At 40.6% G+C, this 144,179-nt stretch overlaps 2 protein-coding genes across 3 annotated transcripts; one reads left to right on the top strand and one right to left on the bottom strand.

Moving 5' to 3' along the window:
* The first annotated feature begins 23,491 nt into the window (after positions 1-23,491).
* On the top strand, positions 23,492-32,362 carry CSRP2 (cysteine and glycine rich protein 2). 2 transcript variants are annotated; one of them, XM_082479609.1, is made up of 6 exons: positions 23,492-23,575; positions 27,461-27,579; positions 29,550-29,718; positions 30,762-30,894; positions 31,309-31,402; positions 32,026-32,362. In XM_082479609.1, exons 2-6 carry the CDS (start codon positions 27,468-27,470, stop codon positions 32,100-32,102), a joined length of 585 nt encoding a protein of 194 aa, XP_082335735.1. In that variant the 5' UTR covers positions 23,492-23,575; positions 27,461-27,467; the 3' UTR covers positions 32,103-32,362. The 2 variants fall into 2 exon arrangements, with proteins under 2 accessions (XP_082335735.1, XP_082335736.1); XM_082479610.1 differs by lacking the exon at positions 23,492-23,575 and adding an exon at positions 23,595-23,602 and having other exon boundaries at positions 27,458-27,579.
* A 4,431-nt stretch (positions 32,363-36,793) lies between these two features.
* On the bottom strand, positions 36,794-118,088 carry ZDHHC17 (zDHHC palmitoyltransferase 17; the record flags this gene model as incomplete). The annotated part of the gene is given in 18 exon segments (XM_082493742.1): positions 36,794-39,931; positions 42,266-42,360; positions 44,492-44,649; positions 45,050-45,133; positions 48,990-49,083; positions 49,718-49,780; positions 52,549-52,661; positions 60,397-60,509; positions 62,918-63,060; positions 64,332-64,457; positions 69,038-69,200; positions 70,555-70,619; positions 76,930-77,074; positions 78,490-78,567; positions 86,739-86,861; positions 97,657-97,760; positions 117,998-118,070; positions 118,072-118,088. Coding segments are annotated over 18 exon segments (1,896 nt in total). The 3' UTR covers positions 36,794-39,792.
* Between the last annotated feature and the right edge of the window lie 26,091 nt (positions 118,089-144,179).

Here is a 144,179-nt window from a genome sequence, read left to right as displayed (position 1 = left end):
ACCAGTTGATAACATTTGCACCAATTTTCAAACATTTGGTCTTCATCTTGGCTGGTCCCACAGTAAGCTACACATCTGTGATCAAATATGTGGAGAGTGTTCACATCAGATTTTCAGGTATTTTAGGAAACTTGAGTAGTTATTCAATGGAATGTGCAAGTGCACAATGTTGTCTGGGCAGAAGCTTTCAGAAACCAGAGTGACACCCTGGCTCTTCAGCTCTAGCCTGCAAACCGGCTTCTGTAATTTAATGCAGAGGGAAAACTGCTGTCCCCCCAAAAAAGCCCACTGTCATCTATTGGTACAGCCTGCTGCTATGACTGGTCATGTTCTCGTCCATAGAAAAATTAGGCCCAACATGCCCCAGCAAAGTGTCAGTGCTTTGCTTGGGTACAAGCCATCTTCTTCCATACAAAAGTTCTCAAGAAGGCTTTATCGCGTAACAAGCTGCAGGTTATTTTTAAGCAAAAATACATCAGTATCTGACAATATGTTCAGCATATCAAATCAGAGTGCATTTTAATTATTAGAAAGAGACTCAAACATTCAAAATTACTCTTTTGAACCTTCAGTCTGCCATATTGCTGGACTGAGTGGTGACCACACCGGTGTCATGAGGTGGAGAGGACACCATAGAGCAGAGCACAGAAAAGAAACTTTACCTACATGGCTGGCAAGTACAATGTATTTCAAGTAGAAAGAATCTCATTTGCACTATCTTTTGGCATTTAAACAAACAAAAAAAAAGATAATTGCTTTTTTTTTTATTTTGAAATAAGAAGTCTTGTACCAAAGACCTTTCTAGATCATCAAAGTTAGTTGCATTTATGCGATTTCTTTCTCGGCTTTATGTCAGCAACAGGTTTGGCCTAATGAATATCATGCACATCTCCCAGTTTAGGCAATATCAAGACATCTCCTAATTTAGGCAACTTAAAATACGACCAATTATATTTTTTAATGACTTGTGCGTATGTGAGGGGAGACCCCAGCCTTTCAGCAACTGGCAGCCGAGATCCCAGCACAGCTAGGACTGGGATGCCATAATGTCTGCTAATCTTCTTAAGAGAACTAACCACGCAGTGGGACTTGCCTTAAAGCTGGTTCTTAATTTTTTAATATATTTTATTAAATAGGGAATTGGGGAATCAGAGCACATTCATACATTTGTTACTTCCTCTGTCAATAGGACAAAACCAGGCCGGCTACACAGAATAAATTAAACATGAGCCAGTTGAAATATTAATTTAAAATAATATTCTGTATAGACACAGATCTTTCATGGTGACAAAATGTTCAAAAGATTTTCTAATTGTCTGTGAATTTGCAACATTTGCTGAATAATTTGAACAATTAACTTTCCCATGAGGTATTACAAATTGTTTCGACCATCCGCCAGTCTTCTTGTTTGGCTGGGAACTTAAATCATCTGGTACCGATTACTGCTATTGGAACTTTAAACGGCAACAAATTTAAGCAAAACCAACCTGTACCTTTTATAAATGCTCGCAATAATGAAACAGTATTGTTACAATCGGGAAGCCTTCGATAGCCTCATAAATAGCCAGTAACTTTCTGAACATTTACAACCATCAAACAACATGAGCAGCACTAGCCAAGCATGAAATGGTACTTTTTTTCAGCAAGCATACCATGTTATTTAACCTGCTCTAGCGCAAACAGAGTCTCATTCAAAAATCTCAGTAGGTCAGTGGAAGTCTCCACAGACCGCAGTGGGTCTTGAATGAGGCCTCCACAGATAACTTCCTATGGTAGCAAAGGACCTTACTGGGGCACGGGCAGGTGTCCTGCCCAATTCTAAGCTGCACAGTCAGGATCAGACATCGCTTTCTCCTTCTCCATCAGACTCCCTGAGGAAGCGGTGCTCGTGCATGGCGCTGCAGACATCGCCACAAGCCATCACCGCGTGGTTCACCATGCAATCCAAGCGCTCATGACCTTATCCGTTTCAAAAAGTATCTACCACACATATTTAAACCTTCACGTGGGAAGGGGTTTGTGTGGATGCAATCTGACTGCACATGAAGCCACAAGCTAGAAGATAACTTTTGTACTTTTTAAAGAAGAGTCAAATGGGAAAGGCAATCAGCCATCCCTTGTGGGCTTCATTTGACCTTCATCTAATGCTTTTCCACGGATGTATAATGGAGCAAGCCCAAATGTGGCCACACACCATAAATTATGAAAACACGCGTAGAAAAGACGCATTGCAGTGAAGAATGATATGAACAAATCTGGATGACATTTAACATAGCAGTTAATGGTCATATTGTTCTTGGGTTTTATTGAAAATTACCAGGCGGGCTCTGGAAAATATGCGCTGTTGGGACTCTGTTCAGAGTTTTTATCAAAGCTTCTTTGCAATTAGTGGCAAATTATTGTTCATTCCTCTGGAATTCCTTGAAATAAGATCACCCTGATTTCAGCCCGATACTATTCATGGCCTTGCAATCTTCAGCTCTATGGGAAACATGTTTTAATAATAAATGGAATAGCAAGTATTTGTGTGGCAAGCAGCAGCGATAAAACGTTAGCGCCGTTCAAAAGCATTTTCACCATCAAGGGACTTTGCCAACTTTAATCTTTACAGCTCCCTGTGAGGTGAGCGTGTGAGCAGTTTATCTTGGTAAATGCAGTGATAGGGGCGGCTAATCTCTCCCTCCTGAGGCTGGTGGGTCCCACCCTGATAAGCGCAGCCCCGGCATGGCCGGGCCTGGCAGCTCGCAGGGGCATCGCAGAGGTAGGCTTAGCTGGATGGAGGTGCTGTTCAAATACGCTGCTCTTTTCTTTTTCAGGCTCGTCACAGCCCTGCGAGTTAGTTATTCCTCCCTTCTTTCTGGCCGCAGTGCAGGCACACACAGGGGAGTTGCTTGCCTGAGGTCAGGGTGCTGGAGCTGAGCTGGGAGTTTAGGGGGGGGCGTCCAAACATCCCTCTGTAAACATAGCAGCTCCTGGGCTGCTTCTCCATCATACCTCAGAAAGGGGAAATCTTTGACTTCCCACATCTGATTTCTCCCACGTGGCTACCTGAAGTCCCATGTGGGACTGGAAGTACAGGGGCTGACTGGTGCAGCCTGGCCAAGCCACAGAGTGTGAAGGTCCTTGCTGGAGATGTGGTGGAGTCCACCTGCCCCTTTCCTTCCCACCACCATTGCTATCAAGGACGGCAGGTAAAGGTGTGAAGGAAGGAGAGAAGAGACACCTGGCCAGCCTTTCTTCCTGACGGAAGGTTTCCATCTGCGTGTCATCCACAGGCTGTGCCACTCTCTTCTTTCCAAGGGGACACTGCAAAGTCACTGCAATGTGAGAGAAAATTAGAATTAAATGTTCCTCTGTTGGGGAACTGCACAAAGTCTTAACACAGCAACCTCATTTACAAGTGTGGTGCTGATGGGCCATAAGGGTGCATTAATAGAAAAATACATCATACATCATCATTGAGAAAAAGGTGGCATTAAAGGTATTACAAATAGCTGGGAGGGTTTTCTCAGTCATGAGGTATGAGGCAAAGAAGATTAACCATAAGGGAAATAGTTGGAGTGGTGTCACTGCTTTCCTGGCTGTTCCTAACAGCATAATTGTCAGTAGCATGAACAATGGGAAAGCATTGTTAATTTAAACTGCGAAATATTTTCAAGAAATTTATGCAGCAAAAAAGCCTCTGACTTTTACAACAGCAAGAGCGAAGGCATGTAATGATTTTAAAGGCAAAAATATTACTAACAGTTCCTTTGAATGGGTGGGATGCATACTGTTTCTTTTCCTCAAATAACAAAAAATGTTACTAATTTGATTAATGACGAACCTTCAGAGATTACAAATGCAGCATGGAAATCTTGATTAGCAATCATTGCTACCCGAAGTTAATGATTGTTAATGATTAATTAACAATTGCTCAAATGAGTTCCTGCAGCAATTGGATGAAATCATATAGGAAATTACTGTGCCATGGTACACTAGACAAATGATTCCCCTAGTGTGTATTTAGAGAAGTAAATTGCAAAAAGCAAGCAGCAGAACAATTATCAAAACTAATCACTGCTGGAACTAGGGATCTTGTTTACCTTTTATCTGGGGCTGTGAAACGGACACATAATACCCATGAAAAGCTGTGTCACCAGTGGCAAGACTTAGCATCTGGCGATGGATGCTCACCCGAAATGCCAACCTTACAATAACAACATATGCTTTTCGTGCTCCTTTGTAACCTTCCAGTTCTGAAGGAAAGTATAAAAAATTGCAGAGACTCTGTTTTCTTCAGTGATCAGTGTCAGGGATTGTAATGATATCTTTGTTTCTCTTTAAGGGCTTTATCCAGCAAAGAAATGCAGACGGGCAACTTCGTGTGCAGCTGTGTGACCGCTGGTTTCAAGGAGCGCTACAGACCTATTCGCATTCATCCCACTGCAGGATCTGTTCTTGGCCATTTATTTTACTTGGTGTGCTTGTAACAAAGTGAGGATGGAAACTGCTTTATGTTATGTTAAAAAGCAAATGGGGGGAATAAGGAGGAAAAATGATGCAATCATCAGAAAATTATTTGAAACAGCAATAAAATTTTACAAGCCTAATGAAAAGGAGAGATGGAATACAAACCTACAATACTTGTCACATGGTTGTATTTTGTTTAATAAGAGAATTTATTTTTAAATGAATGGATGATTCACATGGAAAAATATGTTCTAAGTGTTCATCGTCTGTGGGAGAGCACTGTTACAACATGCATTATGTGGTTTTGGAGAGAACAGTTTAGCTTTGTAATAAAGATGTGGGCTTCAGTGGTAAGAAAAGTCTACATTACTTTAAAAATCTGTCAAGGTTCCAGAAATAAAACTTTCTTTAATGGAAAAATATAGCATCATTATTCCCAAGCTGTTATTGCGACTTGGTCTTGTCATGCAGAGAAATCCACGGTTGGTTATCCGTGCTACTGAACGATTTCATAGTCTCCTTGAAAGATACCATCCCACCCATTTAATAGCATTATAGTAACACCGTTACAGTGTAATCATCTTCCCTTTCACAATATACGAGGGTCATAACACTGCAGTGGGGAAAAATGTCCACATCCTAAAACTTTCATTGCTCCTTCTGGGCTATAAACCCCTTACCTACATCTGCTGTTGTGCTTACTTCCCCTTCCCTCCTGCATTCATTTATTCAACACGGAAATCTACTGGCAAATGGGCTGTTTATTCAAGTTTCCAAAGCCAAAAGCTCGTGTCACAGATGCAAAGGGAAGCCCAAGTCCATTGCCTCATCCAAAACCCGTTCTGACAATGACTGCATCTGATGGGAACGCTTGGACAAGCATTTATTCACCATAGGGTGCTCGTCCACAGCACGTGGGGAAGGTACGTGTGGTCCTGGGCATATATCAACGTACCAACATGAGATAACCCCCAGTGCTTTAGGCTGAGGTGACTTGCCAAAATGGGTAGCAGAGATACAAGTAGGATCCAGCATCTCCATAACTCAGAACCAAACTCAGATGTGTACTGAATTGAAAGTAAGTGTATCAAGTCTTTTCTTAATAGCTTTCTCTGAGCAAAATTGCAAAAGGATGGCATTTATCACTTGGGTTGCTTATTTGTTTAAAACATTGCAAATGAAGTGATTTGCTGTAGCAGAAGAATAGTTATTGCTTGCACAGCATAACTTGGGCGGATCTGATTTTCCATTCCTAGCTATGCTACTCTCTGGAATATTTGGAAACAGACAACCTTTCAGCATTTGCAATTAAACCTAGTTACAAGTGCTTAGAGAAATGGAGAGATACATTAGAAATAAATAGGTGAGCTGGAAAAAGGAAAAAAGAGAGAAGGATGCTGTTACTGATAACCAACCATTACCACATTCGTCATTCCTGCATTTCAGGTCTGCTGGAGCCCAGGACAAGAGAGAATAACTTGTTTAATTCATTAAGAAACAAAGCAAAGAAGAAGCATCATTTCTGCTCTTTGATCCTAACTTCCCGACGAGTAATGTTTATAGCCAGACCAAAAATGAAAATGTCCATACGCCTCTTATCCAATCTGAAAAATGTAATATGCTTCATTTTCCCACACAAATAAGATGCCAGGAAATCTTCAAGTAGGAGAATGCATCCATTGCCGGGTACTGTAGCTGTATTTCTTCAACATTACTTTGCTGTTAAAAGGTATAAAGAGTGTACACTTGCAATTTGGCATGACTTTGACCCAGGCTGTAGCTTTGTTCAATAAGCATCACTGACCACACCACAAATATACATATATATATAGCCAAAAAAAGGCAACCCATTTAGTCTGTATTTTTTGTAAGTTATATTCAGGAAAAAAATATGAAACTGAAAACTCCAGAGCACTAGCGGCCACACTAAGGGAGAAAAATGAACCTTTTAGTAATATTTATATTAATGACTTGTATCAGCAATCCTGATGCAGACTGAAGTAAAATCTCAGCAGCCAGCTATAACACTTGCTGCACACAATTTGGAAAGATCAATATTTTGACACCTTTCTTTTAGCTAGGCTTCAAATTAAGACCCGAATCCTATTACTGAATGTTCCCGTGCAGTACAGAGTGCTCCCGGTGGGATGCCATTTGCCCCTGCTCCCAGTAATTCAAAGCCCCCTTTATGGCAGAATTTTATAAAGATCTATTTAAGATAAAAGAAACACGGGTTCCAGTTTCCTCTTGGGTATCTCTCTAGGCCTGAGGAAATTCAAGTCAGATAGAAAAGTTTTCTTCTACAGACAGGAAAAATTCCAATTGCACAAATGAAAGGTATACACAAGTCCCCCGAATGTGGGACGGCTGCACCAGATTTGGCGTGTAACCGGAGTGCACAAACCGAGCGCTGTCCCTAATGATGAAGTTCAAGGAAATGGCCTTAATTGGGCTCTTTGAAAATGCCAAAGAATTGAGCAGAACTGATGACCCAACAATGACCATGGAAACAAGCCACTACAGCCACTCAGCCAAAACCAAGCAAAGCGATGAGCTGGCCAAAACACTGAACCAAAAAGAAGCTGAGCCTTCTGGTACCCACAATGCTCTTCTGTGTCAAAACCTGTTCTAGCTATAGAGCAAGAGACCTGCCTTCCTATCCAACTTCTCACCCCCCTTTTGCCCTCCAAATTATTTTTTAAAACACATTGTTTTATAAAGCTTTATAGCTCCCTCCCTCACCATGGCACATCAAATACTGCTGCTCTCATTCTGTATATATCTCACCTCGTACAGACAAACCTTCTGATGTTAATAGCCCATTTGAGCAAATACTAGCGTGAGGACTTCGGGGTCTGGCCAGGAATAGCATACACATGTACCTTTCAAGCCCTCATCCATGTGCTGCTCACCAGCCTGCCCCCAGGAGCTAACTGCCACACTCTTTGCACGGCCTCCCTTCTTCCCAGCCACCGCTCCCTGTCCTGTCACTGCACCTGGATTATAAACAAACCAAATGACATCTCTGAGATTTACAAAGTCTTGACTCCAGGATCAAGGAGTTATATACGAGGATGGTGGAGTGCGTCCTCCCTCTCAGGTCCCCCAGAAGTTCTGGTGGGCAGTCAGGAGCCCATACGTCAGGTGAACAGGGACGCGGGGGTACTGCAGGTACCAGTGCCATGGCACTATCCACATCAGCTCCTTCAGCTGAGTTGTCAGGAGACCCAGATGCCCAAGCCTCAAGCAACCACTGATAAAGGACCACATAGTGCAGCCCCACATTTTAAACAACACTGATATTTAGCCACCCAAATTGTACAGACTGGACACACGTAGGATAAAAATTTACCTTCTGCTGAAACATAATTTCATCCACAGCAGAAATTTGGAACTCTCTCTTTCTCATCCCTCTAAATATCATTGAAACTTTTGTTATCAGAGCACAGGGCACCAGCAACACCCACTTGCTGCTCGCCTGAGGGCTGGGGTGGGATCCACGTGCTGCTGGAGGCACGTTTCCAAACAAATGCTGTCAAACTGTCATAAATATTTCCAGCATCAGGTCTCTGTGTTCAGACTCTTCAAACACATGCTAACGCAAGCCAGAACTGTGCTCAGCAAGGCTCCCTTGGGACTTAAGGTAAATTTGTGGGTTTGTGTTTGCTGAGTTGGGCCTTTTGCAGCATAACTTGGTACTCATGATGAATGAGGAGCCATCTCCTGGAAAACTGGATTCCTGGAGACATTTTCATTGATTGCTCTTTTAAAAAATACTTTGAGAAAATATGGAAGTGCTTCAGTTCAAATGGCTGAGCATTGCAAGATATTTTATGAGCCTCAAATGCATAATTCTAAGTCTACTATCTACGCTGAACCATCTAGAAAACATGCCATGACAGGAGAGTACAGAAAGGCAGCACAGTGTCATTTCTGTGCTATACATCCAACCAGGTGATGATGTCTTCCACAGAGAATCAAAGCCTGAAATCCCTACTCTGCTCCAAGACCTGAGCTACGGTGTGGCAATACCAGCCTGTTCACCCCATCGACTCCCATGCCTGAGCAGGGACAGCGAAATCAGGTCCTGAGGTCACAACCCTGCTCTGCAAAGCTACTAAGGGGAACCTACTTAAGATTCATTCAAGCTTTTGGGACTTAAGGTATGTCCTTAAGTGTGCATTTCACCAGGGAGCTTACTTCAGCCCTGACCAAACAAAAAACATTCTTGAGAACCTCTTCAATAAAAATACTGTAAGTACAGAGCCCGAATCCAGAGAACTGCTCCAGCCTGTAAATCAACGGAGCCCACTGACCTCCTGAGCTGCACAGGGGCCTGTCCCAGCTGCCGAAAAGGATGAGAGCCTCAGCTGGGATCAAGCCCACAAACCTGGGATGGGCGAGGATGCTCGGACCCCTACAGCTCAGCAGTTAGGCTGTGTGCACGATGCACACAAGTGCCTCAGTAACCACAGAGCAGGCAGAGCCATGCTCAGCTCATGCACTCAGCAGGTTACTACAGAGAGGTAGAAACCAGGAGGCAAAAGGCGGTCTTCAGCCGAGCCCTTTGGGACCCTGGCTGTGGGCTGGCCTCAGGCACCTCCCTTCCCTGCACCCAACACACGGCTTGCGATAATGGAGCAGGGTGCCTGCTTTTCCTTCAAACCACATCTGGAAGAGTGGGATGGGTAACAGCAGAGACAGTAATGGGTCACAGCCCTTGCTCAGGACCACTAGGGCACAAAGTCCTAATTCTCTGGTTGGTACCCAAGGAAATGGGCCAGCCCAGGCTGGGGCACTCCTGGTCCTGTAGAGCAAGTTCACCGAGACCTGATGGAGGAGCAGGGAGGAACTGTGTGATTGCACTGTCCCAGGGCCAGACACCTCTCATGGGGAAGCCCTGGGGTCCCTGTTCGCCTGGGAAACTGCTAGGGTGCTCTTACAGGGAGCAGTCCCCAGGTGAGGAACTAAAGCAGCCCTGGGCACAAGGAAGAGCTGGGTGGACAACCCCTCACCCTCACAGCGTGGGCCCTCCCCCTCTTCTGCCCCTGCAGCTGCAGCCCCACTCTCGCAGGGCAGTTTGGAGACTGGCAAGGGAGACAGCCCTCCCCGAACGCTGGCATCCTCTCCGCCTGAAAAGAGAACTAAATCTGGGTTTCCCAGACTCTCATGGACTGCTCTAATTGCAAGGTTATCACACACAATAGCACCACAAGTTGCCTTCAGGGAAGCTGGCAATGGCCTTTCTTCGAGAACAATCCTGCCTTTGTACTAAGCACAGCAATGGCTGTGGGGCAGGAACATTTTCCTTAGGATCCCAGTTGGCCTTGGGCATCCTCCACGCCCCGAGGTGACATCCATGCCAGGGCTGGGGTAGAGCTGGGTCTGCGTAAACATGCAGGTCCAGCAACATTAAAATCAGGAACCAAGGAAGCTTTGCAATCACGTATAAACATGTTTCTCCTTTAACTGTCCAAGTCCTCTACTGGATTTGACTCCAGGTTGTACACAATGAGGTAACACACGTAGAAAAAAAATATGATTCAACTTCTCCAGGTGCTGTGGCATAATATAAAATTCCTATCTGACATCTAGTGAACATCAGCAACAGTGACAGCTGCTGGTCTTAGACCAACACAGGAGTGCTGACACTGCAACGTACAAGTACAATATTGTACATTATCTGCACATGCCCCCCTCCCACCCACCTGAAATTAAGCCTTCTGGGAAGACATCCAAGAATGAGTATACCTAATACTCTGGCCCCTTGTCTCCTGTGACAAAACCCCATAGAACGGAGCAGATTTAAGAGCAACAGAAAACCTAAAGCGAAACAAAGAAAACCATTTTCAAGAGCTACGCTGAGTGCCAGAAGGCTAAACAAAGACTTTACTCCCAAAATAACAAATTGGTCCAGTGCCACGAGTAGCCTAGCAGTTCTGGAAAGCAGATCACTTAATGCCAACAATAACAGACACCTTCGGTCAAATATGAACCCTTTACAGCAATTTACCATATATGACTAACTCAGACAGACAGTAGTAAATCAAAAGTGTGTTCCTCATCTATGCATTGAATTATTTATAACACAGTGAAATTCTAACATTAGAGTGGTATATTGCACCATAATTTTCTTTCATATTTATTTATTTTCCCAACATTTCTTCCCCAAAGAACTAGGGAAAAAAGAATCAAACCGTAAAATACTATATAAATTCAACTGCAAACGTGCTGCTAAGACAAACTAAAATAACACCGAAACTTGATGTGAATTATTTGAAAAGGTTAGGGCAATAGATGTGAGATGATATAAACCACATTGTCCACGTGAAAATAATATGTTCGTATATATGTATGTATATGTATGTGCATGTGTCTGCACTTATTTGTGCATTCTGTACTGACTTGTGGGCTGCTCTCAGGCAAGGAGGAGTAAAAATAAGCCAGATGAAAGCTTTGGGGTGGAGGTAGCGAAAAGACTGCCAGGCAGAGGGGACAACAAAGGATTAAGCAACAAGGTATGTCCTGCATTTTCCATACAGTGAGAGCAGGAGGAGCGGAGAGGCAATGAAAGCAAAATGAGTATCAGGAAGTGTTTGTATAAGCAAGCTACAGAAGAAGAAACTACTCCCATACACATTACTGAGGGGATTAGTGGAGAAAACACCAGGAAAGGATTACGTTTACACAGATTTGAATATGGTATGAAGTTACAGTAGCTAAAATAAACAACTCCAAGCACCACTGGCTTTTCCTCATTTGAGAAGGACTTTGGTTGGTTGTACAAGTCCAGAGTGATAAGAGCGGTTCCCTAATGGCAGCCAAGCTGCCAACAGTCTTCACTCACTGGAAACCCATTGTTTCCCCAATTATAAAAGCTCGTTTCAAACAACAGGGCCCTAATGGTGTGCTGAGCCCCCACAGGCATCCACACACAAGTGCAGGGTCTCCACGCTCTGCGGACGGTTGTGGCAAAAGCCTCACTGAGCCGGCAGAGAGTTTGCTTGAGCACATACAATCCCACCACTGAGCTACAAGCACAAGGGATGAAACGTGGGCAAAGAGGCTAGAAAATGTCTGGCTGAGTGCCTCGCCAGCCTTGCACTTCTTGCCCGGCTGGGAACCGGTGGGTTGGAAGCAAGGAAAGAAACTGGTAGAAATCTCTGACACCTCCAAGCCTCCGAGGTGCCCAGGTGTCCTGAAGTTAATGGGATTTAGTGTCTAATCTCCATGACCACAAACTGATTTAGTGTCTAATCGGCCTGCTTGTCATCCCTCCACATGAGAGCTGTACTCCTGAAGCACACCAGCACTTTGAGAACATTTTCCCGAGATACTAAATGAGTAAGAGCAACCCGAGTGTGGTAAGAGAGGAGGCAGTTTGTGCATGAGAGGTCTTCTGCTGTGTGGCCTGAATTCACAAGTCCTCCCTGAATGCAAAACTGCCACAGGCTGATGGAAACTACGCGTGTTCATTATCCTGAACATATAATTACTAGCAATCATGTCACCCAATGGTTAAATCTTCATCTCTCAGCTGATTTCCCTGTTGGTTTTAGTACCAGACTCCAAATGCACCACAGGCAATGGAATCACCGCATTCCCTTCTCTGATTTTTAGAGAGGACCATAGAAAGTACCATCAGACAGTAAAAATCATACTAACCTGCAAAGCAGTTTCATTTTACCTGATGTCTTTTGCAATAAAAAAAATATTTCCTCTTCTGTTTTGCATAAAATGACTGCTTTTTCAGAAGAGCTAATTACTTTTGATTTCTGTTAACCTTTTTGCTGGGAACATAACACTGAATTGAAAACAGTATCTGGTTGCATGACAACAATTACTTGCAAATAAATCAAAACAAATTTTAGTTGAGAATTTCAGGCCCATGTAATTATTCTTAGGACATTAAAATCTGGTTTTAGAAGAACGCAGACAATGCCAAGGAGCCTTTAAAAGGCTTAATTCCCACCAAATAGCCACAAGCTGGAAACAAAACACCTTTATTTCTGTTGGAAAGCAAACACAAAGGTTAGATTTTGGAATGCAAAATGAATAGGAAGGCTTTTTAATGCTGCAATACCTGCTGAAATTTTTCAGTGCTTGGTGCATTTTTGCTCCATTGCTGGTTCCGTGGGGTTTGGCCCCAGCTGTGCTGAGAATTTGCTGCTGGAAATACTGATGTTGTGGCTCACTGCAGGAACAAGGCTGAAACCACGTATAGTGAAGGACAGAGAGCTAGAAGGCTGCTTGCTGAACGACCAGCACCATAACAGTAACGCCTAGCATTTCATCCTCAGACCAGTAGGTTGACCTTTAATTAGTGTGAGGATTATAGTTGCAACCTGCTGTGATTGTGATATGGCACTAAGCAGGTAAAACTCATTGCCCCCGCTCAGCTACCCCACCACCGGCTGCTGTTGTCCTCACTTCACAGGTGGGGGAAGACGGCCACGGGAAAGGAGTGAAAGCTTATCCAGACCTTACTGAACTCCACGGGCCTCTTTTAGCTATCACTTGTAGGTTCTTGATCTGGCCTCAGGTGTTGTCACCCTACTCTTAGGAGGGTTTTGTAAACACCACCAGAGCCCCACCAGCACAATGGCTGTCGGCCAGAGCTGCTCCAGCACAACATACATCAGCCTCCAAGAGAGAGAAACTACAAAAGACCTTTCTGCTCTTCCCCCCCTCTCCAAACCACGTCACTGAGGCTGTTACGTGCACATAAAGTGTAATGTTAAACTGCAGGTTACAACAGGCTAATTGATGGGTTTCCAATCGAGAGTGGAAAGTTTTAGGTGGTTTATATTCAACTGATGGTGTGTACTCGCACTGAGCTCAAATGTGCAGAAGAAATAATAGAGAGTAAACAATAAAGTGTGTAACCAAGGATCAAACATGACACAGACATCGCTATGGCAATGTGTGTACTTACATATACATATATATATATACAGATATAGATGGCTATATAAATTTCTGACTTGAAATTCAGTCAAAAAAAACCCCAAATTATTTTGAGTTAGGGGAATAATCCTTTTGACCACCATTAACTCCTAAAATTTCATTTAATCTATTGTTTATTAAAGCTTTTGAACATCTGGACTGCTACGGGAAAAAAAATCTTAGGATAAAAAAAATCAAAGATAAATCTTACTGTAGAAGCAGTACCATAACTTGCAAGGAATACAGAAAATACACATATTTCTGCATCTAGTAGCCAGTTTGGAGCTATTAAGCTTCTGAATTCTAAAATAATTTTTTTTCAACCTAATACTAAAAATTCTCTCAAGCTGATGACTGTCTTCCTTGTTCAGTCTTCATATCTCAAACAGCATTAAATGTTGGTTCTTTGTCCTCATCCAGAGACTTTTTCCACTGGGACCTCGCATATTATCTTGCTACTTATCTCTGTTCCAGTTTCTTGTATTATCACTCATCTTTTTTCCCCTATTTACATATTTATACATTTACCCTTTTTGCTCTTTTTGCTTCCTTTTCTTGCTCTGGGCTTCATGTTTTCTTTTCTGCCTGCCACATCTCTCCATTCATGCCTACAAATCAACCTCCAGAACACTTTTTTTAAAATCCATGTTCAATCCCTACCTTTTAGACAATAAATCTCAACCACCTCCCCTTTCACCTCTGTTCGTATGTCTTCGCCTATTGTAACGTTTGGTATAAGCAGGCTGTCTTTCTGACCTTCATACATGCTACCTCTTTTTATGGTGCAATGTATCTTTTAATTATGGAAGAACCTACATCCCAAGGAAGACCAGAAACGACCCTCTGGTAGACAATGGCAATTTGCCCAGTTTTAAAGTTGCTGCAGATAGCAATCTCATCTGTGCTAGAAAAGAAAAGAGAGTTTACTGTTGCCCGACATCTAGAAAGATAAACTGATTTTGAACACAAAGCAGAATCAATAAGAAGGACAACAGCCTCCTTTCATTGCCTTGTTCAATGAAGTGTAAAAAACAAACTGACAGCACAACAAAGAGAAAAGAATAATTGATTTTTAAATGTATTCCAAAGGTGACATTTGTAATCCAATTAAGGAAAATATTGTTACTTGTTTGTGCTTTTTCCTCACCACGGAATTTCACTTTTGTTAAAGCTGGATCTTCCTTTCCAAGTGATAAAATATGTGTAGGAATCCTTTTGGCTCTCGCCTTGCTTTTTTTTTTTACACTTATCTTTCTCTGCAAAAGAGATCTGTATTTTACAGGTGCTCCTCCATCTTAGCAGGATGGTGTGTGCACTGTTACAGTGTGTGCACTACATGACCACGGCCATCATAATTTGAATGCAGCATTGAAGATAAAGAATAAGCCGAGCGCTGAAAGCTGGCCATCGGCACCACACAGAAGAGGTTCTGACACCCTATAGCCTCCTAGTGCTTCTGTATTTGTGCCAAGAAAAAGGGATCACTGCCAAGACTGCGCGATGTGCAATAGCTAGTCAACGTGATCTTAAGCGCAGCTTGTTTTCACTCGCTGTGTGTGGAAGGAGGTCATAAATTGTTGTCCAAAGAAACCACAGAAGAGCAGAGTGCCTTACAGTGATTTGTTGCTGATGATGTAGTTATATGGTCAGCCAAAGGCAGCATTGCCACTAGAAATGACTTTTGCACAGTTAGTTTTAACTGGGAACCATTGTGCACCCTGATGAATGCTGTGGCCCAGGAGTGGACCGGAGCATGGATGAGGATGGGAGTAGGAAAGTGTGGTGGGGCCAAGGGACCAGGGCAGCACCAGTGCCAGTGCTGGCTGATGCTGATGGTGGAAGGCATCATCCCGGATGAGCAGTTTCTGCTCAGCAACTCACATCAGTTGCTCAATGTGCACTACGATGGCCTTTATGTTGATACAATCACAGAACCATCTCCAAGCACTCGGCATTGACATCCTCCGCTTGCTGAAACCCCTGCGCATAATCAGCGTTTCCATGGTACAGTTATTACCTATTTTTACTTGTTCAAATAATTATTTAGTGATAGAGATAATTAAAATACTACAACCAGTGATGATAACTGTATTAATTAATAATCAGCATTAGGTGATTTCATTCATGAGGTATTCTTTCCTCCTCAGATGGTACTGAGGTGAACAGCTCAGCTTCAGTTCTCCCTAAAACACGTAGGAAAATGAAGATATGAGGTGTTACTGTTGTACCACACAGCTGCTGCCATGAATCCTGCACACCAGGGAAATGTTGGAGACAGGAACAGGTCCTTCCAGAGCTAATGGAAACTCACTTTGGTGGCAGGAGCTAATGCTGCCTCACCTGTAGCCAGTATTCACTGGAGAAAGCCACCACACAAATGCAGTGGTGCCACTGGCTCATTGAAGGGGATCAGATTGACAACTGCTACGCACCAAACCAGGAGTTCTGCAGAGTGGTAAGAGCTCTCAGCCACAGATCTCCCCTGGTAAGCTGCCTGCAGCCAGCACACCTTTGCTTGTTGGGCAAAGCCTGCTGTAAATGCTTAGTTTCCAGGCAAAGGAAACAGAGGTGGGCTGTAGCTTATGGCTGGCCCTTGTTGCTGCTGCCACATCCAGTCTTAGAATCATGACTACAGTGGTGCCCAGTTCCACCCATTCCCCTTCAATAGGCTGTTAGTGAAGCACAATCATGTTTATGGAGAGCGCTGTCTTTCTCCCATGAGAAGACTCAGCAGCGGATGAGGTATACTTATCCTTTCCTTTTCCACCTACCCCTCTACCCCGCTCTCGTGAGAACCCACCTGGAGTACTGCATCCAGCTCTGGAGTCCTCAGCACAAGAAGGACATGGACCTGTTGGAACAGGTCCAGAGGAGGGCCATGAAGATGATCAGAGGGGTGAAGCACCTCTCCTATGAGGACAAGCTGAGAGAGTTAGGGTTGTTCAGCCTCAAGAAGAGAAGGCTCCGGGGAGACCTTGTTGCAGCCTTCCAGTATCTGGAGGGCGCCTACAAGAAAGCTGGAGAGGGATTTTTTGCAAGGGCATGTAGCAATAGGGCAAGGGGTAATGGCTTCAAACTGGAAGAGGGGAGATTTAGATTAGATGTTAGGAAGACATTTTTCAGTCTGAAGGTGGTGAGGCACTGGAACAGGTTGCCCAGGGAAGTTGTGGATGCCCCATCCCTGGAGGTGTTCAAGGCCAGGCTGGATGGGGCTTTGAGCAACCTGGTCTAGTGGGAGGTGTCCCTGCCCATGGCAAGGGGGTTGGAACTAGATGATCTTCAAGGTCTCTTCCAACCTAAACCATTCTATGATTCTATGATACTGCTGGGAAAAAAGAGATTTCATAGCATGCTCATACACTCTGCAGTGACATGTGTTTGCCATTGGCATTACAGCCAGTTGCAAAGTAGGATTCTAATGCTCATTTTTTGTTCAGATGAGAACAGGAACAATATGCAGACAGTCAGGGTAATTAAAACATTGCTGGCTGCAAGGAGACGTGCTAAAAGCTACAGCCTGACCACACTCAATAGCATATTCCCCTTGAGGCTGGGTAGGTTTCCTGCCAAAACTTCCACTCCCTCTCCCTAGATCTGATGTTCCTAGCCTGGAAAAGGTGAGGCATCATTGCATCTTAGTATGTTGTACTGCCAGGGGGAGAGACACCAAAGACATGTTTTGTAGCAATGGTTTCCAGCAGGCATCGGCACGTTGCCGGCTTCACTGCTGACCACTCTCTAGCTATTTCTGTGGATTCCAAAATGCTTGTCCTTTGATGTAAGGATGCAGTAAATGTCATGCAATGGCAACACGATGCAACTTGGAAACCATCCACCCTCTTCTTTCTCACAACAGCTAGCAGGGAGCTCTGGCCCAAGACTGACAGTGGCTCTGCTGAAGGTTGCTCGCAGGTGATGTGATGGAGCCTGAAGCGGTCCTCTTTGGCAGGCAGGCAGGGAACAGCATGATCACCATCCTGTCCCGGCATGGGTCACTTTTGAGCTTCCTCCTTTTATCAGGACAAGAAGCTACACGCAGCTGTGCCGGAGTGGTGGAGAAGGGTTTAGTGTCCTACCCATTACTGGGAAAGGGGCTGATGGGGGGAAAAAAGAAATCACATGGGATCTTTTTTCAGCCCAACCACTGCTTTTTCATGTTATGGATTTAGCGAGGCTGCCATCTGCTATCTGGGTAACATCTTCCCAGCAACTCCCTTAGCAGCCTGATGGAGCTGGGAAGCTTTCTGAAAACAGCGGGGTCAGACCATTTCACCTTGCTACCCGCTCTGTGCCTGCTATCTAATATTAAACACATTTCCCTGCCCTCCTCAAAATTCAGTAATGGTATTATTGGAACAAGCTGTGTGGGTCCTCAAATTTTGTCCCGTGCTAATGAAATCCTGTCAGTCAGTGACAGAGCTTGTACATGGCTGAGATCACCGAAGCTCTTGCCTGCAGGGTTTTCCATGGCACAATGTGGGGGATAATCTGGCCTTGTGAGTATAGGGTGAATAAATCGAGCTTTATTAAAGAAATCAATACTTTCAACCTAAATTATGCCTCCTGCCAGGGAAGTGACATCATTACTAGTCCAGGTATTAGTATTCTGCTGAGCTGGCACCTGAAATAGAGCTCGTGTTTTGCTAGGCTTTTCAGAAACCTCCATTCAAAACCTCAGAACTTGAATATAATAACTTCAATGTTTTGCTGGGTTTTTACAGTGCTGTCACCTGATAACATCAGTACTGGCAGCCTACACTGTGCTTTACCTCACTAAGTGTATTTAGGATTAGATGCAAACCGTGTGTTTCTTTCATCTTTATGATGATTTAGATACACCTCACATCAGGCTGAAGCATTGCGTGAAAGACCTTGGGAACAGATGGGAGCTCTCTGCAGGAGTCCAGATCCATCTCCCTAAGGGACCAGGAACACACTGGGTCCAGAGAGCTTTGCTAGCTAGAGAGGGGTCCAAGAGCCTCTGAGTCAAAACCCACTGCTCGGTCTTAAAATCCCACCAGCATCCATACTTTCAACAGTGGGCAGCTCCACAGATGCCTCCATTTCTGCTCGGAGCTCTTAAAGCAAAGCCCACAGGGAAGTGGGACCCTGGAAAACAGATATCAGTCTGCCCCTCGGCCCTACTGAGGCACGTTCAGGGCACACCAGGCATGACAAGGCTTGCATGTCTCCATCTCCCGACTTGTTGTTTCCAGCATTGGCCTTGGCCACATGAAAAGCAGGTTCAAGTCCTTGGGCTGCATCAGGGGTTCAAGCTGCAGCCTCCCATGCTGGGGGGGACAGCCCCGGCTGTCAGGAGGCTGTTGGATACAGCGGATGGCTGACTTTCAGCCTCTCCTCATGGCACTGTTATACTGGGAGAAGCAACCTGAACTCACAGCAAGGGGAAGGGACTGAACACTTGTGGGCATCACAGCAGGCGTGTGGTCAATGCCCAGCACACTGCCTCCTCCTCACCCCTTTGCCAGACGACTGAACCAGAGAGGGTAGGTAAAAGGCTCTGTGCTATTCCCAGGCAGGATCTTTCCAACCATCACCTCCAGAGAAGGGGAACTACATCAGCAGTGAGGAGCAATTGCTCAGCATCCCCAATAGTGGGCCATGCCCACCTCCCCCACCCGCCCAGAGCCTGAGAACTGGGTCACAGTGGTCCCTAGGGATGAAGGCTGGACCGTGGCAAAGCGTGGTGCTCTCCTTGCACGTCTGCACAACCATGCCGCCCTGCTCAGAAGTAATCTGGGTAGGGTAGAAGTAATCAGTGATATTGACCTCGTATCGCTACAAATCCTATTGGGATATGCGATAGAGCTCAGCTAAGCGATGATGTGGTGGTGACGCTCAATGTCCCTCTGCAACCTTTTTTGTGAATAATATGAGATGCTTTAGTGCTTAAGCTGGGACCGAGAATTCTTCAGTGTGGGAAACATCTGGGATACTGCAAAAGCCTAATACCTTTGAGCACCTGTGTTGAAGCACACACATCTCCCTCGGCCATGACTTAGAACAAAGTAAATTCTTTAAATAAAAAGTTTGAATCTTCTTCATTTCTTAGTTTTAAAATCTTGATAGCAGAGAACTCTTCAGTATCAGTCCCTATATCTTAGGAATCAAATATCATGAGGTATAGTATTAAAAAATGAACGCTTTATAAAAAAGAGAATCTGGATAGATTTCAAATAGAGTCAGAGAACTGAATATTGATTTCTATGTTGAGAAGCATCACCGACATAAAGACGTAGGTCAACAAAGATGAAACTATTTACAGGTTTCATAAAATAATGAAAAATAATGCTAGCTTAGATCATGTTGTTTATTGGACATGCAAATATCTATTTCTTATAATCACTAGCCAAATGAGGATTTTGTAAGTAATTCTTCCTAGACTTAAAACTTCCTACAAGTAAAATAATTTATAAATATGAACACTGATAAAGAAACCAATGAGCTTGGAAAACATAGCTTTCTCATACTGCATGTCTCTCAGATCTGTACTTTGGATTTAAACAGCTGATTCAAAAAAATCACAGCTCTGGTAAACTCCAGTATTGTCTGCTGTGTTTTTATTAATTTGTGCAAACTTCATTGATTCATCATTGTTTAATTTATGGTAGAATAAACGCATAGCACTACCAAGATCCGAGATGAATTAATATTTTGATAAAGAAATCAGCTAAACATATGTGCCCTTCTAGGATAGGGCAAATCTGGGTAACTCATGAATTAATTTTTCACTAGCTGACATTGCATAGAGTGCACTTGAAAATTCCCTTTACTAGTGGCAAGTCTGGGGCTTGGCCAGTAAGAAGTTAACCAAGGCACCACAGGAACAACTGTGAGGTGGCTGACCTCGAAGGTTGGTAAATGATAAGCTCTAATGCTAGCTTTAAAACAATCTTTCATAATAGGAAAATTAGCTAAATTGTGCTCTGTCAAGAACATAATTAAGGGAGCTCTATCAGTAGTAGCAGCATTTGGATAAAACTAGGTTGGACAAAAATGATGTCAGAATATGACTAAACCCCCTTATCTAGAATAAACTTTCATAATAGCAAGAATTACCAGCAGAGCAAGCAGATTGACTCTGCTGTAAACAGACATGTGGGACCATGCTTACAAGATCAAATGAGGATAAGATAATCCCAGGTGAGCGGAAGGAATCTGTGGATGTTAAAAGGCCTGAGGACACTGATATGTGACAAGTCTTTTCAAAGTAACTAGGTCAGACAAGCTGATGATTTACTCAGCTCCCTGAAACATGGGAAACAACTTTTATATACAATTATGGAATCACTAAAACCTTGAGCATTTTGTTCTGAGGTGATAAACATGCTTTGGGTCAGTTTTACAAGTGAAAGGAGAACTGGTTTTGTGTACAGCCTGTGGGCTTTCCCATGGCCAAGGAAGCAGAAGAAAACAGAGGCACACCTCCCTGCTCACAGAGCTGTTGGATCTGCAGGTGAAATGAACGGGAGCTGTTAATACACTTGAATGCCGTTTCTCAGGAATAAACTGTCCTAATTATAAGCTGCTGAGCTCGAAATGGCAGAAAGCAGGCAAAAAGCTGGCAGGCTGCAGAAGCCCAGCTGCCTGCAGGGACCTGGCGTAGTGGTTAGGTGGGAGCTCCTCCCCAGGCCAGTGAGAAAAGGCAACATCTGAAATTTTGGGGAATTGAGTCGGAAAGAGGAATTTACAGCAAGTGTTAGGCAGGAAGGTGGGGAAGGATGGGACTGTGTCTGGAGGAGGCAGAGGAGGGTGAAGGGGGGAGTGGGACTGCTCAGGCAATAAGAGGGATGCACAGGGTAACCGGGTGAAGGAGTGCAGGACAGCGAGGAGGAATGTGGCAGGGTTGGATGCAGGCTTTATCTTTAAAAAATGCTGAACTATACCTTCAGGAAAGACAGAGACAGAAAAGGAGAGATCTGCTGAGGAGATAGAATATGTATATTTATATTTATATATAAGTATGTAGTTATAGATAAAAAATATATATATGCATACTTACAAGTCTCTTTATAAAATGTATTGATAGAAATAGCCATTATCATGGAAATAAAGTATGTGGAGAAAGTTTTCATTCTTGATTTTGTTTTCCTTCATTACAAGGTTTTATTCCCAAGTCCCGCAGTAATGTACTCCTTAATATTGTTCCTATGGTAATGGACTTATCAACATATTTATGTCTGTCCCTCATAGTTACTCTGTTTCTGACACACTGACTAAATATTAGGCATGAGAAGATTACCTCTTGGATGTCATACTCTCTTCTATCTCATTGCACTCACCATTGAAGAGTGTTTTATTTCGCATCAGCGTGGCCCCTTAGTCACAGTGCGAATTTCCTTTCTTTGAGTACAGTCAGACCTCGCCAGAACTGCAGTGCTACTCTCTTCCCTTGGGGATCTCTGATGTTTATTTTTTTATAGTCTGTAGGAAATGTTATCAAAAGGGAAAATCTAATAGCTTTGGAGGCTACCTGAGGAGACATGGTAAATAACTTAGCATCATCACATGTAGTTCCAGCAGGGCTGGGAGCGGGACAGGTTGGACAAGAGAGCACAGGCATTTCATGCAATAAATGGAGTCAACCTGCTCTGACTCATACGCCTCTTATTTGTCTGACTTGCAGAGATCCTCACCCTTCACGTAACAACAGTCACTAATACTTCTGCTTCTCGTTGTGCTCCATTCCCTCAAAGCCTAGACTAAAATTTTTGCTATGATGGTTGAGGTCAGACTCTTGCTCTTGCCCTCAGCGAACACCACCTTGTTACACAGGAACCGAAACTGGCTTTGCTTACGGGGCAGGGCTCTGAGATGCGCGTAAATTGCACGCAATCTGGTCATTCACAATTCATTGCAAATGAAAAAAACAAAACAAAACAAAAAAAGAAAATCATAAATGGGGAGGAAAAATTAAACGGGGAGGAGTTATGGCTGCCAGCAGGCAGGCTGCAGCACACTGGAAGCACATTTTTAAGGGGAGAGGAGAGCTAACCTTTGCCATTGGCATGCCTGACGTGGAGGTCATCTTTAATCTCACGGTACAGGCCATTTGGCCCCATATACTGGCCATGGGACAACGCGGGTTGTGGGCCACCCCGCCGCCTGTGCAAACAGCCCCGCTGGGACCTGTCTCAACGCCTGACCTGCCGAAATGCAGACAGCCCTTTGCCTGGGGGTTTTGTAAGGAGCTGCCTCCACACAGCTCACCGGGCTCTGTCTCCAGTGGGCACCAGAGAAGTTCTTGTGCTGAAATGGAGCAACCTGGCACCCGCATGGGTGGCAAGTAAACTAATACAGTATTTGATTAATGAAGAGGAGGAGATTAACCCTGCATCCCCCTCTAAACGCAGGGAGCTCCGTGCACAGCCCTGCACCGAGACAGCCACAGCGAGACCGCCCCGCGGGCCCGGGAGAAGGCGGCCAAAGCGCTGCGCTGTGTTCTACAGCCCGAACCGGCTGCTGTGGACAGGCCTAATTGCTGTGAAGGTGATTACAGTCCTCCCTAATGAGTCCAGGCTGGAGCAAGGGTTCAGGAGGGAGCTGCAGTGCGGGTTCCTCCCCGGGGCACCCGCAGGTTCCCTCCCGAACCCACCATGGTTCCGGATTCCCCCCCCCAGCCCTTGCCTCACCCCTGGGGAGAAACCCGTGTCTGAGCCCTTCCCGCCTCCCCCCGCGTTCCTGGTGAAACACGCTGGCGGGGCCTGCGTGGACCTCGCGCGGAGAGTGAAGCAGCCTCGAATTTAAAGAAAATTGCTAAAGATTTAAAAAAAAAAATAGAGTAAGAACACAGGTTGGGGTGCGATGTGAGGCCGCAGTTGGCATACCCCCTTGTCGCCTTCCCGCCTCTCGGGGCGGCGGCCATGGCGGGGTCGCTCCCCTCACTCCCTCGCACCGGCCACCCTCACACTGCCTCAGGGGGCATGGAGGGGGCTCCAGGTACCGCGAGGGCCGGGCTCTGCCTCTAGCAGGGCCGCCCAGGGTCAGGCCCAGCGGGTGGGGAAGGAGGGCGCTGCTGCCCGGCGGGGCCGGGCCCGACATGGCTCCGCCCCGCCTCTTTAAGCCGCTGTGGGGCCGCGCCAAGCTGAGACGCGCTGAGAGGAGGAGAGACCCGTGAAGAGTGCTGTGCAGTGCCGTGTCGGGACGGGACGGGCAGGTGCGGGACGGGACGGGACGGGACGGGAGGGTCGGCTCCGGCTCGGCGGGAAGGGGCGCCGCCGCCCAAAGTGGGGTCCGTCCCGCCCCCCACCCTACCCGTGAGGACTGCGGTGGGGGTCCGGCAGCGGGGCGGGAGGAAGGCTGAGGGGGTGCCGAGGGCCTGTGTTGCGCGGGGGACCCCCTGGACCGGAGCAAAGCGCCGTGCGGTGCCGGAGCGGTAGCGAAGGCGCCCCGGGCTGGGGGAGAGCTGCGCGGGGCCGGGGGTCTCCCTGAGCCCTGCTAGGCTCTTCGTGCCCGCCGGAGCTCCGGCAGCGCGCTGGGCTTCCCCGGTGGGCGGCTGGAAAAGCAGTCCGGGATAACCGGGCAGCCCCCCAAACTCCTCGGTGGCTGTTCTGGGGATTTGGTGTAGGTTTCTGGTGTTTGAACCCGCTGTGAACGAGTGGGTGGGAAGGTGCTTTGCGGCCGCCGTGGCTTGTCGCCGGCGTTTTTGGGGGGACGCTGGCCGAATAACGTGCTCCCCTCTCGGCTGGGTGCGATCTTAGGAGAAGTCAGGATTTTCTTTATTAGAGGGAAGTAGCTGCCAGCAAACCGGCAATCAAAAGGCTTGAGCTCCCCGAAAGGCTTGCCTGGGCTAGCCAAAAAAAGTCCTCAGGGAGCAGTGAAGGCTTAACGCGGGATTGGAAGATGACCTGTGACCTGCGGAGCTCTGGAAGGGCAGAACCTGGGCAGCACGGAGCGCCGGGGCGGCACTGAGAGAGCGGCTGGTGGGCAGGAGCGCTGGCACGCCGTCCTGCCTGCGGGGCCGCTTCAAGCCAGCGGCCCTTCTCCCCTTCGGTGCCTTCTGGGCACCGCTGCCCCGGGGAAGCCCTCACTGTTGGGTAGTTGAGGAATTATTGCTCTTCTTCCCACGCAAGCTGTCACGGGAACGTTATGGGGAGGATAAATGGAAATATCTTCTGTGGAAGAGACCAAGGTCACCTTGAAGTGCTGACTTCAATTCCTTTTTGCTTTTCGTTTAATGAATTCCCAGAGCCCTTATCAGAAGGTTTGAGTCAGCTAATGGTTGCCAGATCGTCTAATACTTCATCTGCCTTGGGAAGAAGGGGTGGAACTGCACCCTGTGCTGCCTAATTTTACGTGGGAAATCTGGGGCAAAGCTGGAAATCTGATCCAGGTCCTCAGCTCTAGTGCGCATGGAAACTAAATAATTGTTTGCTAACAAAATGATTAAAATAATTTAGGCTCACATAAATGCACAAAAGGATATGAGCGTGAAGATGGTGAGAGGAAAAGACAAGACAGAAGTAGTTCTTGTACCAAATACCGTTTACGTTTTGGGAAGCATACAAAGTGGAAAGGAATCTCTTCTGGGTTGTTTTTTTTTCCTTTTTATTTTTTTCCTTTCCAGCCCGTGCATTCCTTTTCCAAAGCTTTGTGCAGCCTATATTCCCTTTAACTAAGGACACTCTTTGCCATGATTGATGTCAGCTGCTGTGCGGTAGCACAGCCAAGCACTTGAATAAAAGAAATGGAATCTTAATTTTTAGACTCTACACTTGTGCCAAGAATGACAAAGGCAAAGTGGGAAATGTCATAAAACTAATTTTATGAGCTTGGTCAGGGTATTAGTGCTAAACCATGGAGCAGTAATGGTGCTAATCCCGTGGAAGTATTAAACAAAGGGATATCTCAGTAATTAGTGTCAGTGTGCAAATGGCAATGCTCAGCCACTCCAAGGAAGTTTCCTAAGCCTTTGCTTAGGAATGTACCTAAGATGCCCCAATTTAGGTTAATAAACTAATCTTATTTTCCCACATGCCATGAATGGCTGTCTGCTTGTCTCGGACAAAGGTCTTGTAGCAGCTACTTGGCAGCGTGTCTTACTTGGGAACTGTGCAACCTTCCCTGCATCCTTAAAATTGCCAAACTCCCAGTCCGGCTGCTCAGTCAGGAGGTTTGTTTTAGCAGTTACTAGCAAGATGGGTCACTTAATTCAGGCTTAGCCAAACCTGCTGCTTGGAGATGGGATTTTGTGAGTCCGCTCTAACTTGCATAGGGAGCGCAGGGTGCCCACGAGACCCCTCGCTCTGCAGTGGTGTCCCACACACATCAGTGAGAGCCCCTTAGAGGAAGGGGATCTTGAAGCAAAGTGGTCCTCTCTGCCTCCCTGTGTCACAGCAGCGCTTCCAGTTCCTCTCTTGCCAGTGGGACAACTGGAGATTGGGTAGCCCTCTGCTTCTGGCTCAGAGGGGTGAGTGGCAAAGCTGACTGAAGTTGTGGGTGTTGTGTGGGGATGCTGTTGTGTGTCTCTTCTTGCTGTCTGGCTGACATAGGAGAGCTTCTAAGGGTAACTGGAGGTGAGTTGTGCCAAGAGAAGTCAGAAGCTCCTGACAAATTCCTTCCTTCCTTCCCTCGCCAATAGCTGACCCGTACCACAGCTGCTGTGGGGACTCTGCTGGGAAGGAATGGTGCTGCTGGTGGGGTAGGGTGGCAGGAGGTGCCCTCTGGGCTTCCAGTGGGCAAACCCATGGCCCTTGCCCAGAAACCCTGTCTGAAACAAGGGTCAGTAAGGAACAGGGGGAGTGATGAGGCCTGAGCAGCACTGCTGGGTTAGACTCACTGCATCGATAACCCTCTCTCTGGCTGCTGTTGGACTCTGCTTACGAGAGGTGGTCCTCTGGTGGTGAGCGGCAGGGGAGCAAACGGTTGTGAGTTGAGGGCAGTTCAGCAATGACTGGGAGATGAGCCTTCAACAAACACCACTATGATGGCTCTTGCTTGTGACAGAAGGAGGAAAGCCCCATAAAAGCAGGAGGTGGCGGGTAGCACTCTGCTTTAGTGCTTTAACCCAGGATGGTTAATGGGAGGAGCAGGAGGAGCTCCCAGTCGAGCTGGATGGGAACTGGTGGTGGTGATGCCTTGAGGGTAGGGCAGCTGAGGAGGGGGCAGCTCAGTTGAGATGGGGCTGTTGCTGCTTCTGGTTTAATATAGGAGGCTATTCCCAAGGCTGTAGGGTGGTGGTGGCTGTCCCTCCCTCCTAGCCTTCTGAGGGTCTGTGGTCTGTGGCAAGTAATGCATGACAGGGAGTTTTACTTTATTTTAAAATAGCTGTGGCTCCTTGAGCAGTTGGGTTTGGTTCAGATACCTGTCTGGTAAAGGTGCAGATCATGTAATAGCAGTGGAGTCCCTGGGAAATAATCCCCATTAAACTTCTTTGAGTGCAGGCATGATCTCAAGGAGTTCAAAACGTCCCTAACAGCCTTACTAAGTGGCTCTCCAGTGAGGTGAACTTTTGCTTGTACTGCATCCCAAATGGTAGGCCCTGCAGTAAAACAAAATGTCATTGTTGGCACAATTGGTTTGCTTCCATCAGACGAAGCCCAGCGTTAATGAAGCATAGAAACTGAAATTATGTCCATCTGGGGGGGGCGTTTGCTCAAGGTACAGTAAAGCCCTTGTGCATGAAACTGTAATTTGTGCATATCAAATTTATATAACTTTCAAAACCCCAGGCAGGGACGAGAGGACGTGTTTGTGAAGACCATGTCTCTGTTTTTCTTGCTGTTCAGCAGCAGCGGCCTCTGTTCCCTGTGCCAGTCCATCTGCTTTTACAAATAGCCGTGGAGAGCCTGCCTAAGCCTTTAAGTCTGGTCTGGGATCTGAAGGGCTGAGAAATTGATTTGATCACAAAAACTTCTCACACGGTGGAAGGTCATGTTTTTAAACAGTTGGCAAAATCGCAGGCTTGTGCTCCGATACACAAACTTCGCAGACCTTGTTTAAAGGAGGCTGTAATCCCAACCCTCCTCGAGCCGGGGCAATGGAGCACACCATGGTTAACAAACTTCTCCCCTTCTCCCCTCCTGCCTGGCCGGGTGTGCAGAGCCACCATGCCAAACTGGGGAGGCGGCAACCAATGTGGTGCCTGTGGCCGCACCGTCTACCATGCTGAGGAGGTGCAGTGCGACGGGAGGAGCTTCCATCGGTGCTGCTTCCTCTGCAGTAAGTATTCCCCTCCTGCTCCCCTGCAAAACCTCTCCCGCTGTAGCTGGGGGGTCACAACAGCACGGTGCTGGTCCACAGGAGACATCCCGAGCTCAGCTGGCACGCACAGGGGATGGCAGTGGCCAGAGATGGCTTTGTCCATCATGTGTTGGGCTTGACTCCTGCTTCCCTGCATGCTTCCTGGACCTGGTGGTGCTGAAGGGAGAGCTTATCTCCTGGAGAGATGTTGTCCTACCTGTCCAGTGTGAGGCGGGTGGGATGCACCTCCCAAAGCAGAGCACATCATGCTTTTCTCCTCTGTTTGCCCCCCACCCAGCCGCCTTCTCAGAGTCTAAGGGCTGGGTTGGAAACCCAGCTTTAGTGCTGCTCATGCAGAGGAGAAAGCCCGATGACAGACCCCCATTTGCACTTATCTGAGCTCATCTGGACGTCTCCTGGTGGTCCCGGGGCCAGCAGCAGCTGAAGGAACAACCATCAAACCCCTGCCCTGAAGTCCTGCACAGACCAGGACACCAGTGTGCCTGTAGCACAGCCGAGTTGTAGATGCTTTAGCACGGCCAAAAGCCTAGACTGTCTTGGCACAGGGGCCCGTGGTTTATTTCGGATGAAAGGAGTCCAAAGCATTATTTTCCAGTCCAACCAACAAGCCCAGCGAGGCATTGAAAATCTCTTTCTCTGCTGAAAAGACCTCTGCTTAGATGAAGGGAACAAAGGGTCGCTGTGAATCGGAGGCTCCTACTTTGCAGACAAACAGCCCATCTGTCTGAATCAGAGAATTTTACCTTATTACAAACATGAGGTATTGGTTTGTCCCGCTTGCTGGTGTTTAATAGCTGTGGGCAGAGCTCAGCTTTAGCCCTCTTCATCTAAACCACAGATACAACTGTCCCTCTCCAGCTAGTTTGCTCTTAGTCTGCAGCGTCACGTCAGCGCACCGTGCTGGCATGTGAGCTGCGGTGCACCTATGCTGCTTTCCTTCAGCTCTACAGCAGTCACCAAAAAAAAAAAAAAAAAAAAAAAATTAGATGTCTTGGCTGCCTCATTTTCAGCCTTTTATGGGAATTTCTATTAAAAGAAACATGGAACTTAGAGTCAAACAATGGCTCTAGTGTGCCTGAGTATTTGCTTTTCCTTAGTGCATAGTTCTGTTGGGGTTAAAGTCTGTAGGCTTAACAAACATGCATTAGTTGATTTACTTATTGGGTATCTGTGACTTATATAAAGAACCTTGGAGCTAATGAATGCCATAAGCAAAGGTCACCCTGTATTTTGAAGACCTTAAAATTATTTTTAAACAAAAAATTCATAGGCTTCCCCCCCCCCGCCCCCCCCCAAATTGTTTATCATGGGCTGTTGCAGACGGAAAGAGCACGCCAGCTGGGATACAAAAGAAGGTTTAAGAAGGAAATAGTTCTGCCTTCTACTGTAACCTTGAGCAGAGTGCTTGCATTGTGCTGAAGGACAATGTAGGAATGCCAGAAAAGCACAGCCCCTCCGGTGACAGCCGTGACACAGTCCCAACCCTGCCCCAAACCACTGCTGAGGTGGGGGGGAACCTTGAAGGATTTTTTTCCCTGCCCCACCCCAGCCAAAAGGGCAGGACAGAGCCTCTTCTGCACCGATAGTATTTTGCTTCATGCTGTATGGCATCTGTCAAGGGAAACTGCTGACTCCACTATCTGGGTTTCTGAGCAGCCTCATTCATCAAACTACAGCAAGTTTCCCAGCTTTAAATGTCACGGTCATGAAGAGGTGGGAGGGAATAGAGGCCTTTATAGGGCTAAGCATAATTCACTAATTCAAACGACAACCTGCCCCCTCTAATCTCTGGCAGTTCCACAGCTTAATAGGAAGAGTTGTGGACAAGGAAACCCATAACATCACTTCTCACTTGATTTTTTGGCTTACTACATGTGGTGATGGAAATGGTCCCTTAAGACAATTTAACTTTTTTTGTTTTCCTCCAGTGGTCTGCCGGAAAAATTTGGACAGCACAACTGTAGCGATTCATGATGCTGAAGTTTACTGCAAATCTTGCTATGGAAAAAAGTATGGCCCGAAAGGTTACGGGTACGGCCAAGGGGCAGGAACACTGAACATGGACAGGGGAGAGAGACTAGGCATCAAGCCCGAGAGGTGAGTGAACTGAGCTGGGGGTGTGTGACCTTTGTCCTTGTGTGACCATCCAGTACTGTTTTCAGAGGAGTTTTTCAGGCTGGATTTTGTTTAATTCATGAAATGCTGCAAAATACCCCGGTATAACCGAGCGCAGGGCATTTAGCCTGCAGCATACAGAGCTCCCGCTGGTGACTACACGAGCAGGCACCGTGTGAGCAGGAGTTGGTGCAGGTAAAGATGCGCTAACCCTATGCATGAGCCATAGGGGACTCGACTACAGAGCTGCTGATGGCTCTGCATGAGCCCACAGAGGTGACTGGGGGTCTTGAGTTGGTCACCTAAATAAGCTGCAAATGTTCAACAGGTTCTGGCAGGGATGGATTCAGAGAGCTGAAAATCTGGGGCCGTGTGACGAATGAAATTTTAACTGGCAAAGGAAGAACCATTTGTGCTTAATTATAGCCCAACCCAAAAGTCCTGTTAAATAGTAAACATTCCTAGTCTGACAAAGTTCTTGCTTTAAAGCAAAGAATGCAGAAAGAAGCTGAGGTATGCCTCACAACTTGCTTCACGCAAGTTCCCAAATTATTGCCTGACATTTATATGATGTATGCTCTTCAGCCAGGGCATAGCCAGAACTGATAAATAGTTCAATCCATTAGGTTCAGTGATCAGTTCAGGTTCCAGATTACGATCAGTGGACAGGAATTTAACAGAATTCTTTGTAGCTTACTCTCTGATAAATCCATGTCCTGATAGAGAATTCAGCACTTCTCTAGAAGTGAAAAGGTGAAGGCTTCTCGGAAAACCAGATTTTACAGTAGCTTCTTATTATCCTTGGAAGCATGGCCTTTCTCTTCTTGGTTTTTTTTTTTTTTGGTTTTTTTTTTTTTTCCCTACTAAGTGTAATCAGATAACCGTGCTGGTAACTTACCTCTCCAGTTTTGAAAAAGTACTTTATTCTGTATCCTGTGTTGGATGCTGCTCTGTTAGTGTTGTGAAGAAGAGCAAGAGGTCATTTAGTAAAAGAGTAAAGACAACAAATGTCCCATTTCTTTTAGCACGCCCTCTCCCCACCGACCCACAACAAATCCCAACACTTCAAAGTTCGCTCAGAAGTTCGGCGGGGCAGAGAAATGCTCCAGGTGCGGTGATTCTGTTTATGCAGCAGAGAAAGTAATAGGAGCTGGAAAGGTAAGGAACTGTGTGTCATTTTGTACCTGCTATGTAGACTTTAAGGTGAGCCAGGGATGTTATGTGGGTTCCAGAAGGGAACAAACTGCAGGGCAGTTACCTTAAAATTGCATTTCTCTGCCAGCCATCTGCCTCGCTACAGAGAGCCAAGATCTGCTCTGAATTGATTAGAGCAAGCCCAAACTTTCAAAACCCTGCCCCGAGCAGGAAGCTGTGCAGAATCCAGGGCTTTGGGCCGCTTGCAGAAATGCAGACACTCTCATCTGCTACTGGTGCACTTGAACTATTTTTTATTACACCAGTCATCTATAAAGAATACTGATGCAGGCATCTCCAGGTAGTGTGGGTTTTTTACCAACTCAGGTATTCTGTGTATTTTAAACTATCTTTTTTTTTTCTTTTTTTTTTTCCTAGCCTTGGCACAAAAACTGCTTCCGATGTGCCAAGTGTGGAAAAAGCCTAGAATCTACAACCCTAACTGAAAAAGAGGGAGAAATCTATTGTAAAGGTGAGGAAAGAAACAAAAGTAATTTGTTTATGGTTCAGGGTAATGTGTTACAAGGACAGATGCTGAATTTATTCCTGGTATATAAGAAACCTTCAGGCTCCTGTCAAGATGGAAAGGGTCTGTAAATCATAGCAATAGAGCTGAGGAATGAAATAAATATAATTGAAGCTGCCGATGTAGCTTACCTCTGCATCAAGTGGAACACTACATACTGAGAAATGCAGCAGCAGCCTGTGCCCTCTGCTGGGGTCACAGAGGAGATCGGAGTGAGGAAACAAGCCAGCTACCATCCTGCCATGCCCTCTTGCGTGGTGGTATCATGGATATAAACTTGATCCACGCAGTGGTTTGATGACAACATATGTCTTAACAGATATTTAGCTGCAGAACCAATGTATGAATTGCTTTTGCAGAGTGGGTTGGGAGCTACACGGACTGAAGAGCCATGGCTACTGAGTTCAGTCGTGGCAGTTACACAGCTTAAGAAAAAGTTTTTAAGTGTTGCTTCTGATGGGGGTGTTCTGGTGACGAACAGGAAGCTGATGAGGGGCTTAGCCTAGATAGTGCTGTTCTTAATTAACGAGCTGGAAGCCTCAGCCACTTCACATTAATCTTCCTTGCAGGTTGTTACGCGAAGAACTTTGGCCCCAAGGGATTTGGGTATGGCCAAGGAGCGGGCGCCCTCGTTCATGCCCAGTGAGGGGGCATGGCTCAAAACCCCTTACGGCTCTGCTGAGATCCTGCTACAAGAAAGAAGAGAGTTTCCTAAATGTTACTAACTACTGTGAAACAGATACTAGTTCCTGTAGTGCTTGGGCCATACATTCAGCAGATGATGATTTTTTTTTTTTTTTTTTACAAAAAAAAGCACTGCTTTTTTTTTTCCCTTGCTTTGTGTATCACACTGTAACACTTCTAATACTGAGTATCAATTCAATAAAGCTTTTCTTGTTGATATATCCTAAAGCCACGCGTAACATGCTTTGTCAGCAATAAATAGATAAGGGGAGCGTTGCTTCAGAGGTGGAGATACAATGATAGGCTTGGTGCACACCTTCACTGAAAGCCCAATGTGACTGAAAGCTGGCTGAAAGAGTTGGGGCTGTTCAGCCTGGAGAAGAGAAGGCTCCAGGGAGACCTTATTGCAGCCTTCCAGTACCTAAAGGGGGCCTACAGGAGAGCTGGGGAAGGACTTTTTACTAGGGCATGTAGCAATAGGATGAGGGGGAATGGCTTTAAACCGGAAGAGGGCAGGTTCAGATTAAACATTAGGAAGAAGTTTTTCACTTTGAGGGTGGTAACGCACTGGAACAGGTTGCCCCGAGAGGTTGTTGAGGCCCCATCGCTGGAAGTGTTAAAGGCCAGGTTGGATGGGGCCTTGGGCAACCTGGTCTAGTGGGAGGTGTCCCTGCCTATGGCAGGGGGGTTGGAACTCTATGATCTTCAAGGTCTCTTTCAACCTAAACCATTCTATGATACGTAGCACTGGTCATGGCCTTCAGAGGTGAATGACAGTCCTCCAGTGTCACACCATTGTGCAAAGCAACTAGCTGCTCACTGCATAGTAGTAGTAAATCTTAATCTACTGCTCTGTGCAGTGACACAGCGCTGAAGGTGATAGATTATAAGTAGCTGCCTCAATGGCTGTTTGTCTCTGCGACAGAGCCTCTAGTGAACGGAAAATAAACCTTTTTTGCTGTAATATTTTTGTGGGCTTGCACCTACTTTGGTATTGAAGTGTTATAATGCACAGGACTTATTGTGTAGAAGGCATATTTGACCAAGACAGCTGCAGATTAATACCAGCCCTACTCAGGAGTTGACCACGCTCTGGATTATCATGTCAAACTCCGCTTTAAGATAAGTTTTTGACCTTTTCTCAGTAGTGTTACAACCCTCAGCTCCCTGAAGATGGTGGAGGGGTTTCAGCCTCTTGAGGATGGTGCCTGGCAAGGTAGTTGTGGTGCAACAACAGAGCAGAATAAAATTCTGCCTTTAAAGGCTGTGGTAGATAACAAGAGTTGAACTCAAGTTGATGGGCAAGGAGTAACGGCAATTAAATACATCAAATGCAGTGTAGATCTGCTCTATGCAAACACACCAGCTGGGTGAAAGCCGTAACAGGATAGTTGCCTCTGCTAACGTGACTTTATTAGCAGCAGTTCCTAGAGGTCTATGTCTCTAGGAGACAATTATTTTGCCTTATCCAGTGGAAAGCTCACAGAAGAGCTTGGCTTCTTTTGGGGGTTGGAGCAGGTCCCACCATGAGCCTGTGAGGTTTGAGCTGATAGCACCTGCAATTATTGCACTTTTTGTGAAGCAAATGGGAGTCACCTCCTCAACAGGAGACCCAGGACCAGCTGACCACAAAGGCCTTATGTGAGAATGAGGTATTTAAGCCTAAAACTGTGATGCAAAAAAATCACCATTTGAGGCAAGCTGCCCTATTTTTATGCAAGTAAGGTGTATTTAGTATGAACAGCTTAGCACTTTTGTTTGTTCGTTTGTTTTTAATTGCATCTAGTCCCAAGTTCCTTGAGTGCCTGAAGCAGACCTTCACCAGTGTGCTCAGGCTCCTCCACCAAGCTCCTTCTGCAAAGCTTATGGCTTGCTCTTGCCTACAGTAAGGACGAGGCATGAGATCTGGGCATTGACGCCACTTCAAAGCACAAATCATACTTCAGGGGAGCATGCCTGAGCTCCAGCAGGCAACAGGCGGTTGTAGGAGTTTCCATCCCTTCCAGCGAAGGCCATGCTATTGCACAGCAAGGGCTTCAACTAGAGGCCGACCACATCTGTGGGGAGGCACGAGCTCTGTCCTGGTGGCTACAACCCACACGGTGTTCTGGGGTGGAGGGAGGAGGTTCAGTTTTTGACTCTCATCATGCCCAACAGAAGTTAGTTAAAGAAAAGATGAGATTTGAAACCTTCTGGTTTGGGAAGCAGAGTGGGGTGGGGGACCCTTCATGGAGTGAATTTATGGAGACACATTCAAGACAAGACAGGGAATGCTGCAAAAAATAGTAAGCAAGTGTGTCGGCATGGTCTAAGGCAGAGTTTCAAGTAACATCTACAACTACAGTCCGAGGTAGTGAAGCAGTGCAAGCCAAAAGCCTAATTAGAAAAATACGTACTAGTCAAAATAATACACAAAGAGCATTTTGTACGGGTTACAAAGGAACAATGTGGATACGAGGAAGAACAGACAGCCGGCTCAAAACGTGAGCCAAGAGCTTGTACAGTTTCCAGAGAGGAAAAGATTACAACTGAAAAAGACAACAGTAAGGCAGGAACAGCACACATTTGGGGTGGGAGTGAGACAGCAAGCAACAGCACAGCCCAGGAAACCTGGGCAGAAGCCTTTGGTCCTCCTACTCATAACGACAATCCTAATACTTTTCTCCTAAAAAAAATAATAAAGCACTTTTCTCCTCTGCCAACTTGACAGTTGTGCAGGAAGGGTTGGTCCTCTCTGACTCTTCCAACCTGAACAAGGACAGCTCTAACTCAGAAGCGGTATCCAGGCCCCTGCAGCCCAGGACATAAAAACAATGACAATATCCCCTTTCCATAGCCTTGTTATCTGATGGAAGTGCTTCCTCTTCTCAGGAACGGCATTATAAAATGCTGAGCAGCACTGTTCAATAGTTAGAAACCAAAATAATGCTCTTGACACACTACTGAGCAGATGAAACTGCTCCCCGTTAGTCGATGTAGCTACTGTAGTGGATCTAAACCCCCCCACATCAGCAGAGTTGGCAGGTGCAATTTATGCTGACAAAAACAGGCTTCTAACATATTATTCATTTACCTATAAAAAAGAGCTTCCAATTCTTGGAAAAATGAACAGAAGAAATGATCGGAAGTGATTTAAACCACTAAAAATCATGGGCTTTCCTTTCATTTCCTGGAGGGAGTCACAGCGATAGCTCACAGCTCCACGCTGCTCTATGTCCCAGCAAGTTATATAATTTAACCATGGAAAAATAAAGTAATGAAGGAAAAAAGAAAACTTGTAACCATAAAGACAATATACCTGTCAAGAGAAATGAGTACCCTACACTGAAGTGCTTTCACTTCCTTACTGTCAACTTTTCAGCAGCAACAGAACACTGATGACTAAACGCTCAGCCCAGGCTGGAGTAATGCTTTTGGTTAGTCTCAGTTTGGAGCCCTAATTCCAGGACAGACTGGTTCTCAAAAGTACTTCAACTTCATGATCTGGCGGCAATGTGAATAGGGCACTAGAGTTTATAAGATAACGCAAATAAAATCAACTTGGAATTGGTGCAATTTTTACCGATCCTTATTCAGTAGCCAAAGGTGGATAAAAGGCAAATGCAAGCGTTCCGCCTTCATGGCAAAAAAATCTGATTTCACTTAACGGCAGCTCATGGGAGGTGCAAGGGAGTGAACTCTAATCAAGCCATAATGAGGGTGCAGAGGGCAGGCTTCTTCCCAAATAAAACAAACCCAGTAACCAGCTTTCAAGCCATCAGGAGCCCACCCATACCTCCCAAGAGCAGCAACCGCTCTGATGGAGCTCTGCGAATCTCTGATGGAAACCTTCAGTACAGAATGTCTGTTTTAAAAAAGAAAGTATTTTCCCTGATCTTTACCTGACAAGTCAAAGGGTGGTCAGCAGAGGTGAGCTTGGGCCCAGCCTCACCAGAACCACTGCCTGGGGAAGAGAACAGCAGCAACAACTCTCAATCGGTGTCAATATTGAACCCACACCCAGCAGAAAAGACAAGAGACTTTTCTCCCCCCATTAGGTGTGCTCTCAAGTCCTAGCCTTATATTTTTAATACATATTGCTGGTTATAAATATCCTGACTAAATTCCAACTTGGATGGTTACCTTGTTTCTACTCAAAACCTTAACCTTTAGCATGGACCAGAAGAGTCAAGGTATCCTGTCTCCTGCAAGTGCCACCCAGAAGCACACATCTTGACCGTACCTACTAGCCCTATGTGGACGTTCTGTTCCCACAGAATACCTCAAATGTCATTATCACTAAATATGTACATTTGGCCACCTGAAACGCTCTCTAAAAGCAATTCTCCCTTAAGAAACATTATCTTGCCAGCACCTTTACTCAAAAGAAAAGAGTATCCAATTAGTGAATAGTAACTACAATCGGTAGTACAAAAAGGTCTACTTTACCAAAAACCAGTAAAGTAGTTCACAGAATTTCATATCAGCCCAGAACTGGGTGCATGCTCTCTTTAAGACACCTGTAAAACTTTCTGGAAACAGACTTTACTAAAATAAGATGCAAGATAGCAGCTATTATCTCACAGTACAGCTTCTGAAATTGGACATAAACACCACCATGTGAAATCACATCCCAAGTCAAGACAAACGCTGCATCTAAGAGTCAATATTTATTTGATTAATAACTTACAAAATTTAACAGATTTAATTTATGTAAGGAGAGCTAATTTATTAAACATTTTACAGATTTTTTTTTTTGTTCACAATGTAATACATCAAGATCTCGACAGTATTAAAATAATACTTGGCACAGTTATAAATAAAGAATATACAAAAAAATCCATAGCTTAAAATGTAGTGATGCTGTTTTACACATTAATTGAAAAAAAAAATCTGGTGGACATCAAAGAATACAGAAACCTGCAAAGAAACAGCACATGTTTAGGGCCAAGACAAAATTCCCATTTATTCTACCTATGTCAGATTAAGTTGGTCTGATCTGCTGTTGGTCTGGATCAGCTCTGGTAAGTTTCAGAAGCAATGCAGTTTTGGTTCAACAAGTGAATTCTAAGTTTGATAACTTGACAGAAAGATGCTGCATAGTTGGCTCCCCCCTGCTTGATTTTATGATTTCACATCAAACGATTTCAGTGTTACTCAAGACAAGTTACATTTTGCACTGGAAACTTCACACATCCCAAACCCATATATGCAAGTTAATTTTCACAACTACCTACACTATTGCTCGAATTCTGCAGGTCTCAACAAAACCATCACCAGAGAGCTATTAACAAGTAAATAGTGCAGAACTCACTACGTACTACCAAAAATCACCTCTTCTTTTGCAAACATTTTGGACATGGACTGCATGACAGAATTCATGGCAGGAAACGCTACTGGGCAACTAAAACCAAAACTTGTATCATATACTGAACTGCTCTTCTGGTGCGAGGCGATATTTAATAAAGTGGACTGAAGTTTCTTCAAGTCAACCGACCCCCAACAGAAATGTGAAAAGAAAAAATATGAATGCAGAATGTTACTGGTGATTAAAATAAACGACATTGTAAAGTCTTCATGCTTTTTTCTGATTAGAAAAAAAATCTGAAATGTCAACAGTTTTCACTGAAACAGAACGTGTCTTCATTAGGATTGCAAATTTTGTCTGACAAAAATAGCAAAAGCTTCTTGCCGCCCCTACACCCAAACCTCTCCCATTAAAACTGCGTCCAAGACGATGTTGATTTTTCCAGTATTAAACATTCAAGTACTCTAATGCTGCACTTCTGTAAATCCTGATATCTGGTACTTGCAAATTAAGTGTGTGTCTTGAGATCAATGAACAACTACAGAAAAAATGTTTACTTGCAAATACTGAACATCAACTATTTACAGTTTCACTGCTCCTCTTACTAAGGCAAGGGCCGGGAATACCACTAGATTGCTTTATTACCTGTAATCTGCATATTACAGAAAACGCTAATTTTGCCAAGCATCAAACATGCAGTGAATTTGCAGGGCATAACGCCTATTAACAGCAATATTGAACATCACTAAAAGCTCATTAGATATCTTCCTACACTTTTTTTGGTTGAATAAAATGAAAATGAGCAGCTTTAAATACACTAAACACACACTCACAGAGAGAAAACTATTTGATAAATTATTTATATACAGATACACATTCTTTACACTGGTCTCAGACATCTGCTTTCAGGTCCCTCCCCAAACTCCCCTCACAGGTTTCTCGAACCACTGGGTTGCTACAGCACTTAGAAGAGAACTAACCTGATTCTCAGTCTCTCTGTAAACAATAGTTAAGGAAGCAGTGAACAATTCACCATGAGTATATGAAAACACCATAACAAAAATCAGTGCATCACATTCAAGAAAAGCCCCTTTGGAATGCAATTTCAGATCATTCCTTACCTTCTAAACATATCTGTAGCATGAGAACTTAAAAAAAGAAATTAAGGGTGATTTCCACGTGCCAATACACCATCTTCCTCAGAACATTGCATTACATTTTCTGTGTGCGTGCGCTATTATGTTTTGTTTTTTTTTTAATTATTTCTTTGTTAAAGTTTGGTTTCCATTATTTTACATCCAAACAAAATAAGCATTTCAGACAACTTTGGGTTCTTCTTCTGCAGTTGCATTCAATTTAAAACTTATCTTGTCTTTTTATAATTGAGATTTTTTACTTTCACATCTGTGGTTTCCCCTGTGCAATTTCTCTTCCAACATGTCTCCAATTACATTACACTGTACTGTATGAGGACCAAACCTCATATTGAAACATTGCTAGTTCGTGTAAGTTGCTTATACAATTACTTCAAAGATAATGATTTTTTTTTTCCATTTTTTCCTGAACATTATATACTGTAACCTAGTTTTACAGGTGTATCATGCATTTAAGCAGGGCTTTAACAGAAGAGCTTTCCTTATTTGCGCAATTGTTTATTTCAGACTATATAATCTCAGAACAGGGTTATTACAAATATTTAGTTGTACCATTAACTGGTGGCAAAAAAACAATCACCAAAAAATGTGGGTGTTGTATTTTTTCTCAACATTATCTGACATGCCCTACTGCTATAACTTAACACGTTACAGGGGATTCCCACCACATGATGTTTATAACAGTATCGAAAAGCACATTTTTCAATGTACATAACACTACAGAAAATCTGTATTAAAAAATCACATTACAGGAACTACAACATAGCGATCGGTGAACTCTGCATCATGAAATTTAGTTTCATAGTCTAGATTCTCGTTTCAGTGGAATTATTCTTATTGGGAAATAAATTTTTCTGCTCAGCACAACGTAACTACTTATGTCAATACTTCAATAATCTCATGCTCCATTGTGAAAGACCTTAAATAAAAAACCCAACAACAAATACTGTGAATATGCTGTCGCGAATAATTCTCGTGTTAAGAACTGTTAAAATCCCTTTTTGATCTTCCTCCTCTTCCTTATCAGGTTTGGCAGTTTATTCTGTCCATTTTTACTTTTGTTAATAAAATTCTGATGAAGAGAAGGTACCTTAAGATTCATCATCAGCCTTACACATAGCATGCTACTCTTCAAGGGATGCGGATTCGAGAGAGAGAAAATTTTTCAGGCACCACTCAAGATATGATATGCTCACAGGACGAAGGTGGTGCTACACTAGCTGGTAGCCTGATCCTGAAGTTTGGTCGTATTCTATTGTATACTGCCTTGTCCAGTCCACAATAACAGGCCGAAAAAGACCACAGCATCTGAATTCAAAGAAGTCTATAATGTTCCTTATACATCCGTGGCTACAAACAAAACAAAACAAAACCACAGGTTAGTAAGCAATATCATAGCTCACCTAACAAAGTACAACATTTTTTGTCTACCTACAAAATCTATTCTTCACCCTTTAAGCTCCTAACTGTAGAAAACCCATTCAGATGAGAATTATCTTAGTGCTTGCTGATGAGCAAGTTCTCAAATAAGAAGTAGTCACCAGACTGATGAATGTTTGATCCTTGGATACAACCAAGACATTCTTCCACTGTCTACCAAAACTGTATGGAGAAATGTAACGTGTTATTGGCAGCGCACCATCATGTAGCATAGCATGGTAATTCAGATGCCTTTCTAAGAGGAAAGTTGCATTGTACAGATGGATGGAAGACAAAACAGTATGAAGTGAGTGCCGCCTTAGAATAATTTCCATTTTTATTAATATCTATTTCTGTCATACATACTGGTTCACCAGCTGCAGGTCTAAGATGAATTAAGTCCCTAGACAACACAAAATTAAGAAAGCGTTATCTGAATTAAACGAACTATTCAAGTACTTGCTGCTGCTGAATCAATTAATTGTCAAATATTTAAGATATCTACATCAAAATTCCAACATGATGGGTTTTTTTAACTTAATTTCACATGGGCTGAATAGATCACAGTTTTGTGGAAGAGAAACTCGTGTTATGATGTATGCAAGAACAGATCTAAGCAACAAGGAGATTACAACTACTTTATGTCAATGCTTCACCTGAGAGGTGATGGCAAGCCACTTATTTCAGATATCTGGTGTTATTTTCAGGAGTCATTTTTATAATAGCAGCTATTTCAGTGAAAATGGTTAGTGAATGTGACATTAATTTGGGGATAAAACCAGTAGTTTTTTCCTATCCTGTGCACCACCTTGTGTTCTTCAGGCAAAATAATTATCTTTTTTTGTTAAAACTCTAATCTGTAGGAAGGCTGCAACCATACAGAGATGCTCGTCTGCTTCTCACAAAAAGTTTTGTATGGAGAGAGATAGTAAAAAAAGATCACACAAAATTCTCTTCTAACACAAAAATCAAACTGCAACAAGAACTCCTATCTCCTGTTCCCCTGGGGTGTCACCTGCAAGAGCAGCAGCTCCCACAGGAGAAGCGGCATATGCAGAAGGATGAGATGTGCTTCTGTCCTTTCTCTGCTCCTTTTGTAAAATGCCCTCAACTCACCAATATACCAGCCTCATGCCTTCATTTATTTCCTGCTCTGCGCTGCTGTATTCCCATCCCAGTGCTACATCATGCCCGAGGCCCTCTCTCACCTTGCACCCTCATCGCTACAGAAACCAGAATCTCAACCTACCCTTTACATACTGATACCCAAAAGCCCATGTCTCACCCATGCAACACCCACTTCAGTTCCTGGGACACCCTGCTTCCTTCCTCACAAATAGCTTTGCCTGTGCCCTTCCTGCTGAGAAGGAAGTGCTGCCTCTTTTCATAGAATGGTTTAGGTTGGAAGGGACCTTGAAGATCATCGAGTTTCAACCCCCCCCCCTCATGGGCAGGGACATCTCCCACTAGACCAGGTTGCTCAAAGCCCCATCCGGCCTGGCCTTGAACACCTCCAGGGATGGAGCTTCCCCAACTTCTCTGGGCAACCTGTTCCAGTGTCTCACCACCCTCAGAGTGAAAAATGTCTTCCTGATATCTAATCTAAATCTACCTTCTTTTAGTTTAAAGCCATTACCCCTCATCCTGTCACTACATCCCCTTGTAAAAAGTCCTTCCCCAGCTCTCCTGTAGGCCCCCTTTAGGTACTGGAAGGCTGCAATAAGGTCTCCCTGGAGCCTTCTCTTCTCCAGGCTGAACAACCCCTACTCTCTTAGCCTGTTTTCATAGGAGAGCAGCTCCACACCTCTGATCATCATTTTCTCACAGTAAAGAGAGCAAGGAGAGCTACCGAACAGATCAAGTTCAACAGCACATTAAATATCAATTAGGAGAAGTGTTTGACTGGTGTGGAAATGAAGATCCAGGTCAACATTGACACCATGCAATAAGCAACTACCACTGGTTTGGGCATCTGATTTATAAAGAGGATATTTATTTCCCCATAAACTATACAGCAAAATATGACTACTGCTGGAAAGCATTCCTTTCTGTGTTTGTGCATCCCTGAGTAGAGTCATTACAAAACGTTTATCACTCCCTTTACCTGGATAGAATGTGTTACTGTAAAAATAGCTGACAAATTCAGCATTCCAAGTAGTGCAAATACTCTAAAAATATTCAGTTATGTTCTGTTTCAACAAGCGGCACATTTCAAACGTATGCAAGGCTACACAATAAGAACTATGTTTACACTTTAAAACTTACTTGAATGGGCTTTCAATAGATGTGGTTGTAACTTTAAAGTGCTTGTATCTTCTTGCATTCATTCTTTCATTTGTTGTGATACCCAAGCAAGATATCTGAAGACAGGAAAAACAGTAAGCAATTTAGCTCACGTGAGAACATGCAAACAAGCCCTGCATGACCAGATTGAAAAAGAAGGCCCAAATTTACTGGTTTATATTCCTTCCTTTGAAGAAGGAATTTGTGTTTGGGGAAATTATCTGGTCCTAACATAAAACACCATACCACAGCAGTACCAGATCGTGCAAAAGGTTTAATTTTGAAAGTGGCCAGAAATAAATCATGATCACTGAATAGACTGTGACTTCTCAGTCATAAGAAAGGGATGCCTTTACTATATTGTCAGCTGAAGTGTACTGTAAATAATAGATTCAGGAGTTACTTTACATGGCATTTGAACAACTTTCTCCTCCTCCTGACACGCTGGTTATAGCTCCAGTAATATATTTTTCCCCATTTATAAATTTGTTGCAGTAGCACAACATTTCTCTCTGCAAGACAAAAAGATGACCAGAAAAAAAGCAGGGGTTCTTTGGTGTTGTTGCTTGTGTATTTTCCTTTTTACAGAATCATTTGGCCCAAAGGCTATGGTTGTCTGTAATAGCCTAAAAGGGTATCTTATGTAAAAATGGAGTTTACTGTAATGTGATGTAACTGGAAATATAAACATGAGAACTCCCTTAGCAGCCTTATACCACAGAAGATAATATCTTGTAATTCCTAGTGAAATACAAAAAGTCAACTCTGCTGCATGTTACAAAAGCAAGAACATTTAAGAAGTTAACTTTGGCCTGGCTTGCCTCATTTGGATGTACTTAATATCTTAAGCATTTTCTTCACCTCCAGGAAATGCAGTGAAGTGTCATGTCTATGTATATAAATGAGCTCTCAGTGGCCAACTTTTGAAGTAGGAAGTAAAGGTTTGAAATTATTTCTCTAAAACAGTAGGTAGTGTTTTGACAATAGCTCTGGCCAGTTCAATAAGAAGGATAAGTCCAAACTTTATAATGGAGAGGAAAACAAAAACAGCGAGAATAGGGGCTGTGCTGGTGCAAATCAAAAGAAGCAACACTTTTATGAATTTTATCATTATGGAGATTTGCCAAGAGCAAGTTTTCTGTGTGTAAAACTCTTAGGAAATTTAGTATATATGACTGTGTGTTCAGTTTTCATTTTTCCAGGATTATTAAAGAAGTCATAGGCTAGAATTATTTTGCTTAATGATACAAAATACTACGAGATGGATTTTTGCAACTGGCATAATTCAAAGCTGCATCTGTACACAGATCGTATTAACATAAATGCTCAATAGGGAACCCAATGGATCATGATGTGAGTATGATGAAGTATGATGAAGGCTCTCCAGCAAGTTACATACTTGTTCTGCTTCAAGTCTGGTGGGTTAGACTGCTCTGAAAGCCACCTTAAATACTCTGCATGTTTATCTTGGGCAGGAAAGACCTCTAAAAGACTGACAAGACTGACGGGCTCTCACTCACATGTACAACATTTTGAAATTGACATACGTTGTAAATAATGAATATTTTAGAGAAAGAAGGATAAAACTTAGATTTCCTCAAAAGTTTTACCTACGCCTTAGAGGATGATTTTTATTTCCAGGATCTCTGGAAAGATTAAATCAATAAGTCTCCCGGTTCGTTACTGACAAGTCATACTGAAAGACTTTCAAGTCATATTGAAAGGCTTTCAGTATGACTTGTCTTTCCTTAAAAAGGATAAAGAAAATCTTGGGTTTGGTCAGATTACAGTACAGTAATGTGATCAGAAATCACACTGAAGCAGTGTAAGAAATTATTGCACCCCCTTTGAAGTTACCACCCTCATTCTGCTAATAACATACTGCACAATTCCAAGTTTGACCCACAGATCTTATCCTCTATTCGTCTTTATTGCCTTTCTCTGGTCTGCTTTGCCTGTTTGTCATTCTGAGAGTGGAAAGCAGGAGGTAGGTATTTTAACCTCCTTTGAAAAAAAAAAACCACAACTGAATGAGAAGTGTATGAAGCCTAATACCCAGAGACAACAGATGCTTGCCTCCTCCAGTGTGGGTGAGAGACTGAACACTTGGTCTTGCATAATGAACATTAAAATTTAAATGGCAGAACTATCTGATATTCTTATGTCACTCCCCAGACTCAGCATTACAAATTAATTTCTCTTCCATACCTGATACATCTGACACATGAGTAACACAGCCACCCACATGAAGTGAAAAACACTGTTTAGAAACATCCAAAACATCCACGGAGAACAGGTAGCAATCTGTGTGATATAGGTCCAAAAGCCATCCTTCGCATAACTTGTCTCACAGTGGAAACCCCAGTCTAGAGAAAAAACAAAGCGTAAAAAAAACATACAGAAGATTTAAGGTATGTTTACGGAACATCAACGTAATTCCTACATTAAAATGTATTAAATTAAGTAAGAAAATGACAATGTGCCAAAATAGTTTTACTTGCTCTCTCTTCCCTTCCCAACTCCTTGAATACATGACATATGCACATACTTGGCTGTGATGAAGAAAAAATCTAGGACAAGAAAAACATAATCTTCCAACTTAAAATATCCAATATAGTCAATTATTAATATGCAGTTCAATTCCACAATCAAAAAATCCAAAATACTGATAAGGCAAAAATCTGTGAAAATCCATACCAGGAGATAAACAAAGTATTTGTAAGTAATTAAAAAAAAAAAAAAAGCCAAAAAGCCACATTTACTCACAAGAGATACATCCATAAATCATCCAGCAGATCATAAAAAGCAGGAAGAACAGGTATCCCATAAAATAGCGATGGTTCCCAGCTCCTAAAGTTGCACAAGAACAACAGGGATTAAATTACTACACTTTCAGAAGAAAGACAACACTACATCAGAAATTTTAATTGCTTGCTTAGAAGTACTGCTTATTATTGTATACAGAAACATTACTCTCCAATATTAAGCCAATATAACTTCAAGACAGTGAAATGAGCTGGTTTACTTATGATTTCTTTTTAGCTTCTGAGACAACAAAGCAATGTTTCATTTTCTTCAATTTCTGTCACATTACAGCTGCAATTTACACAAATGCATTTCATTTGTAACCTCTTTCATGAACTAATAAAATTATTGATAGACAATATTTAGAACAATGTTGGTGACAGCTATTGCAGAGACCTCAACAGCCAGGAATTAGACATCAAAAATATTTTTTAAATTCCATTAAAAACCCATCAGACTTCAGAGTTCACTCTCTTAAAAGAAACAGAAATATGAAAAAATATACAATCTCCCTTTATAATAGGTTTCAACCTGCTTGATGAAGCTAGCTAAAAATAAAATTTCTAATAGAACTTGTAAAACAAATACATTTAACTGAACAGACAAGGCCTAACAACGTGGCTAAAATAATGAATGGGATAAACCCCATTCTGCTTAAGACAGAATTTAAATGCAAGAAAATTCAGTTATTAAAAGACTGATCTATTTTTAACATTGAGTTAAAAAGATGCCTTTTATGCGAGTACATCATAATTCTGAAGTACTCAGCCTTCCTTCTGTTTGTGAAATATGTCCAGTGTTGCAACCTTCCAACAGCTCTAGGCTGTAAACTAAACCCACAGAGACGATAATGGGCTACGAAAGGTTTGGCTGTCATCAGCTACCAGCACAGCATTTACTTCTTCATTATGTCAAATGTTTTGCCTGCTAAAACAAGAGCATCCTCTGGAGGCAGAAAATAATCAAGTGCTTTTAGCAAGTGAACTGAATGACTATATAAATAAGAGATGAGGAAAAATACACATACAACACAAGCTAGACTAAACACAAGACATTTCCTTGAAAATCAAACAAGTTCCTTCAGACATAAAATATGTTGTAACATTGCCTCAATCACCTAAGAGCATGAGAAACAGTGTTGGGAATGTCCTTAAGGTATCACTTTCATTTGCATTCTAAATTTCAGAACTGCTAAGTTTCATAAAAGACATTTTTTTTAAAAAATGGAAGTTAAACGGTGACCTAGAGGTCCACCTGAGAGGCATCTGATGAGATGTTTCTTTCAGCAGCATCTTCAGTAATACTAAACCAAATTCTGCTTGACAGGAACTCTGTCTGTATTTGGCAAAAACAAACGTGTAATATTTAAAACTATAAATGAGACAGGTACAATCTTGGTCTCAGTGAAAAAAAAAAAAAAGTGGAGCAACTGCCTTTCTTCTGTGTCTTAAATAAGATTGGGCAGAACACAGTGCTATTCTCTACAGTTTCACGCTGGACTGGCAGGAACACAGCCAGTTATCCTCCACAGTTAAAACAACGCTGTAAGAATTGCTGCTAATTTCTTTTACATGGTTGTGCTTGTATTACACATAAGTAAAGATAAATGATTTTTTACTGATGGAGTTATAATGCATGATTTAGACAGTTTGTTCATTTCTTGATTTTTCCTACTTTTAGCCCCTTGGAGAAGAATCTTTATTGGGGGGGCAAAAGCGATCGCTATTCTAAACCATAAGATAATTTCTTGTAAACACAAGACCTACCTTCTGAGTCAATGCTATCAGAACAACAATTCAGTACAACGTCAGCATAACTCATGTGATGTAACAGTTTAAAATTCAGCTCTAGCTCTTTTCATGCTATTACCTGAAAACTAAATTTCTGTTGCAAGTCTCCAGTTTGTCTTTGAAATGTAACTACAAGTTTAATAAAATCTGTTATTTTTCGTTTTCATTTTCAAACAACCAACTGTAAAAAAAAAAAAAAAAAGCTATTTTGATACTCCATTAAAAAGATAAGTATTTAGAGACTTTATTTAGAGACTTGCTCACTGTAATTTTAACTAAAATTTTGCAGGTATGATGGAATAAGTTGCTCCAATTGCCTATTTATTTATTTTTCAAATAGTCTGTACTTTTTGTCAGCCTCTTCAGAATGGTAAAAATATTCTCTCTCAATCTCTTTATGTGCCAAGTTTTATCCCTAAAGGATTTATTTTAGAGTGTCTGTACATATTCTTACAATATTTCTCAATCCTATATTTAGTAAAATTCTTATCCTTCTAACACATTCAAATAAGCCTACACAAAACATTTCCAAATTCCACCTTTCCAGAAAGGCATGATTCATGTTTTCCTTTTTGGCCAACATACCACGAATGCTGTTTTAAGAATGGATTCTGTTTTGTAATCCTATGCTCAGAGTCACCATGTACCAATCTGAGAGACAGAGAAGCCATATAAGGTCATTTAGACCATCGCTCCCTCCAGTCCATGGCTATTCCCACAGTGTGATTTCTAATGCTTTTTTTCCCCAGCATACTTTCAAGTGTCCTAATGTTTACTTTTACCTCCAGCTATCCCAATCTGTACAAGACCGCTAGTAGGAGGATTCTGCTTTTTCGTCATCACTGTTTTTTAAAAAAAAACATTTCCTGCACCTAACTTAATCCCATTACTCACATACTCTCCCAATACACACAAACTAAGTTTTTTTCCTCCCCCAGCTGTTTTTTGTGCTTTTCGAGTTACTGATTAAAATACTGGATCTTTCTGTCCCATTGACAAGTACTCCTCAGCAGTCTTGCAAAAAATACTGTCACTAGGCACTCTCCAAAAGCTAACCCTATCCCCCCCTAACTCTTTTAATTAAAAATTTCTTAGTTCTTCATTGTAAAACATCTAAAATACAAATGAAAAGTAACTCGGGTAGTAACATCAGTAGGAAATGTAAGGTAGAAGGGAGTGATATAAGCCCATCTCAATGAGACTTCAGTGATGCTCTGTTACAATTCAAATGCCAGCATTGACTATTTCACTCTTGATCAGAAGACCATACTACTGTGACTATCCGTTGTTATACATATTTGGAAGAACTACAATGAAGCATTTATTTGCTGTCAGATGTCAACGAATCCAGGTCCTAATTCCTCCCCATGATTAAACTTACCTCTGCTTGTGTCCTAAAATAAAAAACCAACAGTGAAGCAAGCTGCACTCATTTCCTAGCTGTGAAGTTTTCAGCGCTCCCTGCATAATAATGGCTTTCAAATAAGTTTCTCAAAAAATAAAACAGGGAATAGTAGCATTTAGAGACTTTATTCCTGTTCTATATCTGTTCCTTTCATCGTCACTGGGGAGAAAAAATGACTACCTGGGGGGTGAAAAAGAGAATACCTCAATAGGAAGTCAGTCATTCTGTATCTAACTGCTATGATAATTTCATTTTTGAATACGTACACTTTCCCATTAAATTAGAAAATTATCAGCAAAGATGAAAATTTTTATCTTACACAATGGATAATAGTCGGTTGCGGAATCAATACATACCTTTTCTGTGGACATAAAATGCACTTAGGCTTTGAATCTTTTAATTACTAGAGTTTATGTTAATAAAAATATATAGGTAGGAAACAGAATTAGAGGATGGGTACATAATAGACAATACAATGAGAATAAAGCAGAGAATCAAACACAGAAAAAAAATAAGCTCAGCATGGCAATGCTTTTCCTTCTATCAAAAAAGTTCTCAGAAGTTTTTCTCAGACTTTGGCAGAAGCCAGGTCACTTTCACCATGAAACAAGAACAGACAAAGCCCTGCACAACATGTAGGGTTGATTTCAGAAGCTTTTCCCTTCTTGTCTATTATGACAATATCATATTTTAGCAAATTACTCACCTACGCAGTTACCCACCCACGGGCAGTGATGATCAAATTTTGCTATACATCGATTGCATACACCACAGTGTTTGGATCTCACTGGCTTCCGTATCTGTAACAATTATTAACGTTTGTTTAGCACAGCGAAAAAAAACTGACGTATTTATATAGGAAACAGCCCTCAATTTAAATGCAATTTGATCTCCTATTGTTAACCTCTTAGAGAACTTCAAATTTGATGCTTATTTTTATAGCAAGCTTAGCTATTAAGCTTAATCTGTATACTATTTAACACAAACGTCTATGTATTTGGATTCTAGGATTTTTTTTTTCTTTTTTTCATACAAAGTTCTCCTATCCCCTCCAGCTATTGAACTTTGGGTAGCAACCAGTTTCTTTTCAGCTTTTTAAGAACTGAAGTACAGAATGAGTTTGAGCTCCACAATTCTGTCAGGATCATTCATAATTGCGCTCTAAGGTAAAGTGTTCCAGCTTATTTTGTAAAGACAGGAATATGACTCAACAAATGGCACTCAGTGGAACTTAAAATGCTAAATTACTCCCAACAATTTTTTTTTTACAAGTTATGTTTTGAAAGAAATACAAAATGCCAGTAAAAGAACTGCAATTAAGTGTTTTGTGATAAGAATGTATATGCACACATCATATTTAAGGTGTCACATCTGTAAATAAAAAAAAAAAAAAAAAAAAAATCAGTGCTGCAATTGATTAAAAAAATACACTACCAAGCAGGTACTGCAGAATATACTGAGGTCCAGACTTCCTGTCTCTGCAAGTTCTACTATTGTCTGCAGGATAAAAAGACAGAAAAGAAGAAATTAGAATTTAGCATATAAAAAAATGCTGACAACTGTTGTAATACAGCTGCTTCTCAGACCCAGGGTTGTGAACTCTATTCATTTCAGGTACTTTCTAGACACAGGAACAATTTAAATTCAACTGAATCTGATTTTAAACCTACGTTGTTAAACCAATATGCACATTTACTTCTAAATTAATTCTAGCTTATATTCATTCCTAGTCTAGCTAGAAAAAGCAAGCTTCTATTAATTTCGATACATCCACACAGTGATCAGCACCGGTTTGACTAACCTCTTGTTAAATCTGTTAAAATAAATGCAGCTGAATTTCAGAACAGGAATACAAATGAAATTAGCTAGCAGGATCAGCCAGTCTAGAAACCAGACCTTCTTTCCAGAGGTATCCCGTCAAAACCTTTAAATCTATATTCACCTCTTTCCTCAGATGTTGAAGCTTCAAGAATGAAAAGAAATAATGCAAAGCAAACCTCCTCTTACAGATAATGCTATACCTATGGGCCAAGTGATACACAGAGTTAGGTATCAGTTAAAGCATGCCTATACCTTCACACTAAATTATAGTTTTTTTTATTTTGTACACTCCTTCAGTACCCACTGCATTGCTGGAATAGGAGGAGTCTATTATTCCATGAAACAGTTTCCAACAAGTTTTAAATTCTGCACCTGAAATTGTGCCATGTGAGACTTAAACGACATTACAAAATATGGAAAATATCCTGAAAACATCTTTTGCCAGAATAGCCTTCCTCGAACCAGGAGGAATTCACTCAGCATAAATAGCCTAATGGCAAATAAATCCATCTACTGCTGCCTTTCAAACCATGTGTATCTTATGCATCAACATGGTTTCTGACTGCAGAAGCAACAGAATAGCCCTTACAATTATTTTCTCATCACAGCAATATAAACATAACTTCCTTAATTAGATGATGACCGCTAAGGTGGGTATCTTGACAGAAGCCGCAGAAGTTTCCCTTCAAAATACTATGCTTAATAACTGGTCAGGATAAATTTATGGAAATTTTTCCTCAAACTAACCAGGAAGAGCTACAGTCAACAGCCTGGGGCTTAATCAGTGTCTTAATGCTTCCCCTGCCAATCTCACGTAAACAAGGATCTTTACGGCTTTTCTAACACTTCTTAACTAAGCTCTGGAAGTTGGACTATTTTTTCTCCTCACTTGTTGTATTTCCATTGGCTGTTGGCCCAGTATTCTTGTCTCCACCACTTCAACCCTTCAGATCCTCCCTCCAACCAACTACTGCCGTTCATAAGCTCTTCCACGTCCCTCTCGCATCTTGCCGACTTCAGTACTCTACATCGCTTTCTCATCTCCCTCTGCCATTCTCTACTGCTCTAACAACATTTCCCACTACAGGACTGGAAATTAAAGAGCCTCCCTCACAGAAGTAACTTTTGTACGTAAACCAGATGAACAGAAAGTAAAAACACAACAACAAGACCTATCTCCCATGACTTCAATGCTGTTGATGTAGGTTTTGATACCGTAATATATTTTGGGCAATTTAATAAATAGTTCCTCTGATTTCGGTGGAAGTATACACTACACTACAGCCTAACGAAAGGATGTACAAAGGAATGTACATGGTGTAACGCTCAACACTGGTCTTCAGTATTATACACAAGCAAGACCCCAAAACTCAGAAGAACGGAACTGAACAAGAGTAGATATACCACTTAAATATAATTCTCCTTAGAGATTATAGTATAGAGACCCAGGAGTACTCAAGTTAGAGCCACATTTTCATTGTTTGTAAACGTTGGGTCTATTTTCTGTGCTTTTTGAACTATTAATATTTTATTTTGCAAACTTGGAATTGTTTATTTATTATTTATTTACTTATTATAAGAGTCAACATGGGTTATTTTGTAACACAGAAGAAAGGACATGACACATCAGTAGAATAAACATCTGAAATTCTTGCTTACTACACATTTCCAAACACACTTAATTTGGTCATCTGGAATTAAAAGAATTTTTTGGTTGCTTATTCCAAAGCTAAAGGCTTACTCAACATAAAACATCTGGAAACAAATTACAAAAACATGAGAAAGCAGTACTGTGCACAAAGGTAAGACACGCATCCTGAAGTGGTTTATGCCCCTAATAACGTATCATTGTATTTTTTGGTTAGCTGCAATGTAAGACATCCAGAACATTCACAGCCTGCAACTGAAGAAGTTGCATTTTACAATTCCTATCCAGTTCAGCAAGGCTTTTGTAACCACACAACTACTTAAGCAAGTAGATCAAATGAATTGCATATTTGTACAATTTGCTGAATCCGAACCAAAGTGCAGTTGCTGACTCCTCTACTTAATTCGGTCCAGTTGAAGGAAGAGAATTGAGTCTGGACCTTGGTTTGGCAAATTTGCAATACCAGAAAGGGAATTTGCAAAATAAATCTGCACATTGACTATCAACTCAGTAATAATTTATCAGAGAAAAAAAAAAAAATCACATAAGCTATCACAACCATCTTTTAAAGGCTATTATATGTTTATTACTACATAAGGCCATAATTTCAAGTGTCTACTGTCAATCTACACAAGTGTTTTCACAAACAAGCATGAAGTAGAACCACAAAACTTGCTTTTGGTGGGATGTGAGCTTCTAGGAAACTTGCCCAAAATGAAACAAACAAAATGTTTGTGCTGCTTGAACCATTTGGCAGGCTGCTGAAGATCAAGTTTCACATATCTCATGGCTTTACCTTTTTCTTTTGTTCTTCCGTGGCTTTGATGATTCCTGGATCAGATTTCCAGGATTTTCCAAAATTGTAGAAAAGTGCAACACTATTAGCGAGGAATGGAAGATGTATAAAGAAAAAATTGAGATGTGTTTGAAGTCAAGGAATCAAAAGTTTAAAACCAAATTTCCCCTTCAAAATACCCACTGATAATTCTGAAATAAAATTTAAATAAATTTAATTTTTATGAATGCCGTTGAGTAACTGTCCTCTGAATTAACAAAATTCAGCACTGTTTTAAGAACTAGCTTGATACTCAGTATTTTCTATTGCTCAAACCTGAAAACTTACTTTTTAAAATGCTGATCTCCATGAGGCATTTCTAAAGCACTTACCCTTCAAAAGAATGAGTAACGATAGTGCAGTTTTTGTAATTATTTTTCCTTTTAAATAAATTAAATTCCATGAAATTTATCTTCTTAAAAGTATTTCCTGTTTTCACAATAAACACTTCAGAGCTCTAGTTATAAGCTCGTAATTTGACTGCCTATGTCTTCAGTGGCTTGAAATTCCCATGAGATCACAGAAAGGACTGTTTCCAGCCATAGAAGGAATTGTGCTGCAATGACCACTGTTGCATGGCAATCACCTCTCAACACCACTTATCTCCAAGAAAGGTACTGATACCTGGTCCTATTATAAGGCAATACCCATATTTTACATCAATAAAAGTTATTTTTAACACATTAATACGTTTAATATTCATAAACCCACAGGATTTAGTATTCTCTGGAATTGTTTATAAAAATCAATCACCATATAAAGACATAAAATAACCATTAGTTTTAAAATAGACTTCCTGTGTTGAATGGCTTGCCATATAACATGCCTAGTCTTACAACACTTGGCATTTTTGACATTTCTTCACTGAATTAAAACATTTCTTAGCAACATGTTGAAAAAACAAATACTTAAGACATGCCTCTTCCACAAAAGGTGGAAAATTATTTACTCTGATAAACCTACAAAAGACTCGACCAACCTGACTAAAGATACCTGTCAGCTCTGAGTCATAACTGCAAGGAGATGCCATATCTGAGAAAGATGTAGTGGCAGAAGCCTCTACACCATTATCCAAGCAACAAGGACACTAATTACTCAGGCACAAATCACTGCATACCCAAATTACACTATACTCTCAGTAACTTAGATGAATATTTCTCTCTACTTCACTATTCATTAGAACTTCTACTGTAATTAAAGTCTAATATATTGTGTGTTTGCATTACAACCCCCTTCATATAAGACTTAAAAACAAGCATGATGTGGTAATTTGTACTGAACTGGTAAAGAACACTTTAAAGACAAAAACAAAAAAACATTTTGCATGCTTTGAAACAATCAGATTTTGAAGTTAGAATAGATGCTCATATATATTCTACTATATATCTGTTTGACTCTGTTCTTGGAAAAAATATTTATTGAAGGCATTAAGCAGTATTAAAAAAAAATACATAAACCACTGGTAAACAAATCTACATGGTACAGATACAAGTAAATATGAAATAAAAAAACCCCAGAATTTCTATAGAATAACGTTATGTCAAATCTTTCTGTACTGCTCTTGTGATGTGAAAGAACCTGGAAATATGAATAAATACAAGTAAGGCTTCTTTTTGACTTCTGAAATGCTAACAAAGTCTCATTGTTCACGTGAAGTGTATCCTGAATAACTTTTGGTTTTCTTCTGTTGAAGGGAAGAATTGGCTGTGAATTTCTAATAAAAAAAATATTGGCAAGTTCAGTTAAAATTTTAATCATGTACCTTATGTAGTAGAATGTTAGTATTAACTCACTAAAGGCTAATTAATCTTTCCTCTAACAAGCTGTTTCCAGCAAGTTTATAATAGGGGAAAAAAACACCAGCTACACTATAACCTAAACACTCACTGTTCTATTTGATACATTACAGATTAAAAGCTCTGACTTTAAATTTATACAATCTAATTTCTTCCTATTTTTCTTTTAAAATTACCTGCTGCCAAGAATAAGCTGGTTCAACTTATTTGTATAGCTAGAGGGAGACTACATTTTCCTTAGAATATAAAAGTATCACCAGGGGTTTTGCCACAACATTAAAAAATGTTTTTCATTAAAAATACCTTAATCAGACATCTGTTACAAACAATAAAGGTACAATTGAAAAAAATTATATGACACATTCCTAATTACTATACGTCATGTCTAGACTGTTAGAGAAGATAGGGGGAAAGACAATTTATTTTCTATCCAGTAAAATGGTTTTTATAACCTTAAATTTCTGGAATTGTTTTTTCACTGACTAAAATTTGGACAACCTGTGTGATGAAGAAGCTGGCCATGGATCCAAGCCACACAAGTAGAAATTCAGTATGCAGAATCTTTTCTGAACTAGCCCTTCCCCCATTTTCCTCCATAAAATACAGAGAAAGCATTAGAGACTCCCCACAGAGTCTGTCTTTTGCCTTTCCTCTTATCATGATGTTGTCAGACAAGCGCAACGCTGACAGCGGAATGGTGGCAGATAAGGTACTTCTGTGCTGAGGATGGGAGATATCGGCAGACTACATGAGAAAGTAGAGTTAAGTACAGATGAGCAGTAACTATGCAAATGGAGAAACACAAAGCCAGCAGTATTTTTCATGAGTAACTTCAAAACCCCATTTCTCATGAGTTTTAAACTAAACTGAGGAGAAGGGATGAGAACCAACCAGACTTTGAAGGAGAAAGGAAAGTCAGAATTGTCTTCTCCAGGATATTTCTGACATCTGATTATAGATAAACAACTCCAACTGTGGGATTCATCTCACCTACCTTAAATCACTCAGTATGCCTTCATGCGCAACAGAAAGGAAAAAGCTAAGTCCAATCTATCTTCAATATCAAAATATTTAAACTGAGTCAGAGAAGCAGTGCCCTACAAGTGGCTATTTTTCTCTACTAGCTATGAAGAGAGCTTAAACAACTGAGACACCTGAGACACTAAATACCACACTAGAGGTATTTAAAATTATGCTGAACTCCCCCCTGAAGTTTACTTCCAAAGATATTTTAGCAACTTTGAACAACTCTTAATACTCTCCATACACAAGAAACCCTTGTAGGTTTGCACTAGAATGGGTTCTCCAGAGAGAGTGCCTCATTTTGTCCCAATATCCTCATTTACAACTACACAAGGAAAATACATTACCATATTATTGAGGGCTGCAAAAAGCATGATATAGCAGACATTCACTTTCTGCCCTGTCACTAATTTGCCATCTTTTATGAGATTTCCCCACTTTTCACTGTGAGAGACAAAAGCAGAAACACGTATGAAGCAATTCCTATTTTTTGTCCTAATCAATAGCTTTTAATTATTAGAACAAGTACAACAAGCTGAAAATTATTCCAGGAAACCACTTGGAACCAAAAAGACCATCTCATTAAAGTAAAATTAAAACCAAACAAGCACCCCACAACCCATGAGTGAGGTAAATGTGCAATGAGCTTATTTTCCATCCTGAGCTGCAGTCTATTTTAAAGGGCCCAAACTCAGGCAGCTTCCCGCTATCACAGCTACACATCACACAAGAGCCTGAAACGAAGCCGAAGTGCGCATTAGATACCAGGATGCTCCCTTCAACTAACTACAAATCTAGTAATAAAGTCCTTTTCTCCTAAAGAGAAAGTTCTGCAGCCAGTGTAAGCTGTCAGAGACCAATACATGCTAATGAACCTGCCAATTCATAACAGCTGTACATCTGGATCCAACAGGACAGGTAGGTAACAGCAGACAGCTATACAAAAAAGCCTCATTTGACCAGGTTTTTATTAGACAAAATCCATTTTTAAACAATGGAAGCTCTGCAAAAGCTCCCTACCTCCATCTTCTATCTAACATAAAGAAAATCCCTTAGCTTGCGAAAAAAAAATATCATTCACTGCCATCTCCCCCACCCCAGAAATTTATTTAGGCTTTAATTTAGAAAAAGTATTTAGACACAGGAACAGAAGTTCTAGACAGCTGGGCCTGGGGTTTGGGATTTTTGGGTCTCTGGTTCCTCTAGAAACATGCGGGCTGGCTGCTTTCTGTATGCATGAAAAGCTCTTTACTGTTTTCCTGAAGCTAATTTTGATAATATGATTTTTTGTTTGTTTGTTTTTAACTGCTTAAAAGTACCCATTAGCTTGTTACAGTTTTTAAAACACTATGCTATTTTAACAGCTTTGTGAAAGCATGAAAATCATCATGAATTCTCTTACATTCAGTTTTTAAAATGATCCCTAATCGAAAAGTGTGCAGTGTTTGTTTTTTCACCTAAACCCCATCAATATATAAAGTATGTTTGAAATAAAATAATCAATACAGTATTAGCCAGTGAAAAATTATTTTAAAAATTAGGAATTGGCTTATAGCATCTCATTACCTCAGCATTGCAAGGAGTATGCTATACCAAAAAAAAGCTGAATTAATGAAAACCGCACACTCCCATTTGCACCAAATGGAAGTGGTAGAACCAAACAAAATACTGTGAATATTTTGGGTTACAGCAAACCCTGACATCTTAGAAAAACAGAGCAGTATAAGAACCTTCTGACATAACAGGCACTATTTGTTCAGCTGGAAATGAAGACTGCATGAACAACTGAGATATGAACTCAGTACATGTGCCCTGAACTTTTACAGGACACAAGAGAATGTTCTACCTATAAAACCTAATGAAAAAGAATGAAATGTGAAATTCTACTCTCACATTATTACAAGTGTACTTTTAAATCCTTTTTTTTTTCCTTTAAAAATAAAACTAAATTAAAATATAGTGATTTGTTGTGTAGGATTTTTGAGTTTCTTTTCCCACTACTCTGCAAACAGCAGAAGATTAGAATACACTAACAGAGCAAGACATAACTATCCTTTGTTATGGGCAAAATACATTTAAAGGGAAGCAGCAGAACAGCAGCAAAATAGTGGCAGGGAAGCACAGGACCACAGAGTCATATATCCATAAATACATAGACCATAACTTCCTCATTCCCAGCAAGAACAGCATTTCTATTTTAACAAATATACCAGACTCAGAAGCTGCTGAACAAAAATCCAATAGAACAGGCACATGCGCAAAAATTTAGTACACTAGATTAATCTAAACTGTTTGAATTTACGTTCAAGATTGGTCTTTTAGAAGACATATTATTAAGCCTTAGAACTTATAGACTTATTTTTCATGTGACCATCCTGAAATTCAAGAAGACACACTGCTAATCCTTGGTGGTGTTTGTTCTTTATGATACATTGTTTTGATAGCCCTTTTCTGTCTCATTAGGATTAAACCCAGAAGACCTCCCAGATGATCTTCTAGACACCTTCAGTATATCTACAAGAAAAGAAAATTCTTACCATGCACCTGAATATTTGCAGGAATTAAGACTTTTATATTATAAAATTCCAGTAAGGCAATTCATGATAGTTGTTTAAAGTTAGAAACCTTTTTCCTGAGCAAAAGATGGTCAGAATTTGTGAGAACTACCAGGACAGGTTTTATCACTTGAACATTACAGAGTATAAAGTAGTACTCTGGTCTGCTGTAAGTAATCATATAAAGCTGTAAAAATAAAAGAATCCTTTCTCCAACCACAATGCTGTTCCTCATGCTATAAAAATAGAGCAGGCATGCAATTTCTTTTTTCCAATAAAGCTAGAGGGCAATTTTCCAGAAGAAGAATGAATTTGGAATCTTATTACAAAGAGTTCCAATTAAAAAGCATCAATTAAAGGAAGATGGCCTCAAGCACAAAGACTCTACAACTGCTTGTCACAGGGAATTGTACCAGCTCTAATGAAAGAAATTAGTAACTGAAGTTTTTAGACTACTACTCCTGTGTACAAAAAGACTGTTGCAAAGGTTTTGAGGGACATACCTTAAATTACAGAAGCAGTGCAGTATTTTATTGATATCCTGAAGTCAGACTTTATTAGGGTAATTGTCTATGGTTACTACTCCTAGTGGACAGTAAACATTATTCTGTGACCAAAAAAAAAACCCCAAACCTCAAGTTACATTTATCAGAACGGCTAACAGAAAAAGAAAATCTAAGCAAGTTGGTATAAATATGAAGAAAATATGAGCTTCGGGATAAAAATCTCATTATTTGCCAGCCTTAAGGGATAGCTTTCTATATCAAGACAGAGGCCATCATCAAGCTGTGTTGGCTAGGCAGCCATTTTAAGATGGTCAAGGACTTTGATTTGAAGTTGCACACATTCTTAGTTTTGGTTCAAGTTGATGTTATGTTAGCACAAGAAAGCATTTCACAGTAGCTCAACATTCTCACAACCCAAAACATGTAGTAGCACTAGCAAATGCGAGTTTCTAAAGAAAACCTACAAGGTATGGAGACCTGAGATTCAGAAGTGAGATGGTGTAGTTGTTATAACTGCCTCAGAAACTTGTATTTTACTATTTGCCAAAAGTCAGGTTTTCTTAACAAAAAAACCCACAGAAAACCAATTTCAGTGTAGCGACACATCATATTTAGACAGCTCTACTCCATGCCATAAAAACTGAAAAAGTATACCTCCATTTTTAACTACCGCTTTTTAAAATGTTTTTCATTTTCATTTTGTATTTGCTTTCCTCATTCTGCAGTTACTAGTAAATTTTATTGAGTAAAAACATAGAAAATCAGGCCAGAGAGACTGGTCGTAGGACCAGCATTTTAAAATAAATATTTCAAGGCATAGTCGTGCTAATATTGATAGAAATACTTTGTTTATTTTTTTTACTTAGCAGTTACTAGATTTTGATTTTTAGTTTTTTTAAACGGGAAGTAGCAGTCATCTCCAGTCACATGGGACTGCTATTATTCACAGCAGCGCCTTTGCAAACACTGGCAGCATGGAAGCAGGGTCTCCTCTCTGTTTTCAACCCAAAAACGTGACGCTCATTTAGCTAAGGTTGGAGAACGTATTAACAAGACGATAAAAGGGTTGCACTGCTACTATCCTATTTCATGGTAAATCCTTCGAGGGTGAAAAGAAAACCATTTGCTAGAAAAGTCAAGCCAACATCCATCATAAATATTCAGTTCACTTCAACTATTTACAGCTATAAGAACTGTATTAAACATTTAATAAAACATTCAATCTCTACTTTGTTTTCTTGGTTATTGTAATGACAAAACCCAAGAAAGTTGTTTAAAAATTTAAATCTATTTCCTTAAGGTGGACAACTGACATTCTTCAGTGAACTCTGAAGCAATTTTTACCCCTGTGAGTATGAAAAGTTCACATCTGGGCAGACAGTCAGAAACACAAAGATGGGCATATGCAGAATCTCTATAATCTGGTGTTGTTAATACATACGCTTTCAAAGACTGACAGCACAGTTAACAAATATATCTAAAGTTTGTATGAAATGGAAGTTGCAAAATCTTTAGGAAGAATTAAGTATAAAGCTAATTCCACTGAAATTGATACATACCACAAAATCACCTACTGCTTTTCAGAAAAGCAGTGTCTAAGAATGCAGTCACTTACACCTTGTCACCTCACAGCCAGAGCATATGTTATAGAATTGCTTACATTACCCCCACTTAAGAAACTGGTAAAGAGCAGGAAATTTTGCAGACTACTGTAAGCCAATTTTGAGGAAAATCTTCCACTTACTGAAGCAAAGCAATAGTGTGCACATTTTTAAAGCAATAAAATAATTACCATCAATACAGAAAGCAATGTTTAATGCAGATAGACATTTTAGAATTTTAATTAGTTTACTCACTCTTACAGGTAGGATATATCTAGGTGTTACCTCATACTACTAACATGAAAAAATAGTACTTATTACTGTACACAAAAAAGGATATCATTCCAAAACCAGAAGAACCACGTCACATACATCCAGAATTTTGTTGCCAAGTATATTCCAAGAGGCAGTGCACTGTGCATGGAGTGATCAAAGAATGACCTGTAAAGTAGGAGCAATGTCACATGATGAGTTTTGACTTATAAAATTGAAATCCTGAACTACTACTACTGGAAAACACTTCCTGTTAAAGTATGTACTGTATGAGATATTGCAAAATACATCATAAAAAAAATTTCCCCCAATTTTATCTTCAAAGTTCATGAGAAATTCCTGTTTTCAACCTGTCCAGATGAAGTTACAACTGAAAGTTTTTTAATTAAAATGTATGAATGCAGTGAATGTCAAGAACTAGATGAGAAAGGTAGAATGAGTAAATACTCATGCTAAAACTACACTGTGAGAGCAGTTAGAAATCTGTGAGATGCCCAGCCGACAGCATGGAAACTGGTTGCAAACTACATTTACTTATGAGATTTCAGAGCTAAAGATATTTTGGAAACCCATACGATGAAAATGACACATTAAAATTACTTCTGTAAGAAAAAAGTTAAGAGACCTTGGTGTTAACCAGCCTACATACTTGGAATATTTCAGATTCCTGAATCTTTTGCTTCTACTAGAGTAGCCAATAGAAAGTTTGGGAAAAAAAAAAAAAAGATTAATCTATTTCCCATTACACTAAATTTGCCAATTTCTAAGATAGAATGCTGCTACTTAAAAAAAATAATTAAGACATCAGAATTATTTTCACCTTCTTATACTCTTGCATTTTAAAGACTATTTTGAATAAAGTTGATTTTAGTTGAGACAAACTAGATGAGTGACTAGGCAACTCCATACTCAAGAAAAAATTGCTAAACAAATAAAAAGTCACACTCTAAATTGCTAAACTCCTTGAAATAAAGCTTTTTCCATTGCTGCCTCAACATTCTTACATTAATGCATTTTGCTCTTTGTTCTGATGGTGCCCTCAGGGCCAGCGCACCGAGTAGCTCCCATTTCACTCCTGTACTCCCTTGCAGTAACTGTCTCTTCTCTAATGGAAATTTCTTAGGTCTTTTGAGAAAATCCTATAAGATGAGCTAAAATGGTAAGTAATAGGTGAATATACATTTGGACATGCAGTAGTTACTCAGCAGTAATCTTTCTTTCAGCGATTTCTGTACATTTTTGTGTGTGTGAAAAGAGTAGAGAGGAAAACACAGCTAAGCAGATTAGCTAAAATTCAACAGGGAAAGGAAATACTAATAGAATAATAGTAAATGTTCCATTCAAACCTGGAGTTTTTGAAAAACACTTCAAAAAGTATTTATACTAAACATTAAGCAAAGGATAAGAGAAAATAAATGTTAGTCCTGAATATGCGTCAGGTAGGTCAAAAACATAAAACCTGACAAAACATAAATCTTGTGAAACTTGAAGAAATCTTGTCCTCTCCTCTTGCAGGAGGCATGGTTGAGGATTTGCATTGCAAACAAATTACTTGTGGGAGGAGGTCAGCAAATTGCACAGCCTCAGAGATGACAGAAAAACTGAACAGATCACCTCCAAGATCCTGCAGAGGCAAAAGCCTGATGACCCCCACCCCTCTCCCAGTGTACTAAGTTCACTAAGATTCTATGAACTTGGTCTAAGGAACAGATATATTTTCTTTTCCTCTTTAAAATGAAAGGAGAAGTAAGTGGTTCTAATACACATGACATCCTAAGGCCAGAAAAGCAGAAAGCTTGTAAGTATGAAGATATAAGCAGTTCTTCTATACATGCCACACATGACAATGAAAAGCAAAGTATAGATGAAGCAGTCTAGAGATCTTGAAAATCTGTTGGAGCATGCCTGCATGTGTGTGTGTGCATATGCATTTACAGGTAATTAAAGTAATCACAAACACAACTAAAATTCTTTATGATCACGTAACAAATGAAAAATATTATGAGAAAGCAGACGACTTCTTTAGTCAACACTTTCCACAACAGAAGCTACAAAACCTGACTCTGACTTCATTTCTATTCAGATGCCTTTGGGTATTTCAATTCTAAAAAATTGGGGTTTAATAGCAAACTTGCACATTTTTTTTCTATTCCTTTCTAGTAACTTTTCTCTTTTCTGTTTTGTTTTTTTTTTTTTTTTTTTTTTTTTTTCCCAAAATTCACGCTGATAACTTTGCAGACAGACATTCAGCACCCTCCTCTGGAGAATGACTGGAATTTCTGTTCTGCTGTTAGCTTCTATTAGCTCAGTGACATTCACCCAAGGTAATTCCATGGATATGTGCAAGACAACAGAGCATTACAAGAGCTAAAGCTGCACAAGAGCTTTCCCATAAATAGTAATAAAAAAAATTTCCAACAAAAAAAAATCCAACAAAAATACTGCACGTCAAAAAAGCACACTAAAAAAAAAGACACTAAAAAAAAAGAAATTTAAGATTATTTATCCAATAAAGATGCCAGCAAAACACTTCTTGTGTGCACACTAAACAGACAGTGTCCTGGTGAAACACTTACTTTGAAAGAAACTGCACCATAGCCCAAACGCCACCATACATCAGCCCTTTAATGAGCCAAGAATCAATGTCTAGGTCTGCTATAAACCCAACCAGCCAGATTACTAGGAAAGGAGTTCCCAGCATCACCTTCTGACGGAATTCCTATATAGAAACAAATATCAGTAAGTAATACTATTTTTAGGAACAGGTTGTATAATAATATTCCACAATAAATAGGACAGTCACAAAAACTTAAATAAATTTTCAGGAAGCTTGACACAGGGGGGGAATCTTCATAATTTTATTGTCATTTCCTATATGTGCATATCTCCAATGTATGGGCAAGAAAAACAGATCTTCCTAAAATTTCATAGTAAATCAACAATTTTATTGATTACTTTAGAAGAACTGTCTTCTAGAGACTTTACTGTTAATCCAGAATAAAGGCAATAGCAGCTCTTTTTTAAGAATCTGTCAAAGTGTATAAGCACAGCACATGGTAATCTCAGTGAGCTTTAAAGACTGAAGTTATGTAAGTAACAGATAAAATCACACTGAAGCATTTACGAAGAAAGATCAGTCCTTTTTTGTCTTATACTATGTGGATACAATTCGTGTTGAAGTCACTGAACTCTTTCCAGATATTCAAAGCACATTCACAAGGCACGTGTACATATAATGCAATGCACAAATCACTTAAAGTCAATAATGACTGCATTATTATATTACCACAGGGTTAAAACCCAGGCTGTAGCCAGTGCTTTAATCATCAAGATGCCAATGTATCTTTAAATCAAGAAGTTGTAGAATATCAGTGATAGCAATACTTAATATCCAGCACAACACTCTGCCTGGTAAGAAAATATTAACTCTATATAAGTTCTCAAACTATAGGTAGGTAAACAGTTCTTCATGCTACAGCAATATGCTACCCTTTATACCCTCATTTCTTATCTGCAGTGTTAAATAATAATCTGAGAAGAAAAAGGCCCCCACATTAGAAATTCATACATTACATTCTACTGCCAAGATTGACTGCTTCCTTCATTCAACACAAAACCCTAAATAATTAGAGAGGAGATCAGAGTTCAGGATATCCAAAATGCTTCTTTCCTTCGCTACTTGAGAGTCAGCTTTGTGAAAGTCTTGGCTATCCCCAACAATACCAGACCACTTGGTACTTTCCTAACATTTAGTTAGCACAAAAACTAAAGGAAACTGTTTGGAGATTTAGGGTCTTCTTTTCTCCTGCCTTGAATAAAGGTGGTGTTTTTTTCTTTTGCAATTACTTTTGTCATAACAGAAAGATGTTTCCTAAAACAGAAATGTGAGGAAACGACAGTACTGAACTGCTTACCTTAAACAGGCACACAAGCCCCCAAACCAACAGCAGCAGTAATATTGATTTACATAAGTGTTATATTACTTCTTACCTTATCAGCTTTTAGTTTTCTCAGAAAGGACGGACTGTCATATCCCTTTGCCTGTCTTGCTTCCTGTAGGTGATTGATCATCCAAACGTTTTTCCTCTGTTTTGCTAGATCAAGTGGTGATTCTCCCTGCCAGGAGTATAAAAGTGGGAAACATCCAATTTAAAAATAAAATGCCTCCGGAGCACTTTTGAAACAGAAGATTGGCAGGTAAAAATAATACATTTTAAATCAGTTTAAGCTATTATTCTGGCATACTTTTTGCTCTGCAGCTTACTTGACACCAAACATCATTCATTCCTTTTGGTCTTTTTTCATTCTCTCATAACTACACATGCGTGGACAAGTAGAATATTAAATGTGTGATCCTGACAATATGTACGTCCTGACATAGCAATAATTGTTTACACAGTCTACTAGTCTGTAAATGAAAGACTGTGCTTCCCCCTCAGCTATTGACAGGCAGCAGAAATCAAGCAAAGAATAAGAACTCGTGACCCACTGGATCATGGAAACTCTCCCAGTCTAAAGCCTGACTTCTCAGTTAATTCTCTGCCTTTTTGGCAGAGTGAAGTTACTAGTATCATGGAATGTTTCTATAAGGATTTTTTTTCCCCAAGCTTAACGTTCTTATATTCATCTCAGTTACTGAAGTCCTAGGAAGAAAACTGATTGCTAACATCCAACTTATTCCAAAAATCTGAGCTTTTATGCTTAGCTTGTGCTTCATGTACTTTGGGTGCTAAGCCAGCAATGTTCCATGCTTTCTCCTTCCCTACTTTCAGCGAGGACTGACAGACAAAGCAAAAGAGACAGAGAGAGAGATACAGGGGCCAAAGGTGCCTACTAAACTGATTTGATTTTATTGCTTTTTAAACATTTAGGAAGAGAGCTAAATGAAAGTTACTGACTGGGTCTAAAATTATAGAGGAGGCAAGAGACAACCAATTGCAGGTACCTCCAGCTTCAGTTTTGCATTTGACTCCTCCTCTCTTCTACTGGAGTTAACTCCCCTCCTAAACAAACCATTCATGGAGGCTTGAAAAATGGCTGAATCCTCCATCGCTCGGCCCCCTCCTAAAAAAAAAGTGAGACAGGTACCAGAAACTGAAATTACCCAGAAAGGGCAATAATTACTACAGACAGAAGAGATTTCAAAGATTAAAAAGTACAGTTAGCTACCTATATCCCATAGAAAGACAATGGGAACTGAGTACTTAACTGTTATTTTTGTCTTTGAAATCTTACCCCAAATTTTTAAAAGGAGAGTAAATAGCACAGACTACAGATCATGAGGTGAAGCTTTTTGCTACTTAACAGGATCTTGCACTCCTGTGCAAGATGTTTAACTAGCAAAATCAGTTAAAAAAGAATAACCTTTTGACTTAACTTGGCTTCAAAGTTATTTAGCCAAATGTTTCAGAAACAGATTAAGTTAACTCCATCCTCAACATAAAAGCCTGAAATCAAACTACGGTGTCTGGTTTATCACAAATTTAATAGCACCTTGAATTGCTAGTATCTGGAAAACTCCAGAGATGCTGTCATTTTCATATCACCTTATATACCCAGACTGTAAAGATTACCTGTGGACAAGCAATCCCCTCTGGGAGTTGATCTCCCAAGTAAATCCTGAAGTTGTCTTGGGGTCCAGCTGAGCATCCCTTCCACTAGAGGGCCATGAGACACCTAGGAACTGCCTAGATGAAAAGATTGAGGGAGCTTTAAAGTAGTCTGACTATGCTTCTCATCATCTGGCCATTTTAATATTTTCCTTGTATTCACTGGGGTGGTGGATGGCTGACTTGCTTAGAAAGCAAAGAAAATACAATAAAATCAGGGAACTTAGTCTAGTAACATACTTAGTTTGCCAGCAAGCAATAAGGGTTCAATAGTATATATTTTAAGTGTTTAGACAGAAAGAATAATTTGAAGCCTCATTACCATAGGGAACTTTACATGTAGACTTCCACAGACAAGCTTACAGATAAACTGCATAATCAAGAAACTACATTTGAAGTCCATTCAGTGATTCATTAACAGATTTTATAAAAAATATCTTCCTTAAACCATAAAAGCTCTTTTAGGGCTCTATCAGTCTCTAGTAAAAAAGGAGCTTCTGTTTATACTTAAATAAAATTTACACGTTTTCTCCTGACACCCAGTGTTAAGCTGACTCCCTGTGAAATCCTGTCCTCATCTGCCCAATCTGTCTACTGGTGTGGCAAGATAATTACCTCAAAAAAAAAAATCAACCAAACAAAAAACCCACTCTACTTTCACTACTATAAAGCAGTCTTCCAACTGTAACTCAGTTCTCAAAAAGGAAAAATAAAGTATCTTACTACCAAAAGAAAAGTATTATTTTCTTGTACAGCGTAATATAAAGAGGATAAATAACACAGAAAAACCCACTGCTTTTATCAAGCTTTATTTTAGAACAAGAATGCTATTGCTCATATGCTTCTCAAACTGTCAGCAAAGCAAAAAAAACACCTTACTGAGATGACTGGTTCCAATTTGTTCCAAACCCAGGCAGCCAGCAGCATGCACTTTTCTAAGACTGACTGCCTAGAGCTGACAACAAGGTCAAAGCTTGCACCTAATATTTCAGCCACTTCATGATTTGAAAAAGATGAGCAGCTTTCAGCCATTTCTTTAACCTTAGCTGTCTTACCATCATTTTTTGTGAATTCCATGGGCTATCTGAAAAAAAACCCAAACTTTGCTAGATAGTGCTGCAGAAATCTGGAATTGACTGCATCAGAAAGGAGTCTTTCATGATTCCTTTTATTTCTGGGGAAACATGAGCCAGACACATAACAACTAGTTTTTGGCTTAAATAAAACTTTTTTGCTGAACAATAAAGGAGACACACAAAACTGAGTTGCTATATACCTATAAAAATCAACCAAGTTCTTACGTTTCCTGTATGTTTACTACCACCCAAATCAGCATCTGGTTTAAGGCCACTAGCAGGATGGCAAAACTGCCACTGCTAGAATGATTTTGATCCTCTGACGAGCCTAGAAACCTGGGAAGGCATGCAAGAAACCTAGACTCCACCACTGAAGGCAGACAGTGGTTAATGAAACCAGGCACAAGTCAAATGAAACCAGGCACATGTCTTCTGGCATGACTGGAAAGGTATCATGATCCAGCAGGTTCAAAACCCTATTTTTCTACTGACTGCTGCTGTCTGTCAATAAAGAAAGGAGACCATGAACTGCTTCAGGCTAGCAGATACTTTTTTTATTTGGCCAAACATATGCATTTTTATTACAGATTTTATAAGAGTCCAGAAATGTAGGTAAGGTGATGACTTTAAAACTCTAATTATGCTAAACAGTCTGCCAAGGGAAGCAAGGTATGACACACTGATTTTTTTTTTTTTTTTTTTTTTTCACAAAAATACCTTATTTTTTACCATTAGGTGGCATAGAAGAAAAGTTTTTGAACAGTTTACAAAAAGTGAGACTAGAAGCATAATTCATCCACACGACTGACCTTACACACCAGGAATGATTATTATATATTCACACCAGTACATGCAAGAGACTATTTGATTTGTTTTAAACACGTGAAAAAACATGTGGTTTTTTTCTAATGAGTTTTCATTCATGATCATCAGTATTTCTAATACTCTAAAGTGGATGCAAGACCTAGAAAGCTACTAGCAAAATTTGACTGCACCCTTATAAGAACTGTTCCATGCTGTTCAAGAAAATGGATGTGTATATTTATTTATTTTTAAACATATTTCTATCACCTGTGGGCCATCTTAATCAGTAGGAAAAACGGTGAAAGGTCAAATAAATTTACTTAACTATTTACTATTTTATAAACATAGATTTACAGCTGTATTTTCCAGTGAAATCACTCCATCTGTGACACTCATTAAGTGGAAAATACAAATATTTGAAGAGAAATTCAGTAGAGAATTTTTTTTCTAAAAGCGAACTCTTCTCTGACACGACAGAAGAAACAGCTTGGGTGGTGAAGTGCATCTAATTTGATATACAGAATAGTCTGGAGGCAATGGACAAGACCACGTTCAATAGGCGCACCTTCCGCTGCCAGAGAAGCTCTTACAGACCCCAAGTCACCAGCAGAAATTCTAACAGCTGCTTGACTGGTCTAACATATGCTAGGGATGGGCTCTGTTAGTGCTGAATCTATCGTCATCATTAAGAGGCTCTGGTAATCAAGCAACTTAAAGTCAGGATGCAAAAAAGAGCCCATTTTCTTATTTTACTCCTACTGGTATTTTTAGGCCTCCAACTTCCCTACTGCCACTGGGAGATACACTAGATCATTTGTCATCCCTCTGGAAGAGAACAGAGATGTCTCACATCTCACTCCAACAAACAGACAGTCACCCCAGAACTTCACTAGAAGACATTCAGTGAGATTTCCAACGTTACATCCAAATGCATGGGTCTTCACACACGCAGTCTAATTGTGTACCCCACTCCCATATATTTACACATAACCATTGGTAAATTATTTACACAAGTACTTTTGAAGGTGCAGATTTAGTGGTTATACACCACTGTTAGGAAAAACTGATTCCCAAATTAAACATTAGTGGCATGGCTTTTGCTCCATCTTCATGACCTCACCATACCCACAATAATACTCTGTTCTTGAGATTTATCGTATTATTTCTGCCTCAAACCACTTACAATAAAAACAGACCAAGTGTTTACCTTTATATTTTGAGCATCAACATTAGCTCCAGCTTCTAACAGAAGACTAATAACTGTAGTATTTCCTGCTAGCACAGCCCAGTGCAATGCTGTGTTTTTGTGATATTTGTCTCCAAGATTAACAGAAACATTAAACGTAAGTAGCAATCGGGTTGGATCCACACTAGAAAAGAAAATTCTTGTTAGATCTACAGAAGATGAATTCAAATACATATCAACTTACTGTTAATGAGTTAAATTTCTATAAAGAACATTGATCACGCACACTATGTAACAGCAAAGTGACGTTTTTTGCTGATGATTATGAATGGCTCAAATTCCCTTCCCAAAGAGCAACCACAATTCTGTTGACTTTTAAAGCAGCTCAGTAAGGCAGCTTATTCTGGGATGTCACGAAACACATTTGTTATGCAATTCTGTTTTCACGTTTACCAAAACCTAACAGTATTGACAGATTTATAAAAGCATTGGCAGATAACAACCGCAGTTTAAAACATTTTATATTTCCACTTCACATTCCAAAAGATGAAAATAAAATGGGATTATAGTGTTGGTAATGGTAGGTATTCATAAAAGCTAGCCTATGTTGCTCTCAACAATCAATGGAGATAGGCCCTTCTGAGCAGGAATCTAATTTAGACAAATTTGCTCTTTGGAGAAGTGTAATTTTACACCAACTTTTTTCCAATCATCTCCACAGGAAGATTTATTTTGTAAACTAAAAGTCCATATTAGTGAGCACTTCTGCATAATATCCTCTCTCTTGAATAGGTCATTGTACTGGTTTTGGTTGGGATCAAGTTAATCTTCTTCACAGTAGCTCCTACAGTCCTCCATTTCGGACTGGTGACCAAAACGGTGTTGATAACACACCCGTGCTCTCGCTATTGCTGAGCAGTGCTTACACAGCATCAAGGCCTTTTCTGCTTCACACACTGCCCTGCCAGCAAATAGGCCGGGACTGCGCAAGAAGTTTGGAGGGGACACAGCCAGGACAGCTGACCCCAACTGATCAAAAGGAAATTCCACACCATACAATGTCGTGCTCAGCAATAAAAGCTGAGGAAAAAAGGAGGGGGGAAGGGATGTTCAGAGTTATGGCATCTGCCTTCCCAAGTAAGCGTTACAGGAGATGGAGCTCCGCTATCCTGGAAATTGCTAAACCCCTGCCTGTTGATGGGACATAGTGAATGAATTCCTTATTTTCCTTTGCTTGGGCACACAGCTTTTGCTTTACCTATTAAACTGCCTTTATCTCAACCCATGAGTTTTCTCGCTTTTACCCTTCCGATTTTCCTCCCCATCCCGCTGGGCGGCAGTAAGTGGCTGCATGGGGCTGAGCTGCCTACTGGGGTTAACACACAACAATGACAAATGAAAAAAGATAAAAAAATGACAATTGTGGAAAGAACATTGACTAGTTAAACAAAAAAACTTTCCAAAAAATCAAAACGAGCCACTACTATATACCACTTAGTTAACATGAAGAGAAAGTCAAAACTGCAGTGAGATATTACCTATGTGTTCTGTAAGCTGCCCACATTAAAGGTGTCATTCCATTTTGATCCATCATATCTACATCCTAAAGAAGGAAAAGAAAAAAAAGTTGGTGAGATAAGTAAACATGCTCAAGATCCAGTAGATACAAGGTTTGCAATGAGAAGCAGTATTTAAAGACTAACCAACTGAATTGGAGGAAAAACTGGCAAGCTTTTAGTACATAATAAAATAATATTTAAAAAATGAAAACAGACATTAACACCACCATCGCAAACATATGACCACTCCAATCTATTTTGGAAACTAAGGAACAGTCATACTATATAAGACTAGTTATTTGTATCACACTATTAATCTTCAATGTAGAAGATATAAATAGATACTGTACTATTGCACTCAAAAGCAGGAGAAAACTAAAATAATGCACCAATATTTAATAAAATACTTGATAAATTAACATAAATACCATGGCCTGAATCCTACATCCTACTGAATGCTAGCTCCATCTATTTTTCCACTTGCAAAGCAATTTTCCTTAGTTCACTCAGTTCCAAACGTATTCACGTATCTGGATATCAAGTTAGTGGATGCCAGAATTTTTTTAAGTTTAAACAAAAGCCATTAATAAAAACAACCTACCCAGAAATAAAACTGATCTATAACCAAGTGGTGACTAAAAATAAAAAAAAAAAAGAACATTATTACATTTAACAGAACATAGCCACAGAATAACAAAACAGCACCATCCAGACAATTCTCTTAGATCCATCAGAAAGGGTCTAATACCTACAGCACTTCTTCCTCTTATAGATCCCTGCCTCACTAACATGGAAGTTGGTGATTCCTAAACACATTGAGGCAGATTACACTCTCAAGTACATTTGGGAAAGCTTCACAGAACACCAACAAAATTACTATAAGCTAACTTAATGCAAGATATGAACAGTGTTCCTTAGAGGTGATAGAGCTATGTCAGAATTTCCTGTGCTACTCCTCTCAGTCCTTATTAGGAAAATTAGGTTGAAAGTGTTTCAATAAAGTCTTTTGCTAGAGAAACTACTGACAGAAACCCAGAAGGTGGATGATGTTGCTTTCTATCACCCCCAGAACCATCTTCTCCACTCCAGCAGTCTGCCAAACACCCAGCACCTTGGGATCCCCATTCATGGTGCTGCTAGCCTGACCCCAGCTAGCTCTTCCAAATAATTGCTTTTAAAACATCTCTAGCTTGCAGATAACTTTACATTACTGAGGTTTTACTCTGTTGCTTAATTTAAAAAAAGAATAATCAGAAATTTAAAAAACAGTTGATGGAACGGAAAAAGAACCATTACTTTATTGTATTGGTTGTTCAGAAAAGAGTTACGTGCATTGAGACCAGGATCCAAGTCTGTTTGCCCACAGTACTTGTATAGATTAGATCCTTTTAAGCCTACTAGGACCGCGCAACCATTGGCACTCCCTTTAACCTCCCTGTTGTTGAGATCATGAAGGAAATTTGAACCACAGTGTAACCTCAAGTTAATTCAGCCTTAAGAAGCACGACTTTGATTTGCAGGTCACACTGTGTGAACAACATATTTTGAAGATACATGAACAATCACTCTTTCATCTATAGATTTTACATAGAAAAGCAATTCTTCGTGACAGCGGGGACCTGATTGTCTGGATGCAAGTAAAACGACTCCTTCAGTGATTCCACCGGACAAATCAAAACTACACTTTGCACACTAGGTGACACTCAGCTAAAAGAAAAAAGAAAAAAAAAAAAAAAGCCATGAGCTCCAGACTATTCCCTGCACATAAATTACCTAGGCAGGCTACAGCTATTACTCATATTAACCTACAACGTGGGCTGAGGCAGATCTCTTTTCAAAGGAACTTTAACAAAAGGCAAAGCAACTAAGATTGACTTGCGCATTGTTGTATAGACGTAACAAAGATGGCATAGTTGTGGATAGCAGAAGCATGCTCTAACAAACCTCTCATCAAAAATTCTTTGTTATTTTGCCAGATCATTACCACAACCACATAACAAGTGGGACATTTCAGAAAGGAAGCTCTGTTGCTGCTTTTTACCAAAGGGCTGAGGCAAAAAAAGTAAACCTTCAGCAGCAGGTACATATTAGGAGACTGTTCTTATGTTCTGGTGTGTACCAACAGTCATTCTAGCATTAATTTCTTGTTTAACTCTCAGTGACAGGTCAATCTATAATGCTCACAGAGGGGTGTACCTATGCTGTTAGGACACAGCGCAAGAACCAAAGATTTCAACAATAAGTGATGCAACGACCAAAAATTGCACATACTGCTGCCCTCAAGCGTGAACTCTGTGGACCACGGGTGGCAAATTTTTCACTTGGTTCTGAAATAGAACAACTTTGCATATGCAAAGCTAACCAGACTTAATCCTAGGACACTTATACAAGATTCCACAAAAAGCTTTTGGATAGGCAAAGTGTAGGGGAGAAAGACCTTCCTGCACAGAAAGGAGCTGTAGCAACTATTCTGCTGCTTAACACTACACTCTGAAAGCAATATAGCTGATGAGGTAGGATTCTGAATAGCAGCTAGAGATCAGAGCAGCATTTAGGCTTACCAGGACATTTAACAAGCAACAGTCAAACCAGTACTGTGATACAGTACAGCCCTTTCAGAAACACAAAAAGCATCAAGAGATTCCACTTAGAAATGCATTAAATTGCACAGAAAGGGACCGGGAATTTAATCCTCTTTAGAACCATTACTAGTTATTTCACAAATTCAGGCCTTCACGTAAAGACCCATCATGCCCTTGTTCAGAATCCTATTCACCATAAGGAAAAGATCTTTTTCACATGGACTGTTGCCCAGGGAAAGGGAAACAGGCTTCTAAAAAGATGACATATTTAAAAGCAGATAGTAAAGAAGATTTATCAGGAAGGGAGATGTAAGGCTGAAAACATTTCCAAATTTAAGAAAGACGAGTTAGTTATTCACTAGAGGCAGAGATTTTGTAGGATTCTTACAAAATGAAGCAAGCGCATACCAACAGTCGGCTCATCAAGCCATGTAACACACAGAACTGAACCTACCTTGTTCTTTCAAACAACAAAAGCTCTGTTGTGAATACTCTAGTCCATCACACACAGAGTCAGTTTTGACAATCATAAGAAACAAACACGACCGGACCTAAAATCCTCTAAGTGATGTGCTATAGGTCAGGTCTAGGGAATAAACACTTGTTTCAGTGCCTTACGCTGGCCTGAGCCCAGTGGAGAGAATGATCCTCAGTGCCAACAGAGGTAACTGCTTACGAGCACGACTCATGGGTTGCAGCACCTAAGTAACCAAGACTGCTGGTACCACACTGGCATCTTCCAACCTCGATGCCAACTACTCCTAGGCCATAGCTCAGAAAGCAGCCCTATGTAGCTCAGGACAGTATTTAACACACAAAATCGCAGCTCTGAGAATAAAAAAATACATACTTGGTGAATAAGTGATTGATAGTTAAACTATGGGTATGAAATAGTTAAACTATAATTTTAGTTCCAGATTATTTCTTACAACATGACTTTACCCTACTAGCAACTTTATAGTCGCTCATTATCTGTGACTGAGGTAAGTTATCTCACACATGCCACAGGATGAGAACACATTTTATTTGACCATCCGACATACCACATCCATATCTTAACTTATTGCGGGGTGACACATTTGTGTATACTAGGCCTTGATAAGTCTTTGGCATTTTAAGTAGTGTAAGCACAGTGTCAAGCAGTCAAGAAGTACAAGCATCAATTTTGAACATTTTCAAGTGCCTTCAAGCTCTTTTCAGTTTTTCTTTCTTGCATTTTTTTTTTTTTTACAATGATGATCTTACCTAAACTTGAACTGTGCAACAGATTCTCTTACTTGCTATCTGATTACATTTATATCATGTACTTGCCCCAGGCTTGATTTTGACCCAGGCAACCTACTGACACAAACAACATGAGCAAATTATGATGCAGCCAGGTATTAAGTCTCTCAGAATTCAGTAACAGACATGATTAAGTAGAACGTAACAGCTATCAGACACTGCTGCCTCTTGGCTGAGTAGTACTCGCTGGCACGAAAGTGGGTTCACTTCCAACCAATACCAGAGGGCATGTGACCAAGAGTTCTTCCCCCACATTACGCTCCAGATGCTGGAGGACTGGACTTGAGCCTCGGATTGGAAATTTTACCGTTGGCTGCTGCAGCCCAGGAAGAGAGTAAAGCAGCAACACCAAAGTTGGGTTCCAGCTCGGTCTTGAAAAGGGACAAGAAGCAATGAGGAACCATTGGAACAGGAATCCACCTGTCAGTTCTCTAAACAGTTATGAAAGCTGGCTCTCTGATCATGCAGGTCCACAAAGGCATCAGGATCAGACCTAACAAAGCACAGCAGCCTACACTGACCTTTATTTTGACATTTATTTAGTTGTCATTTACCACACAGGTACTACAATTACTTCAGAACAAGGGTAAGCCTACTCTTTGAATATAAGAAAACCTGGTCTCTGTAAAGACAAAAGGCACAAAAAATTTCCAAGTAGTATATAACAAAAGCAGTTCAAGTTTCTAAACCCAAACCACGGCATCACAAAGGAAGTGGTGGGGGAGGGGGGCAAGGATTATTGACCTCATATGTACTTATTAAAGGAGAATAAAAAGTAGAATCATGTATTTCCCACAGCTTCTACAGAACCCATGTAGTTTCTGTAGTTGTATGCAGTATAGCTAGAGAACAATGAGTTTAGGGATTGTTATTACAATGCTATTCATATTACTATATTTTAAACATACAAATCTACATAATTTTAAAGTTGAACTTTTTGAAGTGCTTCCAAAAATTACTGTTGAAATTAATTTAAACTTACAGCATAGAAAGGATACCAAAATCATAGTTTAAAATATTTGAGGGATTTAATAAGAATCATCCTTTTAAAAGCTATTGATAAGGAGAGCTGTTTCCAAGATAATACGTTTTAAATTTTAAAGCAAGTTTTGTGCTTTTATGTATGTACACATGTAAAGACACACAGCTTCTTTTGGACTGACATAAAACGCTCAGATAAATAGGACAAGTGTGTATATAAACATGAGGACAAAAACATTTACAGGGAGATTTCATAATCACAGTAGAACATTTTAAAGGCCATTTATACTTCATTAATGCTATGCTTTAAACAAGTTCGCACTTGTCTAACATCTACAAGATTTTTCTGGTTACTTAAAACCCACATACAATTATACATAATTTGTGAACAAAATATAAAACTTGCTCCTGATGAAAAAGCATTTCTCTTCAATCATTATCTCTTACAAAATAGCGATTATACATGATCAGCCTCTTCTTGTGCCTAGCTTAGTCTCTATCATACACTAAATACTGTTTTACCAAACAGTTCTCAGATACTAACTGAATGCTGCATAGAGCAATAGTTTATTTTTTTTACATGTATAGGCAAAATAATTTTCTGCAGCAAATTTAGTATTTGTTTTACACAGACCAAACCCACTGATTCCATAGTCATATTCTATCTGACTCATTGGATCATATCACTTGCTGTTTGAAAGAATAAGCAGAATACAGAAGTGTGAACAGCATTAGCAAGACTCTAAGAAAAGAGGAATGCTTTGATGTTTCTGTATGTTTTACAAAGTAAACCAAATTTGTGCTTCAGGCACATATCTGTGGGTGAGTAAATCTACAAATTATAATGCAAGGTGAGTAGCAAAAAGGTGGACATGTTTCGGAACATACAGAAGAATGAAGGATGGGAGACAATGAGAACAGTAATGAATACACATGCAACACACACACTTTACAGATCCAGCAATAGTATAAGGAGTTAGCAAGAACGTTTTGGGTTGGGGTTTGAGTGCTTTTTGTTAGAGGGTTTGTTGGTTTTTTTTTTTTATTTACACACATGCAATTATTAACAGCAATGAATAAAAGTTGTGGACTGAGGTGTAAAAAAAGAGGTGATCTATGACAACTCTGTCATCATATTTTTTTACCTGCTTATAAACTGATGATTCTGTGAAGAATTCTAAAATATTTGCTATCATTGTCACTGTTAACATTTGAAGATTAAATTCATTAGAAATAAAGAATGGTAAAAGAATAACTGCTAGAATTTCCATAATCTACCCTAGACAGGTATGAATTAAAGCCAAAGTACTCGGACCACTGTCAGAGGAAATGAAGTTAGCAGGTGACACATCAATACTGTAGTCTACAATAAAAGACATTGAATTATTTTTTATGTTTAGTCAGGCAAATATTTTGCATTTCCTGAAGAAGAGGTATAGGTTTCAATTGTTCTCCTGTTCTAATGTTGAGTAGAATCTATTTAAATATCGTATTACTTAAAATTTACCTGTCCCTTTGCTATCAGGTAAGCAACAATCGAAGTATGTCCAAACTGGGCAGCCAAATGAATACAGCTACATCCTTCTCCATCAATTAGCGACGGATCTGCCCCATATTTCATCAGCTGTACAACCATGGATAAGTGACCCTGTCTAAATGTAACAAAACACAAAAAACAAACAACTGAATAACTATATAGAGAAAAACTATTAATATTTGAATACAACAAATATGCTTAGCAGTTAATTACACTACCAGAGCTGCTGCACTTTGGCTCATACTTTGAAAACAGCAATTGTCACAATCTGATTCTGCAACCAAGTAAGCAAACTCATTCACATGAGCAAATTCTATGCAGCCAATGCACGCATCATATGAAATTGGCTTAAATGTGTTGTATACCAAAAGGCCAGTCAATAAAACCCCACGTTATTAGTTTAGGAATCTAGTCTACTGTGAATTCTTCCAATCCACATACAAAGCCTGCTATTTTAAGAAATGTCAAACTGGCTACATACTCTCGCTTTTTGTGGAACATATGGTTTATCTTTCTACTATTAAAAACAGTAGTGAAATAAAAACAGGAATAAAAAAAAAAAAAAGAAAGCTAAAGGCCTATACTTCCTCCACACTACATTAAAAGCTTAAGCATCTTTTTGGCATAATGAACATAGGCATATTCTTCTTGTTGATATGATGCCTAACTGTCAGCACACAGTCTCTGACATGAGCAAAAAGACCTTTCCAATGTCAGAAGCAGCTTCAGACAATGCTTTACAGAACAACAGATTACAGCTATAAACACCAGCAAATTTAATCAAGCTTTCGTGCTATTAACACACAACATAGAGTGTGATCTGTAACAAAAAGAAATAGACAAGCTAAAAATCTTTAATGGAAGCTAGGACGCTAACAAGCATATCCTTATCTTTAGTAAACAAATGATTTTGATACATTAGATGTTCTAAAAGCTGATTTTGTAAGTTTCCTTTTGCAGTCTACAGTTAAAATTATTAATATAGTGTTCCTTTCCTGCCTATTTCTAGGCAGTTGTTTGAAGGAGCAGCTGCTACCTGAAGGCTGTCTTTAATTTTCACAGCCATTCAACATTCTCAAACTATCTTGTGCATCATAAATCTGATTTTAAGTGCATCTTAAAAAAAAATCCACACACGTAATAGAACACTGCAAGGACAACGTCACACGAAATCACCCCAAGCCCCATCTGCACAAGTGTTGCTGAATTTTGGAAGAATGGCAAAAATAAGATCTCCAAAGTAAGAGTAAACCAAGGTGAGTATAGACTCTAATTTTACTTTACTCTTTTTCCTATGATAGCAATCATCTTCCCCTACATCAGAAAGAGATAAGACAAAAACTGAATTATATGCTGAAAGCTTGTGTAGCTCAAATGTAGCACATTCACAGTGTGCTTAGTTATCAAAGGCTGAATAATTCTTGTACAAAGTATTCCCAGAAAATACAGCAATTTCATAAATCAATCAGTAGCAGATTCCAAGTTAAGAAAAAAAATAGAAAAAGAGAATTCCAGAAGGCTTTTCCCCACCTTGTTGCCCAGTGAAGTGGAGTAGAATTTAAATCTCCTCCAAGCTGATCAACGATAGCACCTTTTGATATATAGTATCTGGAATAACAAAAATAATAGAAACATTATTGCTTGTCTTGGTTAAATATAAAGGACACACAGTAAACGTGTGATGTTATGCAAAACAGGCAGTTACAGAAGATCAGAACCTTTCCTTGCCTTCATATAACCTTCCTTTTAAGAGGTCATGCATATACATTCAATTTTTTGCCTTTTTGATGTGGGTTGGAAGAGTAGGGATGCTTCCTACTGTGTTTTAAACATGCTGCTATTTCCTAGTTTGGTTCTAAGGTAAAACAATAATTGCTCTCTATATATTAGTACAAACTGTCCTACCACAAAAGTATTTAAAAAAAAAAAGATTCTTTGAAGATATTTAGGTGTTGCTACAATAAAAAGAATTCTGAATTATGAAGAATATGCTGCTAGAAAACTAGTGTACTTAAAGAATTTTAACTGAAATGGCAAAATTATATACAATTCAACTTGCAGCACAAATCATCACTGGAATGGCCCTGCTGAAGTCACTGTTCCAATAGCTCATGCTTAAATTAAATGTTTAGCCAAGTACTACGTTTTTTGCATACTTCTCAATTGTTATTAATCAAAGGACAAAAACACCTGAGTATTTAAAAAATACTTCTAAATGATGGGCTAAAAATTGTTTTTCCCCTCAGGAACATTCATAGAAAGACAAGCTACCTGTTGGAACAAAACAAGTTACCCATATTTAACTGCAGCAATTCATATTCACAGTCATTTGTACTGTTTCTGTGAACTGTTTTCCTTGCTGTTTTATATGGGACCCTGCACTGACAATATTACTTTTCCTTTGTGAAAGAAAATGCACATCCTACAAATAAATTGTTTTTAAGAAACAGGCCTTCCCAGAAGGAAGAACTTCCCAGTTCTTCATTCACTACTGTATAAGCCAAGAGGAAAAAAAAATTATTACTAACAGACCTTTGAAAAGTACTATCTAGCTATAGATTCCCAAGTGCTTGCACATTTCAAGTACCTGTGCCTGCAGACCTTTTGCTTTCAAAACACCTGTCAGGTATATATGAATGCTGCTTTCCCACCCACACAAACTGTCCTGCAAATCCTCAGCATTGAGTTTTTGGCACCTCAATTTCCTCTAAGTGTTTCAAGACATGGCAAGAAGAAGGGCAACAAACAGAACAATTTGAAAAACATTAAGTAACTGCCTTCTTTTTCTTTAGTGCTTATTGATTCACAGACTGAAACTTCAAAAACAGCCCTAAAGTTACCTTTAGGAACAGAAACTGAAAAATGCATTAGCTAACCAACTCCGCGCTAAAAATATCTAAAGGAAAAGTCCTTTTATACAGTTGCTTTAGAGCCATCAGAGACATTGAAGTACTTCAGCAGACTTGCCAAAGCCATACAAACTCTGGTTTGTATGACAAACAGGATCTGCTCTGATTGATATAGGACAGTCCACTCCACTGTTCTCCAACACCAAAAGAACAAAATTGCAACATCTCTCTGCTGAAGTTAAGCTTTTGGATTTCTCAATGAGAATAACCAAAGATTTTGTGAAAGTCTTGATCCTGTGTAGGTGCAAAGACAAGGCATATATAAGGTAAATGGACAAGGTGATTTTGTTATTGTGAAGCGAAGTCTCAACTACCAAAGAACAAATTTGAAAAAAGACACTGAGAAGCTATTTAGTCCACCTTGGGAAGGAGCTGTCTAGATAAAAGACAGCACAGAGAAATTCACAGCCAAAGCTTGGATCCATCTCGCTGATGTGACAGCCACTCATGGGGAGGTGAACATTAAACAGATTGTCTTCATTCAAATACTGGTCCCCGCATAAACACAGAATATGTTCAGATTCTATTGAGCAGCAGCACTGCTTACTGGTATGTTTTATTTAGAAGGAAGAACTTGCAGTTTGACAACTGGGAAAAGACAAGGCAGCAATCTCCTGCCAGATGGCACGCTGAAATAACATTTTATGTTTCCTTAAGGGTGTTCTTAGACTAAGTTGAGATTTATTGCTGCATTTCAGTTTCAGTACACATAAATGATGAGATTTTTCTGTAAAATCAGACTGAGAGCATAATCTCCTTGTCTAGGTAGATCTTGCAGAAGGAATTCCATGTTTGGTAAGAATGTCCCTGGAGAAAGGAGGAACTTAGTGAGTCATCTAAGCTTCCACGCTAGAAGATGCCCGGTGTGCAAGTCCTATTTAAGCAATCTACTTACATTCAAAGCAAGCAGATCTGATAAGAGGTTGCCTTAAGAAGAAAATACTTCCACTGATCTCCAGATGAGGATCACTAAGTCTTTACCGTTTGAAAACTGCCCCAGCTTGAATTCAGTGCTTGTGGAATCAAAGATTACCCAGTCACTGTTGCTAGAAAGAGGAAAAGTAGATGAGAAATCCTTGTCTACAGGAAGTCTGACACAGGGAACAGGGAAATGCAGTCAGTAGGCAACTGTAGAGATAAAAGGCCACTTTTTGCATTTTTACAAAATTGAGTTGAAGACAGAACAATAGATCAGTGTCATGACAAAAAGAGAATTATGTTGTGGATGTCTGACACTTATCCCTAATCCTACAGAAATAAGAAAAGGTTCTGTAATTTTCCTTATAAAATATCAATGGGCTTCACTGGTATCTGCGTTGAATCTCAAGTCTCACAATAGACAGGATGAGGAAATACTAAAACCAAGAGAAGTCTAATTCTAAGCCTGCATTCTCCACAGACAAGCTGCTAAACTGCTTCACTGGGAAGACCTTATATAGACAATACCCAGTAAGCAAGACACTGAGATAGAATCATTTAGGCTGGAAAAGACCTTTAAGATTAGTAAGCCCAACTATTAACCTAGCACTGCCAAGTCCACCACTAAACTATGTCCCTAAGCAGACTACTTGCACGTCATCTCTATCTCTGTGAAACCAAGCTCACCAGCCAATGCATTTAATGCAATTATCCATTCCACATAATGAACATAAATAGTGGAGATTTGGGAAAGATGTGATAGGATCAAACAAAAAGAAAAACACAGAATTATTTCATTCTAAGGAAATAGAATAATCCAGGGCCTCACAAAAGAGTGAGAGCGCATGATACGCTGGGTGATATAAACTAAAATAAATCAAGGCCCCCTAAAGACAGAGGAATTTGGAGTGCAAGAACTGCATCAGGAGGAATGAATTTCATATGCAGTTAAACACATTAGGAGTCACATGCACTCTAGTAAACAGTAGGAAGGAAATCCAATGCAATATGTCACAGTAGTAGAGATGCATCAAGAAGGGACAAAAGCTTTGACATATTGTTAAGGAAAATGAAGAATTATACTCATTAGATTTAAGAACATTCAATTGTCAAGGCTCATGTTATACTGATGTTTTTAGATTATGATAGTTGTCTCAATGTCATTCACTTTTCAGACCTTATAAAGACATATCAAATTAGATGGAATATCTGTAATACGAATATGTCTTCCAACAGCTGAACAATTCATTGCATATAATTAATTATGCATTCAAGATGGATAAAAAAGTGATCTCAAAATATAATGCTTTTAGGTGCTGTACTTTTCTTAAAGAAAAACAGCTACCTGAAAAATTTTACACCTTTCCATTATTTCACATCAAGTTGTAAGGAAAACAGATTGAAAAGGAAGAAAACAACAGGGTCTAAAATGTACTCTCACAAAAAAGGTTATTTAGGTAAACCAGGGTCCTGAATCACTTTTGCAAGAGGCTCTCCTCCAGGGTGTCAGAAAGCACATTGATTACCTATTTTATAATGAAAGGAAGACACCAAATGCAGAATTATGGTTTCCATGATAAGCTTCTACCCACAATAAAGACATAACATCTATTGTGCTATCTATTGCATATAGTAAAAAAAAATAAATATTTCCAAAACACTGAATTATTTCACAGAATCATTTAGTTTGGAAGGGACCTTTAGAGATCATCTGGTCTAACCATCCTTGATCAAAGCATCTAGATCACGTTGTCTAGGATCATGTCCAGTTGGGTTCTGAATGTCTCTAAGGATGGAGAGTTCACAACCCCTCTGGGCAACCTGTGCCAATGCGCAGTCACCTGCACAGTAAAATAGGTGTTTCCTGATGTTCAGATGGAATTTCATATGTTTTAATTTGTGCTCTCTGCCTCTTATCTTGCCCCTGTGCAGAACTGAGAAAAGTCTGGCTCTGTCCTTTACTCCCTTCCATCCACTACTTATATACATTGATAAGATTCCAGATATTATATTACCAGGTATACCAGGTACTTACATACATTGATAAGATCCTCTTTGAGGCTCTTAATATACATTGACAAGATAAACTTTTTATTCTCTAGACTAAGAAGTCCAAGCTCTTGCAGCCTCTCCTTATGTCATGTTTCAGTCCCTCAATCATCTTTATGTCCCTGCACTGGACTCACCCCAGTAAGCCCATATCTTTCTTGCAAATGGGAACCAACAACTTCACACAGATGTTCAGCTTCAACAGTTGAGTGAACGGGAAGGAGGACCTCCTTCAAAATGCTGGCAATGTTTTTCTTAATGAGGCCCAGTACCCCATTGATGTTTTTTGCTGCAAGGCTGCATTGCTGGTTCACAGTCAACTTCCTGTCTACCAGGACGCCAAGGTCCTTCCCATCAGATCTAAATCTTTATCTATTTACCTATCTCTATCTTCAACCACCCCGATACCTGTTGTACTGACAACACAGTAGGGCGTATTCAATCCAGGAGGTTCCTGGAACGCATTGATAACTTCCTTCTCCAAGTGATAGAGGAGAAGTGCTATGCTGGACCTTGTTCTCACAAACAAGGAGGGGCTGGTGGGGAATGTGAAGCTCAAGGGCAGCCTTGGTTGCAGTGACCATGAGATGGTGGAGTTCAAGATTCTTAGGGAAACAAGGAGAGTGCACAGTAAGTTCACTACCCTGGACTTAAGAGAGCAGACTTCTGCCTCTTCAAGGATCTGCTTGGTGGTAGAGTACCATGGGATAAAGCCCTGGAGGGAAGAGGGGCCCAAGAAAGTTGGTTCATATTCAAGGATCATCTTCTTCAAGCTCAGGAGTGATGCATTCAAACAAAAAAGAAGTTAGGAAAAAACTCCAGGAGGCCTGCATGGATGAACAAGATGCTCCTGGACAAACTCAAACAGAAAAAGGAAGCCTACAGAGGGTGGAAGCAAGGACAGGCAGCTTGGGACATATACAGAGATATTGTCCGAGCAGCCAGGGATCAGCTTAGGAAAGCTAATGCCCTGATAGAGTTAAACCTGGCCAGAGACATCAAGAGCAACAAGAAAAGCTTCTACAGGTACATCAGTGATAAAAGAAAGACTAGGGAAAATGTGGGCCCTCTCCGAAAGGAAATGGGAAACTTGGTCACTCAGGATATGGAAAAAACTGAGGCACTCGACTTTTTTGCCTCAGTCTTCACGAGGAAGGGCTTTAACCACACTGCCCAAGTCACAGAATGTAAAGGCAGGGACGGGGAGAATGAGGTACAGTCCACTGTAGGAGATCAGTTTTGAGAACATCTGAGGAACCTGAAGGTGCAGAAGTCCATGGGATAAAATACATCTGCAGGTCCTAAGGCAACTGGCGGATGAAGTTGCTAAGCCACTATCCATATTTGAAAAGTCATGGCAGTCCAGTGAAATTCCCACCAACAGGAAAAGGGGAAACATAACGCCCATTTTCAAAAAGGGAAAACCGGAAGACCCAGGAACTACAGGCAGTCAGTCTCACCTCTGTGCCTGGCAAGATCATGGAGCAGATCCTCCTGGAAACTATGCTAAGGCATATGGAAAATAAGGAGGTGACTGGTGACAGCCAACATGGCTTCACTAAAGGTAAATCGTGCCTGACAAATATGGTGGCCTTCTACAGAGTAACAGCGTTGGTGGATAACGGGCGAGCAACAAACATCATCTACTTGGACTTGTGCAAAGCATTTGACGCTGTCCTGCATGACACCCTTGTCTCTAAATGAGAGAGACGTGGATTTGATGGATGGACCACTCAGTGGATAAGGAACTTGCTGGACGGTCACACTCAAATGGTTGCAGTCAATGGCTCCATGTGCAACTGGCGAGCAGTGACAAGTGGCATTCCTCAGGGGTCAGTATTGGGACTGGCAATGTTTAACATCTTTGTTGGCAACATCGACAGTGGGATTGAGCGCACCCTCAGCAACTTTGCCAACAACACTAAGCTGTGTAGCATGGTCAATATGCTGGAGGGGAGGGATGCCACCCAAAGGGACCTGGACAGGCTTGAGAGGTGGGCCTGTGCAAACCTCATGAAGTTCAACAAGGACAAGTGCAAGGTCCTGCATGTGGGTCGTGGCAATCCCAAGCACAAATACAGGCTGTGCGGAGAATGGATTGAGAGCAGCCCTGTGGAGGAGGACTTGGGGATGTTGGTTATGAGAAGCTCAATGCCAACTGGCAACGTGCACTTGCAGCCCACAAAGCCAACCGTACCTTGGGCTGCATAAAAAGAAGCATGGCCAGCAAGGAGGTGATTCTCCCCCTCTACTCCACTCTCATGAGACCACATCTGGAGTACTGCATCCAGCTCTGGGGCCCACAACATAAGAAGGACATGGACCCATTGGAGTAAGTGCAGAGGAGGGCCACAAAGATGACCAGAGGGGTGGAGCACCTCTCCTATGAAGACAGGCTGAGAGAATGGGGGTTTTTCAGCCTTAAGAAGAGAAGGCTTTCCTTTCCAGTACCTAAAAGGGGCCTACAGATGAGGAGGGACTCTTTATCAGGGAATGCAGTGACAGGATGGGGGGGTAACAGTTTTAAACTATAAGAGGGAAGATTTAGATTAGATATTAGGAAGAAATTTTTCACTGTCAGGGTGGTGAGACACTGGAAGAGGCTGCCCAGAGAGGCTGTGGATGCCCCATCCCTGGAGGTGTTCAAGGCCAGGTTGGATGGGGCTTTGAGTAACCTGATCTAGTGGAAGGTGTCCTTGCTTATAGCAGCTGGGTTGGAACTAGATGATCTTTAAGGTCCCTTCCAACGCAATCCATTCTATGATTCTATCTATTTAACCTTATCTATTTACCTGTCTTTATGTAATTAACTTTCTTTTAAAAAAATTGCATCAGGACACAGAAAGTCCTGATGTCCTTGTTAAAAACAAGATGAGAAATGCGAACCTGAAGTTTTCTAGAAACTCAAGACCTGGTCTGAAGAAGGTGCTCGTGATGGACATACATGGAGAGAATGTGCATAAATGAAGTTGTTTTGCATTTGTTTTTATGTGAAGTACATACATTCATTAATAAGAGCTGTTTCAAAAAGTGACCTGATTGAAGATGTGCCGTTTATGCCAACTGAGAAGTGGACTGATTGAAGATGTGCCATTTCTGTCAAATATTCTAGAAACCTGCTGATTCAATAATGTTTTGTGTATGTAGATTTAATTGCATGTACTTAATTCATTGTTTTGTTACTGGTAGTGGAAAAAAAACCCCAAACGTTCTATATACACTCATGATTTGTAAATCAGTGAGTACTAAGAACTTCAGTATTTAAGTTCTCCATGTTCTGAAAGATATTAGCAGGTTTTAAAACATAGTCCCAAGTATTACACTCCAGATTTTATAAACTGAAAAGCAAAAGATACCCCGAATCCTGCAAATCCCACTATTAAAGATTGTTATTACTTGAAATGAGAGGTGCTGCAATGTTATATATTGTAATGGCTGTGTTTTTAAAATGCAAAGAAGTTATCTAAGTTAAACTTCTTGAAATGCTGAATGAAGTAGAAATTGCCCCTTGCATCACATTAATCTTGCTTATTGAAAAACATTCACTACCATCTAGCATCAAATTTCCCCTCCTCAAGAAAGAAATTTGACATTTCAACAAGTATACCACAGTATAAAGAAATTGCATGTGTAGCTGAACAGCTGTTCCACAGGTTTATCTCATCCGAGAAGCGTCTGAGCTTGACTTCTAGACACTTAATAGGTTTTATTTCTGCTAACTGTGTCATCAAAACATTTCTGCCAAAATGCAAATTAGGTCTTTTGACTACTCCCCCAACCCTAAATTTGAAAATTGAAAATTGAGTTTTTAGGAGAATTAAGATTGTTTAACAACTTAAAAAGAGAAATCAACATTTTTAAGGACACGATTAGTTTATGTTTAACTCAAAGTGTAATACATACTTCACCAGATCTATCCTGTTGTTGATTGCAGCCCAGTGGAGAAGTGTTACGTTTTCTTTGTCTGGTTGTCGTACATCATAACCTGCTTCCACCAACTCTCTACATCGTTCATATATTCCATACCTTGAAGAAGAAAACAAGAATTTTCAAAGTTGTTACCTTGGATAAAAATGCATTCAGCAAACACCATGCTTATAGTCACAAGACAAAAGCTTCAACAGAAGAGAAATGGAGAAGAAACTTTACTTTCTGTTTCTACATGATTACAAATCTCTTGCAACAAGAAGTTTCCACTGGCAGAAGTTATACTAACCAATTCAAGATTTTACAGAAAACTTGTCTCCACAGCTAACTATACAGTAGAGCAAGGCTAAATACAGACAAGTATTAAACTGCGTATAAATAAAACTCTTCTCTTCCCAGGGACTCCACTACTTTTGTTTCTTCCACCTTTGTCCTCCTTCCTTTCCATCTCTTGAAGACCAAAAAAGCTTAGCCAACTAATTTCCCAGTATCTTCCTAAATTTCTGGTAAGATCATCAGATCAATTACAAACACTATCAAAGGTCAAACACTTCCCAATTTTCTTGTCAGATAACAAACAAATAGCAACTTGTCTGATATAAGTTAATACCATCTACTTTTTAATAACACTTAAAAATTCTGTACTTTAATACGAAATTAGTTATTTCATTAACGATGACTATTATATTCTGAGTTACCTTCATTTGAAAAAAACCTGCATACATTTTCAAAGTTGAAACAATTCATGAAGCATAAACATCACTTAGGCATCTAATGCAGGACTAACTCCAACATTAAATAATGTTTGTCTTGATACTTACACTGTTTTACCACCTATTTTTACTGAAAATAAAAGAAATGAAGAAAGGCATGTAAAGATTATATTTCAATGCCTGTACAACCCACAGGGATTTCTCAAGTCTCAAGGTGGAGACTGATGTGTGGACAAACCTTGAAATCAAGATCAATGCCTCATGACATCCGACTTCTGCTAGAGCAGAACGTTAACACCCTTTCAAACTTGGAATTTAAGTAAGTTTTCCTTATGCTGCTTCTGTGTTCTAGTTTCTGCAGAAAAGACAGCCTTAGACAACTTAAGGCTCCTTTGCTCCACTTGATCAGCTTGTGTAACCAATGCCAAGACCTTTTTTCCAGGGTAGTTATCATTCTTACTTTTTCTTTCATGTATTTGAATGGATACTCAATCTGGACAGCGCTCCCATAGTGAAGCCTCAAATGACTCAAATCAAAGCAGCTCAGGAATGCTTTCCAAGTCTATCACAGGCTTGAAGCACATAAATTAGTTGGACGTTATTAAAAAAGAAGTACTAGACATAACAGCCTACTTAGATCATGTTGTTTTCAATTTCTTAGGAAAGTTGCACTAGAAATTATGAAAAATGCTAGAAATTGCTGTCATACCCATAATCTTTCCAAACATTACAAAAGATCAGAACAAAGACTATTGTGTGCAATACATACCGACTGGCAACAAGCCTATAAAATTTGGTCTCTCCAACTGAGTAAAAAAGCAGCAGTCATGAATAATTTTGACGATGAAGTTTCATTTTTAATCAGTTGGGGGTGGGGATGGGGGGGAAGAGAGAAGAGGTTTGGATTACAAAGACTTAAAAATATACAACCAGCTAGACAAGATACACATACTCAGACACACATAACTGCCAGGAAAACTGATAAAGTTCTAAGTCCGGCCAATCTTGAGGCACACTATCTTTGAAATCCCAGTCTAGATCAGCAGTTCTGAATGCTTCTTCAAATGGCTTAACAGGTACTGTTCCGGATCTCCCCCTGCCCCCAGCTGAAAGGGCCACTGAAACAGGTTAGGACTACTAAAGGCAGGTTAGCCAAGAACGAGGAATGAGAAGAGACACAGAAGAAATGGGGGAAAGGAAGACTTCTGAAAGCAAGACAGCAAATTCTGATCTTACTGCAGTAAATATCACACTAGCACATTACAACAGCTGGAGGTAACCTGGGAAGTGATTCATATAGAATAGCAACACACCCTTCTGTTGACAGGCCGGTCTACTCCAGTCAACTCTTATGACAACCCTTCCTACCGTAGACAAGCCTGCTGCCTTTAGTTAAAACAACTAACTAAAGTGATAACATAAGAAATTATTGACCTACAGCCTTGTTATTACATTTAACAGTCACCAGTGGAAAAAAACTGTACTACCTAAGGCTGAATTTAGCTGACTCTCCCCCTGCTTAAATAAGTACTACTACACAAGAAGAAGGAATTATGTTAATAAAATATTCTAAGTTATTGGAAAGATACAAAGAACCCAAGAACAAAATAATGCTAACTTCTGTAAAGTCTAAGAGGCAATCATATAAATGTTTCATGCAATGAATTAGGATTTTCCTTACACGTACTGGTTTTGGCTGGGATCAAGTTGATTTTCTCCCTAGTAGCTCCTATGGAGCTATGCTTTAGATTTGTGACCAAAACAGTGTTGATAACACAACAATATTTTAGCTATTGCTGAGCAGTGCTTACAGTCAAGCAAGGTTTTTTCGGTTCCTCACACTGCCCCGCCAGCAAGAAGGCTGAGGGTGCTCGAGAAGCTGAGAGTGGACACAGCTGGGACAGCTGACCCCAACTGACCAAAGAGATATCCTGTTTCACATGACACTGTGCTCAGCAGTAAAAGCTGGAGGAAAGAGAAAGGGGACATTTGGAGTTATGGTGTTTGTCTTCCCAAGTAACTGTGAGGTGTAATGGAGCTCTGCTGTCCTGAAGATGGCTGAATACCTGCTTGCCGATAGGAAATAGTGAATTAATTCCTTATTTTGTTTTGCTTGCGCATAGAGCTTTTGTTTTCCCTATTAAACGGTCTTTATCAACCCATGAGTTCTCACTTTTACCTTCCCATTCATTTCTGCATCCCACCAGAGGGGAGTGAGCAAACAGCTGTGTGGGGCTCAGCTGCCTACACAGGGTAAACCACAACATTACTATTGGTCAGCTATGGTAGAACACACAAATGATTTAGACGAGTGTCCCACCAAGTTAACTACACAACACAAAATGGATGTCCTTCAAAGTAACAAGTTTTTGTTAGACCATGCTACCAAGATAGGCATAACCAAGCAGCACCGTCAGTCTTTGGGGGAGTGGGACAGGGGTACATTTGTTCTTTGGTGTTTGAGGACGAGGGGGTGTGGGTTTTTTAATTTTACTTAAAGCAAATCTCTAGTCTTGCAGAAAATGCAATGCTGTTTTCTGAAGAATTTTCCTCGAGATATGTAAATGAAGGAGAACTGTAGTAAGCCTGTGAATTGACTCCGCAGCCTGTCAAGGCAGAATGGTTTCCACCAATGCCCCTGCAGAAGCCATGATACGGTGCTCTAATTATGCTCCTCTGCTGATGCTTACAAATACTACTCTCAAGAATTCACCAATACACTGCTGTGAGGCCCTGGGCAAAGACTACTGCATGCGTTCAGATACAATAGGCAGTAGTAGGAATAGATTTCCTCTCCAGGCTCAGTATCATAGACTTCCCCTCCTCCCCACTGGAAGGCAAACTGCAAGTCACAGGTACTTCCTACCACTTGGCCACAAAACAAATCATGAAGTTCTGCAATACATCAGAAGAGCTTTCCCAGGAAAACAAAACGCTTTCCAAAGTTAAACTGAGAATGAGGTATATAGCAATGTTTTATGTAAGTCACCATCAGTTTGTCTGTTCCTAGCAATTTATTTTGGCATCCTGAACTCAATCATAACTGATTACAAAAGATGTAACACACAAGGTATAATTTAATAACTCTTCAATTTATTCAATTGTCACAAGAGGACTTAAGGATCTAGACGGACAAAATCTGCCTGGCAAAAAAGGGTTAGGAATTTACAACAATTTGCTCCTCTTCCTGGAAACAGCAGGCTCTCTACAATTAAATAAAACACTGAATCTGACGCAGTCATGGTTTCTTGAGCTCTGTCCTAGAAATGCAGCATTCTTCTCTCACATACTACCTACAGTCTTTTTCCATCAATTTGCAGCTGACTTCACCTTGCCTTCTCCAAAGGTTCATGATGCACTGTTAGGTTACAAAATGAGAAAGTTACCTATTTCAGACAGCATAATCATGCTCATAATGTTGTTATAAAGGGCTCTATGCCCTTCAAGAAAGGAATGTGGGAAAAGATTCAAATTCTCACAAGAGACTGATGTATTAACCTAACAAATTTTCAGGATCTGGGTGAATTCTAGAGGGTGATGCTATAAACATCAATATGGAGTATAATTAAAGCATACTATTGAGCTTGCTTTGTTCTGAAAGAAATGGGACTACTTCTTCCAGGGCAAAAATACCACTGTGCAAGTGGTATTTCACTATCACAGTCTCTAAGACATTTCGGTAACTAACCTGTAACATTGTATTTGTCATCGCAGCTTAAAGATAGCCTTAATTTAATAATTTCAAAAATAGTATTATAGAAGCCTTTTGAATTTTAAATATGTAATTCATTTTTTAATCTTTTGTCTGCAAGCACATTAACTCTTGGAAATAGACACTGCCAGCTTTGCTGCACAATTAACATAAAATTTGGCCACGATACTAGAAAGGAATCTCCATTCACTGAGCACATCACCATGCCAACAAACAGCAGGTAAGCCAGGCTCTCACTCCCTCATCTTCCTATCATTATAACTCAAATCAAAGCTGTTTCAACTGGAAATGCAATTAGTAGAAAAATCACCATTTTTATCTTTTGAAGTCTCATTCCCACGAATGATGGTGGTCAAATACTAACAAAGCTTTTCATACAGTCTCATGTTTTTTGTGTTAAACAGTAAGACAGTTTTGTTTTCAACAGCACAAGGATAACTCAAGAGCTGCCTAAAGAACCATTAACAGTGGTGTTGGGAGACATGAGAAATTCAGCTCTTGCATATGTTCCAAAGCCTGAAACTGTCTAGACAGTTGTGGCTATACTATTAGTGTGGCTAAAAAAATCCCACCCACCCATGTGAACTTCAGGCACATTTCACTGTCAGCAATATAATTGAGCTCCATGGGCACCAATCACCAGGCGTAAAGAATGTGTACCTATGTCATGGTTTGCCCACCCTCTCCTGTGAATAGCTGAACAAAGCCAGCAGTAATTGCCACTTTGGCCAACCCTCAGCAATTTGATTTATCCCATATGTATCATATTTTTCTTATCAGATACCCTATGAATGAAGAGAAAGAGTGATGAAAAAAGCATGTTCTCAAATGTATCCAACAATTTTTTTTCCTGAACAAGATTCAGCATACTTCATATTTCGTGCTGCACTACTTCACAACACACAACTTCATTTTGAATGATCTCAGTGAATAAAACTAACAGAAAAGTTAATCTTGCAATAATGAAATCCTAACACTTGAGCACAAGGAATCAATCTTCCAGAGGTCACAGAAGCACTTGTTGCTATCATTAATGTTTAATACCCATGTTCATAATGATTGTTTAACATACTTTCAGCATCGCTGGAATTTGCTGAAGTTCCCTAAAAGCAGAAAGTGCTTATTCACTCTCAAGAGAACTGAAAATCACGACACAGGGATTAATGTGCCTCAGATTTTGTTCTCCTAGTCATAACCCATGATATACTTCTCTACCTGTGAACATTAGCTACTTTTCATTAGTTTCACAGCTTAAAAGATTTAAAAACAAAACAAAGGCAGCAATTTTAAGTTATTATGTTAACACAGTACCCTTCTCAAGACATTATGTTCAAAGTTATGACTCCAGCCTTGGATGACACTGGGCTACTGGTGCTAGAAGAGACAGAAATAGACACACCAAACATACCTCCACTAAATTTCCCTTTTAAATCACTTAGGACTTTTTTTTTTTTTTTTTTTTTTTTTAAACAACACTCAATTCCCTTGTAGCTCCAGTGAGAGCCCGGAATATCAGAGGAACAAAAACAGTACACAGCCCACCCTCTGATTTTGTAGACGCAGAAGAAATTCAAAGACTTTCTATGCAGTTATAAGTGAAGTACTTATTAAGCATTAGTATGCAATGTTCCTCCATTGCAATAGCAAAGGCAAGAATGGATGATTTTTTTACTATTGCTTTGAAAACAGATTTTCAAATACATACGGTGGCCTACTTCTGCTGTCAGAAACACAGTGGAAACTCTATATGAACCAAACAATTTTGCTATAACTGAATACAAGATGCCAAGAGATCACACACATATTGTAACATCTGTGAGATGAAGGGCTAAGACACTACTACTTTTACTGCTACCTAGAAGCCCTTGTGTCCTGGTTCCAGCAAGAATGGGGTTAGCTTCCCCAAGGAACCGGCAGGGGAGGCAGGTATTCCATCCCACGTGACCCATGCCCGGGCTATAAGAGGCGCTAGCCGGGGAGGGGGGGGCAGTCGCCACTCGGGGGCGGGCTGCAGCAGTGCAGGTCCGGTCGGTGCGCTGCGCGGCGGTACTGTAATCGCGTCCTTATACTCCATTATCGGTGTTATTGTTTGTCTTTCTTCTTCCCTTTGGCTGTTCTGTTAAATTACACTATTTCAACCCACGAGTTCTGGCTTTTCCTGCCGATTTTTCCCACGGCTGTGGGAGTCGAGTGAGTGGCTGCCTGGTTCTTTGTTACTGACTGAGGCCAAACCACGACACCTTGGACATGTTTATAACAAAGCCAGTGAAAAGTGTCCTCTATATCAATAGATATTAAAACCAAACACTATGATTTTTACTCCAGCACAAGTTTCTGCAAAATAAACACAGACACAGACTATTTTGGGTATAAAGCACACATAGGCTGCCACATCTGTGGGAGAATTTATCAGGAACATAATGGGAAAAAACAGAAATACTGATAAACTCTTTGCAACGAGAACATCAGCTAAATCGCTCTTTTCTATAAAGTCTTAATTTGACTGTAGGAGGATACTACATTTGTAGCACATAATGTATGAGCATGTTAATTTAGTAAGTGTCCAATCTATGGACTAAGAAGGCCTGGGTCAGGACACGGTTTAGAAGTGGGCTTGGTAGTAGATAATGTTTGGACTTGATTATCTTAAAGGTCTTTTCCAGCTATAATGATTCTATGATTCTAAGGTAAAGTGTACAAACAGTTCAACAAGATACGAAACAACAAATTCTTCTGGAAAAATGTGTGAAGCTTGCAAGCTCTTATTTTCTCTTGACTGAAAAACATAAAAGCAAATGCATTATTTTCCTAACTTTGTTTTATTTCTCTGTAATCAAGTGCCAATAAACTGAACATCTCAAAATACAATTCTACAGTCAAACAGCATATATGAAATACAGATAAGTTTTAAAGTTTTTCCATCCCATTTTTCATCATCATCTTTATAGAGTTTAAGGTACTATGTTCCTCATTTTTGGGTATGTTGCAACAATAATACAACTAGTTACTTTCACAGGAGAAACTTTTAATACTGCAGCACATCAAATACTGTAAGAACAACAATTTTTATGAAAAAAATTAAATGACTGACTAGCTACTTAAATCACATGACTAGAAACATAGAATGGTTTAGGTTGGAAGGGACCTTGAAGATCATCTAGTTCCAATCCCCCTGCCATGGGCAGGGACACCTCCCACTAGACCAGGTTACTCAAAGCCCCATCCAGCCTGGCCTTGAACACTTCCAGGGATGGAGCATCCACCGCGTCTCTGGGCAACCTGTTCCAGTGTCTCACCACCCTCACAGTAAAGAATTTTCTTCTTGATATCTAATCTACATCCTCCCTCTTTCAGATTAAAACCATTACCCCTCATCCTATCACTACGGTGCCTGATAAAGAGGGACTGAATCATTTCCGATGACAGACCAGTTTGACTTTTTTTTTTTTTTTTTTTTTAAAAAAAAACAACAAAGATACTCAAGAAAGCCATGAAAATGATCAGAGGGCTGGAGCACCTCCCCTACGAAGACAGGTTGAGAGAGTTGGGATTGTTCAGCCTGGAGAAGAGAAGGCTTCAGGGAGACTTTAAAGCGGCCTTCCAGTACCTAGAAGGGGCCTAGAGGACAGATCGGGAGGGACTCTTTATCAGGGACTGTACCGATAGGACAAGAGGTAACATTTTTAAACTGAGAGAGGGAAGATTTATATTAGACATCAGGAAAAAATTCTTTACTCTGAGGGTGGTGAGACACTGGAACAGATTGCCCAGAGAAGTGGATGCCCCATCCCTGGAAGTGTTCAAGGCCAGGCTGGATGAGGCTTTGAGTAACCTGGTTTAGTAGAAGTTGTCCCTTCCCACGGCAGGGGGGTTGGAACTAGATGATCTTTAAGGTCCCTTCCAACTCTAACCATTCTACGATTCTATGATTATTATAATCATCAGATCATTCTCGAGACCAACAGAATTTCATTTAACTAATGGCAAGCACCCAGCTACCATTTGACTGTATGACTCTAAAAAAACCTGTTATACTCTCTAGGGGAAGATTTGAAGTGTTCTGGAGAAAAAAAAAAAAAAAAAACAACAAAAACAACAAAAAAACAATTGTGCTGCCAATTCCATGCTGAATGCTACATGCCTGGACTTGGAAAAAAATAAACAAACCCACCCAAACTGAGTGATTGAAAGTAATTCTTATTCTATTTTTCTATGTTTTGGTTGAACTTACTTAACTGCCTTGGGAGGGGAGTTCTAGGAGACAGACAAGTGGCCCTTTTTAACAGAAATTTTTGTGGCCTCTTTCTTACAGAACTAAAGTAAACAAAGTCAGCAGATATTTTAATCTAAATGACTATTGATGTTTGAGGACAAGTGGTAGAGGATACGATCATCTATTTTTCATATATATAAAAGAGAGGTTATATTGCTACAAAAATGAATACATCATTTTAATAGGAACTGTATATCTTTTCAATAACAGAATTAATATATTAGCAGTATTATTCATTTTATTGCAAGCCTTATGATATTTGGTGGGTAATAAACCTGCCTTAAATTTCAGAGATTTTTTCCTTTAAGACAGCTGGTTTTTATATCATGGCTTTCAAATAATTATAAATAAAGGTGAGCTCCCCTCTAGTTGGGGAAGTGTTGTCTGGATACCAACACCTGATAAAATACCCATGCTGCCAGTCCCCCTTCCCTGTGATAATAACCATTAGGGCTATGATATGAAACTATAGTCTGTGGCACAAGGATTGCAAGGTGATTTGGAAGAAGAAGGGTTAAAGAGCAAAACCCCAAGCTCTATACATGTGATAAGCAGAGACCTGCTGGAGCTTGTGGGCCAAAGACCTTGCTAAGAGGTTAAGAGGTTGCAGGAAGGCGCCACCTGATGAATAGGTCTTAATCGGAACACGCACCTACGCACCTACGGGGGGGGGGGGGGGGGGGGGGTGATAACAATGGGCTGTGAGAAGTGCCAGAAAAGCCCCTAACAACGGCCTTCTGATATTCTCTTTAGCCAATTAGAAGTAGTAGGGCGAGTTGTACATGTTTGAAAGAACCAACCAGATTGTGATGCAATCTCTATATATTCGAAAACTTTTAAGGGTTAAACGACTGTCTGCTTGCATCAAGCTGCGTCCCATCTCTCAATCGCGGCAATAGTCCTCTTTGGTGAGATGTCATCATCTCCATAAATCACATTTCGCCATGACTGGGAAGGAACATAACAAGTAACTCACAGCCCTGTTGATGCTTGTTAGAGGAAAGCAGAAAAGAATTATAACAACTCAGCTGAAAGCATATATCGGCCTAAATTTGAGGGCTAATGGGGATAAATGTGTTTTAGGTTTCAAACATGCAATCAGCATAGAAGAAGGGAAGCAGGTAACCTGTAAAGTCACTTCTGCTGTCATATTACCACACTTCTAAGAAGCAGCTATTTGATGCTATGCCAATATTTTCATTTCTAAAAATACCCTAATATTAGGATTATAGGTTCTAGTACTACTATTAAAGCATTTTGAGCAACAATTGCAGAATCAGTCAACATCTATTTCAAGAAGTTCAACTCCTCACAACTCAAAACCAAAAGCGCGGGAAAGTATGTACTTCCTAAACCTAAATGGGGCCTGTGTCACATGCAGAGCTGCAAAGCTGCTTTCAGTAGGAAAAGATGCCTTTCAGGAAAAAAGGGAAAGAAAAATTTTCTTTTGAGAAGGAGGTGGCAAATAGCTCAGCAAGATGTGTAATAGTTTAAGCATTCAAATTAAAAATACAAGAAAAATAAAAACCTTAGGAAACTATCACATTAGCTCATTGAAGAAAAATGACAGTGGTGGTGGTTTCTGAATGGTAAACCATAGCAAGCCAAAAAGTAGTGTTGTGACAGTTCTTCAGAAAGTCTTGTGAGTTTGTATGTACTACAAGACTGTATAGAAGACAAATTTGTATAATTTAACTGCGTTAAGAATGCAGTTATTAAATTTGCACACAGTTTACTCCTCCAATCCTTTCTCAGCAATAAACACAGTTTCATAGCAGCACTGAAACTGCAGAATCAGAGACAATGAAGGAAGTTACAGAGAGGTTTCTTCTAACCTAGACAGGATGTCAACAAATCAAGGAAACCCTCATGTTTGCATATCAATGCTGCCCACTTACCTCTTAATCATCACCTACAGAAAATAAACATCAGTACCAACAGGAAGAAAACCTACATTCTCTTCCAACAATTTGTCCAGCAACCACCTATATTTACACCATAATTCCTCCTGCGTATTTTCATTCAATGCTCATAAATTTGTCTTAACAGTAATTTTGTAGAGCTCACTTCTGACATCTTCGACTACCGTATCTACAGATACAGTTCACCTTCCACTTTATGCAAATAAAAAATCCATTTTACTGGTTTTTAACTAATAAAGACACAGACAAATCTAACACTCAAAAATAAACTTACTGTGTGGCTTTGACAATGTCCCAAGTGCTGTAATCATCAATGTGGCTTTTCCGTCCAAGAGATTCACTATATCCATGGTTGTAATGGCTTTGAGGCTTTATTTCCTAAAAAAGACAAACTTGCTATTAGAACACTGAAGTCAGCATTACTGAAGTTCCTCAGGAAAAAAAATAAAATAAAAAAAAAAAAAATCTATAAGCAAAACTAAACAGTACCTAGTTCAATATACTATAAAATGACCTAAATCTGAGGGTGGTAAGCTGACTGGTCACATTTCTACATTTTGCAAAGCAGGCCACTGTATTCCCTGGCATAGATTTCAAACACCTTCCAGAAAATACCACACATAATAGCAGAGTTTTGCCAAATCCTACACTGGGGTGTTTTTATAGAACTTTAACAAAAAGTAACCGCAATTTTTTTTTTGTTTGCTGTTTTTTAATAAATGTGATACAGCATAGCTAAAAAAAAAAAAAAACCTATTGGCCATAAACTGACAGAGCCTCACTCTGCTACTACAAATAAATGTTATACTTCAAACAGCATAGTCAAATACCTTCTAGAAAATAAATAACTGGGAATGATTAATAGCGATGACTAGAACCTACTGATACTTTATTGATTCTTCAACTCCAGACCCAGCTTCAAAAGTGATCTATGTATGTTTAACTTACGGGTTTCAGAAACAAATGACATGACCATGACATGTTTTTCACCAGATGCAGCTCCCTACAAAACTTAATTCTTTTGATGAAGGGCAACACTTCAACCCTTAACGCTTCCCTTGGTGGAATTTATATTAAAACACTGTATTGACAGATCACTAGGACAGCAACATACCATTTTTCTTTACAACCTGTACGCGTGTGAAAGTCAGCTTAGCAAGCTGAAATCGAATGATGAATTTTATACAGCTTCTAGACAATTTTCCATTTGTTACAAAAACTACAGCTGACTGCCTGTGTGTATCAACCTAGAATTCAGCATAGCTATACAGAGAGTGTGAGAACTGCAACAGCAAAGCAAAAAAAGCAGCAAGTTCTCTGAAATTCTAAAAATGCATTGCAATTTATTTTATTAAAATGTGTTATTTACTTTTACTCAGTTTTCCCCAACATACAGTTCCATAAGCAGAAACTTTGTTTCTTTAATCTGTACCTGGAAACACTTTTAAACACCTTATGAAAGGTGTTTAAAGATTCCAACTTCCACTTAGTTATTAAAAAGTGATCAACTTTTCTATTATTATACTAGACAGACTTTTTTTTTTTAAAATAAGGATATCCTGAGTCAAGACAACCACGATATAATGCACCTAACCTTAACAAGGATTTGCAGTCACGAATTCCCACCACCTTCTCTCCCAAGAGGCATATGCAGCCCCACTAGCTTAAGTGACTAAGAGACATATTAAGGCTAGGGAGACTTCCTATTGCCAAGATGAGCAGGTCTCCTCATTTCCCACATTCTCTCAGCTGTGCAATAATTTCTGTAGAAGGAGCTGTTGGTCACAATGAGAAGCAACTTCTTACTGTGTCCAGTTGTGGCTAGTCAGCCAAAGTGTTCTCCAGCTTCCTGTAATAACATTAACTAGCCCTCTATTGACTGCCATGGGAGTTCAAGTAAACTACCCTCTGACTCTCGTAATCTGGAGCTCACTCATCTCAGCTGTATAAACACAATGCCTTCCCGATAACTGGATGCTGGTAATCCAATCAGACATTACAAATTTTTCCTCAATAAAGTTATTTCAAAGGTATTCTTACCCTGAAATTATTACACGCATTATTTATCTCTTTAGAGAGGTAAAAAAGAAAATTTAAGTCTGAAAACCACATTTTAAATACCTGTTTCCAAATGTCAACATACCGAAGCAGAAGTCTACAAACTTATACCAGTTATAACCTCGGAGTAAACTATCAAGAAGGTAGTCTAGTTGCAAATCCTAAAACTCTCAATATTAATTTCAAAACTAACTAACTTTGGTTGAGCATGTCTGTATTTGTTACATGCAACATACCTATTTCAGACAAGAAAAAAGAATCAAATGAAGAAAAATTCTAATACATTTAGTACATTTTGTAGTACTAAATTGTAGCAAATAAAGTTATTTATATAGTTAGAACATTTATGACATTTTATGCATTAAAAAAATCTTCAAGAAATTAAAGTGTTTCGAGTTTTAAAACCATAATATAGTAACACTTAGAACTAGTACAGCAAAGTCTTCATTTTATAGATTTATTCTTATTCATACTTTTTTCAGAAAAATAAATTTTCCAATTTCATGAAGTACGTAAATGATCAGTGGAGCACATCTTTTCTTGACCGCAATGTTATTTTGTGGCATTCAATTTTTCTTTCTAAGCCTGAAAAACTGACTATATCAACCAATTACGCATTGCCAGCCCAGCAGGAAGGCTGCTTTGTTGCGATCTCTACAGAAGAGACAACCTGAAAGTGTAACAGGGCATCTGCTGTCATCGAAATCACACATTACAACCAATTCTCTTACTATCCACAAACATAGCTTCACTTTGTATTTGAAAAAGGTAACAGCTTAACCAAACCTTTGTTTTCCCCAGCTACTAGATTAGCCAGTGTTATCTGGAGTAAAGATGCTGAAAAAAATACCAGAGGACATAACAATAAAAAAAAAAAAAAAAAAAGTAAAATACAAGAGAAGGCTAAATTCATTATTTTGTCCCACATGATTTTTTCTTTTTCATCACATTAGGAAAAAAAGCAAGATTTATACCATCTCTGTTCACCTATTATACCACACAATCGCAGCAGGATTTTAAATGTGAAATTGTAATGCTCAGACCCTGAAAATCTAACGGTTAAGTCAAGTAGGCAGAGGCCAGAACTAAAGAAATTCACTGTCCTGGAGCACCTTGATGAGGAGTTACTAGTTCCAGCTACTGGAAGAGGAAAAAAACTCTCTTCTTGTTACCTGACAGTTATTAAAAGCAAACTGAGAAACTCAGGTGATTTTTCAGGTAGATGTTAATTTACCAGGGAACACTATTTCTCTTAAGCTGCATTTTCCTGACCACTTCAAGCACACAAACCAGACTTCTGTTCCCTTGAGCCCGCACTAGCCAGTCAAGAGAGCTGCCCATTTACAAGCAGTGTAAATTTATGTCAGCCTAAAGTGACCGTGAAACCACAGCCTTATTATACTAATGCTTTCACAGAAAGGTTTATGGGAATACAGCAAAATTTTAAGCATTAGCTACAAACCATGCAAATTCAATAAAAGTGAGAGATTATATTCCTTAGCCCCTCCTACAGCTTGTGTACTACTTTTACTAAGGACTTGGAGGTAATGACAGTACCCTTTAACTTTTAATCTCCTTTTTTACTGATAGCATCTCTGAACTACTCTTTCCATGCTGAAACTTTCAAATTTTGTTACTTCAATGCAAAACAGCAAGAGTGATTAAAAAGTTAGACTTGAGGCGATGGCAAGTATGACTGCCTGACACAAAATGAGTAAGCAAGAAACAGTTCTCTCCTTTTCCCCCACTCCATACGTTAGCAGTTACAATCCATTTATTTAATATAAAGACTCACCACAAATATAAACTTAAAGTAAACCCTATGTCTCCCAATTTACTAAGAGAGTTGAGTTTGCATTTTACATTTAAGAACAGTGTAAACAATCCCTAAATCCTGAAAGGTATATGAACATCACAGCCTCCAACATCATACAACAGAGTCTTCTAACCACAGTATGAACTGCAGAAAATAGGATGACTTTACATTTGCCTGAAAAGAAGATGCAAAAACTGTTCATTTTAGAAGTAAATCATTTGAGATAAATTCCAGGAAAGCATATCAAATCTGAATCCTCACCCACACAGTCAGTTCTCTGCAGCCTAGACACAGATTCCCAAGCTTAGAGTAAAAATTTATCACTTCATATTGTCTACGCAACTTGACAGTCGCATGTTGGCTTGTAGGAGCATGCTGGCTACTATCAGTGCCATTCTCCAGGATATAACTCTTACCTGGTATTTTAAGTGCATAGTTTATGACTATGGAATAACTTTTCGGTTCTTAAGTCAACAAGCTGCCAGGAATCAAGATAAAAAGATAACTTAGATTTTGTGAATCACAGTAATACTTGATTCACCTGGTGATAGGCAATTTGGACCAAGTCACGGCAAACAACACTGTTACACACTATGCTTGGCTGGCTAGGCAAAATATAAGATTGGCAAGGAAGCAGCTAGGAACAGAAAAGAGCCTCTTCATTCCTAAAGAATTTTTTTCAGGGTTCCAAAAATCCTGTGTGGGGCTACGGCACAGTACTACAAATGCAGAAAAGTAATTTCTCCTAGTTATTCTAGAAAGAATGATTTAGAAAGAAAACATGAAAGACTAACATTAGGGGGGTCTAATATGGCTCTACACCATTTTACCCAGGAAATTTACCAGTAAACAGAAAATCAATTGATAGCCTGAAGTTGGAGACCATTTTAAGACCTTCAACAAGTGAATCCAAAACAGATATCCGCTCAAGGTGTTATCTCACAGTCTACCAAACACAGCTAACAAACACTTTCCTTGAACCTTAAGCTTTTGATTTTGCAGTCCCTATCAGCCTTAGGCTTTTCAGAAAACAGTTCAGTTGTTTATGTCTCTGCTTACAAAGCCTACTAGTTGATTAAACATCGACTTGGCAGGAAGCTAAAATTGTTGTATTCAACACAATTAACCTTCCCAGATATCCTGGCTTGTGATATACCAATATCTAGTAAACAGAACTCAACTGCTGGCTACCTCTGCTTTTACAAAGGCTATATACACACCAGTGGGAAAAAAACAGAAATAATCAGATTTCAAATTACTTTAGCCAAACTAGTACAACCTTATGCCTGACATATATTTGGTCCTATCAATACAGTGACTTCAAACTGAACTGCAAGGCTCTCCTTAGTTATTCAATGCACAGCTCTGGAACCCCAAAGCATATTCTTAAAACTCACAAGGAAGTTCAAATTATGTCCTTTATAAGGAAAAAAAAAAAGTTCTGTAATTAAAACCATAATTTCTAATACTACCTTACAGAAAAATAAATGTTTTTTGAAGCATCTGTTGCTCAAATTACAGAAGAGTAAACGTAAACTCTTCCTTGTATCTACACAGCCAGTGGTCAAGTTCTGCCATGTGTCCCTCGTTATTTGGAAACTAAGAATCAGAAAAAGGGAGTATGGTGATTGTTTCATTTGCCTACACTACATTGTTGCAAACATAACCTGAAAGTAGATAAGATCTTCAACTGCCATTATGGTAAGTAATCCCTCAGTCTCAAGGACTGCAACAGTATACTTAAAACATTAAGTTTGCAACAAGGACTCAGCAGTAAAACAACCCAACAATTAAAAGCGAAAAAGCTAAGCCTAAACATGCAACGATTTCTACTCAGTCACTTAATAAAATTATACCGGTACCAAAACTCCTCATAAACCCATCCATGCTTGCACATATTCACTTGTTATAAACTAAGTTATAAGCTTAGAACAAAACCATGCCAAAGCTTAAGGACAGGCAAACAAACTTTCCACCACATTTCTCTGGCAAGCTCTGTATTTTTAAATGTTTAACCTAGCAATTTAAAAGACATTTACTTAAAAAGCTGAAGATATTAAACATGATCTCTCTCTATATGCATTGCTACCAAATATAATGGCTTCAGTGCAGCCACAACCATCAAATGCTGCCATAATACATGCCGGCATGGCTCTACGTCAGCCGTGGACAACCTGAATGCAGCCGCCCATGCCCAGGCATCACATGTCCTGTTCAGCCCCGGCAGGACGGACTACAGCCATGTTACATCAGGGCTGAGTTTGCCCCAAGTTAGTCATTCTGCATCAGCAGCTAAACTAGAAAGAAATCACAAGTGCGACAGACAGCATCAGTTTTCGGAGTTTAACAGAAGATTAAAACACACAAAGTACAGATTACTTCCTCCAACCTGTTGTATAGAAGAGAAAGGTCTCTTTAAAAATCCTATACTGATCTAGATTACTTGCCCACCATTATTAAAGGAACAGGAGTAAGCATTAAAAATAATGATTTATATCATGTTTACATCATGCCTTTCACGGAACTTTGTGCATTGCCAGTTTCACTGTCACCATTTGGCCGTGAAGTTCTTACCTAAAATAGGAAAGAATGAATCTCCTCTGAATTCATATGCCCTCACACAAATTTTAGGAAAATAGTTAAAATTGTTGATCATAAAACCATATTAGTTTAAATCTGTCATATGTTTAAGAAAGTAACAACATTTTGAGCCTAGAAGATATATCACATTCACAAATGGCTTCAACAATATTCCTAAGTGTTAGAATATTTTTCCTTTTATGATAAAATATTTATTCCAGGAAAATTTAAGTTTACAATGATGATCCACTATTAAAAACCACCAAGAGCTAATTCAAAGCAACTGAAATCCAAACATATTTTTGATATTTTGATCTCTAGTGACAATAGCTCCTCCCCAGCTGAAAGTGAGGAAAACTAAATAGAAGGTAGTACAGCGGAGGCCTGATCTCACTGATTTACAACAAGCAGGTTGCAAATACTAATTATCTACTTACTTCATCCTGTTTCAGGGAGCCGTTTCCAAGTACGACTTGAGCCAAATTAGCAGTATACCATGGCTAAGAGAAAGGTCATTTCTCTGCCCACTCTCCCCCACTGCTCTTGGCTCTGTGCTCCTGCTGCCAAAGTCAGGCTAGCTTTGGTACTCAGAGCTGCAGTCACAGTGAGCACACTCAATTCATTAGAGGGGGGAAAAAAATTAAACAAGAAACAGAAAAACCTGATTCTTTTACTAGCACAGCAAGTTGAATCTGTGAAAAGACAGGCTCCAGAGCCACTGGTAGAAGGAAAGCAAGTGAAGAGAAGGTGGCAGGAACATTTTGGCAGCTGCCAATTGTTAATTTGACTAAGTAATCATGGAACAACACACTCCAGCTTTTAAATATTCAAGGAAGTCAGGCTGACAGGATGAAGAAAAAGAAGCTACTTCTACAAACTGGTAGAGTTGGTTGGCTTAGAAGGTTACAAGAGAGACAGATTTTACTTATAAAAATCAAATTTTGTTCCCCAATTACTACCAAGGGTCACTCTTTCTAGATGAGCTTCTCAAGTCAGTGACTCTCCTTTGACAGTACCCTAATCACTCATATGCATCTGTGACTAGTTCGTCATTAGTCATTAGCCACAAAATGTGCAGATTGCTTGCACAGATGCGTAAGTAATGCAGGGTAGGAAAAAAACTCAGAGGAGTGAGAATAAGGCTAAAAAAAGGCATTTTGGAAAAAAGAAACAACACAGTAGAGGACAAAAAGGAACCTCTTCTAGAAAACAAAACCAATAAGATGGGGAAACAGAAGATAAAGCAAAATATGAAAAATAACTCCAAAGGCAAAGGAAGAAATGCAGGGAGAAGGGGAAAAAAGTAAGCACAGCTCCCACGAATGAGCACTAACAATACCGGCATTCCCAATCAGTTATCCTCATAACCAAATGTGCAAGTAAAGTTATGCTCATTTCCCCTTAGTACTCAAATCTTTTAATCTTTTCCAATAAAAAAGCCAAAATAAAATAAGCTTTAGGAGAATTCTCAGAACAGTATTCATAAAAAAAAAAAAAAAAAACAAAACAAAACTAAGAAGTTATCCATGAAAGAATAAGATGACCAAGACTGAATTATTCTGAGATAGCAATTTCCTAATTCACAGTTATATATAGCAGGAGGATATGAATAGGTCAATATGCCTGCATGGACATAAGGAAGGGAGGAAAATACTGCTGCTTACAGCTGCTACACATGGCTCTGGTAGGCATTAACAGATGGCTAGGACTGCCTTTCCTTTAACATTATGCAATGTTGCTGCAAGGAAGCAATACCATGATCAAAGTCAGACACTCAAATTCTGAACGGTGACCAAGATAATTGACACTTAAAGGGAAAATACTAAAGAACTAAAGTTCTAAAATAAAAATGTATAAATAAAAGCATTACCTTCCATAAAATATTGCATACTGATGTCTTTGTTTCTTAATGAAAACAGAAGAATTTTATTTTTTTTTTTTAAATCAATGACTATACTATTTCTATATCTGGCTGCAGTCAAAAGAATCATGATAGAATTGGAAATGACTGCAACTATTTCAGGGAAGCTAAATAATAAAATAATCCTGATGTATGTATATTATATTTAACAGGGACTATTGGAGGTTAATATTAAAGCATTCCTTCACCCATATTTGTGTGTTCAATTTCTCTGTTCTTCATTTGTTAGAATACAGTGCTTTTTAGTTTTCCTACCACTTTTAAAATAGTGCAAGAATCTATACAAATTTTTTTATAGTAATTTGCATATTATAAACACCCACATTAGTTTATATAAACATAAACACTAGCCACTCACACAGTAGCATTAATAGCAAAATGCTCAAAAAATAAGTACAAGCAAATCAATTCATTGCATTCCTAAAAAAAGATTCTGCTGGTAGTTATTCTAACATTTTTAATGGAAGTTCCCCTCCTAAAGTTTATGATCACTTTCCTGCCCCTACCCCTTTATCTAATTCTGCAACACAGAAAAATCACAGAAACGGAGGCTAAAGTGGTCGTGTTTTAACTTCAGAGAGAATCACATTTAATTCTTTACAGCCGTAAGAACAGTAGCTTTTTCTTCTCTAGAAACAGCAGTAAAATTTAGAGTGAAACCAGCAACAGTTAACCTAACTGTTGACTGTCATCAAGTGGGAGCAGTCTGGAGCAGTCTGATCCTTTTCATATTCACATGAAGTCCTAGCCAGAAGAAAAAAAAAAAAAAAAAAAAAAAAATTCTGTAGGGCTGTATAGGTTGAACAGTTTGAGGAGCCAGAGCCTTCAGCAGCTACAAGCTGTCAGATCGTCTGAACTAAGATGATGCATATACACCTTCAGTTTAGTTAATGTGTGCTAGAAAACCTCCGTTATGTTGTTCTCCATGAAAAAAGCGTGCAACACCACTTTTGTTTTTTTAATCTTAACTGGCTGTATTATATATTACATAATAATAATAATAAAAAACACCCACAGTTCAGTGTTTGGCTTGCAAATACATACTATCAGACTCACTTTACTTGGACGCTTAAAATTTATGCTGGATTCTCCCTGCCCCCTATTATAGCCTTAAATTACACAAAATGAGTACAACATGACAAAAAAACTTCCTTCCATTCAATGCCAATTCTGTCATCGTTTTCCATTACTTTCCACATTTGACAGTATCCTGTGACATTTGTTTGGTTACCCTCCTAAATTTTTGGCTTATTTGCATGTTTTCTTGACAGGCCAATAGAAAAGATGCATTTACAAAAATCCCTGAAGAAGTTAATTATAGAATACATATACAGCAGGAAAAAATCTGTACCTAATACTCTTGGTATTTTTCTTCTTGAAACCAAGTTACAGTTTAAATTGACAATGCTTTCTTTAAAAAGCAGCGAAATAGATTGAGAAAAGCCTCATCTCAAACACAATATAGTCCGTTTGCTGATACAGAGTTCCACCCACAAGCAACAGTCAGCAACACAGAGAGAATAATCCCGCACACTCTCCAATGTAGATCTAATTTTTTACGTAACAACGAGTAGAGATGCTCAACTAGAGCCCTTAATCCAACCACTCTATGAAGAGGACAGAGATCATGTGATTTAAGGCACTGCTGGTAACAAGTAAATTTTGCTTCTTTAAAGCAAGTGTCCATAACGAATTGACTGCTCTCTAGTGATTTACTTACAGATGCTCCTAAATTGAACAGTGTTATACTTTAGGAAGTAATAGCTTCACAAGAACGCTTTCCAGAAGGCCTTGTATTTGCACACATAGCGTCACCAGCAAGTGTTATTTAAATCAGCTGTGTTTACGAACATTTGTAAAGGTTAAAAACTTTAGAAGCTTAAAATACTACAGTTTAAAGCTTGCTTTTAAGATTTTGTTTAGTCAGCAACCTATGGTAACATGTACATACATCTTTTTTGGCTTTCTTTTCAAGGAGCGTTGCACTGTGTTCTCAGCCAAAGTCTCAGGATTTCAACAGAAATAAAACCGTATATTATTTTTCCAAGTGATTTAAACAGGTCCAGGCCTCAGAGTATATGAGCTTGCAGACCTCTCAGCATAAAAAAAAAAAAAAAAAAATCTCTGAGAACTAGCATTAGTAGTCAGTCATCCTGAGAGTGACTTAAAACCAATTGTGCATTTCACTCTCTTTTGAAGTGCTAAACTTCAAAAATGCACTTAAGTATGTATCTAGCTCAATCCTGATCCTCAACTACTTGGAGGAAAAAAAAAAAAAAAAAAAAAAAACAACACAAAACAAAACACACAAACAAAACCATGACTCTTCTTAAAATTCCCAGAAAATGACAGTCTGAAAATTTTCTTTCAAAGATCAAGCTTCTTCATTGAATTTTCAGATCTAGTAACAGCACATATTAAAAAAAAAAAAAGTATTACTGAAGGTTATTCTTTATTCAGCAAGTATTTGCCAAAGCCACACTCAAATGGAAATTGCTGCTTAGTGAGTTTATAGCTAACTTGTCTCCAAGGACCAGCGAAAAAATTAAATCAAGAATTAGAGCACTGTCAAGTGCACATGACAGTCAGTCTAGCTATGGACCCTCTTTTCTCCTTAGCACATACAGAAAAAAAGGAAACAGCACAAGTTGCACTCAGACCTCATGGAAAACTTCAATTCACCATTCCCACTACAACCTTGAACCAACAAATGGAGCTTCAGATCAACAACCAACTAAGCAAACTCTCATTCCCACTTAGGATAAACACAGGATGGTTCACCTACCACAACAAGGAAGCTCATGAAAGGTGCTTCTAGTCATGCTTATAGTCAATTTTCTGCAGCATACAAGAGACAGCTTAGTAAATCTGTGGTCTGACAGTTAAGAACAATCCCACTCTATCCAACTCCTAATCTTCTAAACTGGTCACACCAGCTCACCCTCTACCTTCTGTCAGTACTGTAGTGCACTTGATCCTACAATCAGTAGGTTTAGAGAACTGACAGAAAGTTATTCACAAATTTTTTTTGTGGGGGATGAATTTTCTACTGATTTACTTCCCCGAACAAGCTCATCCTGGGACAAGACAAGCATCACTGACAGACACGGGCAGCTTGTTTAAAGGTAGGTTTCACAATCAGCTGAAGTCAAGCTAAAACTGCCCTGCCATTAGAAGGGATGGTCACATTCATAGTCCTGGCTGCATGTTTTCCATTATCTCTTATCAGCTCTCACACCAGTGCAGTTAATTGTTTCCGTTAGATCAGGTCATAGACTTACAAAGCAAGAAGTATCCCAATTCACCTACTAGCCACACAATTGCAAAAGCTGATGCCACAAAAGGTAAAGGACTGTGTCTGGGTTCCACCGTGGCTTTAGACCAGCTTAAACTCAATAACAAAACTACATCCTTCAAAGCCAGCAATACAAGTGTTTTCAAAGCACAGTCTCATGTCCTCCCCCTCTTTGGGTCTCTCTCCTTTTTGGGTCATCTTCATCTTCCTCTGGTCTTGAGCAGCCTTCCAAGCTCTGACCACTGCATTCCCACTACCCTCCATTTTTAGCAATTCCCCCCTTACAGAGACAATCAAGAAGACACTTCTAAAGGCCTCAAGGCATCCTACAAGCATAGGAAGAAATTACTAGATTTCAAAATTGCACAAGACAAATCGTAGTCTAATGTTACACCACATACTAGGCATGACAGGCCTGGGGGTTCAATTCAGCCAGACTCCCTGTGACTTCAGAAAAATCTTTCAACTTTGTTCTACAGTCTCATTTGTAACAGACCCCAGTGTTTCTCTCAACTACAGGGATGCTATGACAGTCAAATCTTCATCTCATACCATCTTTGAAAAGCAGCAGAGGACAGTGTGCATGCTGAAATATCAATTACTGAGGCTGCTCCCTTCTAAACATGTCAGTATCAACGATAATATTATCTAGTTTTCAAGCAAACAGCAAACACACTTTCCTCTTTAACTCTGTAAACTGGACTCTGCAAAGTTGAAATGTAGCCTTCTTCCACATGTATAACGTCTCATTACTTTCCTGAGCAAACAGATAAACACAGTGAAAAAAATGCTGTTCAAAGACTAAAATTCTGTGAAATCTAAGAGAAATAAAGTCTGTGCTTAACAAGTAAAGGCAAACTGAGTCAATGCAAATTTAGGTCAAGCCAGACATTCATCAGTGATGCTTTAAGAGGGCCTGTTCCAGAAAATTAAAAAAATCAATTACTGCACAAATCAGAAGAAAATATGTAGAAGAAAAACTGTAAATAATTGAAATCTATTTTTAAGTGTTTTACTAGGTGCATGAGGAGCCACAATGTTACCACAGAGAAAAAGGCCAGAGTGGTGAAAAACTGCATAGTCTACAGTGGAAGTGAGAACAACTATAAAAAAATTGGGAAATGGCAAGAGAAACACTGACAATGAGCACAACAAGTTAGTAAAATATGGAAAATCGAAAGGCAACAAAAGGATACAAGACATCCCTATTCCTAGAAAGGCAAGCAGCATCCTAACAACACAACAAATGGACAAAAGTTATCATTCTTATGTTGTAATCTTGACAGAACTGTCAATAAAAACATAAACCCACAAAATTTGAAAATGTTGAATACATTGAAAACAAAAACAACTGAGGAAAAAGCCAGAAAACTGAAGTCACATCCTGTTGCTATGATAAAATGCTTTCTAATACAACAACAAATACTATTAAACTTCTTTAAAGTACAGGTCGTTTAGGTGAATCACATAGTCCAAAGGATGTAGAAACAGTTTTTTCATTAAGCCTGAAGAAACTCAAGTGATCTGGATAAAATTTATAACCTATGTTATCTTTTAAGTTATTGCTGGCTTTTCTAAGTTTGATATAGAATTAATAAAAAAGCAAAGACTAGTAATGCTAAGTACCATGGCTTCACAGAAAAATAAACCCAGCACTTCTAGTTGACAAAGTAGTAGTAATGGTCAAACACAGTTAATGCCCAACGTGTTTGATTTAGTATTGTCTGATATTTTGATTAAGAAATTAGAATATAAAGAAAGTTAACGTGGTCTAACATGCATGCATTAGAAACTAGAGATGTACAAGCTTTATTCTTATGATTCATTTTGTGGCTATTATACATACTGTCCTAGTTAAGGACTATGCTGGCTGAAAAAAGGCTCTTGCTCTTTTCAGTAGCTCACATTTTAAAAACCTCAGGGGAGCATTACTATGAAAATACTGTTGAGCGGGCACTAAGCATCCTACAAAACTTGTATTTTGGCCTCACCCTATTTCATGATTGTCTGCAACCTAGAAGTAAACAACAGTTAGAGGCAAGTTTTATGGTGAGGAGGGAAACAGGGGGTAAATAATACTCTTATTTCTGACACAAGGTAGCTTACACTACTTCAGGATGCTCGGGACAACAAAACAAAAGCAAAGTCATATCTAAAATGAAGACCCACCCAGGAAACTCTCCAGAAAGCACTGAAGAGACTTGGAGGTGGATAACTGTCTGGGCACAAGCTTCCAGTGTGATGTGGTTCCCAACAAGGCTAGTACAATGGTCTATACAAAAGGGGAGCACCGAGTAAGAATGTGGAAGTTACTTTACTACCACAACTGGCCCTGGTGTGACTATTAGGATAGTGTTCTGCTCTTGAGTTCACTACTACAACAGCTATTGCACTCAGAGCAATACCATGAAAACACTGAAAGAATGAAGGAACACATCTTAACAAGAAACTCAAAAGGGTCAGAAGGACTGCAGACCATAACATCCACGTAGAGATCTGATAATTATCAGCACATTAAATAAATATAGACAGACCTATATTTTGATAGATAACTCAAGATGTAATGAACAAATTAAATTCAGGCTAGAAACAGCTATACAATATTATCTGTTACTGTAGGATTTTCCTTATTTTCTCTTTTTTTTTCCTTTAAAAGTAGCATGCTGGCTATAGAAAGAATTAATTTATTAAAAAACCCTGAATGCTTGCATTAGAAGGTTGGATTAGATCTGCAGTCCCCTCTGGCCTCAAACTAACCACGATACATGAAACAAAACTCAACTTTCAACATTAAGCATGCTAATTTTTCTGAGATTTCATGGTTCCGTTCTCCTTCTTAAGTAATAAAATAAGTAATAACCGCTCTTTGAACAAGCTCACAAATGTAAGCTTAGCCCCTGGAGTGATCCCGACTAAACTACAGACTAAGTCCTGTACCTTTACAGGACAACTGAAAACAATCTGTACCCCAATACAACCCCAACAATATCAACAGAATCCCACAGGGAATAGAGTCAGCCTGTTAAAATACCAGTGAAAGGCCCGATTTTTAACAGAAGAAATTAGAGCCAAAGACATCTACAATAAGTTTACGTATTTTCTTCATGCCACCACCAAGGAATACAAGGAGATATCATGCTTCTAACTTCCTAGGTAGTTACAAATTGAACCACAGGAAGAGAAACAAAGATAAAAAATGAAGGCTTCCAGCTGGGATAATTTCTGCCAGAGCCATAACTCTTAAAATGTTCTTCCAAGTTTACAGAATGATTTTTCTCCTGACTTCAGGGTAAGCAAAGGAAAACAAAACAAAACAACAACAACAAAAAACCACACACACACACAAAAAAAAAAAACCACCACAAAAAACCCGACTTCCACAGCCAGGACTTGTCTAATGCCAAAAGGGATCTCTAATAACCAGTAACTTCCATGGTCTCTCAAACATATCCCACTCAACATAACAACATTTGGAGGTATTTAAAAGACAGGTAGACATGGTGCTTAAGGACATGGCGCTTAAGGACATGGCTCAGTGGTGGTTTTGGCAGTGTTAGGTTGACAGCTGGACTTGATCTTAAAGGTCCCTTCCAACCTAGACGATTCAATGATTCTATGACATTTGTGAAAGCACTACATAGCAGTAACAAAACAGAGCTTCCTCCCCAGTAACAGTTCTTACCATTTAGGAAGAGATGCAGCTGAAATACCTTTGGCAGTTCAGGCCATATTAGGCCACACACCAAGAATATTTTCCAAACAAAAAGGAGCAATACAAACAAAATCCATTTCTGAACAATTCCCCTCCATATTCTTGGATTTCAAAATAAAACATCCAAGCCTATCAACACCTACCACAGAACAGTCAGGAAGTTCTTCTTGTTTAGATGATCCAAGGAATTTAAAGCCAGAGGCCTATTAAAATCATTTAGTTGAAAGTACAAACAGTATGGTAGCATTCCCGTAACAGGGCTACACTGAATACATGGAAGCAGAGCTTGCCATTGTAACTGTCACCAGAAAGCTGAACACTGGAAGAAGGAAACAAACTAGAAGGGACCACTCAGTCCAGTGTTACTGTGCCATCCTAAGGTGCCCTGCATCTCTTATAATGGAGATACCATACCATGCTGTAGGGCAGCCAATGCCATGTCTACCCAGAGATCTACACGCAGAGGACTCCCTCTCTTTGGTCATCCATGCACTTCACAGTCCTGCTGTGAAGAATTCACGTTTATGAAAGAGGTGGTACATCACTCACAGAATCAGAGTCACCCCAACATTGTCTACACTCCTCTATATTCATGGATTTGAAACACCATCCAGTTATCCATGGGTGGAATTCAAAAGCTTGCATTTGGTCTCTAGAAAGACATTCAAACTCAAGCTGAAAACATCAAGAGCTGGATAATCCACCATTGCCCTTTCTTTGTTACAATGATTACTCACCCTCACTATTTGTCACTTGTACCTTTCAAATTGATCACATTCAGCTTCACTTTCCAGCCACTGGATCTTAAGCACCACATCTCAGTAAGAAAGTATTTACATGGGGCAAAAAGGTGCTTCTCACTATTTCTGATAATGTGAACAGAGTTTTTTCAAGCCTTTCACTGTAAGGCATTATTAAAATAAGTTTTAACTCTTTTCAACACTCTTCATTGTTTAACAATGACTTTTAAAGACAGAACTTCATCATTAGTATTACCAGATACTGAGCCAAAAATCATCTCCTTGTTCTTAATCAGCAACCCACCTTTAAAAAAAAAAAAAAAAAAAAGGAATATATTACATATTTTTTAATCAAAGCATTATACCGGGAGCTTCTGCTGAACTGCTTGTTCATATTTATATCCTACCACTCAATAAATTTCAGGATACAATCCCATACTACATTCCCTATCTTCAATGCATTACTCCAAATATGGCTGCACTGATCATAGAATGGTTTAGGTTGGAAGGGACCTTGAAGATCATCGAATTCCAACCCCCCTCCCATAGGCAGGGACACCTCCCACTACACCAGGTTGCCCAAGGTCACGTCCAGCCTGGCCTTGAACACCTCCAGGCATGGGGCCTCAACAACCTCTCGGGGCAACCTGTTCCAGGGCCTTACCACCCTCATGGTGAAAAACTTCTTCCTAATGTTTAATCTGAACCTGCCCTCTTCCAGTTTAAAGCCATTCCCCCTCATCCTATCACTACACGCCCTACTAAACAGTCCTTCCCCAGCTCTCCTGTAGGCCCCCTTTAAGTAGTACTGGAAGGCCGCAATAAGATCACCCCAGAGCCTTCTCTTCTCTAGGCTGAACAGCCCCAACTCTTTCAGCCTCTCCTCATAGGAGAGGTGCTCCAGCCCTTGGATCATCCTCGTGGCTCTCCTCTGGACACACTCCAGCAGGTCCATGTCCCTCTTATGTTGGGGAATCCAGAGCTGGATGCAGTACTCCAGGTGGGGTCTCACGAGAGTGGAGTAGAGGGGCAGAATCACCTCCTTTCACCTGCTGGCCACACTTCTTCTGATGCCGCCCAGGATACGGTTGGCCTTCTGGACTGTGATCGCACATTGCCGGTTCATGTTGAGCTTCTCGTCAATCAGCACCCCCAGGTCCTTCTCCTCAGGGCTGCTCTCCAGCCATTCCCTGCCGAGCCTGTATTTGTGCTTGGTACTACCCTGACCCAGATGCAAGACCTTGCACTTGGCCTTGTTGAACTGCATGAGGTTGGCTTGGGCCCACCTCTCCAGCCTGTCCATGTCCCTCTGGATGGCATCCCTCCCCTCCAGCGTGTCTACCTCGCCAAACAGCTTGGTAGCTTGGTATTATTGGCAAACTTGCTGAGGGTGCACTTGACCCCACTGTCCATGTCACCAACAAAGATGTTGAACAGTACAGGTCCCAGTACCGACCCCTGAGGAACGCCACTCATCACTGGTCTCCACTTGAACATCAAGCCGTTGACTGCAACTCTTTGAGTGCAACCGTCCAGTCAGTTCTAATGTGCACTTTGTTTTACTAGCATAACTTCACATTAATTCTGGATGGTTTAGTACAGTTGTTCTGTGCTCCCTGCTTAGTACCTCTCCATCTTGTTCATCTGCAAGTTTTTTAATGACAATTTTGTTATTATTTCCAAATAATTCATGAAAAAAAAAAGTCCCAAGTCCAGTAGATTAAGTCCTCTAAGACTTTCAGGAGCAATGACATTCAGGAATAATTCTCTCTAGCAACTATTTCTGAGATATATCAGTTAGCCCACAGTTCTCCATCCATTTAACACATACTATAAGATCATTCTATGAGTATTACATGTGCAATTGATGTTATTTGTTGTACTTCACTACTAAAATGATATTTATACGTTGTGCTGTTCCACTAGTAATCTCACAACAATGCTAGCAGAAAACTGTGGGATCTACACTGTCATACACTAGACTGAACTTGTGATAAGAAGAAAGAAGAAATATCCTTTAAAACAAGAGTCTATTATACAAGTTCATCTTGCTTTCATGTGGGAGGGAAGGAGGCCCATGAACTCAGTCAGCAAGATACCACACAAAACCCATCAAAAGCAGTCCCATAATCAATTTCCCAGAGCATTCACATTTTCAGCAGTGTTTCTACTTCTTACCAAAACTACTTGAATCACTTTAAGCTGAGCCTGTCACAAATAAATAAAATAGATCTTCCAGCACAAAGCCATCTTTCCTACAACATTAATACTGTGTTCATAATATCTCATGGCAAAATGAAAAGCCATAGAGCCCATATAAAACACAAACACTTCCCTAACAAAAAATCCCCTTTAAAAACTTTGAAAGTACTCCAAATCAGTCAAAACAAAAAGACAGTAAGAAGCAAAAGCTTAATTTAAAAAAAAAAAAAAAAAGCACAGGAAAACTATTTTTAAAAGATGCATGACACAGATAACAGTAGCATGAAACATAAGAAACTGGGAAAGATTTTGACAATCCTATAAAAAGCATCAGTTTTGTATATATACAAATGTAAGAACTGATTATACGCTCCAATGTCACTACTTACATAAGGACACGGTGCTATTTTCTTAAAAAGTAGAAATCACTGAGTATTAAGGCCCCTGACCTTCAAAAATGACTGAACACAAATGCACTACATTGTTCAGTGGGCAGGTCTGTGACAATACAGCTCTGCTACAGTACAGAATTCTCAAGCTTTTAACAGACACTCCAGAAATGCTCTTTTAACAGCCAGTCTCACCACCAACATTAAAAACATCCTTCTCTTTCAAAGTTTATCTGCACAAAGGGATTTTAAGGACTAAGGGAACACCCACTGAAATCCATGTAAATACTACCCTGTGAATAAGATACAGATACCCAGCATTTCCAGAAAAATCAAATAAAAAACCCTCAAGACTAGTTAGACAAGTGATATTTATTGGAAATTGAAAGATTCAGGTTGGTGTTACAGCACAGAATATACATTAGCTTCCTTCCTTCCCCATCTTTTGTATGCACTGTCAATTTTATACACTGAAGAACAGCATAAAGTTCTACCAGATTGCTTAACTACTGAAAGTCACCGATTTAAATTGAGACATTTTTGTTCACTATATAGTAATTACTCAAAGTTAATTTCACAAATACTGATCTTCAATTTTGAAAACACAATGGCTTTCTAAGAGCCTGTAGATGCTTTTTATTCCATTTTACAATTTTAAATTGCCCATCTAAAGTTTCCACAAGTTAAGAACATTTTCTTTCAAATAACATCAACACCTAACAGTGTGGTTCATTATTGAAAACTTCTGTCACTTCTGAAAAACATCAGACACTGCAAATAAGGGTACTTCTCCAGTTCATCTGAAGAAACATGTAGCATCAGTCTTCACAAGGCACTTAAAAAAAATTAATAAACGAAGACACTTATTTGGGATGCATCACTTTGCTACTTAACCTTCAGAACAAACGGGTCTATTTTAAAGCCGTAAACGAGCACAATTTGGAGACATAGAGTGGGTAGGATACACAATCACATATTAGAGGCCTATAGAGCCTCTTCAGTCATCAAGAAAACTTAAAGTGTCTTTAAGATGTTGTTTAAGGAAAAAGAGTGCCATCTGTTTAGCAAAAACTGGAGCCTGGCATATGCACTAGTCTCTTCCATATGCTGAAAAATCAATTCTTACAATCCTTAACGTATCAGGTGACAACTCCACACGTAAAAGGTTTTCTTAACTGTTTAAAATACGTTTCAAAACAATTATACTAGTCCTCAAGAATGCACGCACGCTGTTGACAGAGACGGGTGGCACAAAAGAAGGGTAAAAATACGACACGAAACGACCTCTACATGTTACCTGTAAACATTCCTCCCACTGCCTGGCCAACACATTGGAAAAGACAGACCCCGTTTGCTTTCAAAATAAGGCCCACACACCCCAGGGGAGCGCTGGGCTGGATGGGACCCGGCGCGACCCGCAGGCCAGTGCCAGCAAAACGCAAGAGGAAACGTTTATTCCTCCTTCCCCGAACCGCTTCCCCCCGGGCTGCCGGGCCGCAACCACCTCTCGGGGGCGGCGGGAGTGGGCGCCGATCTCGGCCGGGCACCGAGCGCTGCTGCTCAGAGACGCCGGGGCGGCACTGCCCGCGGAGGACCGGCCGGGGGGCGGTCGGGCCCCCGCCACCCGCCTCACCCCCCGGACCGGGCCGAACCCACAGCCGCCGGGGACGGCGTCACAGAAGCGCCGGCGGCGGACCCTGCCCTCCTCCCCGCCTGGCCTCCACCCTGCCGCGGCCCTGCCCACCCCGCACACCCAGGCCGGCAGCGGGGGGCGGCGGCGGCGCACCTCCCGCTCTCCGCGCACCCCGCCCGCTCGCCTCTTCGCCCTCCTCCCGCGGCACAGCGCCGTCCCGGCCGCGCCCAGAGCCCGCCTGCCGCTGGAGTCCGGCGGGGCTCCCTCACCTCCGGGTGCAGGATGGGGACGCAGCCCGCTTCTTTCTCGTACTCCTCCAGAGGCGCCGCCATCTTGGTGCGAGCCCGCCGCCCGCTGCATGCCGGGTAGTGCGCGCGCCCCCGCCGCGCCTGCCCGCCCCGCGCGCCCGCGCGCACCGCCCCCTGGCGCCCCCGGCTGGGTGGGTGAGTGGGGTGAGGTGAGGGGGCAGCCCCTGCAGCCGTGGGGCGGCTGGCGCCCCGCTCAGGGGAGCCCGCGGCGGGGGTGGCGGCCCGGCTCCTTCGCCCCTTCTGCGCCTCCACCGCCCGCGGCCGGAGCCCGTTCTCTCCCCGGCGGCTTCGTGAAGGGCGGTGCCGGGGAGCCGCCTCCGCTGGGGGCGCCGGGCGGCGGCGCGCCGGGCGGTAACCGGCCTCCGAGCCCGGGGATGCGTCTGCGGGAGGGTTTGAAGGAGGGCCGCAGGCGGCGGCTCGCTGGCGCGGCGGGGCGGCCGCCCTCCTCCCCCGGGAGGCTCAGGACTGGTTTTGCCCGATCTTTGAGGGAGAGCTCTCCGATTCTCTCTGCCCGTCCGCCCACCGGCCTTCCCACCGCCGGCCGGTGCCCGCTGTGCCCGGGTAGCCCGGCCTAACGGGGCCCCGTCCCCTTCGGGCCGGGGCCTGCGGGCTCCTCCGGGCCTCAGGACGGCTGCTCGGAGGCAGGCGGCCGCCAGCAGAAGAGAAAGCAGATTATTTTGCTAGCAGTTTTGTTGTCTGGGGGAAGTGCGTTACTTTTGGGAGATAGCAGTATCGGTGCTTCTGAAATGAGTGTTTAGTGTAATTTAGGTTTTGGGAGATGTTTCAGCCTAATTTAAGCTCATTCTAATTTGGAATGGAAGCAAAAGGAGACGTCCTCTGTACACTTAATGTTGATTTGGTTCCAGACTAAGTAAAGTCTGTCCAGTTATTTGGAAGTTATCTTCATGCCTGTTTAGGTAGAGAAAAGAGAGCATGGCAAGAATGAAAGGAGTTTTTACAAGGTTTTTGATCTCAGCTGCAAGAATGTTTGACACCACCCCCCTCCCCAGCAGTTCTGAGGACGTCTGGAAGGTTTTCCTTCCAACCATTCGTAACCAATTAAACTGGTGATTTCTTACATGCTGTCACACGCTATCCAGATGGCCAAGCTATCTGCTGCCGATTCGGGGGTCAAATTACATCGTGCAGGAAAATAGGTTTGGTTCTGTTTGGTTTGTCATTTTCTTACTAAGTTGTGTAATACGCATACAGCCAAGATTAGGAATCCTAAAGCTCTTTATTTCAAACTTTTTGTAGTGAACTTTTGTAAAAAAAAAATGTTTTGGCAATTAGAGAATGTTATCATTTGTTTGACTGCTGCTCTATATTGTCATATCTATGGTGCTCTCGTTTGCTTTTGTGAGAAAGGGACCTTTAGATAATACATTTTTGTTGTATCATAATACATTAAGCTTATAAGCCTAAAACCCCACAATGGTATTCTCTTCATTACTCTTTCCTATTTTGTACAAAATGTAACGGAAAAGCACTAATAAAATCTGACCACAGCATTATTAAAATGTTAAACCATAAATATCTTTTTGCTGTATAAATATATTTAAATTTAAAATTGTCAAGAAGAAGAAGAATGACATAGGATTTAGAAACTGGGGGTGTGAAACAGGTCTAAATGCACAGACTTGAAACCATAAGGTACTGAAGTGCTAAAAGAGTAGAACAAGACACAGAGTATACAGGAGAGGATCTTTTTTTAACTGTGTATATTATTAAATGTACCAGGGCTTAGATATAATTTGCAATCTGATTTGCCTGAAGAAGAGGGTTTTCACCCCCCTGCAAATCCCAGAAATAGCAGTCCTATCAATCACAACGGTTATTCACGCATATTTATAATAAAAGCGAGGGTGATAAAATAACCAAAAATCTTAATAGTATTTTTACTATGCAGATTATTTTTCCTTGCAAGTCTGAAGAAGTTATGCTTCATCCCCTGGCTCTGAACTGGATTGTAAATGCATACCCTGACATCTGTCTAGGTATTTATACCCTGTTCTTCACAGGTCTACACATTTTGAAATCAATTCTGTTCTCAGAGACATCTGTACAGAGAATTTTTGCCATTAAACATGAGGCCTCGTCTGTGTATATAGTTCATGTGCAGCCCATTATATCCTTCTTCAGAACTGAGTGTCCCTTTTGCCACCAAGTTGCAGCAGAACTAGAATACGGGAACATGCTAAGGTGTCTCTGCGTTAGAGCTCTTCATTCAAAAGCTAGCAGTGATTCAGAAGTTAAAAAAGTTTTCCAGACTTCAGTCATTCCCTGTCCTCTCTTAATCTGTAACAGGGTGGCTTGGAAACATTGTTCTTCGCTGTCTTGTGTTGTCATTACATACAGGTGAACATCTGTGCAAAATGAAGGCCAGATACAAACCTAATAATCTGGTTTGCTAACAAAGTTCCCACCAGTTTTCCACAAATCTAAAAGGCTGTAAGGTTAAAGATGTTTTTTTCTGTACTGCCAAAAAAATCACTATCTGACCTTGAACAATTATCTTACTCCTCTATGTTTTACTTTGCACATTTGTAACTCAAATACTATGTCACCTAATTCAGAGGGGTACTCAAAGAATTTGTCATTGCAGAGCAACTTAAGGCTCTCAGATTAAAGATGCCTTGTAAATGCCAGGAATTATTGTTGATCAATGGCAGAAAATGCTCTTCTGCGTGGCTGCATTGAGTGGTCAATGGCTGATGTGTGAAGTGTTTTCCATATTGATGAAAGAGGTTTCATCCAGTGCTACTAAACCAGGCATGCAATGGGGACAGGTCTATAATATTGGCTAAACACGGCATGCACTGGAGAACGATTTTAGATTCTTGTCTGACTTAAGAAAAACACAATTCGCTGATACCACAGACACACCAATTTTCTTCCCTTTGTTTTGCTTGGCTTTAATCATTGAAAAAGGACGCAAGGTCTAGACACCTTTTAATTTTCAGGTAAGCCAACACACAGCTTAACTGGGAAGTAAATAGCAGAAAGTCTTATGATTCTCTATACGGCAGCATGAATTTTACCTTTTCTAATGAAGAAAAATGTAACTTTAGCAGAGACATGACATATTTATAGAATACGCATCCATACATACGGTTCAGGACTAGGGATGACTGTGCAGCTATTTTAGCTCCTATCTTCCACTAAACTGCGAAATGTGACAGTGAAATAAAAACCTTTTAACGTGCATGTCTTAGTAGTAGTTTTGTATTATGGTGTTACAACTTAACTAAAATGTAATTAAACAACATTTACCTTTGCAATTAAAAGGTTGCAAAAAAGGTAAGATATTAAAATATTGCAATTAAAGCTAAGTATTAGCACTTCTAGCAGGCCAAAACTTAAAGTGAAAATATTGGAATGTCTTAGCACAAAAATAGGTGCTAAGTCTAAAATACCCTACCTAACCATACAAGAATGGATATTGTTAGAGAGGCTGTGTTTGTTCGTTGCTTTTCACACATGGTTTCATTAATCCTTGTCTAATTAAAACATCACAAGGTGGATTTGCAACCATACTGAGGCCCCTCTGAAATTTTCCCTTGCACAGTCACCCCAAAAAACTAGCTTCACTGTCAGGGGCTAAAATACCTGGAGGAGCCATACCATGTTCCTGCTCTCTGAATATCTGTGCAGAGGGGCTAAGATCAGAATGAGTAATTTATCTTTATTATTCGCTATCTACACTCCATTTGCTAATCAAGTTACTGCTTGAGCCTTGTGTCTTCTGTATGGGAAATGACACCCATCCATCTGGGTGTGTATACCAAAATAAATGGATAAAATGTGTCATTCTGCTTAGTTTTATCCATGTCTATGCTTTCTCTCTATTCACTGCTGGATGGAGAGCACCCAGTTCTCACACAGTCTGGACCAGTTTGGGTGACTGAAAGCCTGTGGGTACAGATCCCCCTGGTGGCCTCCTCTCTGGTCTGTTCCCACTTCTGGTTCTTGGAAACATTTCCATAACGTGTTTCTGCAGGGCAAAGTACTGCAGCAGTACCATAGTCCTGAGTCTGTAAGTATGCACTGGGCTCAGAAATGTATCCTTCTTTACCGGCTGTGTAGGTTTTTCTTCTCAGTGGGGGCCAGCATCTTTGCCTTGTCCTAACGTCTGCCTAGTTGAAGCTCACTCCGTAAGCCATGACAGCACACCTCATGTACTGCACTGCCATGGATGTCTCCCATTTCTGGTTTGGCTACTGGCAGGCAAGCCTAGCAGCAAGAGTGAAAGTTGCTTCAGTAATTTCTTTTTAATCCCATCCTGTAGGCTCTCAGCATATTTAGAAACTCTTGCTCGCTAGGGCTTCTCTCAGAGTAACAGAAAACAACCAGAGGGAAAATTCAGGTGAAACCAGTGAGCCAATTTCAATAATAGGGAGACGTTTATGAGTCACCTTTATCCAGCCAATAAGAAGAAAAAACTAGGTTGGTATGACCATTTTTCTTTTTGAAGAGAGGTGCCTCTATTGTGCGTGACTGTAGCTGAGACAGGATCACAACACCATTAGTGGATTTCCTTTCATACCTTCTGGCGGTTAAGATAGGCTGTGATGCCCCCAAATGCACAGTTTAACAACTTAGAGAAAAATAGTTAAACTGGTGACAAACTGTTCTTCCTCTGTGGTGGGCAGGGAGTGATACCTAAAGTGAAACTAGAACCAGTTTTTATAAGGACAATCCAAGTCATTTCTCCTCAGTGAAAACCACAGTTGGTGGGAAAACGGGGACAGTTGATTTTGCGTCATTCTGCCCAAACAGCTCTATGGAATCTGTCTTTATAATTCAGCTGAAAATGCTCTCAAAGCAAGCGCATTAGGAGAATATTAGATATGCAGCATTGATACCAGAAATCAAAGACAGTGAATTTGGTCAATACAGTGCCTCCTGTAGCTGCAGTCACTGCTGCTGTGATGATATTTCAGGTCTCTGACAGTTGCATGGACATGAATAAAACCTGAGTGACTAAACCTGGTTTTGCTCCCAACCATTTGCCTCACCCTCTGGATGGAGGTCACTCTCCTGGAAGGCAGAGCCATCAGATCTCGTGGTGGGTCGGATCCTGAACCACTGCAGGCTTCAGCCTTCTCTTCTAAAGTAACATGAGTCTTCAGCGTCCTGGGCTGAAAGCCGTGGCAGTTCAGGAGGGATTCATGAGGGGATCGGGTGTCCTTAGTTGGAGGTGGCAGCATCTGTCAGCCAGGATGGCTGGAGACAGCAGCAACTTGACTGTGTGACTGTGTAATGCGTCACTGCACGTCAGTCCACGCTGTTAGTACAAGAGAGCAGTGGGTGATGTGATTTGCCTCGCTACTGAGCACAGTCAGGCTCCTCTTCTCTGCACAGCCAGTGAAAAGGAATAGCCACAGTGGCCACATTAGGCATTTTGTTTCTGTGGATCACATCAGAGAGCCTGACAGCGCTCTTACAGCAGTTTTATTGTGATGTGTTTCTGAATTTCAGTGGTGGTCATCTTGATTTACATTGTTGTGAAGAGAGGCAAGTCAGACACAGTGTCTATTTATACCATCCTTTACTATTTCCCAAATACCACTGTATATCATGCCAGGCAGTTGTAAGTACCGTACAGTACCGGCGATCCTCCTAGAACAGGGGAAAAAATGTTGGAAAAATCCCAGTGGAACTATTATCTAATGTCTGGGTGCTCCCTTAACCATTGTAACGTGGAGCGTACACAGCATGGACGGGGTACTAAAAGGGAAAGCCTCCTTCTTCCCCACTCCTCCTGAGCAAATCTGTTGGGGGGGGAGGGGGAGCAAGCTTCTTGTGATGGGATAGCAGGCAATAATACTGTCTACTGATCTGCAGGTGGTAGGTGTTTGGCAGGGCTGTTAGTATGGAACAGGATGAATCTGCCCAAGGAAATCTGTTCTTTCCCTACGCAGCGTCTTGCTCCCTTAGAACCACTCCAGGAGGTTGCTGGTCTTAAAAGAGACCCAGTAAATTGTGCTTGTGGAATACTAAATGTCTTAATGTTGTGATTTCAAAACAGTAAGGAGTTCAGCCTGTGAATGCAACATCTCTTTCTGGATAGCTTCTTCCAGTCACTTTCCATGCTTTTCATACAGGTTTTTAGTAGAACCATTATTTAGTACTTGAACAGAGTCAGAGCGGTGAGCACTAAGTGTAGGCTGCTATTAAGTATAGCACCCTTGCTCTTAGGTTTTTGGTGGCTTTGTCATTTTATTGTGTATTTCTTTTCCACCAAAATAATCTTAGTAGCAGCAAATATGTACAGCCCTTTGTGATGGTGCACCCTCCTGCCCCTTTAGGCCACTCAATGCTTGGCACGATTTCCCCCCCACGTGGGCCACTTAACAATAAAATGGACCAGAATGTTACCTGAGACACATAATGGTCCAACATAAAAAGAAAGAAAAAAGGTGAAGGGTAATGGACCAGAACACTGTGGCAACCCCGTAGCGTACCTGGCTCCCATGACTTCTGTTGCTTGGGAATAATGGTAATCAATCACTCCTGACAATATATGGATCGTGACCCAAAGAGGGGAGTGATATCAGAACTTCAAGATCTAGCAAGTTCTGGGCTTGTGCAACTGGTGGAAAGTACCAGAATATCCCAATGTCTGAGTTGGGCCGGAGTGGAAAAGTACCTGATGAAGGTTGATTATCTCGGACCCATGTCCTGGTTTGAAGTAAAACAGAACTAATTTTGTTCAGCAACTTCGCTTCTTAGCTAGGCCTCTTCTAACCACGACGACCCTATAAGTAGCAATTCTAGTGAGACCCTTTAAGCTCTTCTGGACTGCAGCGGGCTGTGACCAGCATCACCCCTGAGTTGAGATGCCGCTCAGGCAGACACCTTGAGGATTAAAAGGCTGGGGCAAGACAACCCTCTCGAGCCTCAGTTATTGGCCGCTGAAGAAAGCCGGTGCATTGTAAGTATTTACTCCTAACTTGAGAAAAGGGAAATTTTATCTATAGGCCAGCCTCTCTTTCATCCACCTCTCTATCCATGTGTCTCTAACATACACATTAGCTCTTACAAGTGTGGGTCATCTTATATTTTACTGGATCCAAATACTTCCTGTCCATTTATCTGTGTGGGTGTAAGGAGTCAAAAGGGGCACCCGTTGGCTCACGGGAGTCACCCACTGCAAAGGGACCATTGATCCTAGCAGTTAAAACCTGTGGGTGTGTGTACGACCCCGCGAGTGGTGTGTGTTTGTATGTTTGTGCTCATATGCATATATATTGATTTGGGATACCTTATAGTAAGTTAGTGTGAATCTTGTAATTTTCAAATCTCTAATTAAGTCACTGTTCAATCATTTTGTTAAATCATCTTGTAAATCCTTAAATCGGTTAACGATTAAGTACTGGTAAAATTCAACCTCTTGATCTACCTCAAATCATTAAATAAATTTTGAATTACTACTAAATCATAACCATGTCAAATATTTCCATCCGCGACACACCTGAGTGACATGAAGCAATCATATTATTTCCCTAGGTGATACCTTTGCTGATGCAGTTCCACATGCTGACAAACTCTGCACTGAATCATAGAGTTAGAAGGACAGAAAATGAGTGGTTTTATCTAACTTGACTTTTTGTGCCCACTTTTTTCCCTTTAAGACAATGCACTTCTATTTCCCACTCATTGTGTTTGGAATATCTGATCTTGATACCGTATCATACTCATGGATGACTTTGCTGCTGTCTTCAATGTCAAAGCACCATCTCTTCTTCCTTTGTTCATTATAGTCAAAGTTGCTATTACTTAGTGTTCTTGCCACTTAGATTGAATGTATCTAATAGGTCTACTAAAATATTTTTTAACTTACTGGAGTCTGTTAGTCTCTTTCGAGTTTTGCCCTAGAGCTCTTTCATTAGCACATCCAGGAACATGCCACACGTACCAGTTGGTTCTGCTAACACATCTGCCTGTGCTCATTCTTTGGGGAAAGCTGGGACGACTGTGCTGCAGCCCTGTACAACAGCTGATACTGGATTATGCTCCACATTTGTAAGGGAACAGACTTGAAACTGAAGACTCAATTAGAGTTTATGAACTTTTTTTCCCTATTTTTGTTTTCATTGTCCATTTGTTCTCCCAGACCTTTCTTTGCGTCCATTGGGTTGATTATTCAAGCTGCCTTTGGAGAAGGTGCAGACCATGTCCAAAGAATGGATTTTTGAAACACAGGCAGCTGCTGAGGTAGGAGCTCAATGCCAAACTGAAAACCAATAACAAACCAATAAAATAAAATTAATAGTTATTTCACTACTTTAAAAAGATATTAACAAGAATGAAGCAATAAATATTGGAGAGGTGGGCCCAAGCCGACCTCATGCAGTTCAACAAGGCCAAGTGCAAGGTCTTACACCTGGGTCGGGCAATCCCAAGCACAAATACAGGCTCGGCAGGGAATGGCTGGAGAGCAGCCCTGAGGAGAAGGACCTGGGGGTGCTGATTGACGAGAAGCTCAACATGAGCCAGCAGTGTGCGATCGCAGCCCAGAAGGCCAACCGTATCCTGGGCTGCATCAGAAGTGTGGCCAGCAGGTGAAAGGAGGTGATTCTGCCCCTCTACTCCACTCTCGTGAGACCCCACCTGGAGTACTGCATCCAGCTCTGGAGTCCCCAACATAAGAGGGACATGGACCTGCTGGAGCGTGTCCAGAGGAGAGCCACAAGGATGATCCGAGGGCTGGAGCACCTCTCCTATGAGGAGAGGCTGAAAGAGTTGGGGCTGTTCAGCCTAGAGAAGAGAAGGCTCTGGGGTGATCTTATTGCTGCCTTCCAGCACCTAAAGGGGGCCTACAGGAGAGCTGGGGAAGGACTGTTTAGTAGGGCGTGTAGCGATAGGATGAGGGGGAATGGCTTTAAACTGGAAGAGGGCAGGTTCAGATTAAACATTAGGAAGAAGTTTTTCACCATGAGGGTGGTAAGGCCCTGGAACAGGTTGCCCCGAGAGGTTGTTGAGGCCCCATGCCTGGAGGTGTTCAAGGCCAGGCTGGACGTGGCCTTGGGCAACCTGGTGTAGTGGGAGGTGTCCCTGCCTATGGGAGGGGGGTTGGAATTCGATGATCTTCAAGGTCCCTTCCAACCTAAACCATTCTATGATTCTATGATTCAACTATGGTGTCCTTTTATGGAAATATTGCTACCTCAGGAATTGAGGTTGAAGCAGGCTGAATGATAAAATATGGAAAAAAATCACAGTTAGGAGTTTAAGTTACCATTTTTGGATGAAAGCCAATAAATTAATTTGTTTTGGTACTTTATATCAAATTAAGTAAATATTTTCCCTGTTCAGTTCTAAATCAAGCTCAGAGGAGCATGATAGACTAACACCCTTCCCCTTTATAAATGAAAATTTGCTAGCTGAATTCAAATAATTTTCAGTAATTAAAGTGATGTCCAAACATACAGTAATAAGACGCTCTTACAAATAGCATGATTGTAGAATACTTTTGTGTTATAATCCTGAAACCAAAGACAGTTCAGTTGGAAGGGACCTACAATGATCATCTCGTCCAACTGCCTGACAACTTAAGGGGTGACCATTTGCTTTTCATGGGAGATGTTTTATTTCTCTATGTTTTGAATTTTGGCTTTTTTTAAAGAAAACAATTGATTGGCTGTTTGAAGTACTTAAAGCATGCCATGCAGGTATTTTAGATTTATTGGATTACTGGAATTAAAGACAGACAAAATAAGCCAACACCACTCATAATAAGCTTTCAAAATTGTGATGGAAAATGTTGCATGAATTACCACCTTATTTAGGTTTTTGCTGAATTTATGATGAATTGATAACAATTGCACACAGACAAGTACTCTATGCATAGGTGCTGATATAAACTAGGCTGTGCTTCAATGGGAAAGGGTGGTAGCACCAACAGTTATCTGTCCTTGACTAAGCAAGGATATGTGGGAAGCAGCAATCTCTTTTACTGACTCATTGATACAGTTGGGGAAAAAATAGACGTGGTTTTAGGGTTGGATTTTCTTTATTAGATTCATATACTGACTGCCAGAATACTGAAGCTACTAAATGAAGAAATAATCCCCACAATTAGGCTTTAAAATTAAGTAAAATATAGCAAACATTCAGCAGGCTTGGATGAAATGGCCAGTCTGGACTGCAAACATAAACATGCATCACTAATTTTCAGTACAAGATGTTAAACATCATGATGCATGATGAAATTTCAATTCTTTTAAAGAAGAAAACTGGGGTTCAGAAAGTTGTACGTTTAGATGATGTGCTTGGGAATCGCTAAAGGCATTGAAATGTATATGAAGTGTATAGCCAGTATAGACAAGTCTGGGAGCTGTAGGAAATGAACCAGTGGCACCGTTTTTAGAATAAATGCAGGAGAACTGAGCTGTCACATTAAAGCTGACAGCCCTGTTCTGCAGCTCTAATCTGCTCTGCAAAGATCTGCGTTAGGAGAGGATGGAAATCTACAGGCGCACTATTCCAAGTTTGCCTTTCTGAGCTTGCAGGTGAAAATCAAAAACCATGCCGGACCAGAAACATCACAAAATGTGGGCAATGTAGATAATTCCAGAGAGAAGTGGGTGATTTAACCCTCTTTCACGATTCTTTTCTGAAAAAAAGGTCTCTGGATGCTAAGATATTTTCAATGCAATGACTGTGTTATCTCCCTTCATATGCTGAGGTAACACAGACAAAATAGCACTGATGATTCCCACAGCGTGATGAGACAGATTTCCCTTGAATTGCTTCAAAGTTTAAGACACTTTCATCCCCTATTTTTAAAAGTGGCACCACTTGAGAGATTTTACAGCACTCTAACCACACGTCTTGATGGTAATGGGAAGTGGCAATGCTTGGGAACTTGCAGGATTAGGACCTTGGTCACCTTGGGCTTCATTTACTGCTGATGCTTTCAGCGGTCCTAAAAAAAAAAAAGAAAAAAGGCTCACTCCCACTTTAATACAGTGGAACTAAAAGGTTTGGCACACAGAATGGTATTTAATAGATGAGCATATAGCTGGGTTTTAAAACTGTTACAAATGGTCACATATTATATGGTAACAAAAAAGTAAGCAGTTTATTATACTATAGCCTTCTGCTGCTAATTTATAAGCTATTTATCTTAGGTTTCAGCATTTGCTAGAAGCACGTACGTGCTGCCAGTATGTCTTGGAAACAAATGACAAAACATGTCCATAGGGAATGTTGCACCATAAAATTGAATTTTAATAGAGCAGAAGGGGGCTGACAGCACAAATAATCAATTTCATCTGCAAAGTTGCAGGGCGGCATATTGCAACTGGGAATATTCTCGCTGTTGCGTCGATGTGAGCTCCCCTGCGTAACACTAACCCAGTCCCCGCCAGTCTCAGAGGGAGAGGGGGTAATTCCGTGAAGGTGAAATGAAACGTTATACAGACCTAGTAGCCATATGCTTAGTCCCTTATTAATGTCTTGATTTTTTTCTGACAGCCCCTCTCTGGCGTTCTCAATTTTTAACCCAATAATTCTTCCTAGCGCCGTGCTATAGCCATATAGCCATAGCTCCCACATCTCCAGATGAAGGAGCAGAGCTGCTGCTGCCTGGGCACCTGGTGGGCTGGGGGAGCGGGGAGGCCGGGGGACACCAGGGCAGCCCCCCTCCTGGTATCTGGCACCTCCTTGGGGATAGGGATGGGACTGGCAGGGGAGGGCTGTGGGGAGCTGGAGACCAGCCCTGCTGTGGCATCGCTGGGGCAGGGTCTGATGGTCCCCAGGGGTTGACATGGGGTCCTGGGCTGTGGGTGCATGGGGGGGGCCTGCGGAGGAGCCAGGGACAGTCAGGGCTGATGGTGCCCTCAGGGACCTGATTTACTGAACAGATCTGTTAAAACCTCTCTTCTCACTTCACTTCATGGTTCCTTTTCCCTCACAATTGTACAGCACATACTGGTCTACCATTCCTTCCCAATATAGTCTACTGAAGCAGACCAAAAAATAGATTCACACATGATAATCTGCACTTTCTGCAAACAATTATCAGCCATCACAAGGTTGGATTCTGCCTCTCGCGCAATACTACAAGAAAAAAAAAAGAGACCCAAACCCAGCAAAACTGTCTAAAAGCTTCTGTCCATTACTGTGGGGAGAAGGCACAGGCAGTGCTCTATGGGATAGAGCAGAATGCAGAGTCCTGGCATGGGCCAACCTGAGCTCAAGCATCCCTCTGGTGAAGCACAGAGCTGCTGTGTTGATTGAGTGGCAGAAGGAGTGGCACTTCTGCAGGTGTAAGCTGGATAATACCCTAAGGCTCCCAGCTCCGGGAGCAGCAGAACTGGTTCATGCAAAAACAGCTCAGGGAGAGGACCACGCAGAGCCAACTGTGCACATGGTCAGAGATGCGCGTCAGAATCAAGCTCCAAAGACTTTTACTATATTGGTTTTACAAGAGAGAGACAACAAATCAAAACAGGTCTTCAATGTAAAGGAGAAAATGAAGAGAATTCAGACACTTAAATGCAGAGTCACCACAGAGAAGCACAACTTACAAGCTACGTTGTATAAGCACTGTGCTGTTTGGTCAGAAATTCACTCAGTACTCATAGTTTGCCCTTTGCAAATTACAGAATGTAGGATTTAGAAAGGACCTTTGGAGATCATCTAGTCCAAGCCCCCTGCCAAAGAAGGTTCACCTGCAACAGGTTGCATAGGAATGCATCCAGGTGGTTTTTGAATATCTCCAGAGAAGGAGACTCCCCAACCTCTCCGGGCAGCCTGGTCCAGTGCTCTATCACCCTCAAAGTAAAGGATCCTAAACCCTGGGTAGATCCAGACAGAAGGCAGAGCAGATATGCAAAATAGAGTGCATGGACCTAGCTGCAATTGTGTTATTATTTAAAAGAAATAATACTGAAAGACCTACAATATACCTGTAGTCATCTAAAGTTGAGGGCTAGTTATCATTAGGCTTGAGTACTTCAAACATATGGTTGTCAGCTTCTTTCTTACCGAGACATAGGTTTTCCTACACACAGGCGGCTGCCAGAATTGGGAAGTAGGCAGTTGCCAACACTTGCAAGAAATGGGTTGGAAAAAAACCCCAGTGAATTTGAAATATGAAATATTTTACTATTGACCTTGAATATTTATCTCCTTCTCAAATTTGTTACCTGGCAAGAATGAAGCCTCTCAGTGTTTTATTGAGAGAGAGGTGGTTAGTGGAGGAGCTGGCCCAACTTCTCCCATGCACGCTAAGTACATAAAAGAGCCAGTTTCTCTGGCTGGTGGAAGGACCCTCCATCCTGCCTGTGAAAGGTATTGCACCATGCAGACATCAGCTCAGTGGGCTCTGCGTTAGGATGGGAGAGTATGTGAGTGACCCCAACAGCGGCTACTGCCGGTGGTGCTCCCCTGGGGAGGGATATTGCTCCATCCTCTCATTCCTCCGAGTATCAGGTTTAAAATTTTCTTCAGCTCCAAAATAATGTAGGTGCTTCTGAAGATAATACACCATTTGTGTAAAAGGATGCTGGCTTGAATTCTGTTTGTTTTGTCGTGGTATTTCATGTGCTTGTCAAACATGCAGGGAAGAAGGCATTCAGAATGACATAATCAATAAATAAAATGAACTTGGTAGCGATAGCCTTAAATTCTGGGACTGTTGCAGACATAAACCCAACATTTTTTCACCAAAATCAGAAAAATCATTGTAGTGATTAGCCTTTTAGTGAAAAACCTAATGCTCCTCTCTGGCATGTTTGAGTAACGACCCATTGGAATTACGTTAAGAAAGTCTATTGTGACAGTCTTGCTGTTTAATTTCTCAAACTGTTGTTGTCTTCCAAGTTCTCCATCTTCTCCTTTGATCCCAAAGTATGTCAGCAATCTGTAGTCTTGGCAAGTTGACTATTTCATAGCAGCCAGCTGGTAGGACATCTCCCAAATACCGAAACTGAGATGTCTAGCCTGATTCCTTCACATGCTGTCCATTTAATTCATTAATACATGTATTCCTTAAAATATCTATTTGAAAATGCCCACTATATGAATGAAATATGTCATCTGCTACGCTCCTAAGAAGTCTCATGTATCTGTGACGCTGCTACTGTGATGACTGGAGGAAAGAAAATTTTTTCCTGCCATATTTTCAGGATGTGCACTTTCAAATACAGTCTTAAGAAGAATAGAAAGTGAAGGCTGGAATGGAAGGTTAGACTTATGTGGTGGGTTGACCCTGGCTGGACGCCAGGTACGCACCAAAGTTACTGTATCACTCCCCTCCTCAGCTGAACAGGGGGAGAGAAAATATTACGAAAGGCTCATGGGTTAAGGACAGGGAGATCACTCAGCAATTACGGTCATGAGCAAAGCAGACTCAACTTGGGGAAAATTAATATAATTTATTACCCATCCAATCAGAGTAGGGTAATGAGAAATAAAAAACTAAATCTTAAAAACTCTTCCTCCCATCCCTCCCTTCTTCGCAAGCTCAACTTCACTCCCAATTTCTCTACCTCCTCCCCCTGAGCAGTGCAGGGGGACGGGGAATGGGGGTTGTGGTCAGTTTATCACCCATTATCTCTGCCACTCCTTCCTCCTCAGGGGAAGGGCTCCTCACACCCTTCCCCTGCTCCAGCGTGGTGTCCCTCCCACAGGAGACAGTTCTCCACAAAATTCTCCAATGTGAGCTCTTCCCACAGGCTGCAGTTCTTCATGGACTGCTCCAGCATGGGTCCCTTCCATGGAGTGCAGTCCTTCAGGAACAGACTGTTCCCACATGGGTCTGACAAGTCTTGCCCGCAAACTTGCTCCAGCATGGGCTCCCCTCTCCACGGATCCTCAGGTCCTGCCAGGAGCTTGCTCCAGCATGGGCTTCCCACAGGGTCGTAGCTTCCTTTGGGCATCCACCTGCTCCAGCATGGGGTCCTCCATGGGCTGCAGGTGGATATCTGCTCCACCGTTAACCTCCGTGGGCTGCAGGGGGACAGCCTGCCTCACCGTGGTCTTCACCACGAGCTGGAGGGGAATCTCTGCTCTGGTGCCTGGAGGAGCTCCTCCCCCTCCTTTCCTGACTTTGGTGTCTGCAGAGCTGTTGCTCTCACATGTTCTCACTCCTCTCTCTGGCTGCAATTGCTGTTCTGCAGGTTTTTTTCCACCCCTCTTCTTAAATATGTTATCCCAGAGACGCTACCACCATCACTGATGAACTCAGCATTGGCCAGCGGCGGGTCCGTCTTGAAGCCAGCTTGCATTGGCTCTATCAAACACAGGGGAAGCTTCTAGGAGCTTCTCACAGAAGCCACCCCTGTAGCCCCCTGCTACCAAAACCTTGCCACGCAAACCCAGTACAACTTAATATTAATTAGAATGCTAATTAATGAATTTGACACCTTTGTTTGAAAGCTGGGAATTTGTTCTCGTGGGGTTTTGCTGTGGACAGCATGCTTTTTCATTTGTGATCTTTTGGGGAGTTAAGACCATCTAAGGTGGGTGACACTTTTCAGTATATGAAGAGGACAAGGTAATAGGCATGGGCAGAAAGAACAGCCAAAACATGAAATCTTGCAAAAGTATCTGCTGTCCTGCAGCCTGTTATGCTGCAGTAAAGATGCTGTGTAAGAGATGAGCCTGGCCTCTCTGATGCATCATAACAGAGGAAAAAAGAGGTAAGTGTTCTGTTTATCTGCTATGAATCAACAAGAAGGAGGTCAGCAGGAACATGAATTTTTATGAGAATGCTGGACATCAAAAACTGCTCTCTCTTGCTTGGGTTATCACTCCAGCTCTTCTTTCTCTATTTATGTTTTTGATTTCTAGTGGGAACAATTAAGAAGAAACAACGAGCCTCTGCTGTCCTGCCATAAAATCTGTAATAAAATCTAGCCTCTGGAAGAAAAGCTTAGAATCCATCAGGAAGATAATACATCCTCCTGATAATTGTTTAGCAATGGCAGAGCACTGAGGACACTGAGGATATGAGGCATGAGATTATAGATCTAATAAAAATGTCTGTAAAATAGAAAGTAATTGAGATGTTTTAGAATACATTCAGCAACCATGAACTGACACAATAGGACAAAAACCTATCAGTCTGCTTGAAAGAACAGAAGCAGCAGCCTTGCAGTGTTCTCTTCAAGGACAATAGCGGGTTTTATTTTTTCTGTACTATACCTCGGAGGACTTTCCAGTTTTTAAAGCACAATAGTGCTGGACCAGGTTCTGTCAAACATGAATAATTGAATTTGAACGGAAATGCAGAGACTCTCAAAATACAACTGAAGGTTTTGGAAAGCACTCAGAGAAAATATATGGGCTAGGTTTGCTACTCCTTGTCTCATTTATATCCCTAAACTTGGCCTATCTCCACTGAGATCAGCGAAGTTCTGCTGGTGCAAATCTTCAGCACAAATAGCTGTGAATGAGGTCCAGTATTTGCAGGGGTCATCTCCTGAGAGAAAGGGGCAGTGGATATCTCTGCAAGCCCTGACTTAGACAGCGTGATTCCATGCATATCAATGAAATTACTTAAGACTTCCATCGGTCAATGCTCTGAAATCAGAATCTGCTCTTCCCTTTTGCGCCAGTGACACATTATCACTCTGTGTTTGTGCTTATTGCATTAGAAACTAATGAACCTCAACACTGTCTCCAAGGGCACAGTGCAGATTACTGAAGCCTACTGACTTCCCAAATTGTTCGTTCCTTGAAGAGCTCATCTGTGGAGAAAAGCCAGGTCCTGCCCTCTGCCAGTAGCCTTGGCTTAAGTTGGCAGCAGTCTCAGTAAATAGGTTGAGAAATAAAAAGAGGAACAGACTAAGACAAGGTGCAGAATGAAGGGGCAGTCTACGAGGAGTGGGGGGCACATGAGAAACCAGAAAAAGACCTTTGAGTAGAAATGAAAGAATATGAGTCAGGAAAGCTTTGGAGAAAAGAGAGAAAACGACAGACAAAGAAACAATTAAAATAGGCAGTAAAAGATAGAGAAAGGAGGGTACTAGAGAAGCAGAAGAAGGGTGGCTGGGGAAAGAATAGGGGCGTTTCTTACTTGTCAACTCTTGAAACATTTGTTTCTTTTTCATCAAGTGTTTGTTAATCATAAAGTCACCGCTCTTTAATTTTTGAGCTGCACTAAATCTTCTCCCACAGAATGTATGCAGCCTATGGGCTGGGGCAAGGGAACAAAGAAGCCATGGGGTCTCATGCATCTGGAGTGGAATACTAGCCATAATCTTTTCTTTCTCTCTCATTAGGCAGTGTTTGACTTTTAGCTTAGCTGACTTTGAAATGTCAAGAATAGCATCAAGGCTTTGGCCTGTTTCTAGTTTTCACAAATCCCAGGCACTCAAAAATGGAAAAGAATTTACTTTCTTCCCCAGGGCTCTGCACAGAAAAGATATTTCCAAAAACAATGCAGACAGGATTAGAAAAATCGGGCAACAGACCCTCCTTTTTACCCAAGCAGCTGCTATTAAAACTGAAGACTGTGTGGACAGTGTGCCATTAGTGCCATTGCCTGAGAAGTGCATGTTTAAGAGGAGCTTTACACTCCCCGTGTCAGCCTTTGAAAAGAAAGCCTCATGCAGACAATTTGTCTCAGATAGCTATGTCTCCATTTCTTACTCTCCCACACTAGGAGAACAAAACCTTTTTATTTAAAGTTCTGTTTACTCCTGCTGGCTAGTCCTTATTTCACCAGGGCTGGATGATATCCAGTAAGTGGTTCAAGACACTTGAGATGCAGAAAACATCCTGTCCTGCCCAGAAAAAGGCCTGCATGTTTGCCTGATTTGAAAAGCCACTGACTATTGATGATTCAGGATCACCAAGAACAGAAATCAATGCTACATGCCACCAGAAGGCTAATCAGCCAGTCCAGCCTTGCAAAGATGTTCAGCAGTTTGCCTTCTAGGCTTAGCGGTTCATGAGATTTTGAAGATAAAAATCACATTATTTTCAGTAACATCCTCTCTGCTCGCATTGATTCACTGGTTCTGACCCAATTTAAATAGCTGCTGTCTTCAAGTGATTAATGTTTGAAACAATGATGTGTTTCATCTGAAAACATATAATCACAGCTTCCAAGCTAGATGAAGCATTCACCTCCAGCTCCAGCAGTTTGTGGAAATATTGGCTCCAAAGCTAATGCAGGAATTGAAAGATAGAAGTGAGAATTATCAGAATGGTATAGTTTCAAAGGATGGTGTCATTAATCATGTTCACTTATTTTGGAAATACTCTGCTTAGACTGTAAGGTAGTCTCATAAACAGATAGAGAAACACATATCTAAAGAAAAGAAAATTTAAGAGCAGCAGAGAAACAGGAAAATGGGACAGAAAGGGGGTCACATGAGTTGTCTCAGCTCGCAGGGGTTGAGGCAGAAGGTGGGACTGGAAAGGACCCTCTGGGTCAGTGAACTCAACTCCCTGCGGTCACACTGTGATGGCATTGACATTAGGCTCAGATGGATCCTCAGAGTACCTGCACCCCCACCTATATCTTGTACCATAAAGCAGTCTCTGAGACCATGTAACAATTGCAAGACCATTAGTACAAAAGGTAAAAAGCCTCGAAAATTACTCCATGGCATCAAAAAGAACAGAAGAGATGCACAGCACTGCCATTAGCTGAAACATCCCTGGAGAATTTCTAGCAGATGGACCCTGCACCATGACCTGCAGGAAAGCAAAAGTTGCTCAGCCTCTGTCAATCTGACACAAAGGAACTCTTAATCCTCAAATACACCCCAAATCTGGCAATTAGTTTAGTCCAGGGAATGTGAGCAAGATATGGTGGCCAGACACCTGAGAAGTCTGTCAGATTGTGGTCTTCACCTAGCAGTAATTGTGGCCAGTCTGCTACATGTCAGAGAAAGCGGATCCACAGACCTTTCCCTCTGCCTGTCCCTGGCTGTGCAACTGCCCAATATCCCCTATAACAGAGGAATAAGGAGCAAAAATTTAGTGACATATACAAGATACTGCTTTCCCTCATTTGTCCCCTGTTTTCCTGCTCAAGGCCAGACACCAGAGCTGCAGCACTCCCAGAAGCCTGGCAAGAGAGTGGGAGATTTGGGCATTGGTCCCAAAATCCTGGCCTGGTCTCACGATCAATGCAGTGACTACTACACCATCCCTATGCCTGACCCAGGGCCTGTATTCCTTCCCCCATCACCATACTGGTCATTTGGGAAACTTACTGCCAGAGCCCTCCACAACCTGTATTTTAACAGTAAAGTATACCAACACTACCCAGGAGTTTTCTAATGTCAGGTGTCAAAACCTAGCTTGCATACCAACCCCAGCCAACCAAGGCAGTGCTGTACATAAACCCAGTGAAATGAAGCCAGCCCAGACCTGGTTTACCCTCTCCTATGTACAGCCACAGCCTTCGGCCTTCAATGTGTAAAAGTGAAATAATAAACTTAACCTCCATCTTCACCTTAGGCCATCATACTCTGCCAGTCTGTGACTTAAATCCATCCAAGTAGCCCATCCTGGTGTTCACCCAAAACCCAGTTCATAGACCGTCCAGACCAAAGGCTACTCTCCTCTCTTGCTGGCAACACCCTCTCTCCAACAGCTCTAGCTCTAACTCCAGCCAAATTCTAGCCAGATAACCATTGACAGTAGCTAAAAGGTCAGAGTCCCTCTCTAGTTCCCCAAATTTAAAAATATTAATGTTGAACATTCAAACAGTCCAACCTGATTCTAGGCTACTTTCTGCTTCCCTAACTGGTGGTGTTCAAACAAGGCCAAGAGAGATGATTAGTTTTAAGTACAGATGAAGAAAAAGAGGATCAGTGCAAAATCAATCCATTTACCACCTGCACCTGCAGTGAAATGCCAGCCCTCTTCAATGGAGCCAATATTTTCAGGTGTAGGGAATAGCTCAAGCAAGTCTATCTTGGACTTCAGTTGCGGTCACAACCAAAGGTGAAGTATAACTCCAGTAACGGAACCACAGGCAAAGATAATGCTGTAGAAGAGTTTTGTTTTATTATAAGGACTTGAGAAGTTCTTTTTTTACCTCAAAGAATGTCAAGGTATATTGTAATTTCATTAACTTTCTCTGTTCAGTTTTAAACAATTTCACCATCTTATCTTCAAGTAACTTGCTTGTCATTAAATAAATGTACTTGTTCTCTTTAGGTTATTTACTTCAGCAAATTCACCAAGCAAATTTACTAAGTAGTCTTAACACAACAACAGGGGAGTCAGAGCTATGTTATCCCACTGGGGAGCAGTATATAGCGCAAGTAGGTATTTAATACCGCTTCTGAATCTAACAAATCCCATAATCCCAGTTGGAAGTAGCCAAGTTCCAGCAGTTCTGAGTATGAAAGAGACATGTATGTTTGCTTAGGGGAAAGGGAACAAGGGATAATTGATGGGATGGACAAAGAAGCTGATGCCACACTTCCTCGAGGACTTTTGTGACTGACTCTCCCCAGACAATGACTTCTTCTACTCAGAAGAACCACAGAAAGAAATCTACATTGAAAAGCCTGCTAGATGTACTGCCTTGTCACTGAATGAAGAAGAAAATCTTAGTAATACAACAGGAAAAGAATGGGACTGAATATGAAAGGAGTAAGTTGTAGCCTGAAAGTGAAACTCTCCATCTTAATACACTCTGGAGGACTAGAATAAGTGCTTTCTAATTAGCTTGCATTTCACTTGGCATATTTATGGCTGTCGCTGCACGAGCGGACCAATATACGAGGCTTTTTATTAAAGGGTCTCCAGAGAGAAGCATCCAAACCTGCCAGCAACCATGTTTCAGAGGTTTAACCTCTCTAACCTTTATGGTTCAGTTAAAGTTCTTCCTCCACACATGCCGAATACATCATCCTGCTGAGTGAACTGTAAGCTTGGCTTAGGCCAATACCTGCTCTATTTAACATGCAATTGCATTACTTTTTATTTGTGGTTACGTTTTATCTGATTTGCCCATAAAAGCCATGGTAACAGAAATGCTAAACCCAGCTATAGAGTTACAGAAATCAGATGCCCCAAGCAAATGCTGTGTTGACGAGCAGAAGACCATTGTACATTGAGGTGTGAGTGATCCACACGGCAGTTAACCCAAGCAGGCGTGCTGCACTGCAGCACGGTCTTCTGGCCCATGCTGTGTTGCGCAGATTCCTTGGCTGTAGGGTAAACTTAGGTGGTTGATTGTAATAGAGGAGGCTGCAGGCAGCTCCCACCCGGTACCCGTGATTGCACTACCTGCTGCACGTCCTTGCCTTTATCTAAAGCTACAGCAACAAGGTCTCATGTGAACATCCTTTCCATCTGGCAGTAGAAATGATGAATAGAGCTGTTTTCTTTTAGGAAAATCCTGTAAAAACTTAAATTAACAACAAAAAAAAAAGTGGTGTAACTGCTGAGTGGGTGGGATCTGGAGGCCCGTCTATAGCTGTCCAATTCAGCATTACCAGCATCTGAAAGGACGTAAGATTACCCATACTATAATTTCTTTCTCTATAACATTGACACTAACAAATAGCATTTTAAAGAGTATTTGCCAGAGTCTGAGTGCCTTTCTTACGGAGATCATAAGGAGCCAGCATGTCCTGGTGCAAAGCAGCAGTTAAGAAAGGAGCATCCAAGTCTTTACTCTTATTTATGTACAGGGCTGGTGCCATTTTTCCTTTAGTTTTCCTCTCAAAGAGTGCTTAACCAGACTGGAAAAGCTATATCTTGCCTGAAGTGCTTCTTCTTCATCAATTGAAAGAACCATCCAGTTTGACTTCCATACTTCTTATTTTGGTGGGTTTTGTTTGCCTCCCATACAGAGGGTGAAGACTGCCGATACAACCCTATCAATCAATTTTTTTTTTTTCCCTTAAGGTTTAGTGTCACTTGATTCTAACGAAGAGTTTTCAGGTCACAAACCTCTGTGTAACCAACCTCCTGGCCACGCAACCCAGCGCTTTTCTGACAGACCCTTGGTTCTCCATGGACATTCATCTTGGTCACTCGAAAGCTTCTTGAGCATTCACTAGCTACTAAGCAAATGAGATGGCTGCACGTTTTACCTTCAAAGTGAATGTTTTTCAGCTGTTTCTCTTCCTATTCTCCACTGAACTGGAACACACAGGTGTTAGATATTTGTATCTGGCACTAATTAACAAGTACCACCCATGAGAGTTGCTAAACAGAACCTTGTTTTTATCCTGTGGAGGGATTCAGTGGTTTTGTTCCATGTAGGTGCTGTGTCTTCCTTCCAAATTGTTCCTTCGTTTTCTCCTTTGGTAGAGCATCACCTTTATTATCATGTGCTTTCAGCCAGAGATTCCCTAAGGGAATCCCTCAGATATTTCTTCAGACATCTCCCTTGCATCCTTAAAGCACATTGGAGCATGATGTACCGGTGCTGACTCGGAATTAGCTGAACAGAGCACAGCTCCCTTCTTGACAGTGCTCACTCGACTAATTAGCTCTGCTGAGCAACCAGAGACATTAAATCCCAGGCAAATGGCACAGTGATGCTGCTACCTTGCTTCCAACACCTGAACTGTGCGTTGTGCAATTTTTTTCCCCAAGGCTCCTACCTTTGTTCTGCTTGCACATCCAATTTGAGCAATCACATATGAAAACATGTTTTGAATATTGTCTCTATGTTAATTACTCCCAAACCTGTCTCTCCATACTGGACATCTCTTTCTCCAAACTGAAATCCTGCTTTTTTGTTGATTTGGGTTGTGTTGTTTTCCTTGTATCTCTTTGTGGACTGTCCACAGTAAAAACTTGCTCAAAGCAGAATATACTGTTCCTCTCTTGCATGTCCTCATGATGAACATCCTGAGTGATCTGACAAGAAAACTAAGATAGATCTTTAACTTTGTTTCCATTGCATGTGTTCAAGCAAAGGGGAAATGAAAATGCTTACAATGTATTACCAAACAATAAACTCAAAAGATAGCTTTGTTCAGTGATAACTCAATAAAAAAGAAATTATAATAGATGTATGATATGTAGGTCAGAAAAAAATAAATCCATGAGCTGCGGAAGAAAATTAATATAATCAAAATGAGCATGCTCAGAATCCATATGTAATTAACATACCATTATTTGTATAGGATAAATACTTTTTGCTTAAACAAGACGTTTTAGCATTTCATTGCAGGAGTTGGGCAAAATCCAAATTGCTTATTGACAAGCTGTAGTGACTGTGTACAAACAAGAGATGAAAGATTTTAGCTTGTCATTCATGATATATTCTGAAAACATACCATGAATCATTCTCAAGTCAGCTCTATACTGACTAAAGCAAAAAGGGGAATCTAGCCTATTTTTCCATGAAATAATATTTTCTATAACTTTTATCTTTGGCATTGGTTTAGCACTTAATACTAGTTCTGGAGGTCTTAGAGATTAAGCGTTGCTTCTCTGCAACAGGGAGTAATTAGGGGAGCATGAAGATTATTTTGGGGGGGAGAAGGACAGGAAATGGGTGTCAGGAAGGATCATTTGTTTTGTAAAGTGAAACAAGCAATGAAAAGGGAGCGTAAGCTTTGGATCTCAGTATCTAAAATTAAATGTGTATGTTTGTATGCAGTTTGGCGAATAACTTAGCAATTAAAGTTAAATCCCGTGATTAGTTCTGGCAAAACTAGATGAGTGAAACAGATCCATGAGACACACGAGTAAAGAGAGAAGAACCCGGGTGAATACAGGGCAGCCCCAGGGTCAAGCTGCCTGGTGGTGAAGTCCCTGTACGCAGGGGAATGGCCGGGTGAGGAGATTATGTTGCTGCTGCCTTCCTCGGCAGCACAAAAACACAACCAAAGAAAGGACGTGCTCTTCATGTCAATGGGGCTACACCATTTTATGCCATCTGAATCTTATCATGACTGTGTATCTGCATGCAATAGCCAGTAATTTTCCTTTGGTTTTGCTGTCAAAAACCAGGCTGCATCTATCAGATGTCCCTTAGAGTGATACTGAAGAACCATCAGTAATAACTTTACCAAATAATTTACTTTTTTCTTTTTTAAATGAGATAGAGCACAGGGATTTGGTCTTGCTGTTGCACATACAAGCCTGGTGTGATTGTGTACATACATACATACACACACACATATATAAGTTTTTACACACGCATTTAACACACACACAAAACCACGCAGACACGCTTCTCTGTGTTTTGATAATGCTTTGGCTACTATAGTAAGGATGAGCCAGAGACACCTGGGTGTATTAAAGGTAGCATCTGAATCAATTCTAGCCTTCCAGTACTCCACTTTGCTAATTATGATCCTCTAAATTGCACATTTGAGGTGAATTGCCTTAAAAGTACTTACTGGAGGCTGGGGGGGAAAAAAAGAATAATGTTCCATTAAAGCTATTATCTCAAGTCTTGGAGTAAAATTTTTTTTTGTAAAATGTTTCGTGATAACTCAGAAGCAATCATCTACCCAGGTTATGGTAATTACGTTGATTGTCATTAACCATGCAATACGGAATTGTGTTTATTAATGAAGTGCAATTCTGTAAACAATACAGACACAGCTCATGAATACTGTATACTTAATTGGGGTCTTGGTCTGAGATATTTCCCAGCTGACAATGAAAGATGGACAACATTATCCTGGATGTAATCCCACTGAAGTAATGGACCGCAAATATCTTACTCTTTCATGTATTTAAGGGAATTGGAAATAGTTTACTGAAACTGATATAAAGAATATGCAAGTCCAAAAATCCGACATGCTTTCAAAGCTGTGTCATTGATTCTCATAATGGTCTTGGACTCCAAATAATTTTCACTGTATGGTCTAAAGCATTTCCAGTCTGACTACTCTTGCTAAAATGCCAAAAATTTCTCCTAGAAGCTCATTTGCTGTTTTGCTTGTTGTGTTAGGTAGACAAGGACATAAACACTTGCATGCCCTGGTAAAGAGAAAATTGGAAATGCTAGCACCATCCTGCAGAGGATCTGCAACACAGGGTTTAAATTAAACAACATAAACAGATACTGTTTCTCAGACACCCCTATAAGCTCCTCAGTGGGGCCAGAAGAAATAGATAGGTTGTTTAGAGTTACAGATACAAGAAACGAACTGTATTCCCAATAATAAGACGATAAAAGCATCTTTTATTAGGTATCTACAGATAATCTAAATCTCTATATACATTCCAGATTACCCAGTAGAGAGGCACTTTCTCTCAAGATCATAAAATCGTAGAATAATTCAAGCTAGAAGGGACTTCTGGAGGACACCTAGTCCAGTTGCCTGCTCAAAGAAGGTATGGCTAGAGCAGATTGCTCAGAGTCCTGTCAAGTTTTTATCATCTCCAAGGATGGAGAGTCCATAACGTCTGAGGACATCCTGTTCCAGTGCCTGATGACCCCCGCCCTTGGGGTCAGAGTCAAGCTTTTCAAAGCCTCAGGGTGACTGTAAACTTTCTGTGTTACTGTGCTAGCATGAGGATCTTTGAGTGTCATCTTACACCCAGTGGTCTCTACAAAACCAGAGAAATCCCCAGTGATGCAGCGAGTGGAGCTGGCTTGATCCTGCATCACCTGTCTCAGCAGTGCTCCGACTGCTGATGTAGCACTTTGGGGCTCTAGGTAGCTGCCATAGTTTAGGTCAGTGGCAGAGAGTAGTCCTGAGGAAGGCCGATACAGATAAAATCCAAAACCACCATTGTTCCCACACTGAGGTTTTTGCTAACAAAATGAAGAATATAAAAACGAAGGCCAATATTTTAATGGAGATTAAAAAAAAAAAAAAAAGAAAGCTTTAAGAAGAACATCACTTTGCAACCTTCTTTGTAGCACAAAAAAGTATCTGTATAAGCTTTGGAAATAGCTTAATATTTACATTTATGCAGTGCCTTAATATTAAAATGTAAACAGACGCTTTATAAATACATAAATACAACATATAAAATCTATATATATAAATACAGTAGTTAATACAGTGCTTTTCATTCTCGAGACTTTTGGCTTGGTTCTTTTGCCTTAGTACAAGGCAAACCTTAATAAAATGAGCCAAACCAGTAATTTCTGCTGAGGATGTGAGTGCATGGGCCCTCGTTGCCACAGAGGCATCATGAAAACCTCAATAGTTATCACAGCCCTTTACAGCTGAGGAATCCTTTCCGCTCTGGGATACATTTCACCAGGAACATGGCAGACGCT

Source organism: Vanellus vanellus (assembly GCF_965231255.1).
Source record: "Vanellus vanellus genome assembly, chromosome: 1".
NCBI lineage: Eukaryota > Metazoa > Chordata > Aves > Charadriiformes > Charadriidae > Vanellus > Vanellus vanellus.
The sequence above is the reverse complement of the archived record's forward strand: the minus strand, read 5'-3'. Positions and strand labels throughout refer to the sequence as shown.

Bases quoted from the DNA above. Each gene is read 5' to 3' on its own strand.
- CSRP2 (XM_082479609.1), top strand. From the start codon at position 27,468: ATGCCAAACTGGGGAGGCGGCAACCAATGTGGTGCCTGTGGCCGCACC. The intron at 27,580-29,549 runs GTAAGTATTCCC...GTTTTCCTCCAG, and splicing joins TCGGTGCTGCTTCCTCTGCA to TGGTCTGCCGGAAAAATTTG. The intron at 31,403-32,025 runs GTGAGGAAAGAA...TCTTCCTTGCAG, and splicing joins GGGAGAAATCTATTGTAAAG to GTTGTTACGCGAAGAACTTT.